The sequence below is a fragment of the Heterocephalus glaber genome, unplaced genomic scaffold (assembly GCF_053883595.1).
Source record: "Heterocephalus glaber isolate CG9 unplaced genomic scaffold, H.glaber_assembly_v1.0 deba00001688, whole genome shotgun sequence".
NCBI lineage: Eukaryota > Metazoa > Chordata > Mammalia > Rodentia > Bathyergidae > Heterocephalus > Heterocephalus glaber.
Window position 1 is genome coordinate 7,192,480 of NW_028258413.1, and position 144,179 is coordinate 7,336,658.

The 144,179-nt window shown below is 38.1% G+C and overlaps 1 protein-coding gene and 1 pseudogene across 2 annotated transcripts; one reads left to right on the plus strand and one right to left on the minus strand.

Annotated features, from left to right (window-relative positions):
- Positions 1-39,568: 39,568 nt before the first annotated feature.
- On the plus strand, positions 39,569-110,136 carry Tacr3 (tachykinin receptor 3). Of its 2 annotated transcripts, XM_004866255.3 has the most exons (5): positions 39,569-40,038; positions 73,845-74,033; positions 76,002-76,152; positions 104,593-104,789; positions 106,192-110,136. In XM_004866255.3, exons 1-5 carry the CDS (start codon positions 39,590-39,592, stop codon positions 106,502-106,504), a joined length of 1,299 nt encoding a protein of 432 aa, XP_004866312.2. In that variant the 5' UTR covers positions 39,569-39,589; the 3' UTR covers positions 106,505-110,136. The 2 variants fall into 2 exon arrangements, with proteins under 2 accessions (XP_004866312.2, XP_087054817.1); XM_087198691.1 differs by lacking the exon at positions 106,192-110,136 and having other exon boundaries at positions 104,593-104,793.
- On the minus strand, positions 50,651-50,762 carry LOC147821903 (U2 spliceosomal RNA; annotated as a pseudogene).
- Positions 110,137-144,179: the final 34,043 nt, after the last annotated feature.

Here is a 144,179-nt window from a genome sequence, read left to right on the forward strand (position 1 = left end):
ATAACATACAAATATCCTTTAAAAGCTATGTTTGGGTATCATTTAGTCACTAAGTATTTGAAATTCACAAAAAATAAAATATAAACTATTGAAAAGGATTTTTGAGAAATTGGAGCTCTTCTGGAGATGATTTAAATTGTCTGGGGACGTGCTTACATTATATGCAAATGTTTTCCCATGTTACACAAGTGACTTGCTCATCCACCGAATCTGGGGTCTTCGGGGAGTCCCAGAACCAGCCCTACGTGATTACTGAAGGATAACTGTGTATAATTGTGAGCAATGCTTTAAATGTATTACACATTTAATGGAAAATTTATAAATATACAAAAATACATAGAATATAAATATTCATTTTAATTGGCCTCAAGTTTGTGAAGTCTACAGCATGGTTTCTGATATTATTACCCTAATGCTTTTGAGACCCATTACTTTTTACAAACAACGAAGATTGTAACACTAAATTTTCAAACACCTAGAAACTAAGATTTAATTTTTTTCCATTTAGTTTATTCAAATCAAGCTTAATGACATAATGTTAGGAAAGGTTGAAAACGTCAAAATACAAGATTTTTTCAGTAATTTTGAATACTAAACAAAATTATATATGTATATTTTCTTCCAATAATTATTAGTGTTCCAATTAGTCCTAATCACTAAAAAATATAATGTTTATCTTTATATAATCCCTTAAACAGGACAGAAGTAATGAAGTAATTGCAATAAAATGTGAGAAATGCTCTACCTGGAAATGCTGATAGTGATTTGGTAGCATATGGTACTTAGATCAGCCTTTCACACAAAAAACAAATTAATATTCGCTGAGTTATAAGCCACACAACAACTCATAATCTGTATTCAAATTAGTTTTCTACCTGTTGAAATTCAGCTAATCAATTCTAACACGGAAGAAGGACACCAAGAACAACCTTAAAGGGCAATCAAAAGATATTAATCTTGAATTTCCTAAGAATCCTCACTGTATTTGAAGGTTCTTTCTCCTTTTTAATATTTTGGTTAATTCAGGTATAAATTTATTTTACATCTTTCTGTTAACTATTCATAAATGAGTTATTCCTTGCTAGAAAAATAAATCTGTGGAACTACAATTTTCCAGGTTGATGGGTATTCTATAGACACTTCAATATTTATTTCTGAAGCTACATTCTTGTATTTTATAGAATATGAATAATTAAGTGACCCATTTACAGTTCATTACCTCATTTTCAGCTGAATTCCCAATTGCCTATATACCGCTGGAAAGAGTGGAGAATGGAGATGCCATTTTAGGTGAATCCCATTACTGTGTTTCACCCTAGTCACTATAGGTTGCTATTCATCTTGGCTTCATCAGCTTCTAGATTATTCTATCTTGCTAGAAATTATAGAGAAAATAAATGACAATAAGTACAATGACTCAGACCACTTAATAATAATAATTCCTATCGGTAGAAATATGGTTCCTGTGACTACAAATTTGATCACGTAAAGATGATTTCCACAGCGCTGGAGGGCACAGGTCTGAGCCAGGGTGTTGGTAGCATGTCCCTCTCTCAGATCTAGGTCCTTGCCTGGTGTGGACTCTGCTGTTTCCTGGGACACACTCCAATCTGCACCTCAGTCTTCTTCTCTCGAGTGTGTTCGTCCAAGCTCTCACTCATTCCCTGTCTCTTCAACGCACAAGACACCCTTTCCCAAGGTCTTCACCCAAACCATGTGCATCATCATACAGAGTAACATGCACTCCTGAGTCACATGAAGCACCACTCACAGGTTCCACATTAGGACACGGACCCGGGAGATCGCTGTCCTAAACTCATAGTGTGGATGACATTCTATTATCTCTGCTTCTCTCCAAGCTTCTGTGGCATGATACTGACCACTTGACAGATCCAGAGTCCATGTAAATAAGTGGAGAACAGCATCCTTAAAAGACTGCTACTGTTGCCATAGTAAATCTCATGTGTTACACTCAGAACATCCTGTACTAGCTAATAGAAGGTAATACTCAAATTGGGCCTTTTTTTTACTATATTTGAAAAACATTTTTGAAGCGAAACATTTATTGGTACATTTTAGATATACATAATGATAGCATTCATCATAGGGAATTTGTACCTGCACTTAGCACATGCCTGTAATCCCAGCCAGCACTTGGGAGGCTGAGGCAGGAGGATTGCTGTGAGTTGGAGGTCAGCCTGGGCTACATAATGAGTTCAAGGCCAGTCTGAACTGCAAAGCGAGACCCTGTCTCAAAACAAAGAAAACAATAAAAGCCCCATTTTTATTTTAAAAAACTCATTTTATGATATGTTCAGGTAACATTTTATATTGATCATAAGACATAGAATTAATGAGAAACATCTATTCTAGTAAATTAACTCTCCCTTAACAAATGCAATAGTAGCAGAGTTGAAAGGTTTAAACTTCCTAGACTCTACATGCTCCCATGCCATAGTCCATATTACTCTTGAATAAAGACATTTTTATACATTTTTCCCTTCCAGAAAACTTATTTCATAACTGTGCCATAAAGTTAGGTTTACAAGAAAGAAGAGTCAGAATTGTTTTGGGCTGTGCTTCAATGAGTACACAGGGGAAGATAAAATTCAATTTGATCTGAATTTCTAGGAAGAAATCACCCAGAAAGGAGTGTGACAGAGGAAATAAAGAGCCATAAAACACACTCTGACAGACCCCACGAGAAAGCATGGTACAGCAGCAGGCAACTGCCTCTTCAGAAAGTGTTGGTATTTTCTAGAAATAAATTAGCCATATGAGGAGACAAATAAGACAATGCAGTCTTTTTTCTCTTTGTCTTAAAAGCAAACAAGTCTCTGGGAAATATTTTCCATCCTATTTGGAAATCACGGTAAACCCTATGTAGTTCTACACGGTACTGTGTGATGCCCTGCTGTGTGACAGTTCTTGGGGTCGGGCCCTGAGACTCTCAGGGGAAAGGTGTCCGTCTTCTCCAGAGCGGCCTCCTTCCTGACCCCAACAGACTGAATCACAGGTGCTGGTGTCCCCAGCACATCCTGCCCCAGCCAGGTGCCCCTGCTCTTTCAAGCCATGTCAGCAGGATTGAGAATCTCAGGAGCGATAGCTGGCGGCTATTTGCACATTCTCTCAGATAAATGAGAGAAGAAGAATGCTTGAACAGCTAGCTTGTTAAGGGCCTTGGGACCTCCCAGTGCCTGAGCTGGAGGGCTCCTTCTTCCGGGACCGTAGAGATTACTGCTTTTGGTGTCTCCTGCCTGTGCAGAGGGCTGAAGTCTGAGGTGTAAGATGCTCAGGAGCCAGCCCTCCAACTGTGACTCCTGAGAACTCTTGCCTATGGAGCAGCTTCCTGGCCCTGGGGCCATTTGTACCTTCCTCCCAACCCCACCCCATTTCCCTGATCCAACCATCCTGGGACAAGTGGCTGAGTGCCAGGCAGCCTTCTCTCTTGTATTACCTTCCTACCTCCCCATCAGAGACCTTCCCACTTAACAAACTCCTGGCATTCAAACCCTGATCTCAGAATCCGTTTCTATGAAAATCCATGCTCAGGCCTTCGTTTCTAGGTACTGATGTAAGAAAAACACCCAAAATATAAGAAAAATGGAAATGAGCCCAGAAATACATCACAAATGGTAAATACATAAACCCAACTGGATTCCAGATCAGGTCTCCCCATCAGCTGTCTGTTTGATGGGTTGTAAATTAAAATTCTGCAGAATTTCATCATCCCAATCTCTGTGGTTTTCGCCACCAGAAGTTCACATTGATATAATTTCAGTGCCTATCACAGTTCATGCACTGTCTAAACTTAGTGACTGCATACAATGACCTTTTCCCAGTTCCTTTCATCATTCACATTTGATTTAAAAGTTCTGTTAGGCAAAGTAATGACAGCAAAAAACATCCATACCCTAAGCCCCAGAATCTGTAAACATGTGACTTTCGTGGAAAGAACTCTGAAAATGTGATTATGTTACAGATCTTGAGATGAGGACAGGAGCCTGGATTAGTATATGAGCCCAGTGTCGCCAGGAGGATCTTTCTAAGTGGAAAAGTGAGGCAGAGGGAGACTTGGCTACAGATGAGGTGGTCCAAGAGGTTCAGCGTGAAACTTCAGCTCATCCTCACTATCTCTGAAGATGGAGAGAGAGGCCATGAACCAAGGAGTACATGGGTGGCCCCTTAAAAACTTGCAGAGGGAAAGGGAATGGCTCTCACAGCACCCAGGAACAAACACACCATGGTGACACTTTGGTTCTAGGTCACTGGGGGCCTTTCTTGGGCTTCTAAATTATGGAAAGGTGAGAAAAAATTTTGTAATTTTAAGCCACTGAGTCTGTGATAACTGTTACAGCAGCAAGCAGGCAACCATACAAATAGCAGTGCTTCTAAAAGGCCTTCTCTGATAAACCACCTCCGTCATCCTGTGTATTCTATGACACTCATCTACTTCTTCATCACACACATCATGGTTTGCACTTTCTTGCTGTTGTCAACTCCAGAAAAAAATGCTTCCAGCTTTTTCCCTTCTGTATAGAACTGGGTGTGGTTTTATTATATATGTCATTTGTTGTTTCTTTGGTCTGTTCACTCTGCACCTAATTTGTTGAATTTCTATCAGAAAGGGATACTGATCTTATCACATGTCTTTTCTGCATCTATTGAAATGATCACATGGTTTCTGTCCTTTGTTCTGCTAATGTGATACATTTATTGATTTGCATATGTCAAAGCATATTTATGCACCTAGGATCAATCCCATTTGATCGTAGCATATGATCTTTTTGATATCCTCATGGATTTGATTTGTTAATATTTTATTGAAAATTTTTGCATATGTGCTCATCAGCAGTATTTCTCTGTGGTTTTCTTTTTTGTTATTGTTGTGCTTTTGTCTGGTTTTGGCCAGAGTGATTAATTATACATTGAGTTTAGAAGAACGCCACTATTTTCAATTACTTTGAAAAATTTTAAGAACTGTAATTAGTTCTTTTTTGAATGTTTTGTAGAATTCTTCAGTGAAGCCATCAGGTCCTAGAACTTTTTTATGAAGACTTAATTACTGTTCCAGTTTCATTATTCATTATTGGTATGCTTAGCTTTTCTATTTCTTCTTCAGTCAGTCGTGGCAAATTGTATGTGTCTAGGCATTTATTCATTTCTTCTAGGTTTTTCCAGTTTACTAATACAGAAGTACCATAGATCATGAATGCTTCTGTTTGAGTCACATGGAAAACACCGAATCAGCCACAGCCCAGAAGGAAGCTCCCCCACTGCCATCCCAAGCTCCTAGGGCAGAGAAGCTGAGCCGGTCCCAACACCTGGAAGGAAGCTCCCCCACTGCCATCCCCAGCTCCTAGGGTAGAGAAGGTGAGCCAGTCCCAGAACCTGGAAGGAAGCTCCCCTGCCGCCATCCCAAGCTCCTAGGGCAGAGAAGCTGAGCTGGTCCCAGAATCTGGAAGGAAGCTCCCCTGCTGCCATCCCAAGCTCCTAGGGCAGAGAAGCTGAGCTGGTCCCAGAACCTGGAAGGAAGCTCACCCACCACCATCCCAAGTTCCTAGGGCAGAGAAGCTGAGCTGGTCCCAGAACATGGAAGGAAACTCTCCCACTGCCATCCCCAGATCCTAGGGCAGAGAAGGTGAGCCAGTCCCAGCACCTGGAAGAAAGCTCCCCCACCGCCATCCCAAGCTCATAGGGCAGAGAAGACGAGCCATGTGGGTGTCAGAAGCACCCCCTACCCCGTGGAAATGAGAAGACACGTAAACAAGCCTCAAAAACAGACTTCTGGGTCACCTACAGCAACCCCAAAGGGAAACGAGATGGAACAATCTGATACTCTACCACCTGGACTCTCTGAACTGGCAACAAAAGAGGATCTGGGAAAAATGAAATCAGAAATAATTTCTCACATAACAGCAAAGATTGTGCTCATGGTGCAAAACATGATTAATAAATCTAGAGAGGACACAGATAAAAAAACAGAGGGTCTGAGGAACATGATGGAATCCCAACATAGGAAACAAATGGAATCTATAAAACAGATGCAAACAGATTTCCAAGAGATTAAAAACTCCATCCAAAGTCTGCACAGCAGAATGAACCAATATGAAGATAGAATTTCAGACATAGAAGAAAAGATTGCAATTAGTGACCAGGAAAAGAAAAATTGCTTTAAAATTGTAAAGGAACACCAGAAATCAATCCAGCAGCTGCTAGGCAATGCAAAGAAGAATAACATAAGACTGATTGGAGTCAATGAAGAAAGAGGAGAGAGTGAAGATGACATAAAAAAACTATTCACAGAAGTGATGGCAGAAAACTTCCCAAGCAGGGGAAAAGAACTTGACATACAGATAAATGAGGCATATAGGACTCCAAATAGCCTTGATCAAAAAAATCTACACATAAGCATATAATACTTAGGATTCCAGAAATCCAACAGAAGAACAAAATTCTACAAGCAGTGAGAGAAAAGAAACAAATCACATACAAAGGAAAGCCCATCAGAATCACAGCAGACTTCTCAATGCAAACACTCAAGGCAAGAAGAGCTTGAAGTGATGTATTCCAAGCCCTAAAGGAAAACAGCCTCCAACCCAGAATGATGTACCTTGCAAAACTATCTTTCAAAATTGATGGAGAAATAAGATACTTTCATGATAAAGAGCACCTCAGGAATTTCATGAATACCAAACCAGCACTCCAAAAAATTTTAGACAATACCCTAGGAAAAGACAATGGGGATCACAAACCCAGGAAACCCAGCAGAATGAATCCATTGGCCGTGACAAAATAAAATGCAAAGTGGGAGAATCCAACAAAAAGAAAAGTCATGACAAGGCTTTTAAAACTTTTAACTTCATCTCCCGAATGCGTGTATAATTCAATCTTGTTATTGTACTGATTAGCATTTTTCTGATTCTAGAGTTGCACACCTTTCCTTGTGCTGTACTGGCTATTTATCATCTTCTTATGTCTACTTTTTAATTGGGTTGTCTATTAACGAGCTCTAAGAATTCTTTATATATTCTGCTCATAGGTTATATGCATTGTAAATATGGTCTGTTTAAGGACTACTTTTCATTTTAATGATGTCATTTAAAGTTCTAAATTTTGATGGAATCTCATTTATCCATTTTTTTCTTTTATATATCATGTCTTTTGTATACTAGGTAATTCTTGCCTACCCTGAATTCATAAATATTTTCCCTTATAATTTCTTCTTAAAGTTTTATACTTTTAGGCTTTCATATTTAGGTTCATAGATCCCTTCAAGTTATTTTCATGTATGGAAATAAAGGGTTGAGGTTAATTTTTTGTATATGGATACCAGGTGTTCTAGTGCCATTTGCTGAAAACACTATCTCTTCCTCCGCTCTTGAATTGAGTTTGTATTCTATAAAATGCTAATGTTAAATAATCTTTCAAAACTCAGTGGACCATATATGTGTGGTTCTATTTCTAGATTCTCTGTTTTATTCAAATGATCTATGTGTCTTTCCTTACACCAACACTGCCTTGATTACTGTAGCTTTAGAAGAAGTCTTAAAATTAGGTACTAAACACCTTCCAACACTGTTTTTGTTTTTTTTTTAACTTTTCTAGGTCCTTTGTACTCCTACATAACTTTTAAATTTCAATATCCAATTCTTCATTTATAGCAAGTATACACAGACCTGAATTTTTATATATACCTTGTGTTTTCTAATCCTGCTAAATTCAAATACAAGTTCTTGGGGGGGCTCCTCGAGATTTTTTACTATTTTCTCTGTAGATGATCATTTCATCTACGTACAAAGATTTTGCTTCCACCTTGCCAATCCTATCCTAATTGTGTCATTTTATTGCCAGACTATTTTGATGGGGCCTAGGTTTCAAAGTTTAGTAGACAGATAAAGAGTAAGCATATCTGTCCTTGTTCCCCACCTTAGGGAGAAAGCATTGTATCTTCTCCATTCATATAAGGCATTCTCACTGGAAGTATGGAGTACATGTCTTTAATCTGTTGAGAAGGTTCTGTTCTACTTCTAGTCTCCTGATAGCTTTTACCATGAACAGCTGTAGAATTTAGTCCAATACTTTTTCTCCAACTAGTGACAGGATCATATGGCTTTTCCCTTTCCTCTGTTAAAATGATGACTTTTGGGGGTGGATCTTCCAATGCTGAACCAACACTGCCATCCCTATAACAAAACCACTTTCTACATCCTGCCAGATCTGACTTCTAATAGTTTGTTTCATTAAACAAATTTCTATCTATGTTCATACTTTTTTGTTCAATTATCTTTATCCAGTTTTAGGATTAGCACAATGTTGATTTCCTAAAATGAAGGGAGAAGTGTTCCTTCTTTTTTCTACTTTAATTGTTTAATATAATTTATCAGTTAAAATGTATATGAGCCTGCTGTTGTCATATAGGTAGGTTTTCAAGCTAGGAATATACTTTCTTTAATAGGTGCTATTCAAATTTTATATTTCCTCCAGCGTTAGTTTCATTAATTTGTCTTCCAAGGTACTTCTTAGAAGGTGTCAAATTTATTTCAAAACAGATTTTTGAAATATGCTTTCTATATCCTTTTAAATTATGTAAAATCTGTGGTAATGTCTCCTAGATCTTGATATTGTAATTTAAAAAATGTATAATTGATATTGTGTAACAGGAAGAAAAGGTCTAAAGGAGTAGGGGAAGTGGGAGGGGTAGGGGAAAGGAAAAAAGGGAAAAGAAAAAATATGAGAAAAGGTAAAAAATGGAAACAAAGTCATTGCAAATAGGGAAGGGTGGAGGGGGTGAAGGCAGGGCAGGGGAAGGGGAAAAAAAATAAGAACCAGGATACTCATGTAATGGTACAAGATCCCAATGATGAATGTAACTGTATTTTATACCTAAAATGTACCAATAAACTTAATGGGAAATAAAAGAATGCTTCTGTTCACAAACAGCTCAGCTTGCAAACAGAAATGTTCAGCAAAATTTCATTTCCATTTGTGAGCTCTGCACTGAGTAAAGAACATGACCTTGACCATCTTCCCCACATGAACACAAATGCAGCCATCTTTCCAGAATTGTGGAACAAATTAAATTCATGAGCCAAGATACCACTGTATATAATTATTTATAATAGTTTCTTATGATTCTTTGTATTTCTGTGGCATTAGCTGTCATATCTATCTCCAATTTTATTTAGTTGAGTTTTTCTTTGTCTATTTTTATTTGAGAATCTAGTAAAACTTTTATGATTTTCTTTATTTTTTCTGTAAACCAACTTTCTGGTTGGTATTTTGGGATATTTTGTCTTTATTTCCTTTCTACTCTTATCATCTTCCTTTCCTTCTGTAGAGTTTGAGTTTGGTCTGTTCTGGGATTCCTAAGTTCTTGAGGTTCACAGGTTGTTTCTCTGAAATCTTTCAGCTCAGTGTTTCTTTGGCCTTTACTGACTCCTTTATTATGTATCTGTATGGTTTCATGCTTTTCTGTTGTGATAAGGTTTGATTATTTTCATTTACAGTCTATTTTCCCAGTGAGTTGTATTCTTCTGCAAGTTTTCACAATTACTATTTGTGTACTTTTATTTCCACATATGTTAGAGCCCCCTTGAATAAGTATTTTTTGTAAGGTTTCTTTAGTGGGGATGAATTTTTCCATTTTTTTCTTGTCTGGGAAAGACTTTTATTTCTCCTCTATTTCTGAAGGGTAGCTGTTCTGGATACAGTGCTCTTGGTTGGAATTTTATTTCTTTCAGAACTTTAAATATATTTCTCCATTCTCTTTTGGACTGTGAAGTTTCTGCTGACCAATCTACTATTAGTCTAATAGGGATCCCATTATATGCATTATGGGAATCTCTTCCTGTTATTAGAATTCTGTCTTTTGCTTGGACATTTGACAAAATATAATGTGCCTTGGAGAAGTTCCTTTTCAGTTGAATCTACTGAGCATGTCCAATCTGGACAACAGGCCCTGCATGCAGCCCCGGACAGCTAGTACTGTGGCTCCATAAGATTATAAACTTTTAACATTATTATGTGACTTCTAGTGACATTTTCATGCATCAGTCATTTGTGTTTGAATGCGGGCTGTGTAGGTAACCACCAAACACTCTGAAGGAGAGGCCACAGTGTGGCCTTAGCTCTACCTCTTGTGCCGCTGCACACACTCAGTCTAGGTGAAACGTACATATATCAGATGTTACACACCCATGTGACTTGGCAAATAAAACATAGCCTTGACAGATGTGATGACATTTCAACCTGCCTACACCCTCGTGCCTGTGAAGACAAGTGTTGTTTGTTATTGAGCAGACATGTAAGTTTTCTCATTTAATTATTAAACTTGGGTGTGAAGTGTTATTTCATGACAATTTAGTAAGTTAAATATTAACAGAGGAAGACTGTTACTTGTATGTATTAACTCTATTATATATTTTACATGTGGCCCAAGACAATTTCACTTCACTCAGTGTGGCCCAGGGAAGCCAAAATGTTGGACACCCACCATGTAGACAGTAGGTGTCAGGAGGTGGTGGTGCCACCCTGCACTGGACAGGGTGTCCATGGGTGCCCAGCCACAAGCCCACCCAGGCAAGGGTTGAGGAGCATGTTCTCATGCCTGCCGTGGGATCGCCAGCAGCTCAAAGGCTTCTGGGAGCAACAGCTGTGACCCCAGAACCAGTGACTAAATAAGGCCTGGCCACAGGTGTAGGGCTCCTGAGGAGGCCACTGTGGAGCCGGGGCTGTCTCTTGACCCTTGGGCAGAATGACTACCAGGCCCCTCTTTACCAGGTGGCACTGTGCCACAGCAGCTTGGTCCTGCAGTGGAGGCATCCAATGCTGGGGCTTCTCTGGAGTACTGTGGAGCTGGAGAGGACCCAGGAGCCTCCAAACTGGGCTTCAAGCCCAGGAGGACCTTGGGATTTTCCTTGGTGAGGATGGGCAGTCTGCAGGATGCATGAGATCACCGGGGCTTGGTCACTTAACTGCTCCTGGGCACATGGTCCCCTCCCACACACCAGCCACAAAGCTGGGGCCGCAGTGGCTGGGTCCTCTGTTTCCCACTCAGTGCTGCCCTCCAGGCTTCTGTGCTGTTTAGGGTCCCCAGCTGTCCCTAGCTGAGTTGCAGCCCTCTCCCTCGACCATACTCGGCCCCAGACAGCCACCCCTCTGGCACCCAGTTCTCCTCTGCACACAGCACCTCCACCCAGGCACCTTGAATCTTCCAGACAGAAGGTTTCGGGGGGATCTACTACACAGGGTGCTACAAAGGGTCAGTTTGGGATGGAAATCAAGGTTCGAATAAATTTGAAATAAAATAATTTTAAGTCATGGGCTAAGAGAAAATTGTCAAAGACAAAATAGAAATATACAATTAAAATAAATTCTTTAACTATCTCTGTGTACTTTAGGAAAAGATGTATTGGTGTCCACCTCGTATCCCTTGCCCATTTGGAATCAGTTATGTTCTGCCAGTTAGTTATTACAGTTAGTGTTTTATTTTTAAAAACTGCTGATATTACTGACAATGACAAATATAACAATAAGATCTACTAAATAGGCTAGAACATAACAATTGCTATTTTTTCCCAAGATGAATAGCATATTTTATGATATGAAAAGAAACACAATTGTAAGTGACCACAAAATTTCAGATTGAAGAAAGAAGGATTAAAAATATTTCTTTCTATTGAGAGAATATTTCTGAACAGGTTTTTCTATTTTCCTACTAAATATCTATCTAGCAATACTTTTTGAATATCTTTAAATGGCTTGGAACTTAAGAGAAAAAAATTTTGCCAAGATGCTTTATTCAGAACAAATGACTCACTTTACAAAACATATCAGGGTAATTGCTAAAAATAGCATTCTTCTTCTGAAGAACTAAAAAAGATAATTTACTTTCAACAAATTTATAATAAAGACAATTGTTATCTGAACATATCTAACAGCTTAGTATGTTATTAATTAGTAATGATTAACAGTAACAAGATTCAAATATAAAAATAAAACAACCAACACTGTATCAAATTATTACAAATTTTAGTGTCCTGCATCTTAAGTTGATATTTCTAGTACAAAGGACTGTGTCAGCTTGCTGAACAATGAAAAGATTAGGAAGCACATAGAAAGACACCATTAAGAGGGCTTGGATCCTGGTTATTTTTGAAACATTCATTCTTCAGTGTGCTGGACTTCATCTACCACGACTTAATGAAGTTTTCTTTGGATCACTGTATCTATGATTTTTTGTTCTCAACCCTCTTAAACTTTATGACATTATGTCTTGCATTCTTCTATCTGGTAAAGCCCTTTATCAAAATGTTATCCAAACAATAGGGCCCCTATGTACTCCCTCTGTACCACCCATATCTACAAACCACCCTTCTATGTCTAAGTAACCCTACCATATTTCCTTCCTGAACTTGTAAATACAACAAAGTATCAATACACCATACCTTTTCATCTTTCAACTTTTTCAAGTGATCCTTACTAATTGTACATATTTATGGTATAGATGTTATAATTTGATATGTGTATACAATGTTTAATGATCAAATCAGGGTAATTGGTATTTGCATATCTTTAATTATTCATTAAAGATATTAATTATTAATGTATTAATTATGTGTTAATTATTTGTGTTTGGAACTTTCAGATTCCTGTCTTCTACTTCTTTATAAAATAAGCAATGATTATAGACTAGAGTCATATTGTGTTTTCTATTTTAAGCATACACAACTAAACATAAATCTTCTGGAAGATATTACTGAATTTTTCATAGTCCTATGTGATATGAAGTGTATTTCACTTTAGTTTCACTTAATCACTTTAATGCATAAATGTTTGATTGAATAAACTATGAAACACTTCAATTTTGAGACCTATATGCATGTTTGCATGTCCCCACTCATGGGTAAGGACATTCCTTTCAAAAATGCATGACAAGAAGCATTACTTTCACTGTACACAAAAGACCCTCAAAGACTAAGATGTAATCAACATATTACAGAAGCCCTCTCTCCCCCACATCCTACCTTCTAATGTAACAGTAATTGCAACTTAAAGGTGCAAAGCACCCCCTCCTCGGTGGGATTTTCTTGGTTTTTCATGGAAGTTAGTCCTGCTCAAGAGACTTAACAGCTACTCAGATTCCAGACCCCTTCAATAAACCATGACACACACGTTAAAACACCAAGTGCTGGGAGGAGGCAGAGCTACAAAGGCACTCATGTTTGTTGTCTCTGTCAAGTCATGAATGCAGCTAGCATGGGGCTCTAAATGCATGTCAGCCTCAGCATCTTGGTGACATGGACATGTTTTTCCCATCTGCCCAGAGAATACCAACTGGCAGTGCTGGTGGCTGCAGTGTTCACCCTGCCATAACTCATGGACCACAGACCTAACATTACTCCCAAACTTTGTCAGAAAATACCTCCCTTATTATTATTTTTGATTTGCTCTAGTATAACACTCTTTCAAAACAAAAGACATCATTCTACTTACAGCTTAGTAGTGGTTTTTCCATTTGCAAAATAAAGCCATTCTTGACCACTGAAAATTATGTGAATGGTGGCAGTGGATACACTTTTATTTCTAAATGCAAAATGTGTTAGCACAACCATGCTGACAGGCAGATGAGAATAACACCTCCATCGCATGGATTAAGGGATTGAAACAAAAAGAGATTAGGTGATTTACCCAGAATAAAGTACATAACTAAGAAATAAAATTAAACTTATTTCAAAGACTTTACATCACACCACTGCACTAGTGTGAAAATTTGGTGTAACTTGTTCACTCCACCACTCACTAGTCTTTTTCTCATTCATCTTTATAGTCCTAGCATTTTTTTCAGTAATACATGTTTGTAGTGCATGCAGTTTACACTCACCTTGGGGGGCAGGTACATGTACATACCGCAGCTTGGTTGTTTTTAATCCCCTCACCTCCCCATCCTCCCTCCTCCTCTAAGTCCCCTCTCCCAGTTTTTTTGTTGATATTTTAATCTTAGCTAAGTTATGGCATATAGTGTTTGCACTGATTAGGGTTATTAGGTTCCTGCACATAGCACACCTTTATTCCACTTATTTCTCCATCCCCTCCTCTTCTCCCCTCACCTTTGTCCCTTGGACACCTTCACTATTGCAAGAGATCCATCTCCTAGTCCCCTTCTACCCATCCTTTATTATTCCCTTTGCACTTTGCCTCATTCAAATGAGAGATACCATATGGTATTTGAGCTTGTGTGTCTGGTTTATTTCACTCAAAGTTATATTTTCCAGGTGCATCCATTTCCTTACACATGTCTCAAATTTGTCCTTCTTTATAGCTGAGTAGTATTCCATCACTCCACACATCATCCTGATCATCTATTCACCACCACTTATCTGGTTCAGCACCCATTGCTTTTCACTGGGAACTGCAGCCAGTTGTCACCATCCCTTCTGCACACCTCTAAGCCCTCCTAAAACACTTGGTTTGAGCTTATTCATGTAGTAAGAATACTTGTATAGATATTTTATTATTGAGTTATCATGTCTAATGTCCCTCGAAGCCTCTCTAATGTCATCAGTAACTGACAAAGAATAAACTGTAGCTTTCCATCTTGTAATAATTCAACATTCAGTTCAGTTACTGGCTCATTTATTTTTAAATCTAGTAAATGTGTGTGGTGCGAAAGGGACTCGAGGTAATTGATTCATACAACAAAACTTATGTGAATCTATTTGTTCAACAAAATAGCTAAAGAAGGGCTTTCTGCTTTATAAATTATGACCGTCTGAAACGCCTTGCTTTTTCAAGGAATACAAGAATGGAGAATGTTACTGCCGCATTTCATTAGGCAATTTGACAATAATCATTCTGTTGAGAATCTTTGTTGTTGCTGCTGTTGTTGTTAAACATAGCTGCTGTCATAGTCTACAACTGCTCTCCAAGAACTTCTGAAGAGCAATTAGGTCATACCTTTCACAAATCGTGTAGCTCCCCAACAAATGATTTTTATAATAACATTAATTGAACATGTCATGGGTATAAGAAATCCTATTTTTGAACAGTGTTGAAGAGAAGAACCACATGTGAATAAAAGCATTAAACAATTCAGAAATTCTCCATGTTGTATGGAGTTGAGAATCAACTGATTATGAGTGTCTAAATTAAATATTATATTGGGACAATAAAATGGTGATTTTTCTAAGCGTACCATTCCTACATGTATGTTAGTTGGCATTTTTTTGTAAATAAGTTTTCTATCCTCACTTTTTCTAGTCTCACAACTAAACACATAGTAACACTTTGCCAAAAACTTGAAAGCCTTGCTTTTACATGTGTATTCAATTAATAATTAATAAAAGCAATAATTAAATTTGTCATGAATAAAATTAATAATCAACAAAATTACTTAACATTAATAAAATTAATGAATAACACCTTAATAAGATATTTTTTATCTTCTTTTGTCATAGTAAGTGAAGTCCAGCATGTATTTTATAGTTAATGCTTGTTTCAGTTGTAACTAAGCAGATTCCAGAAGCTCAGAGTCCCGTGTGCCTGGTGCCTGCTATGGTGCAGTCTTGATGTCTTGACGTTTGCTTATGTTCTCAGTCAAAAGAAAGCCTTTGAGCTCTATTTTTTCATTTCATTATTTTTTGTTCTCCTTATTGATACCTACCAGAGTTTTGCCTTACCAAAAAACTCTGACTGGAGAGACTTGGCTGCACTGCAGGTAATGAAGTCAGCTTTGTTTTGCTGCCGTTTTCTTCCTCTCTGCAGAGGAAGGCTCACCTTACCTGTGCTCCTTTTCCGGGGATGTTACAGTCTTTGTAATTGAAATGTTATTTTAACTACACACTTTGAAAAGAAATGGCTTAAATAATTGTTAATATTGGAAAAAGTAATGGCTCAATCCTGTAATAACCCTGTGCACCACTTCTAAATAACACTATTAAATATTCTTCTGAAACAGTTGATGGCATTATACTGCAATTATTTCCCAGGAAGAAAACACTTTGCTCCGATCTTAGCTCATTCAACTCTCCAACTTGCAAATTAATAAGGTAGTTTTATAAAATATTCTGAAAAGGAATATGTACGTGTGTGTGTGTGTGTGTGTGTTTCTTAACCCAGTCTGGAGAGGCTTTTACTAGAATTGGTCATTCTGACCTCTATCATCTTGGACTACTAGGCCTTCTCAAATTGTTTGAAAACTCTTAATGATAGGTTTTTCCCCAATGTTTTTAAAGAAAAATCGAATTTTATTGAAAAGGAAAAACAGAACCTCAATTCATTTTGTCATATATTTTTCCTCTGAAGCTTTAGAGAAATTTTCTGTGGCATCTCTATGGTGGTAGAGGCTGTGAGAAACCAAGAGTTTAGAGAAATTAAAATATAAATCCAAATCACGAATTAAGTTACTCTTTTTCTTCTTCCACCTTAGAAACTCACGTATACATAGACTCTTTTTCTTACTCCAAATCTTCCAAGAATAATTTTTAGCTACTTGGTACCCAAATTACATCCTAGTCTATTAAATATGTATAAAATATATGTGAGTAGGGGCCGGGGATTTAGCTCAGTGGTTCCGGTGCCTGCCTCACAAGCGCAAGGTCCCGAGTTCGATCTCTCGTACAGAAAAATAAATAAATAAATGCAAAAGTCCCTAAGATTCCTGGGTCTTTATAGAAACAGAGAAGCTCACAAGGCCTTCACCGGATGTTTCGCTCTTCTTGCTTTATCGCTCTGGCAGTGTAGTTCTTGTTATCTTGATTTTTTGTGTTGTACTTCGGAAAACAAATGAGAAAAACTCTCCACTGTAAGTAAGCTATATTCAGAGTCCCGTGGATACTAACTACAATAAGAGCCATCACACAAAAATATTTTTTAAAATACTATACCAAGTGGGAATGTAAGGTTGGTTATACCACATGCTACGGGCAGCCTGCACTCTGAGATCATAGACTTTTAAGTCATGAACATTTATTGCTAGTTCTTTTCTTTACTGTTTAACAGATGGATCCCTTCAGAAGAGCTACTCTACTAAGTTAGTCGAGATATGATTTTCCTCAAAATACTTTTTAGTCTCAATTTCATGTATCCAAAAATCTCTCCAGAAATATAGGATTTTTAAAAATCGTTCAAAGTTGGGAAACAGATCCATTTCCTGAGAAAATACTAAGGACTACAGTGGACTCCCGAAATTCGGGGGGTTATGCTCCTGGAGCACCTGCAACCTGTGAAACACCATAAACTTCAGATATGATCAGAAAATGCATATAAATGCCGATTTTTACAGTTTGAACCCTAAATATGCTATCTCATGCAGTTATATAATTTAATTTAATTTAATAAAATACTGTAAAACTGAAGTCCTAGAAGGTGTGGGCACTCTGGCAGCATTTTAGGGATCTTAGGGCTTTAAGAGAACACAACCAAGAACACTGGAGATAGCTGTATGTGGTACAGCACCCTGTTTTGACGTGGGAAGGCCGGGGCATGTGCTGGATGGGTTACAGAGCAGCAGCCAATCAGCAGCAAGGAAAACTGAACAACACTCTTAGACTGGCTACTTGCAAACCTCTTGCCAAAAAAATAATTGTGTTTTCCATGGTCAATTATTAGTTAGGTTCTAAGGAAAAATTGGTGAATGACTGAAGCCATGAACTTTGGGTTTCATGGGGGTTTATTGTATTTCTTTTTATTCACATTATGCCATGAATTTAAACATACAAATACATTTTAATTAGATTATCCATATTTTTGCTCTGCTTGAAGATAAAATACCAGAATAAAAGACTTTCTGTATTGAAAATAGTTTATATGAAGAAGTTTCTTTGAATTTAACATGTCATAGAAAAGAATTGTAATATTTACTTAGACATACATTACTTGTTTCAAGTTCAGGTAGCATAGGCTTACCAAACAACCTTTTTAAGCCATAAGACAATGATGTTGACAGACCTTATTTTTAAATACTGACTTATGTAATCAGCTAAATATTTATTCTGATCTTACACTGTATATCCCTCTAAAATCTCATGGAGTGTGGGGGCATGAGCAGGCAGGAGGCTGAAAACCTGGACAAAATACATATAAAGCCCATTCTCTGTCCTCAGGAATATTATACACAAATTCCCAAAGTGTAGATTAGAGTTGATGAAGGTACAATTGGGGGAGACATTAAGGGAGTCTAAGAACAATACTAGGGTTGCATCAGCTTCGGGGTACAGCGTGCGCTTAGCATGCACGAGGCCCTAGATTCCATCCCCAGCACCCCCATTACCCCTATTATTACTGATGATGATGATGATGATGATGATGATGATGAAGAACAAGTAGTTCTTCCTTATGCTCTCTATTCTATCTTTGTTTTCCTGAACCAAACAGTTGCTGAGGTCTTTTGAATGCTTCATTTGGCGGTCTGTTGTGTTCTCTATTGAGAAACAGAGGCACCCTTTACCCAAGTGGTTGGGTTTAGAGACTGCATTAAGAGAAAAAGCTGTGTGGCAAAATCACAGTTCACCGTCTGGACCTGAAACTCCTCCAGGAGATTTGCAGGTGGCCCTCAGCACTGAATGGGATCAGCCTCTGCTGCTTCCTGTCCCTCTGGCCTTCAGACTCCAGGTAAGGTTTGCAGAGTGGCTGTGCTGTTCTTGCTCCTTCGGGTGAAAAAACAAGAAAACAAGTTTTGACCTAGTGCCTCAGAAAGATCCAGTTGCCACGGGGAAAGATGAGTCAAAACAGACAGAAGAATATTCAACAAAATAGAGCTGATGAAGGAGATAAAAATGTGAACTTGATAAAATAATAGATATTAAGAAAGATTAGCTCTGGCTTCAAAAAAGTATTTCTGAACCCAAAAATAAATGCAAACCAAACAACACAATTTACTAGTTAGATAAACCAGTACAGAGATTTAATGAGAAATTGGAAATAGTTGAAAAGTTGAATTAATGTCTTGACAAAGCAAGTTGAAGAAATATCTAAATCACAGAGCAACCATGCAAAGAAGTGGATGCAATAAAGAAAAAATGAAAATTGGAGGATTAATGATGGCACATAAAGTACAAATAATAGTTAAGCAAAAAAATAAGAGGCACATATACAGAGGGCTGAAAATTAATTGAGAATAGAAGAAAAGGTCCTTTAGGTAGAGGAGAACAGGTTTGTAAATCAAAGAGACAGAGGATGAATTCAGGGCCAAAATGCAGCCAGTTAGTTACATCATTTCTGGCTAAGAAGCATTTTTTAACTCTAAAATTAAAAAATAATAATCATACAAGTTTACAAAATAAAAATCTTAACTATAAAAATCATCAAAAATAAAAAAATTCCTAACTTATAATTCAAAAGACAATAGAAGAGCATCTCCGAATTCTTACAAAAGAGGAAGGTAAACCATGGGACTTGAAGATGGAAGAATAGGAAAAGAAAAATAATGAGATTTTAATTTTGCAGTATTTACAAAACTGGATCAAAATGTTTAAGGAAAACAAATAATGTGTATTAAAATTATTAAAATTGGCTTCTTACAACAGAAAGTTATACTTTAGGAAAGAATAAAATTAAATTGAAGATGAAAATTATCAAAGTATCTGATCAAACAAGAACCAAGAGTGAAGTCAATGTGGGGAAAGAACAAAGCATGACAAAGGTCAGATACTGAAGGTGGAGGGAAAGGGTGGGGAAACTGAGTCACACCTGGCACGCAGGGGGACACTCAGCCAGCTCCCACATGGCCTCTCAGGGGATGGACAAATGGCAGAAATCAGCGATATTAAGATATGTGGAATGAAACGTATAATGCATAATATATAACTTGTCTTATATCACATAACCACATAGCTATGAAGTGTGATCTAAACATAGGATGAATGTTTAAATACAAAAATTTATTACAGTAAAGACACATTGTCATTTCTCCCTCATAATCCTCCCTCTTGCTTCAAACACACTCATTCCTACACTCTCATCACTCACTGAAGCATCTCTGGAGTCCTCTTTCTTGACTGTCCTTATGAGATGTGATGAAAAATGCATGCTGCCACCTCACCCCGGAAAGAATGGCTGCTATCAAGAAATCAACCAATAACAAATGCTGGCGGGGGTGTGGGCAGAAAGGAACCCTTCTCCACTACTGGTAGGAGTGCAGACTGGTACAACCACTATGGAAATCAGTATGGAGATACCTCAAAGAACTAGGGCTAGAGGTCCCATTTGACCCAGCTATTCCCCTGCTGGGTATCTTCCCAAAAGAATTAAAAGAATCATACTATAGGGATGTGCACCCATGTTCATAGTGACACAGTTTGTAATAGCTAAAGCTTGGAAAAAGCCCAAGTCCCCATCAACTGGAAACTGGATAAAGATGTGGTTTTTTTATAAAATGGAGTACTACTCAGCCATAAAGAATGAGAAACTAGAGACATTTATAGCTAAATGGATGCATATCGAGGCCATCCTCTTAAGTGAAATAAATAGGACACGTATGTGTAAATACTGAATAGTTTCTCTAGTGTGAGAAACTGAAAGTGCAAATAAGGGTTAAAATGATTAAAATGAGTAACTGATAATTTGAAATAGGAAAAAAGGTCCAAAGAGGTAGAGGGGAAGGGAGAGGAAGGGGAAAGGAAAGAAGGGAAAGGAAAAAATTTGAGAAAAAAAAATGGATATGATGTCTATGTAAATAGGGAAGGGTGGAGGGGGTGAAGGGCACAGGTAATGGGGAAAAAATAAGAATCAAGATACATCATGTACAGGTACAAGCACCCAGTGATAAATGTAAATGTATTGTTTATCTAAAATGTACCAATAAAAGAATTTAAGAATAAAAAAAAATGCATGCTATAAGTGCCATCCAACATGACACTGTCCTCACCCACCGTAGTCACTGGGTCTGGCACCGCGCAACTTCTGGCTCTTCTCCACGGTCAAAATGATCATGAAAGAAAGGTAAGCATCTTGAATCCATTCAGGCTACCAAGGCAGCCAAGACACTCAGGAAAAATAACTTTCAGAACTGCTTCAGAAAGTGGCAAGAATGACCGCATAGTGCATTCAAAGTGAGCTGGAATGTTTTGAGAGGGATTCATGGCAATGCATCTTTCACTATAATAATTTTTAATTTAAATATCCACCATATCTACATATTTACTCCTTGAATTTAAGAATTGCTGTCAAAATAGCTATTATAACTAAGTAACTTTGCGTTATGATATTCAAGTCACAATAGGAACCTTATTTCTTGATTCTCATTTAATTCTCATTAGCTGAATTGATTGAGGAATCTCATTCAGTGTGTGTTAGTTTGGAATCAATTCAGAGTGATGGTCACTACTTTTACCTATACTTTTGTTTCCTGCAATAAAAAAAATATTTTTCAAGTCTTATTTTCTCAACTATTTTATACAAACATACAGTTACTAAAGAAAGAGAAATCACGACAAAATATTCTTTCGTGAAACCAATTTTATCTTTTAGAATCAAGTCTTTGTTTACCATTTTTCATTGAATCAGTATTATCTGTCTTTTCTCTCTTTTCTTTGGCACAATGTAAATGAAGCAATATTTACAAGTGTTTAACTTCTGGGGAAAAGTATCATGCTAATTTGTATTATGTAAATAAATGGAAATATTATCAGGCTCAATATTAGTATTTATTCCTTTGTAAATCACAGACATAACGTAGGTCCCATACTGCAGAATCAGGGTTAGAAGAAAAGAAGGTCTTAGACATAGGGCAGAAATGTATGTGTCTAAATCATCCCTTGCTCCCTCTTCCCTATTTTTCTCTCAATGTCTAAATGATCTGTCCAACCATGGGCCATCGATGCCACATACATTGAGTTTCAACACATACTAATTCAATGGGAAGTTCCCTTCATTCCTTTATTACCTCTTAATTTATTAAGCAGCTTTTTCAATTGCCTATTCAAATTTTCAGCTTTTCCATTATTTTGTGGGTGGTAAGGTCTGATGTTTCTCAGAAATTGTTCCACTGCACTTGCACTAAATTGAGTCTCCTGATTGTACGCCACGTAAGAAGGTCTGTATTGGAATATTTTCTGCTCTAGGCTTAAAAGAGTCAGGGGTTTTTTTTCCATTCATGAATACATAAATCCAAATGTAGACTGAGTGCCTAAATTGGTCAAGACACTTTGGTACCCATCTAGTTCCCTGACTAATGAATCAATGAAGGCTGCATACAAGGTATGGATGCCCTGGGTCTGCTCATTCTGCAACCATTGCTTCTTTTATTTTCTGACATTCCTGATAAGAAAAAAAAGAAAAGAAAAAGGAAAAGCAACAGTTAGTGATACTGTGGATTTCTGGATGAGACAGTTGTGAGACCTAGATTTTTTTCTATTTATCAGTTCATTACTTGATTTCTCCCTCCCATTTATCTCATGTATCAAAATAATCACTTTAAAGGAATCAAGATGAGAAGAGAAGGCTCCCAGACCAGTAGGCTCTGTATCACTGCTTTCACCAGCCATGGATCAAAAGTAATTTTCTAAAAATCAACTGCATCTGTCTTGAATATTTGCAGACTGTGTCCTTGCCTTTATTTGCTAAACAGCATGGCACAACAACCACTTCTACAGCACTCACATGTGCACGGTGTCATAATTAATCTATAGGTGATTTAGAACATATCGGAGGATTCCACAGGCTGCACGTGAATATTACACTATGTTCTATAAGGAAATTGAGCATCTATAGATGTTATTATCCAATTAGTATCCTGACCTCAAATTCCACAATAATAACAGACAGCTGTATTCACATTTTGGTCTGAGTCCTTTTCTACATTTCCATGAGATTCTTTTAATATCAACATGCTGCACCATGATTTCTTGCTTCTGAACCCATGAAGTTATCCCTAACATAGCACCTCATGCTGAGGTCCTTTTTATATTCTAATTATCTAAGCTATATTTTCTAGACGTATTGCTAGTCCATTGACAATTGCTTAAGAAATGATGAAAATTCATACCATCTCATTATTATTATCACCTTGTTTACCTGTTGCCATGAGAAACATCTCTCTTAATTCTGCCCTTTGAGTGAAGTTATCATTTCCTTCTCCCACTTACATATACCTGTCAACCACTCACAGAGCACATGTTTTCCAGGTTGAGCATCCACCCTCCATGCCTGAGAAAAGATCTGTAGTTCACATTGCCCTTTAGGATTCTCACAGAACTGATTGTTGGAAGAGTCTCATTTAGCCAGATGGCTAGGCAATGTCTTAGGAAGATTTAACAAAAGATCCTAAGGCATAGCAGTCTTGTGGTCATTTTTATAACTGACACCTTCAATGACTTCCCTAGTTGCATGTTCTTGAATATATTATTCCCACCTAATGAGGAAAGTTTCTGAGTACTTCCTTTGCAGCTATGACAATGAAGTAATACAGCTCAGGCTGTGATAGGTTTTTCAAGTCTCAAAATAACTACATGTTCTTTAGCAGTAGAGCATCAGTTACAGCTCAATGGCTAGCTAGCCTCACAAATGGTGTTGCTATGGTTTCAATCTAGAATGTCCCCCCAAAGTCTCAAGTGTTCACAAGTGGGGCTTTTAGAAGGTGATTGGATCTGAGGGATGCTGTACTCACCACTGGTGAATCATAGCTGACTGTGCTGTTAGGAGGTGGATCCTGGTCAGGAGAGGGGGTCACTGGGGTGGGTCCTGGAAGGGGGCTTCTCCCTCCTCAGCTGCTTCTTCTTTCTCTCTTCCTGGCCATCGTGATGTGGACAGGTTTTCTTCAGCCAGGCCCTTCCACCATGCCATTTCTGGCTTGGAGCTGGCTGACCATGAACTTAAACCATGAGTCAAAATAAACCCCTCCACCTTCAAGTTGTGGATGTCAGGTATCTTGTCCCGTGATGGGAAAGTGACTAAAGTAGGTGCATACCTTGAAGATGCATCAAACTGTGTCCAAAATCCCAGAGGTCACAGAGAGGTGGAAGGAAGAGACTGTCCCAGATTCCATCACTGTGGCTGCACATTGCCGACCCTTTCAAAGTCATTTAAGTGGATTTGACTGTATTCTAAATTTCTGAAGCTCAAAGGAAACTAGTTCTTGCTCAAAACTCCATGTAAAGTTAGCACCTTTCCTGGTAGGTTTATGAGGAGGGGATAGTAAAATTTCCAGGTACGGTATGTACTTTCCCCAGAAACTGAAGAACACAATCATTCTCTCAGCCTCTTGTTTTGATTTTGAATCTGACAGAGACACCTTATTTTTTACTGTCAGAGGGATAACTCCAATTGGTCCTGTGCAAGTGGGCCAGAGAATTTCCCAATTTACTATAATCCCTGTTCTTTAGTTGGGCTGATTAGTCATCCACTGGAGGTCACATGATGCTCAAGCATTCTGTCCTAGTTTGGTCACAGGTTGAGACATCAACATTATAACATCAATATAGTGAATAACAGAGGATTTTATTATGGCAGTTAGTAAAATAATGTAGATTCCCGGGGAAGCATAATAATACATATTAGAGCCTGTCTAAGTTACTTTTCTCTCTTTGCTGAGACAAAATACCTGACACCCAAAGTTAAAGGGGGAAATGTTTCTTTAGCTCACAGTTTGTAGAGGTTTCAGTCCATAGTTGGCTGCTCCAAGGCAGGGTGGCACATGGCAGAGGGGCATCACAGAGGAGAAACAGTTCATGGAACCCAGAAGGAAGCAAAGCAAGCAAAAAAGGAACCTCAACAGCATCTTTCTGTCCCTTTTATCTTATCCAGACTACTGAAGGTGGGTGGCGCTCACATCCTTAATCCTGGTGCCCTTGAGCCTAGCATTGCATCAGGAATCAATCCCAGCCTCACACACTCTAGATCCAGCTGCCTCTGAAAAAGCCCCACCTATGACTGCATGAGGCTTTGGGGGGACAATAGACACAGCCATAACAGAGCCAATTCCACATGAATGAAGATTGAACTTGATTTCCTTCTAATACAGAGATGAAAGGAAGGTATAAGCTAAAGCAAAGATCAAATATAAACCTCCAGTTTTTATTGTACAGCTTGACTTGTTGATATCAAATTGGGCACCACTAGTGACATGTGAAACATCACTCTCCTCAATGTTCCATGATCTGTAGTTAATTTCCAGAATCCACACCTTTTCTTACCAGTCACATTTGACAAGGACTTGATGAGAACTAATATCTATCAAATAGATCCTAAATTAAAATGAAATTTCTTTTTGGCCTCTGCTTCTCCTATAATTGTTTTATATTAACCACTAAGTGGATTTAGGTAATTGGGAAGATTGCAATCTAGCAAGCTCAATTTAAAGAGGATGAAAAGATATGAACATTTTCCCAATGGTTTGGGCAAGGAAAGCTTTTCCAAGTTGGTTATGGCATTTATTCCAATAATATATTCTAGTAACAATGGGCATAACTTTTATTCCTAAGTTCCTTCTTATAGCCAGACTCTTATGCTGTCAAATCACCATTCGCTGCTGGGTCAATTAGACACCGTTGTAACTTTTGGTTAGCAAGTAGAGGTGTGGCAGTGCATGGAGTGACAGAAGTCAGCAGTACTGACAGTGTCTCTTTACCCCTTCAGGTCATTTATCTACACAAACACACACGACTTCATGTCACCTCCCAATAACTCAGCTGTTTTATATCCAAGGGACCTTGACCAAGTGAGGTCCATAGTCCTGCCAAAAGAGACTTCTATGTACTTTTGTTTAATTTTTCCTTCCAGTCAACCAAGAAAATTATTTATTCAGGTGAGGTGATAAGGTTCTTTCAAGCCCAAGGAGAATAACAGGGTCAGTAAACTCTTGTCTAAAGAGTCAACTTTGAACTGGGCATGTTGTTGCACACCTGTAACCCCAGGACTCTGGGGGCTGAAGCAGGAGGATCTCAAGTTCAAGCCCAGCCTGGAACATTTAGCCATTTAGCAAAACCCTGTCCTAAAAAACAGAAACAAAGCAAAAAAGGCCCTGGTTCAATCAGAAACAATTTTTTACAGCACAGCAGAAAATATAGCTGTCAGACAGCAAATTCTAAAAACCTAAAATGAGCAGTGTAAATATTACAAAGACTGAGACCAGAATTTTCCTGTTGAAAAATTACTTATTCAAGCATTCACCCCTAAAATTGTTATACCTTATCTCTTCCTAGAGAAATAAAATGCTAATAAGTCAAGTACTTCCAGAGAGAAAAATCTAAATCTCCAGAAAAAGAAATAATATCTGCTAAACAGAACAGAAGACATCAGAGTTGGAATAAATCTGCCCGAGTGAAAATTATAAATACAATTGCCTATGGTCAAAAAATTCTATTGGGTAACCTCACTTTTCACACTGCCACTGGAACTCGGGAAGACAGCACAAACAAGAGAGTAAATGTGGTTTTCTTCCAACCCAATATTCTTTGAGTCTTGTTAGCAGAAGGTAACTGGGAAAATCTGCCAGAGGTAGAAAGCAGGGCACCTTCTGTTTAGAAAGACGATAGCTCTGGAAGAATGGATACAGAATGGGGAAGCTCAACATAAATTTCTTTTATGATAGATCACCATTCGAAATACTACACACACACACACACACACACACACACACACACACCTTCTTCAGTCAGCATTTGGCAATGTACCCTCTCAGGAGGTATAAAAAATTAATTTTTAACTCAATTATGGAAAGTCAATATGGAAAGTTCAAGTGTCTGCAAATAATCAACAAATATCAAGCCTATCATCCCATGCCAGTAGCTACTTGAAGAAAATTATTTCTTTCCTTATTTCCTTAAGTAATGTTAAGGGAATTATTTCAATTTTTAGTGAATTTGTATGTGCATTTTTTAATTATCTCTGAATTACTTAAGGATAAAAACTCCGATGGCAAAATAATCATCTGGATAACCCTATGGAATTACATCACACATGCATTGAATTGCTTAAAATTCTCATCAGCAAACTTGGGGAAATAATAGAGAAAGGACATAAGAGGTAGAAAGGAAAGGAAGAAAGTAGAGAAATAAATTACAATGTGTAGGCAATATACTTCTCATTGCCTAGATTTAGCATATGTTCTAGAGAGAAAGAGATTGGAGAACTGACCCTTCCATCATTCTTAACTCACAGTGAAAAGGTTTAGCACAAATAAGTATGAGGCTAGTGTGGGAAATGTGCATTTTCATGCATGCTGGCTCTGAATGTGATCTAACAGTTTACCTTGAGCTGAAGTGAAGAAGCAGCAATGTATCCCAGAGTTTAAAGACAAGATGTTTATTCTTTAGAAAACATGGTCCATGCCCATACTGTAATTTCTGACTGATATTAAGGATTCTCAAGCGCAACTTGGATGCTATGAGATTGTCTTGGACAAAGAAACTGTGAAAGAATCCCTGTGTGAACTATGACTAGGCCTTTGTGTGTGGGGGGAGGGAGGGGTATGGTAGGAATATTGCTACAGATATCACTAGGCTCAGTGTGGTGCCTCTGATCTCACTCTGCCCATGGTGCCCGTCTTTACACCACACTTTCTTCATTCATCCTTTTGTTGTTTGTGTTTTGGGTCCAAAGAGATTCTCTGTCTGCTCTTCGCCTGCTGGTTGTCCTACTTGCTGTTTGCCTTCTAGAAAACATTCATGGCCGCTGAAGACCCAAGTCCTTGCATGTTTGAAAATGTCTCTCTGTTCTGTTTTTGTTTGACTGAAGAATTTGTCAACTGTCTTCCAAAGGTACATATGTTGTATTGTAAAATCCCAACCCAGATGGATTTATTAAACTGATAAGTGATTCGATGTTTCCTGCCTGTTACGCAGCATCCTATTTCCTAACCTGGAGATCTACAAATTTCATTTGAGTAGTTCTGACTTGATTCTTTTGTGTAAGTTTTGATTATGACATGATGAATCTTTCTGAATCTAAATCGAGTTTGTTTCCATGTTTTGGAACAGTGTCTCAGCATAAACTTCACCAATGAGCCAGTACTCTGAGCCGGGAAGTAGGGGATATGGCCATGGTAAATTAAAATACCACGAATCTCTCCTGTTGGTATTCAGCCATTTTTATTAATTAAATATCTCCCTGAAAACTGGAAGGTTTTTATTAATTACCAGAATTCTGAGAAAGCCAATTCTGATGCTTTGTTCCTTGCTTTTATGGAGACTTTTGAAGATCCGTATTCCACCATTTTCCTTGGTAACATTCTTCAACTGTATTGTTTCTTTCCATTTGAGTCTGTCCTTAGAAATTCTATGTATATTTTGGGTCACTCTTTTCTTCTATGACTATAGTTTGCTTCCTAAGTATATTATTTACTAAATTATTTTTTCTTTTCAAATCTACCCTCCATGTTCTGTCTTGCAGTAGTGATTCATTTTATTTGCATTCTAGTATGGCTTTTTTAATTTTATATTTTTAATTCTCTGCGTTCCACTTAATTGAATGTTTCTTTAAATTTCCTTAGTTTCCATTCATAGATATCACTGGCTCTTTAGGAATTTACTCTGTCTCACATTTCTCTATCAGGTTACTTTTCTCCTTTTTGCTTCATATGAATCCTTTAAGTAGGTACTTGATGTTTTACCGATCATTGTATTAGTCAGGTTCTCTCAAGGGACACAGCCAGCAGAATACACATAGTGGTGAGGAAAGTTGTTAGGTTGGTTTTCACGGTCAGAGACTGGGCAGCCCCACAGTGCCATCTGGACGGAGAGCCGAGGAAACCTGAGCTTGGCTCAGTCCATGAAGCTGGAAGCCTCAGAACAAGAGGCCAAAGGATGCCTCCCTGCCCAAGGCGGAAGGTATGAAGCTCCCTGCAGTCACAGGTGCACGTCCATGTTCAAAGGCTGCAGAATCTGGAGAGTGAAGCCAGAGGGCAATGACGGCAGCAGCAAAAAGCACATCTATGCACCAGTTCAAGAAGGGAGCATACTTTTAAAATTGTACTTCTGAGAAGAGAGCAAGTTCAGGACACACTGAAAGTCAGGCACTGCTCTCCACATCTATATCCCCAGGTTGGTTTATGCTTCTTTTCTCTCAGCCCCATCACACCCAAAGCCTCTTAAAGATACCTCAAGTCCACAAATTAGCTTAGCTGATAAGACAAAGGGCAGAAACCTGACCTTAAGAAATACAATAGATGGGCTCCTGTCTATTTTAACCCCATCCCTGTAACCGCTCCTCTCACCTGTGAAGTAAGCCATTATCTTTATTCCTATGGGTGGGACAGCACTTTTCTTCTACAAACCAAACCCAAATTTTGTGCAGATTCACAAATTCCACCACCAAAAGCGTATAAACATTCCCACCTCCAGACTATAGTGAGCCTCACTCAAGTCCACACTCTATGTACTTAAAATTCTTCATAAAGAACTGCTTTATGCCCTAAGGAAGGAAGAGGAAGAGGAGGAGGAAGAGGAGAAGGAAGAAAAGGAAGAGGAGGAGAAGGGAGGTGGGAAGGGATAGCCTACTGGAAAGTGCTGCCCACATTCAGGGTGGGTTTTCCCCCTCAGTTCACTGACTCATACAGCAGTCTTCTCTGGAGACACACACACACACACACACACACACACACACTCAGAAATGCGCTTTGCCAGTTTTCTAGGCATCTCTCAATTCGGTCAAGATGACAACCCACCTAACCACCATAATGATTATTCGCAGTTTGGCTCCTGTCTGGGATGGGATGAGCTGTTCTTTCTGAGCAAAGCGGCCTGCCAAAAGGGCACTAGGTAAAAGCCTAAGCTGTGACCTCACCTCCGAGGGAGTTTGAGTTTGGGTCTATTGTTCTTTTATCCCTGGAAACTTTCTGATGAACAACCTGCTTTGGAGTATGGAGTTTTCATACTTTACAGGGCAGCTCTCATCTCCTAATATTTATGTAATAATTTCTCCCTTGAATTTCTATGGCTTTCTTTTTAAAATTAATTTTATGGGTACGTTTTAGATCTGCGTCATGATTACATTCATCATGGGGAATTTGCACCTGTACAGATGTATCTTGCTTCTTATTGCCCCATTTCCCTCCCCTCTTCTTCTCATTTACAGAAACTTTGTTTCCATTTTTCCCTTCTATTCTCTTTTTTTTCTCTTTTTCCTCATGGATTTCTAAAATCAGCAACTGCAAAACTGTCTGACATCTACCTAAGCTAAGTCACCCTGGAACCTATTCGGGAACAACTTGAATGCCCATGTCTGCATTTAATCTTACCTGTCTTGCCTAATTTTCTTGCTATACAGGTTTCAGAGATGCTCATGGTCTGCTGTTCCAGTTATTTATTTGTCTCCTTAGAGTGTCCCATTTATTAGGCAGCTCTGAATTCTACCAGGTCATCTGCACTTCAAAAATATCTCCTAGGCCTTGACACAACCTTTGATGACATAAGCCAGTCCTGCTGAGTCAGTCTGGGACTGAGCCTACCTGTTGGGACTGAGCCTCCCTGAAGGTTCCATGGAAGAACTTTTCTTTCCTATTTTTATTGTTTGAGTTTTGGTTGTTTCAGACAAAAGAACAGTGTAACAGTATCTTTGGACCATCAACTTTACTAGACAATGTTCAGGCTTTATTTTTTTAATAGAGTCTTTGTTCCATTTGTTGAATTTTGTTTTGTTTTCCTCTTGAAGATGAACTGATTAGAGGCAGGGAATCTGGGGAAAGAACACTGTTGAATTGCACTCAGTTGCAGAACCAACTTTTCATTTCATTTGTTTTCCGACTGTTTTATGTTTTGTTCATTTATTTTCTTGAAAGATGGCATAACAGAATGCCTAAGATTGCAGACTTTGACACTAAATTCTCAGTACAATTCTTCCTCCTAATATTTCCTAGGTATTATATGTGACTCCAGAAAAGCTATGTAATCTTCTGCTTCAATTCTTTGTTAAAAATTTAGAATAAAAGCATCATCACAGAAGACCCTTAGGGCATATAAATGAGGTAAGACATGTAAATCACATGCCTGGACCACCGCATAGCACATGCAAAGTGCTCAATGAATTAATTCCTATTTTACCAGAACAATTTTCTATACTTAGGGGTTAAATTCCAGTATGATAGACATCATATATAGTGCCCATTGTGTGGTGGGCATTTAATACAAAAGATACACAGTTAGATAAAATGATCACAAGAAGTAGACATGGCAAATAAACATATGAAAAAATGTTCAACATCACTGGTTATTCAAGAGATGCAAATGAAAACAATGCTGAGATTCCACTTCACTCCAGAAAGAATGGCTGCTATCATGAAATCAACCAACAACAAATGCGGGCAGGGCTGTGGGGAAAGAGGAACCCTGCTCCACTGCTGGTGGGAGTGTCGACTGGTGCAACCACTGTGGAAATCAGTATGGAGATACCTCAAAGAACTAGGACTGGAAGTCCCATTTGACCTAGCTATTCCCCTGCTGGGTATCTTCCCCAAAGAATTAAAAGAATCATACCACAGTGATATATGTACACCCATGTTCACAGCAGCACAGTTTGCAATAGCTAAAACTTGGAAACAGCCTAAATGCCCATCGACTGGAGACTGGATCAAGAAAATGTGTTTTTTTTTATAAAATGGAGTACTACTCAGCCATCAAAAATGAGAAATTAGAGACATTTATTGTTAAATGGATGCACACTGAGGCAATACTCTTAAGTGAAATAAATAGGACACACGTGTAAATACAGAATAGTTTCTCTAGTGTGAGAACCTGAAACTGTAAATAAGGACTAAAAGGTATAACAGATAATGTGAAATAGGAAGAAAAGGGGCAAAGGGGAAGGGGAAGTGGGAGGGGTAGGGGAAAGGAAAGAAGGGAATGGAATTAATATGAGAAAATGAAAAAATGGAAACAAAGTCTTTGTAAATAGGGAGGGATGGAGGGGTTGAAGGGAGGGCAGGGGAAAGGGGAAAAAAATAAAATGAAGAGAGTATGTAAAGGTGCATATCTCCAATGATGAATGTCATTATATTGTACACCTAAAATGTACCAATAAAAGGATATACAAAAAAAAGGTTTTGTGTGAATTTTGTATTACTTCCTTAGATCAAATAACTAGTAGTCATTAGGAATGGCATTCCTGGGCTCAAATATTGAGGGTTATCCCTTATGGTTTTTTATGTATATTAGAAAATTGCTTTTTATTGTACTGTTTTCTACTTCCTTAATAATTTGCATTGGGGGTTATTATTTTAAGAACATTGACTGTTTTTAAGTAAGGAGGAATTCGAGGTATTTTTGCTCACAGTCCCTTTACATATTGGTTCCCACTCAACACTTCACTTGGCAACAGATGAGCTTCCATTTTCCAATTAAATATTTCCTTCAACATTCATCGTGCTCAATTATGGTGGGTGAGTTCATCTTTTGGCCCTGTGCTGTGCCTCCCTCCATTTACCATCCCTGTGGTCTTGGACAAAATCTCTTGAAGCCTCTGTTTTCTCCTCTATATGATGAATCCCTCAGGTACCTCCGTATTACATTGTTATAAGGACAAAGAAGATCTATGTAATTAAGGTGCCTTCCTTAAACCTGCCCTTTATGATGGCCATTTGAATTAAATTAAACGTAACATTAACCTTTAAAGGGTAGCTAACATTTCCATATTATCTCTTCTGGTTTCGATGTGATTCAAATGGGTTCCCCAAAGGCTCCTGTGCTGTGTGGCTATCCTGACAGCTGGGGCACCATGAAGAGCTGAGACCCATGGGAAGGTCACTGAGGCAACACCCTCGGGGGGCATTCTTGGGGCTCTCACTGGATCTCAGAGTTCCCAGGAGAACAGGTGTCAGAAGAGAGGCCGGCACCTCCCCTGGGTCTCCCCTGCTTCCTCTCTGGCCTGGTGATCTCTCCACCACGCTGTACTGTGGCCACAAGGCTTCCACCAGAAACTGAACTGATGAGCTGCCCAGTCTTGGACTTTCAGCCTCTAAAACTGTGAGCTAAATAAACCAACTTTCTTCACATAATACTCACCCTTCGGTATTCATCATAGCTGCAGAAAACAGGCTAAGATTGTAGCTGTCTGTAAGGAAATGACACAGTATATTTAGGAAAACTCCATAGCTAAGTTGAATCAACACATACATCTTTTATAATTCTAAAACCTAGAATATCACTTAGCATAAAATCATGCTCAATCAATATACTGCAATTGAGTCAATGCTACCACACCACTGTAGGTCTCAAATCTCTTAAAGCATAGGACAAAGTGAGGTCATTATTTCAAACGAAGCCTGTAAGAAATGACTGCTGGTAAATATACAAAAGTTTAAGCATTTGTGGTTTCGTGTTTCTTTTACTAAAAAGGGAAGGCTATCTTGCAGAAATAAGAATTATATATTCAAAATACACTCACATTCTCCCCAAACCTCTTTTACTTGAACTCTATGGGTCACTGCTTCCCCATATGTGTAGCAGAGAAAAGCAGTAACTGTATGGATGACAGCCCATTCATACGTGGGATACACATCGGAAGTGACTCACAAGACAAACATGACAGAATGAGCTAAAGAAGAAAGATTGATTCCACATTATCTCTTATGAAAATTGCAAATTTTTAAACAGAGATAATTGTAAAATAAAATAAACATGATTCTCTGTAGCAGAAACCTCTGAGTAACTGATTACAGTCTCATTTGCACAAATGATTCATTTGGAGAATGTGGGAAGTGAAGTTTACTTCCAAATAATTTAATTTCTTACACTCCCAACCAGTAAAATAAAATTTTATCTTTTCTTCACTGAGAATTTGTAAAACCTCAGTTAACTGAATATGAAAATCTTTTTTAAGTCATTTCTTGAAATGTAAAACAGAAATATAATATGAATTATAGATCTTTGCCTGAAATGTGTTAGAGAAAATGTACATAAGATTCAGTGATTTTATCAGTAAAACTGATAAACAGAGCCCAAAGTTTTGAACACATTAGTAGATTTTGTATTAAGTATGTAATTAGAGGGCACAGGAGCACTATTCCTAGTGATATTACCCAGTAATAAAGAAAATTGCCATTTTTAATTATACACTTTATAGAAGAGGATCAAAAGCTGATGTTCTATAGTATTTTGTTACAGTGAATGAATGTAGTGTTCAAATACTCCATGTTTTTGTGTGTATAAAAAAACCAATTCATAAATTCTGCCATTAAGGGCACAAACGTATGATAACATCTTGAATTAACTACATGACTGGTACCAAAATAAAATCTAACACAATCTTCTGTGAATCTAATAATAACAATAGATAATGTTAACATCAGGTCACTTGGGAAAGGAAAGATACCAGTAGACCAGTGTATTATTTTTAATGTGAAATATGCCTGTGTACTTTTTTAAAGAAAATATAAAATTATTTCTTCCCAATATGATTTAAAACACCAAATAACACTTTAAAGCACCAAATTACAACTTGCAATACAACATAAACTTCATCTACAAATGACAAACTCAATTAAATAACATTTATTTCTGAGAGATCAGGCTTTCGTTAATTAAATATGCCCTTCAAAAAGTCACTAACCAATTTAGGGCTGTCAATTTCAAATTATAAACAAGAAGATCAGATATGCTAAGCACCTAGCAATCCCACTGAAATATTTGTTATAGGTTTTATGCTCTCATAATTCATATCCCACTCACAAATTCTTATCGTTTAATTGGGAAGACAAATAGGAAAATCATAATTATAAGATAGTGTGAAATAAGCCAAGCCACTGACATAAATAGGTACTGCAATGGACTTCCCTTCCTGGAAACTCTTTTTTAAAAAATGAAGAAAAGTCAAATAAAATTTAAAGAACAAGGATAAAATAATAGGCATAAAAAGGGTTTCCAGGAAGAAGGCCAGAAGTGTGAATACATGATATGTAAAATGTGAGGATGTGTTAGAAGCGTTCCCAGCAGTTTCAGATAAAGAAAAGAACCATGTCAGAAAGGGGTAAAAGATGATATTAAAGAGGCAGACGGGGTTCTAATATTGAACAACCTCCTTGCTCTCCCCTGAAAAGTTTCTGGCAGGGGAATGACTGATCTGATTTATGTTCACAGAGATAGATCTGAGCCCCAGAACACAACAGTTGACAAAAGAATTTTGACCAAAATCAAAATGATACATGATGAGCCTGTCATTGAATACACAGGAGAAATAACAGGAATTTAAACTCGGGAAGAAACACAAGGAGAACAGAAATAAGAAAGTGAATACAAAAACTGCTAAGAATGTGTGTCTACTCTACTGGACCCAGTAAGTTATTGGATTTGTTCCATCAGGGGAGAAGTCCTAATTTCTCAGGCCCTAGAATGTAATAAATTTGTCCCTGCTGCATTGTGGGATTACTTTCGATAGTTATCCTTTAATTCCTTCCCTCATCTCCATTTTGGAATGGGGAGGTCCATCCCATGCCAGTACCACCATTACGTTGGGAGGAAATACTTGTCTTCACATTCAAAGCCCTGTGGAAGGAGAGGGACTTTGCCCCAGGATGGACCATATCCAGAGTCTTCCACAGACTTAGACCATGGCAGATGGGGATTTTTGACTTGACACCTAAATAATATTTTGGACTCAAGTTGATGTTGGAATGGGTAAAGAATTTGGGGAATGGTGGGATGAAGTGAATATATTTTGCCCACAGAAAGGACACAAATTTGGGGAGATCTGTTGTGGGTAGAATTCTATCCCCCTTCAAGTCCTGTGAATGTGGAAATAGGGTCTTTAGTTGGAATAGGGTCTTTGTAGAAGTAGGAAGATTAAAATGAAGCATGCTGGATCAGGGTCAACTCTAATCAAATGATTGATGTCTTCATAAGAACAGAGATGGACACAGGGAAGATGAAGTAAAGACACCAGGGAGAACACCATGTGTTGGCAAAAGTGGCAACTGGAGTCACCTACGTACCAGCCAAAGAACACAGGAGAAGCTGAGAGAGGCAGGGAATGGACTCTTTCTTGACACCCAGAAAGGTCTCTGCCCACAACTTAACTTCAGATTTCCAGCTGCCCGAACTGTGAGAGAATAAATTTCTAGTGTTCAAAAACACTTGTTTTGTCTTGACAGCTCTGGGAAACAATATAAATGTCAAATAGTACTGCTACAGAAAGGCCAAGAAAGTTATGGATGGAAAGTGACTGGTTTAATATGCAGACAGCTGGCAGGAAAGTGCATGGAGATTGTTAAACATTCAGTACTTAAAACTGGTATTGTAGGGGCTGGGGATGTAGCTCAGTGGTGCCTTGACTGCCTGGCAAGTGCAAGGTCCTGAGTTCAATTCCCGATATTGGGGCGGGGGGGACTGATACCATGACACGAGGAAGTAGGAATAATGAATTTAGGTATTTTATTAAAGAAGTTCATGTAAGAATGGAGAAAGAGAGACAAAAACAGTAACTAAAGAATGATATGGTTCAGAAAGAGACTTTAATGCAAGTTCTTATGTACATTTCAATACCAAAGAAAATGGGCCAGAAAGACCGAATGTTGAAGAGAGATGACTGAGAGAACGGGTGGCACAGATACACCGGGCTTTTAGAAGAAGACAAACGACCGGCACTGAGAAAAGAAAAATGCTGCAAATGAGGATGTAAACACAGGCGCGTTGTAATTTTTGGCTGATGGGTTTTTATGTTGTAGGCTAAAGTGGAGACAAGATGACTTCCTGAGCCTGGGAAGGAAGAGGGAGAAGGAAGGCATTTGAGGAGTAGATGAAAACCTGGGAAATGGAAACCGACTGTAGGCACACATGGAGAGAGTGTCCGTGGAGAGTAGGAATTTGGAAAGAATAAGTGTGCACAGTGAAGGGGAGATGTGTAGACTGAGTCACTGCTAGCATTCCCCAGGAGCTGATTACAGGGTAGAAATGACTCAAAGTAATTGCAAAGCAACTCTGATGAAATAGCAAGGGAAGAAGTGTAAATCAAGGGTCAAAGTGGAAGACAGTAAGGATCTAAAATTGATAAGGAAAATTATCTCCAAATAATGGGCAAAAATGAACACAGAAAACTAAAAAGTATGAGAAAACTGCCAAGTAGAAGGTGATTGTCAGAGACATAACTCTGGGATTTAGGCAAGCTCTTTGCAGAAATAATTCTACTAGCCAGCAACATTACCTGGAATACTATTCTATTATGCATATTTTGGGGAGGCCTGTTAAAATAAAAATTCAAGTATGAAATACATGACACTAAGTGTCAAGTTGTTAAGAGAGGAAAGAACAATGAATACACATGAGATATTTATCCTCTTATTATAAATTGCCACAAATAACTGCAGCACACTGCTATTATACATTCAGAGCAAAAATAGACCCACATAAAATTCAGTAGAAATATAATTTAAATATTATACTTCATTATAATAGATTCACTTTTTGATCATTAGAAATAAAAAGTAAGCATTCACATATATGATCTTGATTCACATTAGACTTATGCAATATAACCCATTTAGCCTGGTGTTATATGGAGCCTTCCAACCCCTACTCTCCAGGGCTGTCCTAGCAGCTTCACACACGCGCACAAGCGCATACTCATGTGTGCCCCCCCACCAGGTTGTAAAGGCCACAGTACAAGACTGTCAGTTCCTGCCATTTCCTCTACTGTAATCTGCCGTTTGCTCTGTACCTCCTTTCAGTAGTCCAGGACTATGATTTTTGGAGTTCTTATGGTAAAAGGAAAATGTCTATAAAACAGCTGAGTAGGCTCAGGTAAAAGCAGGACTCAGAATCAGAAGCTGCCATGGGCAGATTGTTCACCAAATTCTCTTAATCAGGAAATTCCATCCTTAGCCATTGCCTTGGAACTCATTTTCTAGGGTACACATTTCTGGTGATTCTGCCTTTTACGAAACTTCATCCCCTCCTCACAAAGAAATTAAGAGAAAATGACAGAATCCATCATTCAGAGGGGGCAGCTTCCTCCCATGCAATGAAACATCCTCGTTTTTCTGTTCCTTCCTACTTCTAACTCTGCACCTGCCTTAGCGGTCAAAGTCCCACTAAACTGAAGGTGTTGTGAGGCCTGCGTGCACCACTGGCTGCTTGGTGGCCACATTCTCAGTACCTGTCACAGCCTTGCAAAGAAGTATTTTCAATATACACCTGAGAAATGACAGGCAAGGACCCTACCAAGCCCCGGAGAGAAAAAGGAAGGCGGATATAAGAAGGAAAGCCACCATCGAAGTCCCGTCCTTGCCTTCTTCAGCACCAAAATAAAAAATTTAAAAAAAAAATTCTTTAAACCTCCTTCACTGTATCTGCTTCGAAATCCATCATTTAGGCTTTTTTTTATATCACCTCTACTATTATACAAGCCTCATGAAGACAGAATTGCACTTATGATTCCCTGTATTATAAACAAAGCAATAGGATAAAATTAATGTATTTCTATACAACTAAGCAATTTTACATCTTTAACATTTTTATCAAAACCTGTTTATTACCAAGCCACAGCATAATTCATTTCACAATCTCGAGTGGTGTGTCATACCAAAGAGGTTTTCTTTCTTGAGTCCTCCTGGTGTCATTAGGAAAGGAAGAGGCATGCATTTGTCACTCAAGCAATTTCTAGACTCTGGGTTAGAAAAATTAAACTGCCTTTCAATATAAAATGATTTGACTTAGAATTAGTAACCCAGAAATGTGGCGTCTTTACTGACTTCACCTATAATTTGTCATATTTTCACAGGCTTGTCGGGGAAGAAGCAGGAAATGATAACACTGAATAATGATCGTGTTCCTCATGCACTACTTCGTGCGCGAATAACAGTTGTGCCCAGTTTACTCTGTCCTCCGCCCTGCCTCGCTGCTCACCTGGTAGTGTTCAGATACAATGCACGTTGGCAGCCGGAAAGGCGCTGATATTTACTGAGGTCCTCCTCATGCCTTGTGTGTTTGCAGGTAATGTATTCAAACTCCTAATACCCATAATTACGCTGTAAATCTTATTTTAATTTTTTTTTTCATTTTCAAATACAGTTTCAGACAGTTCGAGCATGGCTGAGAGATTGCTCGCCTTAGGCTTAACCCCATCTCTACACCCCTGGGAGAGACCTATAAAGCAGAGCTTCCTCCTGCAGCACCCTGATAACTCCGCGGGGCGGATCTAGCGCAGGCTCTTTCCTCCAGCTAGACCTCCACAAAGCGCCAGGCTCCCCTGAGAAGTCCTGCTTCTCTCTTCCCGGAAGCTAAGTTTGTCCTCCCTGGCCTCGCGTTCAAACCCTTGACTCCAAGAGGGAACCGCACGGCCAAGTGCGAGCTGCTTCTGGAGACCCAAGAAGCAGGAAAACTTACCCAGGAGCCAGCCCGCTGCCCTGAGGTGGCGCCTGGGGGGAAATCTGGGGGGGGGGGGGGCGGACCCGAGCTGCACGTGGGCCGCCCCGCGGGGACCCCGAGCCGGGGAGCAGAGCCGAGCGTGCGGGGGGAGGCGCGGGCGGGGCGGCGCGGCCGGGGCTCGGCACCCCGCGTCACCGGGCGGGGACAGCCGGGCTATAAAGCGTGCCGGGCTCCGGGTCTGCGCTCGCGGCTCGGCGGGACCTGGACTCCCGCGCACGACCGGGGCTTCCCGGGCAGTCGCGTCCCGCCGGGCGGAGCCGGGCTCTGTCCCCACCGAGGGCTCCTGGGACGCGGGCTGCGCCCCCATGGCCGAGCCCGCGGGGAACCTGAGCGCGGCGCCCGACCCCGGGTGGCCGGCCCTGGCCGCGCCGAGGAACCTGTCCGCCTCCCCGGCCCCGAGCTGGGCGCCCCCGCCGCGCGCCGGCCCCGCGCACCCGTTCCTGCAGCCGCCCTGGCGCGTGGCGCTTTGGTCGCTGGCCTACGGCGCCGTGGTGGCCGTGGCCGTGCTCGGGAACCTCGTGGTGATCTGGATCGTGCTGGCGCACAAGCGCATGCGGACCGTCACCAACTCCTTCCTCGTGAACCTCGCCTTCGCCGACGCCGCCATGGCCGCGCTCAACGCGCTCTTCAACTTCATCTACGCGCTGCACGGAGAGTGGTACTTCGGCGCCAACTACTGCCGCTTCCAGAACTTCTTCCCCATCACCGCCGTGTTCGCCAGCATCTACTCCATGACGGCCATCGCGGTGGACAGGTGAGGGAGCGGAGCGGGCGGAGGGGCGCCGGTGCCGGGAGGAAGGGGACGGAGCCGGGGACGGGTCTGCAAAGGGAAGGCCTTGGGGAAGGCGCGGCCGAACCGGCTTTCGCTCCTCTGGTCTCCCCGGCCCCCAGGCCCTAAATCCTTGAACCCCGCTGGGCCGTCGAGGGACTGCGTGGGGCGAGCGCGAGCGCTGTGAGAACCTCGCCTTGCAAGTGGGACGAACTTGGCTAGAAACATTTAGTGCCGGCGCGCGTGCTCAAAAGGCTTGGGATAACGGTGCAAAATCCACGTTCTGTCAAGTGCACTTTTCGGCCTTCCGCTTTCTCTGTCGGCCACTGTTCTGTCAGAGAAATAGAGAAAGAGTCACCTCCACCAACTCTGGACTGCTAGTCCTCACCCTGCCGCCTTCCCCTACTCCCCAACCCGGTTCCTGAGCGGGGCTGGCCTGGCCTTGCAGTCTCGGCGCAGCCCCCTGCGGCAGACTTCTGCGTGCCTCAGGTCCCTGTCTCGGGTCACCTGGGTGAGCCCGGGGTCTGGAAGTGAAGATGGCAATACTAAGCCCAAGGAATGAATAAGTGATTTAAAACAGAGTCGTCACTTTATATCTCTTTAAAACATTTTTTTCAGAGCGCTCCCCAGCTGCAGTAGGAATTCTGAGATGCTTAAGCAATTAAAAGCAGTGGAGAAACCCTCGCTCGTTGGCTCCCATGTTCATCTTTAAAATGCATGCGCACTGGCTTCCCTACCCTGGGCAGTAGTGAGACCCCGTGCGCCTGTGGGGAGGCAGTGTGAGTCCCTGCCTGTTGCTGGTAGCTGGTTCCCTTTTAGGTCAACTTTCCCGCAAAGTGAGCCCGGAGCAGATTCCAGACTGGGAGGGACAGGGCAGGAGGGTGCCGCCAGGTCCCCCACACCCCGCACCGCCTCAGCTTCTTTCTGTGAAAGGGGCTTTCTTCCATTAGCAAAACAATGTGGGAAAATAAAGTCAGGCTAAGTATTAATTATTATTACATCCGCTGCCATTATGAGAAAAATAAGAAGAAAACAAGGTTTGTTTTTCCTGTAAGTTAATTCTCTATGGTTACCATTGGACAACAGTGAGCACAGAAGTGTTAATAGTGATTCTGTGGGAGCGATTTTCACAGCCCGACCCAGAGGATTAAATGGAAGGAGCAGCAGCCAGATTTCTCTGAGATAAATCAACTCCAAGTCACAGTTGTTAAAGCCCTGGAACTGCTGCCTGCCCTTCCCCCTTGCGGCTGATATTCCAGGCAGTCAGCCCTTGCACTGGGCTCCAGTGAAGGTGAAAGGAGATCAGCCTCACTTCAGGAAGTTGCCTGGACTCTCGCTCCTCCAAGATGAAAGTGAATGACACCTTCCTTTTCTCTTGACCTTGCTTTGCCTTTTCTTTTTCCCTTTTGAATTTCCCGAAAGTTCGTGTGTGGCTTTTTTCATGTTGTGACCGGGGGAAAGGCGTTGGGATATGATAAAATGCTCACAATGTCCTTGAAGTGCTAGTGAGGCAAAGAAAATCTGATGGAAATTTTAGTGTGTGTAAAATAGATATTTCAGTTCTGAGAGGAAAAAAGATAAGTTTACTAATTTCTTCCTGTCAACATTTCTGAAATGCTTTTGGTACTAGTTTAACTGATAATGCAATGCTATTTCATTATATTTACTGGTTTGGAATCAGTACATACTTTACTATTTATTCTTTTCTGTTTTTTCAGTAGAAAAAATTAAAACTACACAGAATTTATAGAGCATAAAATTTTCTGTAAAATCTGAAGCACATTGAAAAATCTCCTTTTAAATTATTATTTAGAAGAATACTTTTCAGCAGGAAATTGATAAAGGAAAATACTGAAGAGGAGCTAAACCTTTTCAAGATCATTTTGAGAATCAAACATGACATTTACTAAACCCTCTGTAGTATACCAGTCCAAGGAATCTTTCTACACTGGTATCGTCTTGCACATGGACTGGGGACCGAGTCTGTGGGTTTGTAGTCATTTCATAGGTTAGTTTTCCAGGTTAACCCTTCTGAAATGGCATGTGAGCCATGACGCCTCAGGTAATGCCTCAGTTGGCTAAGAACGCTGTTAACTGCATGTGCTCCTAGAAATATTTTTCTAGACAACTGATACTTTATTGAAATAACCATAAATATTAAATATCCCTGATCACTTCTCATTAATAAAAGAATACCTCATGTAGACTGCAGTGTGCACTCTTTGGTTATTTAGTCTAAGTGTTCTCCATCCACATTTACATACATTGAATTGTATCATCCCAGCCTAAATGCAAATTATATTCAGTTCACCCTGGTTCTCAAAATTAAAACATCCCCTGGGTATGGGAGAAAGAAAAAAGAAAAGTCTTCAGCTCTCACTTGGGCACATGGGCTTTGCTTGAGCTGCAGCAAACTACTTGCAAGCCTCCCACGACTCTTCAAAATGTCATACTTGGACAGGAGTTATTCCCTTAATGCATACTTGTGCCTTAGAAATGGAGAGTCTTAAACTAATGGTCACATCTAACAGGAATAATTATTGAAAAACATACTTAACTGAACTAAGAAGTAGTTTTAGCCAAGTAATTAAAAATGTATCATATATATAACTCTTTTTTCATGATTTCTTTAAAAATCTTCTATTTCATAAAACTGATTCATGCAAATTATTCATAGACCTTCTGGGGGCACTTTGGAAATAGATTGTGTACACATAGCAAAAATACAGGCATGGAGAGTAGTAATGAGGTCTCGATCCTGTAAGAGATTGTCTGCATGCTGTAGGCACTGATGCTCTGGCAAATGTTTTAGAAGTTCCTTATCTCTGTTCTGAACGCCCTGCATCAGCTCACTGATCTGTGGGGAAGTTGCTGCCTAGGCAGGTGTCGCCCCTGACCAGGGTCAAGCTCATCCTTGACTCCTTATTTGGTCCACGTGACAGCCTTGAGAAGGTTCGCCTGAGATCAGTTACTTTCCATCTCGGTCTTATTAGAAAATAGTAATTACAACAATATTTGGGGAAATAGTGATTTCAGGAAACCTATAATAAACCTTTGGGTCCTTTGCAGTTTTCATTCAGGGATTTAAAAGTACCCTGTTTGTATTCACCAAGGTTACTGCTGTAGTGAACTATGACATTTTATTAAAATCATAATGTGAGTTCTTGTACAATTAATCATGAAAGCATGGAATATATATTAGCTCAATGGATGAAGCCAAGTGACCCAGACTCACGAGGTAGCTCTTATGTAGCCAGCAGAACTCCAGTTCACATCGAGGTTACACTAAGGATAGGAAAAAACACATCCAAAAATAATCTGTAGTGTATTTAACAGGCATAGTGTTAAGAAAGAAATCATAATGTATAACATATATTGATGCACTAATAAAAGATAAAGCCCTCATATAAAAGTGACATAAACCAAAGGTTTGCAAAAGAAGAAATAAAAATATCTAACATGCACAAAATTATCAATTGCTTAATCTCAGTATTTCCATTTCCTCATCTGCTTTGTGCTCCATGAGCCACTTCAGTCTGACTTCTCACACTCTGCCTGCAAAGCTCTGGTATCAAAGCCAGTGGGTGCCTCAGAGCCTGGCTGTCTTGCCCTTCTGCAGCTTCCTCTCAGGAGCGTCTGCCCACCAGCCTCTCCTCTTGGCTTCCGACTTTTCTCACTTCCCCCTTCCTTCTTGGCTTCCCTTTCATGTCTGTTGCTGAATTCCACTTGCATGTAATGATTAAATACATAGATTCCTCAAAGTCAAATTCTGGGCTTTTCTTCTTTCTTTATTTTCTGTTCCCAAGCAATCTCATCCAGGTCCATGGCTTCATTTAACCCTTTTGAGTGACGAGATTCTAACTTTTTTTAAAAATCTCAGTGATTTTCTTCCAGGTTATAGGTGACACGTAAGATCTGACATGGTGGGATAAAATATAGGTGAGTGAAAAATTAAGATTGGAACATATATATATATATATATATATATAAAAGTTGAATCAGATATATACATATTTATGTATAATATAAAATATGTCTAGGATAAAGGTGTAAAATAAACATTCAAGTCAAGTGTCCTAATCACTTGTGAATGTTGAATTTCAAGTTGCTGAGCCTCTTGATAACCATAACAAAGGAAATAAAATTAGCAACATGGTTTACATTGTCCATAAGGGCACCATACATACCTGCTGTTACGGTTAGGGTCTAGATGGCCCCTCAAAGCCTCATGTGGTCAGAATGGCTGAATCTAGTGAGTGTGATGCTGGGGCTAAGTGTGATTACTAAACCAGTCCACAGATTGGTTTGGCACCACCCTAATCCTGGTAGTCTGGATAAGATAAAAGGGCCAGAAAGACGCTATTAAGGTCCCTTGTTACTTTTGCTACCCCGTGGGCATCATGAACTGTTTCTCCTCTGTGATGCCCCTCTGCCATGTGCAACTCTGCCTTGCAGCCAGCCAATTATGACTGAAACCTCTACAAACTGAGCTAAATAAACCGTTCCCCCTTTCCATCTTTGGGTGTGAGGTATTTTGTCTCAGAAAAGAGAGAAAAGTAACTAAGACACCTGCCTTAAGTGCTGAAAAAGTTTTGTCATTGAGTTTCGGGGAAGTCTTGCGTGAGTCATCAAGGGGACAGCTCCTCGACCCTGCTGCCTACACGTCAGGCAGGTCCTGCAGAGCTGTGTTTAGCTTTGCGTGAGCAGCCCAAAGGTGAGGTCCCAGAGCAGAGCTCAGCTCGGTGGACGACGTTCTCAGGGTGAGCACAGCTTCCAGCTGGCCTGCTTTGATGCAAAGATGAAACTGCCACAAGGATAAAGTATATTTTCTCCACAAGTATTTTCCTGACCTGAACTTTGGACAGAGCTTGAGAAGTCGGTAACTCTAGGTCATAATACACAGTAAAAGCTCTGTGAATCCTTTCAGTCCCCAGCCTCTGGTATTGATCCATTCTTATTCCCAGTCTTATTTTTAAATGTATTTTCCTCTAGTTCATGGTAAGAGCCACACATTCACAGTGAAAGATAAAATCCAAAAATATCCAACTCTCCAACCTAAGAGTTTCATTCACATCTGCACTGCAGCTCTTCATGGCGTGTGGACATATGTTTTCTCTCTCAACCCTCTCTGTTAACTGTATACATGTATTTGTACTTATGCACATTATATAAATGCATATATACAGATAAACTAATTACTAAAATAATGTCACATACCTTCTTTAAATGAATATGCTGGTTTATTAAACATTTATTTAATAAATTCTAGATCTTGGATATATTTTGGTGTCAGAATGTAGAAATTTGTCTTATTCTATAAAATTTTTACTTTAAGTTTGAATACATATATTTGGTGTAAAACTCAAAAAGCACTTGGCTCACAAATTTAAAATCTCATTTGTAAATTTTCTTTGAGCTCTGCTTGTATATATTCAATCTCCTACTTGACATTTCTCCTTACATGTCTGGAACCTTCTTAAATTCCATCCATTGCCTTTCTTCCATGCCTTTTCCTTTTCTAATGATACCCAAATCAATAAATAGCACAAGCACCCCCTCAGAAAGAGCTCCCAATCTATTCCCTTTCTTCTGTCTCTCCACTCCCTTCCCTGTCCTAAGCCAGCCTCCTGTCTTCCCCCCACCCTACCTCAGTAGTCTCCTAGTTAGTCTCCTGATGTCCAATCTTTGTGTGTGTGTGTGTGTGTGTATGTGTGTGTGTGTGTATGAGTGATTTTGCTTTGGCATCATCACTTTAGACATTAGCATTTTTAGTTTAGTTTATTAGTACATGTGTGTAGCATATAATGTGTACATTCCATCTAGAAAGTTGGCATTACATGTACATAACACATCTTAATTCTGTCTCATCCCTTTTCCCTTCCCTCCCTCATTCTCCCCTCTATCCATCCATTGATCCCCATTCTTTTTCTTTGATGCATGTTTGCAGTACGTAATGTTTGCATTCTTTGTGTGAAGTTCATACATGTACATATCACATCCTAATTCCTGTTTTAAAACTCCCTTAGCCCTCTCCTCCCTCCATCCCTTGATCTCCTTTCCCATTTGGGAAAGATCTGTAATCTCCTTCCTATTATCTATCTTTTATTTTGCTCTTTAATTTTACTCAGTATTTCTCATATAAGAGAAACTATGGGATAGCCAGTCTTAAGCCATCCCAATCTGCATATGTAACACAGAATGACATTTTCAAAACGTACATTTAAAAAACACATTTCCTGCTTATAATCCTACTATTGTTCATATGAAAAAAATATTTTTTACGCAGTACAACTTCGTGCCATACTGTAACTCACTCGGCCTAAATTCTGTTCCAACCTCTCATATCCTCTTTCAAGTTCACGACAGAACGTCTCTGAACACACAGTTTTCTTTCCGCCTCAGATTCTCTCCTCTCAATTCCTCATTAGTTAAAAAGTGCTCCCCTTTTAGTAATGGTTCAAGTGTCACTTTCACAGGAAAGTTTTACATGAACCTTTCAATTTTATTGGATGTCCTTATACAAATTCTCTGAGCACACATCAGTCATAACATTTTTCATAGATTGTTTCACGTTAATTACTAAGAATATTTGACTAATAATTTTATCTGACAGATCTGTAAGCTCAATGAAAGCCAAAAGAATTCTGTTTTTGAACCTCTTTGTATTTATATATCTATGGTATTAGATTGAACATAGCAAGCATGCAATCTAGATTTCCAAGCAAATTAACTATAAGAATAAACAAATAATTGAAAATTAAGGCAAGGAGATGCCACCTTTTACCTATTAAAATTGGCAGAGAGTATGCACTGAAAAGGGTATTTTTACACACACTTTTATGAAATTACTATCTTTATATTTTAAAATCTTCATATAATTTAACTGAACAGGTGGGTACAAATTGGAAAAAATCTAAGAAAAGGACAATTTGCCAACACATATATTATTCCACTCTTAAGGATTAGTTCTAAAAATAGTAATGGATTTTAATAAAATTCATGTTCAAGCATACTTTTGCAAACCAACATTCAAATAAAAAACAACTAAAAATCTAAACAAAAGAAAAAGGATAAAATAAATGATGCGGCATCTAAAATTGAAACTCTAGGTAGGAAAAAAAGTAACATGTTTAAATATAACATATTTATGGTAACTCATAAAGAATGACCTTGTCCCTAACCGTCTGTTGGCTCTATTACCAATTTCTTAATAACCAGAGTTCTTTGACTCCTACTTGGAATTTTCTCTTCGTAGGGTTAGCTCTAAATCATATATCAAGAACATCAAAGCAGAATAAAATACCAAGAAAACTCTTAAGTATTTAAAATATAAATAACTAATCACTTTACCCTAGAATGAGTTTGTACAAGTCAATAAGAAAACTTTGATGTAAAAATGCACAAGACAGTAAAATTAAGAGAATAAAACTGTTCCGTAGATGAAAATATCTGTCTTTCTTTAATTAGAGACATGAACATTTGCCTAAAAATAAACTACCATATTTAATGTTGATACAGTGCTATAGAAAGTTGGAGAAATAGGCTTTCCAGTTTTCTGCTGACGGAGAAATTAGAACAATCTTTTGAGAAACCAGTTTGAATATAGGCAGTTGCTTATCGCCATAAGCGCAGCACCTTTTGTTATCTAGCCATAGAAAGTTAAGGAAAACATCTATTGTTTGCAGTTTTTAACATTTTAAGTAGTTTTGAAGTAGACTTCCCTGTAATTGTTTTAGAATGCACTTTAATCTGTAATTAGAAATAACCCTTTGAGACTGTTGGAAAATAACGTGCAGTATTAATTTACAAAATCCAGATAATTATAAACCCATTAAAAACATGATATCCTGTTCATAATAATAAGCAAATAATATGCATAAAGGAAGAGAAAGCGAAAAAATGAACTATTATGCTTACCAATTTTTATTTTCTTATGCATAAATGTCTGTTTACTGTATATACTTCTGTATTCTTATGCATATACTTCTGTATTTCAAAATCATGCATTTAATAATGAGGGGGAAATTAACTTTCTCTAAAGCAGGACAAGATATGATTGGTACGTTGGTTCACAAAACTGATTCTTTCCACAATTCTAATCACAAACCAAGTTGGATGAGAACTGAATCAAATTCAATGGTAAGGTTCAACGTTGACCTTATGGGGAAATTTGATTTGGTTCTGTCCAGTTCAGTTTGCAAACAGAATTGTGGAGAGAGTTGAGGTCGTGAACAGAGGTACCACTGTATCTTTTCTATGGTTTCACTCTGTATGATGAGCTGAATGTCCATTCGACTTCTCATTACTTTTCTTCCCCTGTTCCTTTCTGCATAGAGGCCCGGCAGTGTCTCTCACTTTGCCCTTAGACCCGCCTCTGAGAGTCACAGTTAGGTTCCCTGTCTGCATCTCTTGCTGCTAGGCTCCAGGAGGGAAGTCTAAAGACACATTGTACAGCATCTTCCACTCCTTTGCTATCTGGATTTGGTCCCACTGCTTGATTTGTACATTTTTAGGAGAAAACTCTCTAACAGGTTAAGAAGAAAATCTTACAGCCAACATATAATTTCAAAATGAATGGAGAGAATATTATTCAGAGTGCTGAGTCCTCCTCTTAATTATGGCCAGTTGGCTAATCATGTTGTCCAAATGTTCTTTAGCATTACCAAGTTTTGTTGTTGTTATTTTTTCTTCTTGTTCTATTGGCTACTGAGAATGTATGCTAAAGCCCAACTGTAATTATTAAAAATACTTCTCATTTTTGTTCTAAATTTGCTTTCACATTTGAGGCAGTAATAATATAAATCTAGGATTATTATGCCTTTCTGTTGAATTGATCTTTTTTATCATGATCAAACGATCATTTTTATGTTTAGAAACACTTGCCTTATGGTCTAATGTTTGTAATACTTATATAGCCAATCTTTTCTTTTGGTTAGTGTCTTAGTTACTTTTCTTGTTGCTGAGACAAAATACCCAACATCCAAAGTTAAAGGAGGAAAGGTTTATTTAGCTCACAGTTTGTAGAGGTTTCAGTTCACAGTTGGCTGGCTCCATGGCAGGGTGGCATTGCAGAAGAGAAACAGGTCATGGCAGGCAGAAGGCACTAAGCTACAAGAGACCACAGCAGCCTTCTTTCTGCCCCTTATATTCTATCCAGTATACCCACCTTAGGGCAGTAGGACTCTCACACAGGGAGCCCTTTCCATTATACACTCCCAGAACCGTGTCAAACCATTCAGTGGACTACCTTACTAATCACACACCCTCAATCCCAGCATCACACACAGTCTAGATCCAGCCCCCTCTGAAAAACCCCAACTACGAGCACATGAGGCTTGGGGGACATCTAGACACAAATCATAACAGTTAGTGTTCACATGATAAACCCTTTCACCTAAACATTTTTATACCAAGCATGTTTAATACAATAAGAAATCACCAACTTGATTTAATGATTTGTGGACATGTAAATGCCAGTTACATAATTTTATGTTACATTTAAGTTAAATCTAATACAGTTGATTTTACTTGTACAGATCTAGGATTTTCAATGCCTGATTAAGTTCAGGAACAACCACCACCATATATATGAACCACCATCCGGAAATAATAACAGTTCCACCACCACAAAGGCAGTCCTCCACCCTCCCGCTTCACGATCACACCCTCATGCCATCCTAAACCCTGGTAGCCATGATCTGTCCTCCTCCCCTGCGCTTTGGTCTTTGAGGAAAGAGGTGTTGTATGAATATGTCATACAATGTGCAGCACTGAGACTGGCCTCCTCCACTCCCTTACACCTCTCTGGGATTGTCTAAGTTAATAAAATATCAAGAGTTTATTTATGTATCTCTGAGGTATCCCATGGTCCAACTGTCCCAGAGTTTGTTCATCTTCCCTTTGCAGGACAGTTGAGTGTTTCCCTAATTTTGAGCAATTGTGCATAGAGCTGCTGTAACTATCCATGTACAAGTTTTTGAAAACACACTTTTTATTTCTCTAGGGTAAGTAACGAGGAGTTGGATTGCTGTAACATATGGTAAATATATATATTTAACTTTATACATATAAGAAACTGCAAAACTGTTCTTATGGTAGACATACCATTTTGTAGTCTATCAGCAGTGTTTGAGAGCTGTTTGTTCCACATCCTAACTAGCAACTGATATTTTTTTTTTCATTTTGGCCATTCTAATGTATATGTGTTTGTCTCTCAATGTGATTTTAATTCACATTTCACTAATGGATAATTATATTGATTGTCTTTCATCAGCTTATTTGCCACTAATATGTCTTCGTTCCATTTTGAAATTGACTTATTTTCTTAATATTAAGATTTTTAAAATTTTTAACAACCTCCTTCAATTAAATTCTATCATAAAATGCATTAACTCTAAGTATACAGTTCAGTAGTTTGCTGTACAGTTATGAACACAGTTTAACTTTAGAAGATTTCTGTTTTTCTCCAAAGAAACCTCACTTCCAATTGCAGTTACTTTCTATTCTGCACCTAGGTGTAGGCAAACAACCATTAAGCTGTTTCCTCCCAATATAATTTTACCTCTTACAGAATCTGATATAAATAGAATTATACAATATGTAGTCTTTTCCATAGACTTGAAATTGCTTTCTCTTTTTAGTCAATATGTCTAATTAAATTATAAGAATTCTTTCTACACTTGATCTTAGCCAAAAGGCTGAGAAGCGATAAGAATTCTTTCTGTATCCTGGACACAAGTCCTTTTTAGGCACATAATTTGGAAATATGTTCTACAAATCTGTGCCTTGTTATCATGGTATATTTGAAGAGCAAAACTTTTTATTTTGATGAAGTATAATGTATCACTTTTTTCCTTTTAATGTGTGCATCAATGGTCATATCTAAGAAATCATTGTCAAACCCAAGGTTGTCAAGGTTCATTTCTATGTTTTCTTCTGTCACTTTTACAATTTTAGACCTTACATTTATGTATGACCCATTTTGAGCTGTTTTTCATGTATGCTGTGGGGTAGCAGTCTAATACATTTTTGCATGTGGATAGCCAACTGTCTCAGCACTAGATGTTTTAAAAAATACAGTTTTCTGGGCCAGGGATTTAGCTCAGTGGTTCCACCGCCTGCCTCGCAAGCGCAAGGACCCAAGTTCGATCCTCAGTACCAAAAAAAAAAAAAAAAAAAAAAAAAAATACAGTTTTCTGTGTTGAATTGCCCTACATCTTGATCAAAAATTTATTGAACATAAATATGGGCTTTTATTTATGGACTCTTGATATTTCTATTCCACTGGCCTATATGTTTGTTTTTATGTCAGTTACACACTATCTTGATTAATGTGGGGCCTTATAATAAGTTTTGAAGTATGAAACTTAAGTCTTTCACCTATTTTATTCATTTTTAGATTGTTTAGATGTTCTAAGACTTTCACAGTTCCACATCATTTTAGGTTCATACACTCTGAAATTGGAATAAGGAGTTTTACAACTGTGTTGAGTCATTTGATCTATTTGGGGAGTATTGTCAGCTTAATAATAATGAGCATTCCAGTGCATGGATATTGATTGTGCCTATATTTATTGAAGTCTTCTTTAATTATGTTCAGCAATATTTTATATATTTCAACATTTAAGTCCTTCACTTCTTAAAACTTTTAATTTTCCTCATTTAATATGATGTTGGCCATTATTTGTCATAAATACATTTTTATCCAGTTCAGGTAAGGTCCTTCTATACCTATTTTATTCAGGGATTTTATCGTGAATGAATGTTGGATTTTGTCAAAATATTTTCTGCATCCATTGATATAATCATGTGGGTTTTGTTCTTGGCTCTGTTTATGTGGTGCATTACATTTGCTGAATTGCATGTGTTAAATCATTTTAGTAACCATGGGATGAAACCTATTTGGTCATCGTGTATGATCCTTTTGATGTGTTCATTTCTTCTTTAACCCATTGGTTATTAAAAGTGCATTGTTTAACTTCCACTTATTTGAGAATCTCCCATGTTTCCTTCTTTTGTTAAGATCAGATTTAACTCCACTGTGGACAATTTGCACACTTATAATTTAAATCCTTTTAGAGTTTCTGAGGCTTATTGCATAATGTAGATATTATGCATCTTGGAAAGTGTTCAGTATGCACCTGAGAAGTATGTGCCATCTGTTGCTGTTGAGTATTCTATAAATGACAGGGATTGTATTATTCAAGTCTATTATATCCTTACTAGTTTTCCAGGTCATTCTACCCATTATTAAAAGTAGTTCATTGAACTATTCAACCGTGGTTATTGAATTGTCTGTTTCCCTTCTAGTATGTCTGGTTTTCATCAAGCACATTGAGGACTTCTTGTTACGTCCATATATGTTTATATTTATCTTCCCAATACATTTCTACTTGGGCTCTAGTAACTTCTTTGACTTAAAGTCTATTTTGTCTGATAGTTTAAAAGCCACTCCATCTCTTGTATTTCTGTTTATTTTCTGTCATTAGCATTTGCATAGTCTTTCTGTTGCTTTACTTTTAACCTACTAATGTATTTGAATCTAATTTTTCTTCATGTGGATTTGAGATACCATTTGATGCTGTTTTCTTTCCTCCTGGAGAACATTCATAAATATTTACTTAAGGCAGGTCTGTCTGCAACAAATTCTCTCAGTCTTATTTATACTGGCAAAATGTTTGTTTCATCTTTGCCTTTGCAGAATATTTTTCAGTTTTCTCTTTAACACTTTGAATACTTCATGCCACTGCCCTTACTGACTTCCATGGTTTCCCATGAAAATCAGCAGTTAGTTTTTTGTGGCTCCCTTCTGAGCAATGAATTGCTTTTCTCTTGCTAACAGAAACATTGTATTTGTCTTCTTTTATTTTATTTATTTGTTTTGTTGTTTCCTGCCAAAACTTTGATTGTGATGGGTCTAAATGTGGATCTTTTTGTTTATACTCCTTTGAGTTTGGTGGGGGATTTTGAAATGTGTACCTTAATGTTCTTTATCAAAGTTGAAGAGTTTTTAGTAAATATTTCCTAAAATATTTTTCTGAGTTTTCTCTCTCTTGTTTTTTTTGGTACCAGGGATCAAGCTCGGGACCTTGTGCTTGCAAGACAGGCGGCGGAACCACTGAGCCAAATCCCCAGCCCCTCTCTCTCTTCTCTTATGAGACACCTATTGTTCACGAGTTTGAATACAAGCGTGTCTCACAGATCTCCGTGATTTCATTTTATATAACATGACAGACCATCTCTGATTCTGCCCCCCATGCTGGAGCTTACCACTGCTGCAGATTTTTGTTTGTTTTTTGTTTATTCATACAGTGACTTAACCATGCTAGTTTTGTGAAGCCTGTTTCCCTATAATTTGTGAACTATGATGTCATTGCTCTGGTTTATTTTTTCTTATTTTTAAACTTGGTTTCCCAAGGTTTGCTTCTGGGTGATCTTTGCTAGCAGTCAGCCAACCATAGGTCAGAGGCTAAGCTTAAATACCTTGAGTCAGGAGCATCACACCACTTGTCAGCTTGTCATTGGGTCTGTGTTGTGGGAACACTTACCACTTATTGACAGTTTACAAGTCTGCCTCACGTTTAGTGGGGGTTCTAGTAGCTCTCAAGGGCTTTCTCCAGTCTCTCTTATGTTTGCATAGCCTGTGTAGGGACCTGGTCTTCCAGACCTCCAGGGTATGTGCAGCCTTTCCAGGGCCTTTCTTGACTGTGTCTTCCCCTGGACAATCCTGTAGATGTATAACCAGCCTGTGGTTTCATTGCTTTCCCCAAGTAAAAATGTTATCATGCTACCAGCCTCCCTGAGATCCCTGTTGCATTTAACAAAATCTCCAGGTATGGATTTTCCTGTGATCTGCTTTAAACGACCCAGTCCCTCCAGCCGGCACCAGAATTAACAATGATACTGATGATGTCCTCAACCCTAAAGGGCAGAACTTCCACACAGTGAACCTGGGGTTGGAGGAGCATACATAGACACAACCACTCTTACAGAGATACAGACTGTATTTTCTTCTTATCTTATTTGATCTTTGTTTAAGAGATTTTCAGGAGTAAGTTTGACAGTTTTGTTCATTTTTTTGCAATGGATTTGGAGCAGAGAATTTCTGGAGTTCCAGGTCATTCTGGAAGTCTACCCCACTGTGGGGTTTTGAGCATTCTTGATGCTTTCTGGGTACAGATCCTTCGTCCAGAAGATGATTTGCAACTTTCTCTTAGTCTGTAGTCCCAACTTCTGTTCTCTTCATAGATTCTTTCAGAGCAAAATTTTACATTTTAAGAAAAGTCAATTTATGTGATGTTTTCGCTTATATGAATCTTACTTTTGTTGTTATGTTTAAGAAGTCTTTGCCTTTACACAGGTTGCAAAGACTTCTTCTTGTGCCTTCTTCTAAACATTTTATTGTTTTATGTTTTACATTTAGATATATGATTTGTTTTAAGTTAATTTTTGTGTAAAGGGTGAGGCTAAGATCAATGTAAAACTCTTTGGGCACGCAGATATCTAGTTGTTTGACAATATTTGGTGAAGCACTATCATTTCCCCATTTCACTGCCTCTCCACCTTTGTCAGAAATCAATGGGCTGTGTTTATGAAGGTCTATTTTTGGAGCCTCCTCTGTGTTTCATTGATCTATATCTGTACCAAATCCACAGTCATGATGACTGCAGCAGGGACTGTCTTAAAATATGACACTGTGATCCTTCCAACTTCGGAGTTTTTTGCGAAGTTGTTTTTGTCATTCTACTTTTTGCTTTTTCCTATAAATTTTAGAATGAGATTTTATCTTCAAAAAAATGCTGCTGGATTTATTGTAATTTTATGCAGTCTGTAGTTTATTTGGGATTATCACGGTATTTATTATGCTAAATCTTCCAAACCAGGTGCAAGATAGGTCTCTTTTCCATTTATTGAGGCCCTTTTTATCGGCACTGTGAAGTTTTTAATCTGTTGATCCTGTATATGTTCTTTTATATTTAGGCCTCAATGTTTTATTATTTTAGCTAGTGTAAATAGTATCTTTTAAAAGTTCAGCTTAAAATTGTCCATTGCTATTAGAGTATATGCACGTGTGTGTGTGTGTGTGTGTGTGTGTGTGTGTACATTCTAATTTCTTTGTTGACCGTATATCCTGCATCCTTACTGAATTCACCTACTAGTTTTAGGTGACTTTCTTCACAGATTTATTTCTTTGCAGGGATAGTCTGATAGACAATATTTTCTTGTGTGATAAGACTCATTTATTTCTTCTTTTGCTTCTGACTGACAATTCTTGTTCATGCTAATTGCATTTCAATTATGGCATTGAGTAAACATGGTAAGATTGGGCATTCCTGCTCACAGGGAAAATATATAGCCTTATGTCAATAAATATAATATGAGTTTGAGGCTGTTTGTACTCTTTATCAGATTTAGGATATCATTGTCTATTTGGAAATGGTGAGAGTTTATGATAAATAGATTCTGAACTTGATCAAATGCTTTTTCTCCATCAGATGATACGTTTATATGGTTATTTCAGATAAAATTGATTAGCAGATTAGCATTAAAACCAGGCTGGAGGAGCTCAGGTTGTATCTTAGTGATAGAGCACATACTTAGCATCACAAACCCTGGGGACTGAGCCCCGGTGCAAACAAACAATCCAAAAAGCAGCCTTTTTGTGCAAATAATTGCTGTGTGTGGATGGTGCATGTCTCTTCTCTTCTCGTTCCTTTTCTTTCCCTCCCCCCGTTCTCTATAGATAACCCTGCATGTAATTGAAATTTTAATAGGATTTTTGCATCTATTTCCACAAGGAACACATTAGCCTATAATTTTTATTATATGCCCTTTAACTGCCTTTGATGGAAGTGTAATACTGGCCTCAAAAATTAATTGTGGAATGCTCTCTACGTTTCAATTATGTCATATTGTGTAGTATTTGTGTTATTTTTGTTTGACTATTTCATAGAATTCACCAGTGAAACTACACTTTCAAGAGATTTATATTTTGGGAGTTTCATAGATATATAATTCATTTGGGGCAAGCATCTGCAGTTTGTGGGCATTAAAGAACTAGTCTATTTAAAGTAAGAATACGTGTATGTACAGTTGATCACCATGTTCTCTTATATTGTTTCAAATGCATATGTCTTCATAGTGACAGTAATAGGATTTATTTCAGATATAAGTAATTTCTGTCTCTCTCTCTCTCTCTCTCTCTCTCTCTCTCTCTCTCTCTCTCTCAACTAGCTAGTGTATAATAAATTTAAGTTATCTTTTCCAAGATCCAGCTCTTAAATTCATTGATTTTTTTTCCTACTGGTGTTTTACTTTAACTTTCATTGATTTCCTCTTGTACTTAATTTTCTTTCTTTCTCTTGCTTTGGGTTTATTTTGATCCTATTTTTTCTACTTTCTTAAGGTGAAACCTTCGGTTCTTTATTTGAACAGGTTTTTTTCTAATATCTGCAGTTCTATAAATTTAATTGGGTTTATTTATACTACTATCTTAGTTCATTGAAAAGGAAGATTTGAGTTATTATGTGCTTGTTTCTTTTTTGTAAGAATCTTTTTGTCTTGAACTCTGAGTAACTACTTTGAAGATAACAATACACAATGTAGCAACTATTGTTATTCTCTTATTATTTGAGTATGAAATTTTGTTTTATTTTTTCATAAAATAAAAAAGAATTGAGTTCTTAAAAAACTTTACATCTGAGCATTGCTTTAGTTGAATTCCCATGGGCTTTATTTTGCATTCAATTCAAAATAAGGTTCTATTGTCCTGAGACTTTTTAACCCATTGCATGGTAGGTAGACTTTAAAGGTTTTCTTTGTCATCTCTACCTCCTGCTCTCTTGGCTCTTGTTGGGCAAAGGTTAAACCTGTGATGGCATCTGGTACAAGGTGGCAACTGTGAGCAGAAGTCACCCTAGTGACAGCCTTGTGCTGTCATGGGTCCCCTCCCACTAGCCTACCTTTCTCTACTATTGACCTTGCAAAAGGAAGTTCACGTGAACTCTGTGAGTACAGAAGCGCTGTCCTATATCCTTGACAATAGAAGCTGGTCCTTCTTCAGTAGGACCTGCAGCTGGGAACAGGTTCAGCTGCCATCTGAGAGAAGCCTGTGAGATCCCACACCGAGGACCCCGCTAAGTTGTCCCCAGGTTCCCGACTCACAGAAATTGTGAGATAATAAATGTGAGGTAGTGAAAATTTTGTTGGCAATTTGTATGTCACAGCATATGTAACTAATAAATATGGATTATGTAGTGCTTTGTGTACAAGTTTAGAGATTTTTCCTCTTATCTATTATTGATTTCTTCTTCTTTTTTTTTTGTACCAGGGATCGAACTCAGAACCTCGTGCTTGCAAGGCAGGCACCAGAACCACTGAGCTAAATCCCCAGCCCCTTTATTACTGATTTCTAGTTTAATTCCTTTACAGTGTAAGCATATTTCTAAAATTATTCCAATTCTTTACCTTTTAAAATTTTGTTTTACATTCCAGTATGTGTTTTTTTCTTAGTGAGTGTCCCACCGACTCTTTCAATGTGTATCCTGCTATTGTTTGTTGGAGTATTCTATAAACATCAGTCAGATCCAGTTTTTGGTAGAGTTGTTCAGTCCTTCCTGGTTGTTACAGATTTTCTAGAAGTTCTGCAGAAAGAGCCATATGCAATATAGCTATGCTTCAGTCGATGGCAGGCCTCACATATGGTGGGGGTCCCCCAGATTAGAAAGGAACAGGAACATCCCACCAGAATACGTCACTCGTGCATATGTGGTGATGCTATGTGAGCAAACCATTGCACTGCCAGCAATGTGTAAGCACAGCACATACAATTATCACTTGTCTATGGAGGAAATTTCAAAGTCCTTTTTTCTAGTCTTCATGAAATGCATAGCTCATTACTGTTCTCCATAGGCCCCTTCAGTGCAGTAGCAACTCAGAGCTCCTGCTGCTGTCTCTGTAGCTGAGTCCTCACTGATCAGCCTGTCTGCAGCCCTCTCTCATTCCCCACTATTCCCAGCCTCTAGTAACCACCACTCTGATCTCAACTTCTGCAAGATGGAATGTGTGAGGTCCACAGGGAGATGATGCAGGACTTGCTTTTTCTGTGCTTTGCTTCACTACTCACAATACAGCCAGTCTAGCTTTTCTAAAAATTAGTACTTTTAGGGTAAATCTGTTACCACTGCTTTAATATATTGATGTCACTATATAAAGCTCTTATTCAAGTACAGTTCTAATGATCTGTGGTTCCAAATGAATTATAAATGAGATAATATTAGAAGAAAGTAGGGATATGTCAAATAAATTCCTGACAATATATTTTAGAATGTGTGAGAGACACTATGTTTTAGGGTGAATTTGTAATACAAAAAGTGAGAGGGGTCAAAAGACTTCCCATGAAGTATAGAAGTATTAACTTGTAATTTTTAGTCAAAGGATGGTGGACCACCATGTGTAATTTAACCTTCTCTGAAGTTTTAAAGTTTTATTTCATCCTGAGTTTGGTTAGTGAATTCTTTAATGTCTGTTTCATGAGTTTATTTTTTTTATTTATATATTAATTGGTACATTTTAGGTATACAATACATTTACATTTATCATTGGGTGTTTGTACCTGAACATGATGTATCTTAGTGTTTATTTTTCTCCCATTACCTATGCGCCCTTCACCCCCACCACCCTTCCCTATTTACATAGACTTTATTTCAATTTTTTTTTCTCATAACTTCTCCTTTCCCTTCTTCCCTTTCCCCTTTCCCTCCCCCCACCCCTACACCTTTGGGTCTTTTCTTATTTCAAATTATCATTTATTCATTTTAATCATTTTCATCCTTATTTACACTTTCAGTTTCTCACACTAGAGAAACTATTCAGTATTTACACATGTGTGTCCTATTTATTTCACTTAGGATGGCCTCAGTATGCATCTGAAAATTGAGGCATCAATATGGCCTCAATTTTAGCTATGAATGACTCTAGTTTCTCATTCTTTATGGCTGAGTAGTACTCCACTTTGTAAAAAACTCACATCTTCTTTATCCAGTTTCCACTTGATGGGCACTTGGGCTGTTTCCAAACTTTAGCTATTAGAAACTGTGCCACTATAAACAAAGGTGCACATATATCGCTGTGGTATGATTCTTTTAATTCTTTGGGGAAGATACCCCGTAGGAGAATAGCTGGGTCAAATGGGACCTCTAGTTCTAGTTCTTTGAGGTATCTCCATATGGATTTCCACACTGGTTGCACCAGTCTGCATTCTCACCAACAGTGGAGAAGGGTTCCTTTCTTTCTACACTCCCACCAGCATTTGTTATTGATTGATTTCTTGATAGCAGCCATTCTTTGTGGGGTGAGGTGGAATCTCAGTGTTGTGTTCACCTGCATCTCTCGAATGACCAGTGATGTTGAACAATTTCTCATATATTTATTTGCTGCTTTTACTTCTTTGTCTGAGAAATGTCTGTTAATTTCAGATGCCCATTTTTGAATTGCATCTTTGAATTTGGGGGGTCTGATTTTTTTCAATTCATTATATATTCTAGATAGTAGATCTTTGTCTGAGGTACAGCTGCTAAAATTTTCTTCCCATACTAAAGGTTGTCTGTTAGCTCTGTTGGTGGTTTCTCTTGCAGTGCAGAAGCTTTTTAATAAGATGAGATCCCAGTTGTTGATTCTTTGTGTTAGCTCCTGTGCTACTGAAGATTTGTTCATAAAGTCTTCCTATGCCAGTGTCATTGAAAGTTCTACCTAACTTATCTTCCAGCAAGTTTACTGTTTCTGTCTTAATGTTTAGCTCTTTAATCCACTTCAATCTTAGTTTAGTGCATGGTGATAGGTATGGGTCTATCTTTGGCAGGTTGAAATCCAGTTTTTCCAACACCATTTATTGAACAGGCTATCTTTCCTCCAATGAAGGTGTTTGGCTCCTTTGTCAAAGATGAGGTGGCTGAGTATGTCTGGAGTTGTTTCTGCATCTTCTAATATATTCCACTGATCTTCAGGTCTGTTTCTTTGCCAGTACCATGCTGGTTTTAGCACAGTAGCTTTGTAGTGTAGTTTCAAGTTGGGGATTGTGATACCCCCAGCCATGTCTCTGTTGCCTAGAATTGCTTTTGCTATTCTAGGTTTCTTCTGGTTCCAAATGAATTTTTGGATTGTTTTCTCTAGCTCTGTGAAGTATATTGTTGGAATTTCAATTGGTATTGCATTAAATCTATATAGTAGTTTTGGAAGCATGGCCATTTTCACTATATTGATTCTTCCTACCAAGGAACAAGGGATATCTTTCCATTTTCTTATATCCTCTTCGATCTCCTTCTTCAGAATGCTGTAGTTTTCAGTGTAGAGGTCTTTTGCTTCCTTTGTTAGGTTGATTCCTAGATATTTCATTTTTTCAGATGCTATTGTAAAAGGAATTATTTCCCTAATTTCTCTCTCAATGGGTCTGCTATTTGCATATAAGAAGGCTATTGTTTTTTGAGTGTTGACCTTGTATCCAGCTACTCTACTGAATCTGTCAATTAAGTCTAGAAGACTTTTGACCAAGGTTTTTGGTTTTTCTATGTAAAGTATCATATCATCAGCAAATAATGAGAGTTTAACTTCTTCCTTTCCTATCCTTATTCCTTTTATTTCTTTCTGTTTTCTAATTGCTGATGTTGGCTGTTGGTTTTTCATAAATAGCCTTAATCAGGTTGAGATAAAGACCTTCTGTTCCAACTTTCTGTAGCATTTTTATCATGAATGCGTGCTGGATTTTGTCAAATGCCTTTCTGCATCTATTGATATGATCATATGGTTTTTGTCCTTGACTCTGTTAATATAGTGTATTACATTTATTGATTTATGGATGTTGAACCATTCTTGCATCCCTGGGATAAACCCGACTTGGTCAGGGTGTATGATCTTCTTGATGACATTCTGTATTCTGTTTGCCAGTATCTTCTTGAGGATTTTTGCATCTATGTTCATTAGGGAGACTGGTCTGTAGTTCTCTTTCTGGGGTGGGTCTTTCCCTGGTTTTGGAATCAAGGTAACACTTGCTTCCAGGAAAGAATTTGGAAGTCTTGCTTCCCTTTCAATTTCCTTGATGAGTTTAAAGAGTAATGGTGACAGTTCTTCTTTAAATGTCTTGTAGAATTCAGCAGTGAAGCCATCAGGACCTAGGCTTTTCTTTGTTGGTAAATTTTTGATTACATTTTCAATTTCACTCATTGTTATTGAGGTGTTTAGAATTTCTATATCTTCATTTCACTTTGGCAATTCGTATGTATCTAGGAATCTGTCCATTTCTTCTGTGTTTTCAATTTTATTAGAGTACAGGTTCTCAAAGTGGGTATTGATGATCCTCTGGATTTCTGCTGGATCTGTTGTGGCTTCAACTTTTTCATTCTTAATTGCATGGATTTGACCCTTTTCTTCCCTTTTTTTGATAAGGTTGGCTAAAGGTTCATCGATTTTATTTATTCTTTCAAAAAACAGCTCTTGGATTCATTGATTTTTCTTGTATCATTCTCTTAATCTCCATTGCATTGATTTCTGCTCGGATCTTTATAATTTCCTTTCTTGTACGAGCTTTGGGTTTGCTATGCTCTTCTTTTTCTAGGAGCTTGAGGTTCTGCATTAGGTTGTTTAACTGAATTCTCTCTGTTGTCCTAATATGGGCATTCACTGCTATGAATTTCCCATGTAGAACTGCTTTCATTGTGTCCCACAGATTCCTGTATGTTGTACTGGCATTATCATTTACTTGTAGAAACTGTCTAATTTCTTCTTTAATTTCCTATGTGACCCATTGGTTGTTCAGGAGGGTGTTATTCAATTTCCATGTGTTTGTGGGTGTTTTGCCATTTCTTATGTTATTGATCTCCAATTTTATTTCACTGTGGTCTGATAATATACAGGGGATAACTTCAATTCTTTTACATTTATTTAGATATGCCTTATGAACTAGGATGTTGTCTATTTTGGAGAATGACCCGTGTGCAGCTGAAAAGAATGTGTATTCTGATTTTGTGGGGTGGAACACTCCGTAAACATCTCTTAAGTCCATTTGTTCAATAGCTTGGTTCAGTTCTAGAATTTCATTGTTAATTTTTGTCTAGATGATCTGTCTGTTGGTGATAGAGGGGTGTTGAGTTTCCCCCACTACAATTATGTTATTGTTTATTTGGTTTTTCATGTCCATTAATATTTGTTTTGTATAGTTGGGGGCATTTGTATTTGGTGCATATATATTTAGGATTGTCATCTCTTCCTCTTGGATTGTTCCCTTCACAGGGATGTAGTGACCATCTTTGTCTTTCTTAATTAGTTTTGGTTTGAAATCTACTTTGTCTGCAAATAAGATTGCTACCCTTGCTTTTTCTGGGTTCCTGTTGTGTGAACAACTGTTTTCCATCCTTTTACTTTCAGTCTATGAATTTCCTTTTGAGTTAAGTGTGTTTCTTATATACAGCATATTGCTAGGTTTTGCTTCTTAATCCATTCTGTCAGTCTATTTCTTTTGATTAGTGAATTGAGGCCATTAACACTGATAGTTATAATTGAGAGATACTGACTCATCCTTGCCATGATGTTTTATTGTTGTTGGCTCTTTTATTTCTTATTTTTCCCCCTTTCCCTTTAGTGCCTTACTTTGCATGGTGTCTTCTCTCTGTTGCCCCTCATGGAGTTGTGACCTTCATTATCTTTTTCTAGGATATTGCATAAAATTGTTTTGAGTGCTGGTTTGGTGTTCATGAAATTTCTCAGGTGTTCTTTGTCATGGAAGTATCTAATTTCCCCATTGATTTTGAAAGATAATTTTGCCGGATACAGCAGTCTAGGTTGGAAGTTATTTTCTTTTAGGGCTTGAAATACTTCACTCCAGGCTCTCCTTGACTTGAGGGTTTGTGTTGAGAAATCTGCCGTGATTCTGATGGGCTTTCCTTTATAGGTGATTTGTTTCCTTTCTCTGTCTGTAGAATTTTGTTCTTCTCTTGGGTTTCTGGGATCTTGACTATTAAATGTCTAGATGTAGATATTTTTGGTCATGGCTAGTTGGGGTTCTATATGCCTCATTTATCTGTATGTCCAATTCTCTACCTCTGTCTGGGAAGTTTTCTACTATTACTTCTGTGAACAGTTTTTTTATGTCTATTATACTTTCTCCTGCCTTTTCATGGACTTCTATCAGTCTTACGTTATTCTTCTTTGCATCATCTAGCAGCTGTTGGATTGATTTCTCATGGTCCCTTACTATCTTTAAGAAATCTCTGTTTTCATGGTCCTTAACTGCAATCCTGTCTTCTATATCTGATATTCTGTCTTCAGATTCTCTTAGTCTGCTCTGCATGCTTTCAATGGAATTTTTAATCTCCTGAATATCTGTTTGAATGTTTCATGGATTCCATTTCTTTCTTATGCTGGGCATTCATGGCTTCCAGCATGTTTCTGATCTCATCTATTTTCTTATCTGTTTCTGCTTTAGAGCCTCTAATCATGTCTTTCACTCTGCTCACCATCTCTGTAGTTATCTGGGAGATTATTTCTGCTTTGAATTTTTCTAGAGCCTCATGCATCTGCTTTGTTACTGCCTGTGCATTCAGTTCAGTGTGTCCAGGTGGTTGATTATCAGACTTTTCCACCTCATTTCCTCCAGAATTTCCTTTTTGTGGCTTGGAAGCCTGCGTTTGTGCCTTGCTTAAATGTCTTCTCATTTTTGTTTTTGGGACTGTCCTTGGTTTAATTCCTGGGTTGATATTTCAAAATTGCTTAATGCAGGTATCTTTGTTGCTTGTGTTTAAAACCTTTGTGGAATGATTGCTTTTCAGAGGTGTCTTCTAGATATGGCTTGTGTTTAGGATTTGAGGCTCTAATGCCTTTGAGGCTATTTTATTTTCCTTACACTGGGAAGGAAACCTGATTAGATCAATCACAACATGTTAGACCAAATGGTACAATCAGCAATACCATAGCATCAAGTGCAGCTTAGAAAATGACAATTTGTAGTAGTTATTAATCTATCACATTTAACTATGTGAAGTATAATCCCTTGTGCCTCTGTAGTGTGGGACCAGGTAGCAGAAGAGCCAGAGGGTGGGTGTGGGGGGCGTGGAACTGGGCCTTGCAGGTGCCCACATGGCTATGCAGAGCACCGGATGGGTGCGGGGCTCCAAGCTGCTCCCAGGACCTCACCATGAGTTTCACCAGTTTAAAAAGCATACAATACAGGAAAGCATGTTAGTTATAATTTTTCTCAAGAAAGAGTAGCAAAACCTAATCTATTAAAATAAAAATCCAAGAAAGAATAAGATCAAATTAATTAATTCCTAAAAAGAAAAGTACCATGAAATTATCATTTTCTTTTGAAAATTTTTGAGACTACTATATCAAAAAGGTATTCATAGCTATCAAAGTAAATTTCAATTTCCTAATAGACCTATTATACTTAATAAGCGAGAAGATAAATAAGGTTTCTTATTTTAGAAAACTAAATCTACTTTCAAATAGAAAACAAAACTAGAAAAATCTATAATTGGCATCAGTAAGTTTGGATGAGACAGAAGTCAAGTAATAGATGCTGAGAACTGAAAAACTGGCCTCCTGAATACATTTCCATTTTTAGTTACATGTTAAAGTACAAATGAGACAGTGAGGTACATATATCTACCGTGACATTTCCACTTGATAATGATGGGAGAAATGTACATTGCTTAAATTAACCTGGAAATGTTCTAATGGATTGCTACTACAGCAAATAGCCGTAATATTTCCTGTTATAATTTAATTATCTACATTTATATTAGGTATGTTCACGTTTTTCTCCTCACTTAATTCAAACATTCTGTCTTATCTCAACAGAAAATGGTCCTGTAAGCATGATCTTTTTTGTATTCCACGTCTCTATGACTGGCAACTCAATTGGTTACCTTTTCACACTAACAGTAGAAAAAGTACCCACACTCATGTTGAATGATTAATTTCTTTTGTCTTATTAAAATAAATTTCACCCCTACATCCAGTCTGTACCTTGAGAAAGGCATGACATTGGCAACAAAGGAAATGGAGCAAGAAATCCCTAAAACAAAGTTATTTGGAGTGTATTCCACATAGAAAAATAACTCAAGCACAACCATGTTGACAAAAAGATAGTAAATCATCTTGCCTGTTCTTCAAAGGATGTCCAGAGAATCCCTTGAAGGCACTTGTCCTATAACCTAAGTAGCACTGAGTGTTTGACAACAAGCATTATGTTAATATGAACACCCCATGATGTTTTCTCTAAATATGGGAGAATTAAAGGCCAACAGTTTAGTCTGAGTATGACTATGTGATAATTTTGCATGAATACTTTAATATTTGAAGATAAAATAGTAAAATAACTGTTAGAGTTCTAAAGTCTCTAGCTCATCTAATTGTATAAACCAAACAATAGAAAAAGGTGTGCATGCTATTTCTCTGACCCACAATCCTCCCTGGGCACCATGGAGAGTACCCTACACGTATCTGTTCTCAAGGTGTAGATATTGCTTGGATATTGTCTCACTGTGTACTTTGAGGCAAAAATTGGTAGGAGCTAAAGGCTACTTTCAATTAAAAGACATAAGAGAACTAGAAAGAAAACATAGTGGCTTAACAACATAATAAGGTGCTTTTCACTGAAAGTAATTTAAGATATTACAAGTTCTGCCTTATTACATCAAACTACTTCATAGGATCAACAACCACAAAAACCAGTATCATAGAATCTGTAATATCTGTATGCTTCAACTCCTATATTCTATGTGGTTCTAACATATCTTTTTAAAAGAAAATTGGTCTGCAATGTTTTACTTCTCACACAGCGGTACTTACTTTACCTCATACTAGAGTCACATTGTAGACTGTTGTGACATAAATTTAAATTTAAATTTGCATTTTCAAACTCAGATTGAAAGTGAGCTGTTTAAATTTTTAAACGAGTAGAACTCAAGTGAAAGGACTCATACCCTTTCTCCTCACCCAACTCTGTCAGGCTCAGCAGTGAACTCCACACAGGGTTATTACAGATCTCTTTTTACTTATGCCTGAGAATAAGACAACATCTTACATGAGAGCTTTTCGTCTCCATTTCATAAAAACCAAAATCATGATGCTACCTGGAACAGTTTGAGTTCTGGCTCCTGAAGACCAGTGTGATTCTGCCTCCCTCCCCAGAATACCTTTACGACCTGCTTCAGAGTTCGTCTTAAGATTTGAAACGTGCTGCCATTAAAGCAGTCATTCCTACCAGTGATTTTTGCTTCTGCCACTTCAAAGACACAAACATAGCTCTCCCCAGAGAAGAAGAGAATTTTATTGAAATATTTTGGAACAGGAGAATATGAATTCAGGACTATGATTGTATTTGCCCAGAAGAAAGCAACACAGCCAAGCAGAGATAGGATTTTCAGAGTTTTAAATTTCCATATTTCCTTTAGTACTGTGGAGAGGATACAGTAAGTATAATGATGTTCTGAAATTAATGGAATGGAAATCCAGTGTACAGAAATTGATCCTTCAGGGTGAACTGACATCCTGATTTGCTTCAGTAGTGAGAGATGAAAATATTTGTGAATATTTCTGAAAATATTTCTTGGAGTCAGATTATGTACCAAAATCATTTGCCTCCCATGGGCTCTGGAAGACTTAGAGGAGCGATGCACACAAAAACTAGAGTGATGTAAATAATTTTAGAGTTTATGGGTGCGGTGTGAGGACAGGGAAACAGCTTTTTGGAAAAAAATAAACCATTACCTTTTGATGTTCTCAGCGTAGCTTCTGTATGAACTGATCATTATCTAACCAGTAGGCTTATGCTATTTTCTATATTTATTTTTCTTTTTGATACTGTTATTTATTGTTGTAGTCACAGAATCTAGGTTAATGTCAACATTTGCTTGGTAATCAGTTCATGTTTACTGCAGAAATGATTGACTAAGCGAAGGTGATATTTTACAGTTACTTTTCCATCATTGAATATTTGTTCTCGAACCAGTTTTGATAAGATATAAAAATACAACTAAAAGACAAAGTGAACTATTTGGTGACATCAGACATGCAACTGATTTACAGCTGTGCAGGGGAAATGGAAAAAAGAAATTCAGAGTACTGTACATATGAAGTTTTAGAACAAGGGCGCTCAAAAAGTATTGGTTTTACAAAAATGAAAATCTAATTAATGGAACATAAACATATTTTTCTATGAGCATGGTAACATTCTGGTTTCTTTTGAAGTCATTCATCCTTTTTAGGAAGTTTGCTGTAAAATATCTTGTACCCACTTTCATGGAATTCTCAATTTTCCTATTGGTTAAGAAAAAATGGCTGAAAAACTATTGCTTTATAATGTGAATTCTACTATGTAGCTTTATTTTTCATCACATACATAGAAAGTTCCACCAGAGAAAGTACAAAATTATAGGTAAATTAGAAGAAGGAAGATAGTTTTGGCTCAGTAACATCATAACTGTAGCACTTTGAAAATATTACAAAGTCATAGCAGTTACTTCAGAGGTACAATTTTTTAAAAATTGTATTGAGTTTATTGGGACATTTAGGTGTACCTTATGATCACATTCATCATTGAGAATTTGTACATGTACATGGTAGATCTTGGTTCTTATTTTTTCCTCTTCCCCTGCCCTCCCTTCAACCCCCACCCCCCATATACATAAGCTTTGTTTCCATTTTTTCCTTCTTACTTTCAATTCAAATGTACAATTTTTAACACACCAGCTTGTCCTTAACCAGTCTGCTTCCTCTCTTAGTCCTCAACATAAGCATCTGGAGCTATGATTCGCTTTCACACAACCTCCCTCTGATCAAATCTAGAGTCTCAATTTTGAAAGGAAGATTATTTCCATCTATTCCAGCAACACAGTTGGTGGTTAGAGTTCTTTGATTCACTCAATAAATGGTTACTGTCTTCCTGAACAACAGCACAGCGAAAGAACTTTTGGAGCACCGGAGACAGTACACTCTGCTCCTGGACAGTTGTGACTCACCTTTGTCGCAGAAACCCTGCAGTGTTAGCTCCTCCTGCTAACCTGGTCTAATACTGCTCTACTAACTGTTCTAAACTACAGCCTTCTGTGCATTAAACTAAAGCTAGCAAGTGTCCTCCTCTTTCCTGGGCTCAAGGTTTCACTTTTTTTACTTGTTAATTGTAGTATGTGTGACCCTCAATCCGCCTATGTCAACTTCATTGGGTTAAGATGCGCCTAGCAGGTTAGTAAAGCACACTTCCAGGTGTGACTGGGTGGTTCATAGAGATGTGACCATAGGTTCTATACCTGATCCCTTGCCACTTCCTTTCATGCTATTCCCCTCTTCTGCTTCCTGGCTACAGGGGAAACTAATTATATTTGCTCCACACACCTTCATGCCATGATATTCCTACCTTGTGGCCAGCTAACCATGAACTGAATCCCTTAAAACCGTGAGCCAAATAAACCTCTTTTAAGTTGTAGGTGTCAGGTATTGTGTCTCAGCAAGGGGAAAGATGACTAACACAATATGGCATGTCTGTGGCTTCTACTTGGGAGATTATAGGTCTTATTTTCTAACATCTACACCTGTAGGCAATCGTTCTCACTCTCTCTTCAACAAAAAATTTCTCCTCTTATACAATGAAATAAAGCCAAATAGAATGGATTTCTCTTTTCCTGTGAAAGAACTTTGTATGCATCTTGTGAATCATATTACATGATAGTCTAAAGAGTATCATGGACAGTTGATTATATGTACTCTTTTATGTCATATCATAAAACATTGAATACTGGAGATATATGTGAATTTTAACATATATTTCAATTAAAGTATTACTCTCTAGAAAATAAACTGCTAAGAGCTCAAAGGTATTTTCGGAGAAAATCAAGCTCTCAACAAAATTAATTGATAAAATTGTAGGAATTAGTTGATATTCAATAAATAGTTGAAATATGTAATAAGTCAATAGTAAACTTAATTCTAAATTGAGGGCATATACAACTCAATCACTGTTCTGAAGGCTTTTTAAATGTAATTTCTGTCAAAATACCAGTTTGTAAATTTTACTTATAAAAGTCAAATAATTTGAGTAAATCTACAAGTGATTTGTTTCTTGCCAGATAATATTTTGAAGTTATTACTTATATGTATTCATATGTATGCATATATGTGTGTGTATTTTTAAAAATATTATTTACCTTTAAATTCATCGAGACAATATTTATAATTAGTGGATTATCTCATTCTCAAATTTCTTTAAGCATAATAGAAAATCAAAAATAAAATTTATTAGTTGATTAAGTTTCATTAGCATTTATAGAACATTTTTTTATCTCTAGAAAAATATAACTTAGAGAAAGGATACATATCTCTCAGGTGATTTGTCATAGTGGAAAATACCTTAGTACCTGAAAGCCAGGAGCTGAAATTTTAGGAGTCATAAGAAGCTGTTGCAATCAATCTTTATTTTGCAAAGATAATAATCAGCTCACATTTCATGTTTGGGGTTTATAGACCAGAAAATCTGTGAGCAGAAGCAAATTAGAAGACAGTAAGATCTATCATTTTGGAAAATTTGTTTTATATGATTAGTCCAATCAGGTAAACATTGGAAGGCTTCACTTTTCATTGCAAAACACAAAATGTGTAGAAGCATATAAGGATCCAGAAACAGATTAATAAAAATACCTAATAAGAATAAATTATATCAGAAAACCAATAGTAATTACAAAGAAAAAAGGTTTATTTGTTGAGCATAGGTGAAGTTAAAACATTCAGTTTATTGAAGGACATCAAAATAAACATAAAAGACCCTCTCAATTGCAGCAGAAATGGGCAAATGATAAGAAAGGTTGGTGTTTGCTGCAGTCTTTGGTGTTCCTTGGATAGTGATGCAGTTACTCCATCTTCACATGGCATCCACCTCTATGTCTTTCTGTGTTTCCCAATTTCCCTTTTATATCAGCACAATTAATTCAAACTGAATTAAAGCCCATCGTAATGACCTCACTTTAGCTTGATTGCTTAGGTAAGGAGCTTATTTCAAAATAAGCCCATATCCTACGATACTGGAGCTTAAGACCTCCATATATAGCTTCAATATTGTATGAGGACACAGTTCAACCCATTAAAAAGCCATTGCTGATCCGGAAGTCTTTCCTACACTGTTCAATTGCAACCTTCACCCTCCATCACTTTTCCCAGCCCCTCTCAATCCAGAAGGATTCTCCTTTGGAGACTGATGAACAACCTAATCCGATTTCCTCCACTCACTGCCTTCACTTGACCTGGCCCTCATGTCACTTGTCACATCTGTAATTTGCATTACCGTGGGATTATGTGATTATATTCTGCTTTGGTCTGGGTGTGATTTGACCTCCAGGGGTTCCTGTGTTGCAAGCTTGGTCCTGATATGGGGGTGTTAAAAGGGATGGAAACATAAGGTGGTGGAGACTAATGGAGCAGGGTTAGGTCAGCAGCTATGCCCTCAGAAGGAATTAGTATAATTTTCCAGGGCCCTCGAGCAGCTCTTGTGAAATCGAAGTGTGCTGAACTGGCACTCTGGCTTCCTGTTTTGCCTTGTGATCTCTCACTGTCACAAGTGCTCCTGCCACAGGGCTGCCAATACCCATCAGGGGAGCTGTCTGTGAGCCTCCAACACTGCAAGCTAAATAAACCTTTTTTCTTATAAAATACCCAGCTTCAGTCACTTTGTTATAGCATCAGGAAATGGACTAGTTCAGAATCTCTCCTCACAGACCATGAGCCCTAGGAAGGCCATTTTTGCTCACCATTGTATGATTACATGTTTGGAATACCGCAGTAAGCTTTCAATAAATGCTTTGTTGAGTCTGTGAATAATTGATCAGACCAGGTATGGTAAAAATGGCAGTATTTTTACTCTCACTAAAACATGATTTTGTGAGAACATAAATTGTGTTTAATAATTAAAATAAAACATTACCCTGCCCATCAAGAAATAATTTATCTAATATTAGGATAACTGGCCAAAAGAATCAACAAGAAATCGGCCATTTACTTTGAGTTACTTATGCTAGAGGAGCTGAACGGACTCTTTTTAGTTGTATAAAATCATCTGAATAAATGTGCAAATTGCGTTTATGAACTGCTAGGGTAAGCAAAAACAAAAGATTATTATAGAATTGAGGAATATCCAGTTAAGTATTACAGCAAAATTTATTGATAGTTTCCAGGCTTGGCTCTGAAAACAACCATAAACCGTAAATCAACATATTGTGGCAAATGTAATGTGAGTCATCAGCAGCAGTGGCGGGAACAGAAATGCCAACTTACAGCTCCTGCTTCTATATATTTGACATTTTAAATATTACTCATAAATGCTTTTGGATTCAAGAAGCGAAACACTACTTCTGAGTAGGACCTGGAAGGTCCTACCTTGTGTCTTTTTCTTTCTCTTGCACAATTCTTTACATGACTGGTTATGTTCAAAATTCATAATTTGTGTCCATCTAGACTTTGAAGCCTGAAAGAACTGATTTGAATTCGAGTTCTTTCCTTTACCAAAATAGAAGCTCTACAAGGATTTTCTGTTTCTACAGTCATTAGGAATAATTTATTTAATCTCAAACCTCAATATTTTTCTGTAAAATAGAGATAATATCATTTGATTGTTGAATTATTTTGATACTAAATATATATAAAGTGTCTGGACATGGTTAGCAATCAAGAATTGTTGCTAGTATTATCTTCACCAACATGAGCCTGAGAGGTGAGTTTTAAATAGTCTTGTATTTCAAACGTGTGCATTATATCTTCATTGTATAGTTTGCTTTGTTTTCCTAAAACAAAGTACTATTTTAATAATAGTGTTTTCATTTTATGATATATTTTATTTTTGTATTTTAAATTTTTTTTTTTTTGGTACTGGGGATCAAACTTGGGTCCTTGTGCTTGCAAGGCAGGCATCAGAACCACTGAGCTAAATCCCCGGCCCTCTATTTTAAATTTTACTGAGGTATAATTGATATACAAAAATTGTACATACTGGGGCCAGGAATATAGCTCAAGCATGAGTCCCTGAGTTCAATTCCCAGTACCAAAAAAAAAAGTTATACGTACTTAACATATGCATTTCGACTATGTATACAGTTGTGATAGAATCATCACAGTAATGACACAAAACATACCAATCACCTCCAACACACTTCCTTTGTTGTCTTTGAGGAAGGTGTTTGTTTTGTCTTACTTGTTTTTGTAGTAAGAACACCCACCCTGAGATCTAGCCTACTGTGAAGTCTACAGTACCATTCAGTAACCCTAAGTCCTATGTTGTACACCAGATCTCTACAACTATTTTTGTCTTGTGTAACTGAAACTCTATGCCCATTAAGCCACAGTTCCCCATTTTTTTCTCCCTTTCGTCCCTGGCAGCAACCATCTATTTGCTACGTCTGCGAGCTTGACTATTTTTCAAAGCCTCATATATATGGAAAAATCCTGGAGCTAAGTGAAATAAGCCAATTACAGAAGGACAAATAGAATTTTCTTATATCTAAGGTTTATATTTGTCTATTAGCTAACACATATAATGAACTAAGAATATTTCTTTAGATAAATGGTGACTAAAGCTAATATTAAAAAGGGTTTATAATTTCCAATAAGTCTACTAAAGATCTAATTCTGCCTTACAATTACATAAACAAAGAGCAATAAACAAATTGACGAATTATCCTTTATATTATTTATTCTTACAGTTAAAATGCTTTAAACTTAAATGATATTCATTCTTTAATGGAAGTATAATCTTTAAAACTATTGCATAAATAAAAATATATTTGAAAAGCACAAAATGGCCAATAATAGAAAATAATTTAAATGTGATGTTCTATTGATAGAAATTTTAAAATTCATTCATTTTCTATATATCAGTTTTTCTCTAAACATTAATCTCCCAATTAATCATACTGCATCCAATTTAAAACTGAAGTTATTTATCTGAGATACATTGTTACTCTGTTTACCAAGGGAATAAAATTTGACTCTTCCTACCATATCCAGAGAATTCTCAACCTCCCTGAAAGTTGCGCTGCAATAATCACATATGTATTTTTCAAAGCCACAAATATACATTCCCATAAAAGCTGTGCTAAACATAGTTACATGCATGGATGTCGTGAAGCTTTGCATGATGCAGTGTGAATTCCATTTTGCGGCAAACAGGAAAGTACAGCCTCAGGCAAACTTGATTTATTCACCCTTATGCCACTCCTGCATTTCTCTTTCGGATGTGAAATGGATGTATTGAAGGTATACTTGATAAAAGACTTTTATCTTTGTCAATTATGTATTATCCATATTACACCTCCAAACGTTTCTTGTAAAAAGTCAGACAAGAAATGAAGGTTTGAGATGTGGAGCTAGTCTTTTTAAGCTTTCCTACTCAATTCAGCAGACATTTATGGTCTCTGACAAGGTGTTGTGCATAGTGCCACATAATCAATACCTTCTACTTACATTATTTCTGCTGATCTTCACTGCACCCCTAAGATGTGAGTGTTCTCATTTCTATCTTAAAAATAATGAAGCTGAGGTTCAAAAAGCTTCAACAAGTGTCAGAATAAGACTTGAACCTGGGCCTTCTAGATTTCCAAGACTATGCCTTGGTTCCCATTGGGTGCTCCCTGTGTATAGGCAGAGTCCTCATCAGCATGTTCACCAGGACAGAGTGGCTTCTATTTATTGGAACACCTTTGAAATCCCATCATTGTCTCCACTAATAAAGGAACAACAAACTGGTCTTGTTTGCTTTTATCCAGGTACATGGCCATTATTGATCCCTTGAAACCCAGACTCTCTGCCACAACCACCAGGATCATCATTGGAAGTATCTGGATTCTGGCATTTCTACTTGCTTTTCCTCAGTGTCTGTATTCCAAAATCAAAGTCATGCCAGGCCGTACCCTTTGCTATGTGCAGTGGCCAGAGGGTCCAAAGCAACATTTCACGTAAGTTAATTCTCTATTATGATTCTCAATTCAGTTTATCAAACACTTAGGGAAATGACCGGGGGTGGGGGGGGGGTATTAAGCAAATAAGTCACGGACATTTCCTTTGGGGCTCACAGATTACTTGGGAAAATAATCATGTAAAAATGCCGCAGTACAGTACGATGTGGTCAGTAAGTTTATATAAGTCGCAAAGGTTTTTAATTAGAAATGTGATGATTTCCATATGGAGTATCCTGGAGTTTCTGGGAAGAGGTGATAAAAGATGAAGTCAAGGTGCGGAAGGAAGCAGAGCTGATATTGACTGAGAAATGACGAGTCAGGGAATCCAAGTACAAAGTGTCCATCACTCCCTTAGGAAGCCTGGCTGGAGGGGAGAGAAGGCCTGGTAGGCCTTGCAGTTGGGTTTTGGTCTCATCTGATTTGTGTTCATTTCTTTCACCATTAAAAAAAAAACCCAAACACAAGGTTGGAAAATAAATAGGAATCCTGTGTGATGGAATTTGATATTTTGTATTTTAGACCCACCATAAGAAAAGCAAAAGGGAATAAAAAAGATCATAAGTATATTATTGATTATAATTTGTCTTATCACATGAAATCTTATTTCCATAAAATGTGTATTTTTCTATTTTCAGAACCTACTTTTTCCTTTTCAAATGGAATTGAAAATGGTTAGGAGTTTTTAAAAGGAGATTGGTATAAATATATAATACATAGCCTAAGACAAGTGTGAATTTTGTGTCAATAAAAATTTAAAATACATCAAAAATATATCAAAAATATAAGTGGAAGGATATTCCATAAAAAATTAAAATAACAGATGGTTCAAATAATGGTCATCTTTTAAGCAGTCATTTTAGCTAATTCTAGCCTCCAAAAGTCCAAGTTCCTGAAGAAAACAATTAGGAGGCACTTTTTGAAGGAAAATTAGACAGCAGTTATTAAACTAAGTGCTGTATTCTCTCCATTATTATTAATAAATCTCAGTTGTTTGATAGTATTACTGTCCTTACATTGTTTGTCAACTAAATTACTTCCCAGTGACCTTAAATCAATATTTAGTAAGCTACTATGAAACAGATAGGTAAGGAGATTTAAAATTCACCTTACAAAACCACACGTGTTAGTAAGACTATTATAATAAAGACCTTAACTACTTTAAAGCCTTCCTAAGATAGTGGAAACCATGCAAAAGTTTATCAAATTCAATTTGGCTTTTACAGTGTGAGTTATGCTCCTATTTCTACACTGCAATCTTGTAATTTTGGTCAAAAGATATGGAATCCTAACATTTAATTCGATAATGACAGCATCATGTCTTCAATGTGACTAATAGGTCTCAGTTTATTTACCCAATAAACAGTGCCACCAAGTACAACCTGACCTTGGAAAAAGGCATGCAAATATCTTTATCAGATTTTAAAATAAAAATATGATGTGTGTTATGTATTCAATATGGTTCCAGGTACCTACTTACCTTTTGTTGTTGTCTTGGTACCTAGTTATATTTTTTTAAAATTTGAGTGGAAAACAATTTATTTCAAGAATGTCTGATGTTGCCAGGTTATACAGACTAGTCTCACCTGGAAGAAAACATATGTCAGGGATTGTTCTGTCCCCCCTCCTTTCCTCTGATGTATATTTAAATACTTTAGCCCAACAGTGACTAAGCGGAGCACTAAGTGGAGGAAAGGAATTCGCTCTCAGTTCTGGGCAAAAGGAACTGGTACAGCTTAAAAAAGCGCTTCACCTCAGTATTAGTTTTCACATACAAAATAAAGATCTGCAAAGATCACTTGACAGCATTTAAAACACATAGATGACAAGAGCATGATGTTTCGGTAGATTTGTAAAATGAGCACATAGAGATAAAGCCAAGTAATCTCTGGCATTTTTATTATGATTTAAAGCTGAACAAACTCAAACTCAAGGTTGGTCTGCGCGTGTTTTCTTTGTTGTTGGTAGGTACCACATCATCGTCATCATCCTGGTGTACTGCTTCCCGCTGCTCATCATGGGCGTCACCTACACCATTGTTGGGCTCACACTCTGGGGCGGGGAGATCCCGGGGGACACCTGCAACAAGTACCAGGAGCAGCTGAAGGCCAAGCGAAAGGTACCAGCTGACCTAGGGTGTGTGTGCCCTGTGGCACAGCGGAGCGAGAAAGCCTGGTTGTCCCATTTTGATGTTGTATCGTTTGATATTCTACTCCTACTTTTTTGAAATGCCTGTGTTTTATCATTTTATTCTCTTCCCATACTGTCTTTTTGTTGTTCTTGTCATTCTTCCGCAAACCACTGTCCAAGTATCATAGCAAAATTAGTCTCAGATAGGACAGTTACTTCCTTACAACGGGACTTTTTTAAATCACCTTTTGCAAAGTATTTTCAAGTGTTCTGCCTGAAGTTTCACACATTTTACTTTAAATGGTATCCCAGTTGATATTATTTCTGTAACTCTAGAAATCTTTGACTTTGATCAAAGCCAGAAGCTACTTTATCCTCAGCATGACATCTTTCCTAGCAGAGGCTATGATTCCTTACCATCTCTCCCTCAGATGTCCTCCTCTCTCCTTCTGTCTCTCTCTCCCTCTCCCCACTTCTTTCTCCATTCTTTCCCCTCAGTGGTCCACCACACGTATCTAATGAAGGGATGAGAACTGTACTGGTGCTATTCTGCATCTCAGTGAGTGATACAAAAAAAGCATACTTCTAATTCACATTAAGTAAGAAACTCTTAAAATGGAGTATTGATGTGTTATTACAATTATGTTGTGAAGATTTTTTCAACTACTGTTAGTGAGTGAGATTTTTCAGCAATGTGTGAAGTTGAAGAAAGATTGTTAGTCCACCTTCTGTCCAGTCAATGTGTGTCTGAAGCATACTGGAGAGGTTTGCCTAGGAGGACTAAGTCTGCAGTCACTGTCGTTTGCCCCATTTATGATTATTTTCTTTATGTAGAACTAGTGGCTCCCCATGGATGTATCCTTTAAAATGCCTCAGGAATCTTAAAACTACTTAAATATATGTACCCACTTACTAGTATTTCAATGAGGTTTCTAAAGTATAAGATAGCAAATAGATGCAACTTTAGTACAACGCTTTTCCCTGGCAGTGACAAATGAGGCTACATAAGAGCTATGCGCACAGTATTTGATATTGATCATGAGCTCTGGTGGTTCACAGTCACATTACACAGTCACCAGTTTTGGCTACCTGTTAAGACCTCCACTAAAATCCCTTATGTGAAAATTATCAAAACTATATATTTAAATCATAACAACTGTGCCGCAAAATTTGACCTAAGAGACCATATCCCTTGATTTAATATACTTTATATTGGCATATAAAAGTCAGATTTTAAATATCTACTGCTCAAATTACAACCTAATTGAAAATACATTTTCAGTTTTAGAATGATAGATCATATATAGAATCCAGATGCTGGATCTAATAACCTAAAATTTCATGAATCTCTCACCTAAAATCACTTGGACTAAAATCAAATTCAATGTAAGAAGGAAATGTATAAGGAGAAGGGCTAACAGCTCTCACATGTAGGATGTTTTGGCAAAGAAATTACATACACTCTTTACTTTTTTTCAGTCTTGAAAATAGCTTTCTTTTTTGTCTTCTTGAATATGCCTAAGTAAGAAAACCATAGATTTGCTTCCAAGTTATTTCCAGTGCCTATTAAACTTAGGGTCTTATCGATAACAAACTAATCCGTAGGGCTACAGCTTGGACCTACTTGGGAAGCAGATGTGTCATCATCTTTCCCATTAGAGTATTTTCATAAATATTACCTCTATCTTTGCCATGTGTGTGGGGAAAAGTGTAATGACATTCTCCTAGAAATGATTTTAAGATTCTTGGCAATGATTAAATATGTCCCAAAATACATGTGTGACTGAGACAGATGAATCCCTGCTGGTGTCTTGGAATAACTACCTGAAACATGAATGCTGGAAGGCCAGTGATTGACAAGATGGGAAGAAAATAAATTCTACTAACATATATAAACTGGACCCGAAGCATAGTTAGTGGTTAAATTATCACTATTACTAAATGTGTCTATGTGAATAAGAAGTGGTGCTTAGATGGAGAATGGAAGGAAAAGGTGAGAATGGTTACATTCGAGCAAGCTAAATTCATTCATGAAAGGTTATCTATTAAAAACCCCTACTGTGGGAGCGCCGTAAACGAAGTGTGTCTGACTCCAGGAAAAGTGTTCTTCCATCGTATGATATCCTTGTGAATCGGCTGAAGGCGAACAGGCTGGTGGCGAGTTTTACTAGTCCTGGTTGACTTAGACTCTATGCGCTGAAGAAGAGCCTGGTCTCCATCTGGTCAAGGTCTCCAAGAGTGCATAGAGCTCTCCCCTTGGTGTGGACGTGTTCTGTGGTTGTGACGATTAAATCCACAGAGAGACACAGACAAGGGATGAAGGAGTCAGGGGCCAGGAAACCAGGAGCACGTGCCGTCTGCCATGACAGCTTGTGCAGACCTCGGTGCCTCCTAGCAGCAGGATCTTGGATGTCAACAGTTCACATTTTAGTTCTTGCCTCACCTCCACACAAAATGAGGAAGTTTGCCGAAGGTTAATTACAAGGATCTCTGCCGTTTAAATTCTGTGGTTCTAATATCTAACACTGTGCCTTTTTCCTAGCAGGCAGTTAATCCATTTTATTTTTATTGTGCCATTGTGTGCCTATGTCAGTAAGAAACCTAAAGGGAACCTAAAATTGGAAGCAGAACTTATGTCCAGGTATTAAAACCTTATTCCTCAGTTTTTCTGTTTAATTTTATAAGAATTTGTTAGGATGGCTGTAGATTTTATTTAGATAAGTGGTCAAGATGAGTTATATGAAGGACAATATTAGTATCCAGGGCCCTATGGTTTCCTGTGCATTCATTGCAACAAGAAATATAAATGGCAAATTTCCTGTGGCTGCTTTTATTCATAGTAGCAACAGCAGCAACAACCTCCGGGAAAGAAAGAATTCTTTTTCAGATTTAGCCTATAAACTAAACCTGTTACTCTTGAAGAGCGGCCACTAAAACAAGCTGGAGCAAGCGTTTTCGCACATATTTCCTTCTCTGTGATTTAATATTTACATCGCATTTATGTAGTGAGCTGGACTTTTGCTGGACCTTTGTCTTCCTTTCGTTACTGTGGCGTAGCGGTCAGAGTGACAAAGGATGTGTGCTCTTCTCTAAAAGCGAGCTCCTTGCAAGGCAGCATAGTCAGTGCACAGTCATCGATCAACAGCTGAAAGGCTGGCTCTGTGCATGGACTGGAGCATTTCTGACTCTCTCCTTATAATCAGCCTATCTCTTACACTACCTTTATTGCACTAAAAGACTAAAGAACCCAGATGCCAGAGACGGCCGACATTAATATGTCGTGGGAATGTGAGACACAACGCACTGGACTCCCTGTCTTCATGTCCCTCTCTCATCTCTCTACCTCCACAATCCAGGCCCTCAGATTTCTACGGATTCTTCCCCAAGTAGTTTGTTAATAATATCCTAATTGTTATTCATATTATTATCAATCGTAACACCTTTAAACATTCATGTTTTCTCCCTTCTTTTTAAAATATATGTTTTCATGTAAGAATTAACCAAACTTCTTAATACTAAATTTTGTAGGGGAATAAAAGTGAAGAACTAAAAAATAGCTTTTTTGGTTTCTGACATGAATCAAAATTTGTCTTCTCTAAAAAGGAAAAAAAATATGGTAAGAATTTTATATAGAAATTCATGATTATTTGACCCATTATTTCTCATTCATATATTTTAAGAAAAGCTTCTGTTTGAGCTAATGAATCGGAGAATGCCATTATAAGGCAATGCCTGACTTGTATGTTTCTGAAATTAGATCAATATTTCAACCTAACAGAGAAAGATGAAAAATTATGCTGTTGGTTCTTTGAAAACTTCACTGTGTGAAGGAAAAGAACTAAAAACAAAACAAAACCATACAACACCTAAGACTTCTGATGGGTTGAATAATATTGCCAATGCATGGAAACAACGAAGCTTAAAAAGAACAAGAGCCACTCATTCACTCTACCTGAATTCATGTACTCGGTCCCATGCTACAGCCTCCACTCGGGGAGCTTCCCCACCCCTGTCGGACATGGATTCCAAAAGCACTTTCTCTGAACCCTTTGATCAAATATTCTCCCTGTTCTGTGTGCCTGGCAGAGGATGGAAACCAGTATGAAGAACTGAAGAAAGTTTCTATATGTTTCTTTCTGGTTTACCAGTCGTGCTTGAGATGTGGAAGTGTTTATTTCTTTTTCTTAACAAAGATAAGCACTATAAGGAGGAAACGGCTACAATCCTTGAATGCTTAACAGTCACTTAAAAAGTTTTCTCTGTGGGCTACCCATCAATATTTCTCCTATAATTACAGATTTAGGGAAGATAGAAGCAGGTTTAGGCATCACAGATTTCTGCCTGGAAAATGAGTCTTAGCGTTCAGAATCTCTCATGATTGCCATAATTCCCCATGCTTCGGGATAGACCACACAGGGTGTATGGTGGGGAACATGGGTACACACAACTGATAATTATATCAATTGGAGTAGCTTTTATAAAATCTATAAAGACAGGTTAGATTTAATAGCGCTCTTCCACTGGTTTTATTTTTAAGCTTAGATCCACCTGAAGTTTATTTGTCTGAGTTGTAGGATTCAACTTCAGGTTTCTTTTCTAAATGCTTTCTTGTGGTCCTCACCATTGTTTTTTGAAAAAATCCATCTTTGCCAACAATAACTCAGAACATCACCATTACTATCATCTAACATTTTCAAATGTACTTGGGACTCAATAAAGACTTTCAATTCCATTGTGATAATATATCAGACTTCTGACTATTCATACATTATTATCACAGTGATTAAACTAATGAAGCTCAGATAGACAATTGTTAGATAGATAGACAGACAGACAGATAACTAACAAGGCAACCCCCCATAGCATCTATTCTTTTTTCCACAAAATTTTCTCAACTATACTTGCTTCTTTATTTTTACATTAAAATGCACAATCATTTTTCTATTTAAGATTATTTTATTTATAAGATTGGATAAATTTTTATTAAATTTGAGAGAATTGGTTAATGACTACTTAGTAAAGAAATTAGGGAGTGGATTGATGGATGAATGAATGAAGGTCATTATTTAAGTTACTCCTAAACTGTACGTAGACTATAGTGCCAAGTTCAGAAGCTTATGATCATTGTGCCAGGTTCAATCTCTGGCTCTAGCACATAGCTCGGGTAATGTAACTTAGAGAGCTTAGTTATATGAAGTGGAAATAAAACACACACTAATGCCGTTATGTGGGGATTAAATGAGGCAATACATGTTGAGCACTAGTTGTCCCCTGCAAATGTTATCTGTTATTTTAGGCACTGCACTGTGAACCTATGTGCCAGTACTGTGAAGGTGAGAAGGCATCATGTGGGGAAAAAGGAAAGAGGTATCTAATTGCCCATTTGTCTTTTTAAACATAATGTTGACCTACCTTCTCTAGTGAATCATAGTTTGCAGTTGACTTCCACATACAATTGTAAATTATTTAATTCTCATGACGTCTATGTAAATGGAATCTGAAACTAGCTCAAAATCTATGATGAAAAGTCCCCAATATCATAAGCTTTGGTAGCAATCTAAGCATTGTTTTATTTTATACTCACAGTAATTTGTTGGGTCATGTAAGAAAAAAGTTACTTTTCTTTGGAGGCGCCTAAGTAAGAAAGTTGTAAGTGGAGAAGGTAAAAGTGAAATGGAAAATGGAAAGGTACCAATATGAAAGGCTTTGATAATAATCATCAGAATTTGGTGACCGTTTAGAGGTGGAGACTGAGAGAAGGAAAATGAAGAGACTGTGTTTCAGGATTCAATTGCTAAGAAAGCAAAGATGCTGTTGACAGGAAATTGAGAGCTTGTGAGGAAACCCAGCAATGTTTGGACGAAGAGGAATCCACTTTGGAAGATAGCAGCAGGGTAGAAATGTTCATCTGCAGCCGGAGGTGCCATCCACCTTATGCCTGGGATGATGGCAGCTCTTGGACTGCGTGAGCGCAGGTTTATGTTGCCCCACCATATTCTCTGACTGGAAATATCCACAGGAAGAACATCCCGCCCCACCCTCGGAGAGGCATCTCTGTGTGAAGATAGGTAGGTGCCCCTGCTCCTGGGTATCTGAGCACCAAAGCCTCTGCCCTCTGCTCTGGCCCCTTCCAGCCAAGCTCCACTCCTGACCTCCCATAGCCAGCAGAAGACCAGAAAAAAAACCTCTTGTGCCCAAACTGTAGGCTTCTGTTTCTATTTATTGCATTATCTTTGCCTTTTACTTCTAATTTAGTAGAAGAAAGGTTTCAATCAATGCAGAAAGGTTGAATGATAGCATTATTCCTCTTTGCTAGAGGTTGCCAGTTAGTGACAGGTTAATAAAATATCCTTTGAAAAAGATGAGTTAATAGCTAACCGTTCATGTAGTTATTTTTGTGCCCTCGAAAGTAAGCAGGTTGATACCACCTGCTTTCATCTGTTTCCATTTAATGGGGCATCGTAATTATATGCTTCTTTCAGTCATCGTGTGTAGCCTTTTAGCTTCTGATCCTATCAGTGGGAGATGCATTTGTGGCTGTTGACTCTAGAGTGACAGACTCTCAGAGCTGACTTGTGTGTTCTCTCTAACTTCTACTTTGAGACACTATTTGTTTGAAAAAAGTCAACTAAGCATGAGGAAATCTTTGGTCATAAAACAGAGCATATCCAAATAATTTATAGAGTAATTAAAACCTAAGCCAACAAGCTCAAAAAACCATCTGGCTATTTTTATGTGGCTTGGCTAGTGATATTTCATTTAAATTCATAGTAAATAAGCTGACCTATAGATCACTTGTTACTTTATTCACTTTTAAGCAAGGATTACAAAGTTTGATACTTTTCCTTCACAGGTTCAATGTTTCCTTCTTTAATTCCTTGTATTTATTGTGAGGTAATATGCCTAAGCACTCAGGTTCACGTATATTATCTGATCTGTAGCCTTATTAACACTGTAATATTAGACTTAACCAACTGATGATGTAACCAAGGCTTAGAGGGTTTAACTTCCTCGAAATTACTATGTCAAGTAAGTGAAGGAATCTGGTTTAGAACCCAGAATGACACTAAGATCAAGGAAATAAATAATCTATTGCATGGTGGCACACACTTATAATCCCAGGCTGAGGCAGGAGGATCACTGTGAGTTTGAGGCCAGCCTGGGCTACATAGTGAGATCGAGAGCAGCCTGAACTACATGGAGAGACCTTGTCTTGGAAAAAAATAAATAACTCAAATAAGGCTTGTGGTATTTCTAAGAAAAGTGGGGCATTCTGTCACAAGTGCTTCCTGGACCTGTTGTAGAATACTGAGTACAAGATGGGCTGTGCTGGCTGCCATATCCTCTGTGCCTGCCAGAGGATATATGCATCCATCCATAATGCCGGATGGATGAGTGGACAGACGGATGGATGGATGGATGGGTGGGTGGACAGATGGATGGATGGATGGATGGATGGGTGGACAGGTGGGTGGATGGATGGATGGACAAACTGATGGATGGGTGGGTGGATGGGTGGGTGGACAGGTGGGTGGATGGATGGATGGGTGGGTGGGTGGATGGGGCTTTATGTATCAGCTGCCATCTCATTTTATACACAAAAAAGTATGCTGCTATATGATGTGACTTATTCAAACTCAGCATTATTAAAAAAGGGAGAAAACTCTGGAATCTGGTCCTAAATTCCAACCTGCTACTCTGCCCTTAGTCTCAGCACACACAAAAGAAAGATTTTAAAGTGAATGTCCTCAATGCTATCTTTTACTCTCAGGGCTAAAAATGAGAACTACTTATTGATAAATGGATTAAACTGTTCTTGAAAGTACTCCATATTTCACTAAATATTTCATTTAGTAGAATATTTCTTACACCTGACACAGTTAAAATAACATACAGAAATCTCCATATTTTATAGCTTCCTCAGACATTATCCCATTAAAACAAAACTTATAGTCAGTATAGAGTTTATGCCATGCATATATTATTCATCATAAAAATTCAGCTTCCCTTAGTATTGAACCATACTGAAAACCACAACAAAACAAAACTCACAGCTACTTTCTTTCATAGCTGAGAAAACCACTTCAGTATTTTTCTGGTCCATAATTTAGCAACATCAAAGATAAACTGCCTCATCAAGTAAAATAATAGAGAGGTCCTTTAAAAGAATGACAGAGTGGCAAAAGAGATACAGTTAAGTTTAAGTATTGCAAATGTCCGTGGCATTTTTGATAGCCTGGCAAATATTTCCACAAGTCTCTCATTCTGCCCCAGGCCCTTAGCTTGTGACACCAGCTGTAAATCTGTTCCCTAACCACGGAAATCCTTTCCACAAAACCCAAGAGTACATGAAGAATGGGCTGTTTGGCTTTACGTCCCTTTGGTGGGTAGTAAGGAAACAGGACTGATTGTGCCAAGGCTGTGTCTGCTGGAGCCGTTGGTAAAAGGTGCCCAAGATCAGCTAGCAAGCTACACACATGAGTGGCTTGGGCTCTCCATGACCTGGACTCAGTAACAATGTGAGCCTCAGTTACCTTTCCTGACACCTGCCCCGTAGGATTCAAGGCTTGGGTAAGATAACTGGCCAGGAAAGTGTTAAGAGAGGACACACTCATTTGCGAGAGCTGCTATAACACTGGTCACCAACTGGGTGGCTTAAACAAACAGAAATGTAATTTCCTACAGTTCTAGAGCCCAAGATCCAGGGGTCAGTGGGGCAGATTTCTGAAGCCTCCCTCTGTGGCTTTGGGTGCTGCTCCTCTGGCATCCTCACAAGCTCTTTCCTCTGTATCTGTGCATCCTAATTCCCTCCTCTAAGACAAGCACCAGGCACCAACATTGGAGTCCAGCTTCATGATCGCACTTTAGCTTCAGTTTTGCCTCTTTCAAGGGTCTGTCTCCAAATTCAGTCACAGTCTGGCCAGGATTTTAACATACTTATTTTGGGAAGTGGGGGGGGGGGGAGCAATTCAATTCAGCCTATAACAAAGAGATTGTTTAAGGTTTTTAGAAATTGAGGGCTGAGTGGTCAGTGGTCAGTGGTCCTGGTGCCTGCCTCGCCAGCACAAGGTCCCAAGTTCAATCCCTGGTACCAAGAAACAAACACAAAACAAAACAAAACAAAGATTTTTAGAAATTGATCGCGTTGGTCCCAGTCACCTCAGGAAGTCTGGTCGCCTCCTGGCCCCAAGCAGGAACACTGCTCCCTTAGGAAGACAACTGAGAGTGCTCCTGAGGAAGGAAGGCCCAGACTCCGCCCACCTCGGGCTGACAGTGTTGCTCTATATCTGAGGTCAAAGTGAGAAAACTATTTTGCTGCTTGTTGCACTTGAAGCTCCTCCCCTTTTTCTCCTCCCTAATCACCCAGATTCCCTTTCTCTTCTGCTTCTCTTTCTCCATCGCTACCTTAGGGAAAACAGTTTCTGTCCATATGCTTTTCCCTTCCCATCCCTACGCAATCTTTGTAAGAGGGAAAAATCACAGTCTCCCATGTGAGTCCATGGCATCTCCCTCCCCCTCAGCGCTCCCAAAATGACTCTTACCCCGCGCTGTGATTTGGTCCAATTCCTGCTCATCTGATGTTTTCATTTACTGTTATTCACCTTACCCAGATTGTAACTAGCTTCATGTGTGTCGTGCTTTCAATTTTCGTGTGTTCTGAATGAAAAAATGTAAATTTTACTGAGGATTTGGGAGATTCATCCAAAATGAATTTTCTTCCCACAGCATAAAATTCCTTTCAGCATTCGCTCCAGTCCGTTCCCAGGAAGCGAGAGGTGTCTCTCCCCGTCTTTCTCCCTTTCCACTTTTCCTCTGGCTGCTCTGCCTTGACCCATTTCCCTGCTCTAGAAAGACCACTCACCCATACTTTTTAAAGACAGATTTAGTACTCTTCTTACAATAAAACCACAGCACGATTCTATACTTCAGTAATTCAGAACGTGCAACTCTCACCTACGAATACATTCATCACACCGCTCAAAAAACCAAATACTCTTCACAGCCCATTTTACTCTCCTACAAGTTAGAAGAGGGTCATAAATATAAAAATTCTATTTTTCTGTTCACCATGTTATACCAGTACTTTATCCATGTGATTACAGTTATTTGCTGTATGTCTTTTGTACTATTGTCTCTGCACTATTTTGATGTCTTCTTTCAGAGTAGAACTCAGAAATTTTCCTCTACAACCTTTAGATTTCTAAAATGCTGTAACTCTTAGTACATCTATATGATTTACTCAGTGTATTTCTGAGTTTATGGCTTTGTTAAATTATTCCTATGCTTCCCAAACTGTCTTTAATCTGTGTTTATCTCACAATCTTTAGAATCTGTGGAAAAATACGTCATGATTAGTTTGTGCTTTTTGATTCTCAGGTATTATCCTCCGATTACTTTTGCCTCGTTACTTCATCCTTCTCCAAAGAGAAGTGGCCGCATTACACAAAGCTCTGAAATAGGAATTTCTAAAGCCTCTTGCTGCAGCCATGTAAGCCCAGATCAGGAAAATGATTTCCTCTGACACCCAAAGGAATACCGAAATCTTTGCAGAGTGAACCTGCCCAAGATAAAACTGCCCTAAAATAACTGAAAACACAGAACACCAGGTGCTTTTCTAAAGGAAATTGAAATTTGGGTAATAATTAGAATAAATAACAGATCCTTCAAATGCCACCTACTCCAAGTAAAGGGCAGAAGGTCAAATATGAAATAATTTCTTTCATCTATAAATCCACAAATCGATAACTTGTGAGTGGTGTTCACAAGTGTATAAGCCTCAGCTAATCCACCTTTGACAGAGTGTTTTTATTTTTAAACTAGGTGTTATGGAGAAGCAAATGTCACTTTTTCACTTACTTGATTGCAAATACAAGCCAGGTCTCCATCATCCCAATGCCATCCCGCCATAGGATTTCACAAGAGTTTCCTAGATTTCATTACCAAACCAGGGAGCTCCTCAAGAAGGACTCTGCACAGGGTCTCCAATCCATTGCTGAGCCAATACATAGCTCAACTTACATTTATGTAAGGATCACCCACAATACACGAGGGGGAGACCCTACATCTCGCAGCTCTGTTTCTATTGCTCCCCTCCCTTCCTCAGAAAGTTCCTAGCATTCCAGCAACTTTAAGCAAATGATTCTATAGTGAAAGGTTTTACCCACTCCTTCCTCATGTGTCACAGGGTGAGGTGGGAAGCATAATCGGAAGCATTTTGCTATGATAATGTCACTAAATTTTAAAAATGGATAAGACACACTATACTTGGATTGCAAGGTAAAAGACACTTAGCCATAAAATAAGCAAAAGAAACTATTTTAGCGCATGAAACAGTCACCCCCGTTTTGCAAGCAAAGCACAGTCTCTGTGATTGTGTGATTCAGTAGCACAGAGCAGATTCCTATTTCTTGGAAATGTTTAGCTTTGCACACATTGTTTTCATCCAATTAGAGTACAGGCTATATCATTTGAGTGGAAAAAATCTACAGTTTTACTTATGTGGATTTGAAATATAAGGAGAAAGTATTAATATATTCATTTTGAATCATTTTTCCAAGGGAGTTGTAGGTGTCCTCCAATGTGACGACAGGTTGATCCAGCAGATCCTACTACTGCTGTCCCATCTCTCATTTTCCCTTGCATTTGGATTAGTTGATGGTACCTTATTTGAAGCGCCATGACACTGCCAAAAACCAGCACTTCTGCTGTCCCTGAAGAATTTCCAGGATTGGACTTGAATTCATTTCAATATGGCACTTTGGGGTTCAACTGGCCACAAATTGCTAGCTAGGTTCCCTATCTAGGGGTCTCATTCTGCCATTTCTCTCTGGTTCCTGTCTTTTCAAGGTCTTCATGCACAGGTTACCTGTGTTCCAGATCCTTGGACCCTCTTTCTCAAGTATAACCTCAATATACATAGATAGATAGATAGATAGATAGATAGATAGAGAGAGAGACAGACAGACAGACAGATGCGCTATTCTGCCATTAATGGGAGCAGGAACTCTTAATTTTTTTAAGAGAAATATCCTTTTAATGGAAACATTTTCTAAAATACATCCTGTCATTTTTCTTTGGCTCTGTCTTTTATGTTGTGTGGTGACTGAGAAACCTATGTTAATTTTTTTCTTGTAACTTAAAATTACTCAATATCCTGCACAGGAGTTTTTTTAGCATCAGTCACCTAATTTCTGATGTTACTGATCTGTATGAATCTATAGCATTTAGCTTTCTTTTCTAGAATATCTTATTTCCCTGACATTATGTTGAAAGAGCTTGAATTTAATATTTTAAAATATATTTCTGCAGTAGTCAAAGCAGAGGGTATTACCCTTTCTCTGAAAATATTAATGATCTAAAAGGGTTGATATGTAGACAGGTTAATTTTTTTTTTGTCTCAAGTGAACTTCACGAGTCAGTACAAATTGAAATCTTAAATACAAGCACAAAAAAGATATCGAGAATTTAATCCTTGGATTAATTTTATATCTGTATATTGCAGTTAACAACTGAATGGTCATTATAATCTCTTCGTTTTTTGGCCTTTAAAAAACATTTATTGTCTTTTTTATTATTTAATTCATATTTTATTAAGGAAGTTTCACTTCCCTGATTTTCCAGTAAAGCTGAGACAAATGTCAAGAACAGAACATCTGTTCTTTTTCTTCCTCTGCTAATCATCAGAGTGATTGTTTTCTGTGGGAAAGCTTCTCAAGGAGTAGCTGCCGTCTATTATTTAATGGAAGTAAACTGTGGGAAAGCGGTGAAGCCATTGTGACTGTCCGGCTTCTTAGTTTTTAAGTTGCAAGAAAAAAATGGCTTCGATGCCACCTCCAACATCTGTCACTTTTCATTCGCACCAAGGGTTGCAGGAAGGATTGCAAACGAGGAACTGCTTTTAAAATTCTCAGTAGCTGCATACCTTCTATAACAAGATTGGACACCCATACTTAGCTCTTCAGGCTTCAGTTTTCCCCCTCTCCCACACCCACAATCAGGTCAGGCCATGGATGAATCATTTCAAATATGCCTATAAAGTAGTAATATCTTGGAAATAAAGTAAAAGTGAATATCTCACCAGCTCCTGGGTATCCCAGAACCTACCACTCACATTCTCATGTCATCCTCACAATCCCAGGTGAGGAATGTTCTTGCCTCTTCTTTATTAATAAGATTGTTGATGTTCAGAAAATTTAATTTTCCCAGAGATGCATAACTAATTATTAACAGGGCCTAGACTTAAATCAGACCCTTTGACTGCAATGCTTCTGATGCTGCAGTTCACTGCTTTGCAGTGGAGACTTCAGGGCTTGCCTGGAAAGGCTCCGTGGAGAAAACCTCCTTCCAGGCACCATAGAAAAACCTTTTAAGTGGAGGGTAACCTGTTTTATATATTTTTTTCAAAAGTCACTCTAGCTGCTGTCTGGCAGTAGAACACGAACAATAAGATCTCAAATTATGTGATGAGAAAGAAATCATGCGACTATTTGATCTCTAAATTTAAAACTCCAGTTTGTCAAATGTCATTGTTGAGAAGTGCAGAAATATATCAAGTCACAGCACAATATACAAAACTTCTAATGCCCAATGAGGAAAAAAATATATGGCATCTTAGGAGATCAGTCTCACTAACATGCATTTGTTCATAATAACAAGTTTACTGTCTAGACAAAACTTTTATTCACCCTTTGCTCCAGAGTCCTCCTCCTCTACTTCTTGATATCTTTGTTCCAAGGGAAATGCTTGTGTTAGACATTTGATTGTAATTGAAACTGGGCACTTCTCACCCACACAGACGCATTTGATCAAGCAAGCTGATGAATATACCACTAGCATGGCACTTAATATCTAGCAAGTACTTGAAAAATTTTAGTTTCCCTTCTGCCTTAGGAGATAACTATTTGTACATTACTGCTGCTGTTAGAGGTGCATAGCTATTCATTATTCTCTTTGATAAATAGTCTCATGGAACTAAATGTATCTCCATATTGTTGTCCTTTTCTGAATTATTACAGTAAAAGGCTCTTTCCTTTTAGCATTGTTAATATTGAGGAAAGATATATTTACTGTGGAGTGTAAATAGATTACACTGACACAATATCACTTTCTACCAAGGGAAGTTGATGAATGCAAATAGCTTTGTGAGCACTGGAGAAATAGAATGCAGTGAATAATGCATGCAAGTCTTTATCTTTCTCTATTAGTAGCATATAAAAAATTCAACGAAACGGGATAATGAAGCTTATGCTGTAATACCCCTTGGCAGTTCCTTATTATATGCTTCAAATTTTTGGTCTCCCTAAAACCAGTCCAGTCTCTCAGTATGTAGCTTCATTTTCACTGGAAAACATATCCCATGGGGAGAAATACATTGCTTTCCTATACAATCCATTCTGCACCAATTTAGCTGATGGTGTTGTCTCATACCTTATTAATTCCACAAACATGCCTAGGCATACGGAGCACTGATCATTAACAATCAGGAATACATTGGATTAAATTAATATAATTTTTCGTCAGTGTTATCCTCAGTATAACCCTCTATCTTCTCCCTTCTGTTGCAGGGAGAAAATGTCTAAATCTGGGGATGCCTTTCACTCTTACTGTCTTGGAAACCATCAGCCTTCAGTTGTACTCTGTCATCTCCAGGGTAATTTCAATGGCATTCAAACAGAACGTCAAATTTTAGAAAATTATCTTTGATTTCCCATCTATCCTGATATCCCTGTATCATAACCAACCAAAACAACCAAGAGTCTTATGTATTCCTTCTCTCTCTCATCTACACTGTAATCCTTTTCCATTTGGATTTTTCCTTCAACAAAAATGCTTTTATTCAATTCATTGCTCGTCTTCAATCCTCATGGTAACTGTAATTTCTTGTCTTAAAATTTAGGATTGTCAATCCTTCTTCCTAAGGGGAGTGGTGTTCCTCTTTTGACTTTTCTAACCACATTCTGATAGTTTTCTCACCAAATCTTTGTTCCTTCCTATCTGACTTCAAAATATCTGAATTACTCATGGCTTGGTCTGGGCTATTTTTCACTCTTTGTTCTTTGAGCAATTTATTTTATTCTCATGACATTAAATATCACCTGCCCCTCACTGATTCTGAGATGTAGGTTGTAAGTCCATATTTCTTCCATGAGCTGTAAGTTTATATAATCAGCTGCATTCTTGACATCTTTGCTTGATGATTTCTCAAACATTTTTAAATTTTAGTGTAGAAGACTGACCTTTGAGATTAAGTCTAGAGGTCTGTCATGAAAACAAGCTCCTCCTGCACTCATCTAAACATCAGTGAAAGGCATTTTCACTCCCCCAGATACTATATTCAGAAAAGAGTCACTCTTGAGCATTCCCTCTCTTCTACCCATAATTCAGTCCAGCACTAGGCTCCAGTGACTCTCTGCCCTAGAAATATCCCCCATCGCTCCACTTCCTTCCAACTCCATTGCAACAGCTTCTCCAAGATCCTCTCGTGAGTCACCATGACCACTGCAACAGACCCCCAACTGGCTTCCCAGCTCTGCACTTGTTCTCCTCAAATTCATTCTCCACTCACACCCAAGAGAATTTTTAATGTAAATTAGTTCATAGAATCTGTTTATAATTTTCAATGGTTTCCAATATACTTGAGAAAAGAAATAAATTTTTAATCCTCAAAGCAGTGCTCAAGACCTTACAGGACTGTGCTACATCTTATTCTGCCAAGCTCATTCATAAGTTGTTTGTCTTGCGTACACTATGTCCTGTGACGTGTGCTCACCATTGTTGCCTAAGCCCACCAGCCTTTCTCCGCTTCCCAGTCTTCAGTCAATCAGTCTCCCAGGTCTCAGGGCCCGGAAGGATGTGACTGTCATCGCTCTTGGCCTTTCTTAGACTGTCTCTAGGTTTCTGCTGAAATATGACATCCTCAAAGAGATCCATTGCATTCCACAATCCAGATACGTATTTTTCTCCATAGAATCTATCATAGTTTTAATAAATGTTTATGACTTTGTTTAATCATTGTGTCTTTAGTTAGATATAGAATTAAAATATATTAATTTGTCAAGGTATTTCTAGAGTCTGGGATCTTGGTTTCTGTAGAAAAACAGCATTCTGGGAGAGCATTTGTAGTGTAAGGATACAATAAAATAAGCAAAAATAATTTCTTTATTGAAAGATGTGTTATCACATGCCTCAAATAGCTATTCTTTCCAAACATCCTGCTAAACACCGAAGGCAAAGATCATAAAGGGTATTTTAATTTAGGTGTAAAATACTTTAAAGTATTTTTTATTTATTTAAATAATAGTTTTGATGCCTATTGTGTTCATGACAGGGATAAACACTGGTAAGATAAAGATAAATAAACCATGCTTCTTGCAATTCAAGTGTTCATAAAATGAATGGGGAAATCAGATAGCCTTAATCAAGGAATATTTACTGAAGGTCAGGAGCTGTGCTACATTCTAGGGAAACAAAGATGAATAACACGTGTGTCCTGCTCTGAACTGAAGGAAGCAGAAACATACTGATGATACCAAGTATGTTGTTATAGAAGTCTGACCTGCTAAATCTAATTAGGATGTGTGTAACACACTGCCTAGAGAAGTAAAGGATGAATTCAGAAGGCGGACTTGAGGTGCTATCCACAGCAAAGGGGAGAGTTTTTTCTACACAAAGAAATGGGATCAAGGGATTCCAGGCTTTGGAGTAAACATGTGCAAATCATGGAGATTTACTTCCTATAAGTAAAATATGGACAAAAACATCATTTATGCACCATCCCGTCCTAGTTCACCAGAGGTTGTAGAGGAATATGTTCATTTTTGTGACAGATCCAATTTTCTACTAGATTCAGAAAGGAAATACTATCTTAAATATTCTAGATTCATGCTGTTTCAAAGAGCGTAAAAAGCCAGCTGTCAGAGCATCTTAAGATACTAGGCTGCTCAACATTTCAGACCACAATATGAAAATGACACTGTATTTTAAAGGGACTAATTATATCAGCACAAACACAACTTATCTGTGGTTCTGGAAAAGGATGTCAGCCTAGCCAGTGATGGTAAACCTTTTAGAGATCGTAAACTGCAGCATGCATGCCATAGGTTCGCCACCACACTCACCAGTCATGGTTTCAAGTTGCCAGATCTCTCCCTGAAACTCCTGGGCCAGGGAGGCAGGAGATAATGCAGCACCGTGATGCCAGCAGGTTGGCAGACAGTAGATTGCGGCTCTTTCCTCTGCTTGTTCTCTCCTCCAGATGAGGTCACTGAGGCAGAAATCTTCTTGATTTTCTCTCCTTTTGTGAATTTCAAAGGTCTTAAGCCCTATGAGTTGATGTTTATTTGGGACTAAAAATAGTGCTTGTGTGGTTTCCAAGTGCAAGGGATGTAGGAGCTGTCAAGAATTTATACCTCTGGTCCATTTCTTTTCAAATGTACTCTACATAAATGAAGAACATGGACGTGGTCTGTTCCATATGAGCAGATAGAACATTGGAGTCTCCATTATACAATTTTTATTCAGAGGAATGTCTGTGTTCATGTAGATTTAAATAAGCTTGTCTCTGACCTCAAGCTGCCTACTCCACCATTCCAATTCCTTTCCTCATTCTTTTCTTTCTTGAAGAAAAAGTTTCATCTCACATTATAGCCTATTCCTCAGAGGAGTGAGATTCTGTGACTTCTCCTCCACCTAAGCATCCCCTAAGCATGAAAAGGGAGGAAAGAAGCAATGACTCTTTCTAGGGGTCTTGAGAAGTTGGGTTTATTCAAAATAAAGTCTTGCTAATGAGGAATTAAAGAGACCCAGTAATCTTAGCACTGAATTTGCCCTTGCAATCTTGACAAATCACTGCCCCTCCTTGGCTTTGAGTCCTTCATCCATAAAATGGAGAATTACTGCCATGGTCAAAGATCTGTCATGAAAATTCAATGAGCTCCTGTATTTGAAAGTTTTTTAATGGATATCAAAATCCCTAAGCCTTTCGCTAAGATCAAAGGTGGACACAACTCCAAGGACTCATCCAACAGTGCTTGTTTTCTGACCAGGGCTCTTTCAGAGCACAAACTGTGAGGGTTATTTTCTTTCGGTGATTCTTGAAATGAGTTCGGGACCCCTGGGCTGATGAGGAGTGAGGCCCACATGTGCTGAGCAGGCAAAAGCAGCAGAGAATCAGCGCCAACAGAAGTTGACCTTGGGGAGGTGGTAAGACAAAGAAAGGGAAATAGATGTTTGAAAGGTAGAATGAGAAAGTCCTAAAATAGATCACAGGATGAAAATGCTGCCATGCCTTCCAGAATTTGCAGGACAAAGCTGCGATGGAGGTGCAAGAACTGCTCTCTGTTTTGTCAAGATATAATATAACCAACCAGCCCATCTCTCTGTAAGCAAGAGCAGAAAACTGCTCAAAAATCTTGAACTCCCATTCTTATTACAAGACTGCCTCTTGTACTCTATCATGAATAGGCATTTTTGTGTATTGTGTCTGTGGTAAATAGTATACCTTTATTCCATTTTTGTGTTAATTTGTCAAATATATATCTTTAAAGTAGATGATATTTTTAAACCATGTTTGACATTATTTCCTTTTCTAATGTAAGAGAAGGCTCAAGAAAATCAGCTCCAATATTTATAGTATGTGGGAATTTCATCGAAAATTATTGTTGAACTTGGTCTTGATTATTTGGATCCCTATAATACTGGTAAATGAGTCCATTTTTATTATTTTTTAAACCATGGAAGTTTCCTTTCTATTTTCTATTTTAATTCTCCTCCTCTAAAAACAAAAGTTTAATCATCTCTGGTCCTTGAAAGGTAAATAGCTAAATGTGATACTAAGTAGTCTTTTGTTCTTACCAAAGAGACCACTCTTCAAGATAAGGCCAACTGACAGATTCGGTTGGATTTCTGAGTTGTACAAAAACCAAAGCGAATCTCTGGCCTCACTCAGAAAGCAAGCGTACTTGGCCCTTGGGCTTCCTCCTCCTGCAAGGAAATTAGCATGGGAGGCAGAGCTTGTGAGGAAGGACCTAAGAGAGGCTGCAGGAAGGAAGGGGAGATCCTGGCCCTGTCCCTTAGTGCTGGCAGCAGTGCATAGGCGATACGAAGCCAGTCTGGAGATCCCTGTTTGATTCTGTAGCCTTCTGCTTCCTTCTTACTGGAGTGAAGCCACACAATGTACTGTCCTCAGCATCTCAAATGTTGTACTTGAGACTTCTGCTCAGGTTGCCATAACAAAATATCTCAGGCTGTGTATCTGAAACCACAAAATATTTATTTTCTCATGATTCTGAACCCTAGAAGTCTGAGACCCAGGAGTGGCTGCTTCTGAGAACCATAGAGGGCCACAGCTTTGTGTCTTCACATGTCCTCTCTCTAAGTCCATGTGCTAATCACTTTCCCTTGAAGGTCACTGGTCATGTTAGGTTGGTGCCCACACTAGTGATCTCATCATAGTTTAATTCAATTACCTCTCTAAAGACTCTGTCCACATATAGTCTCATTAAGGACCTGGGGATTGGGACTTCAACATATGCACTTGCAGAGGGTACAATTCAACCCACAGTCCTCTGTCCCAGCTCCCCCAAATTCATGACTTTCTCACATGCGAAATACACTCACCCCCTCTGAATAATCCCAGAGCCTTCGCCCATTCCATTGTCAATCCTAAATCCAAAATCTCACTTATATTATCATTTAACTGAGGAATGGGTGAGACTCCGGGTAAGATTTATCTTGAGAGGAAATTCTTTTCAAGCTGTGAGCCTGGAAAGCCAGACACTTCATCTGCTTCCAAGCTGCAGTGGTAACAAAGTCATGGGGTGGACATTTGCATTCCAAAGGGAGACATGAGGAAGAGAGCAGATCATGGGTCACAAGCAAGTCTGAACCCTAGGTAACAGAGGCCATTTAGTGTGGATGCATGAAAGCAGCTCTCTTTAGTACAGCAGAAGCCCCACTCCCTTGGCCCCAAAAGCACCTTAACCCTCTGTGCCTGGGAAGCAGTAAGCCCTGCACCCCCGCTCTGCCCTCATGGTGGCCCTGGCAGCTTTGCCAATCTCTGAACTGCTTGGAGGGTCTTTCTCCCTTTCCTTGAAGGATAATGTAAGCACCCAGAGACCTCTGTTGACCTGACCTCATGGAATCCTAAAAGTGTAATTGCTATTCTTCGTTTTATCTCCTCTGTCAGCTTAAATCCAAACTTGACAGATTTTAACTGCATAATCTCCTCTGTTTCAGCCTTCTGCTGACTTCTTGATCAAAGACCCACAAGTCATGATCTTCAATCTCTGCATCAAATGGTGCCCCAGCCACCCCTCAGTGTTTGCTCACAAGCATCCTTTCTAATTCTTTGCAATACCAATAGTCTGGGAATCATCTCCAAGTACTGGCAGCTCTGTCCTCCAGCACCTCCTTCAATTTATCTCTGTCCTCTCACATTTTTCCACAGCAACAAGGAGAAACCAGACCATGCCATCCACAGCTGTCATAGAAATTTCCTCAGTAATTATCCAAGCTCCCCCTAATGAGTTCTACTTCTGTGAAACAGTAAAATACAATTTGGCCAAGGTCCGTGTCACCTTAGAAGAATTGTCTTTACTACAGAGTCCAGTAACATTTTCTGCATTCCATCTGAGATCGTATCAGAAGCCTCTGTAATGCTCACATTCCTATAGCTATTCTGTTCATGATCATATACGCACATCTCTCCTGTTCCCTTCCTTTCCTTCTGAGACCCCACTAGAATTGCATTTAAAATACATCTTTACACCAAGAGTCCTTTCAAGGCAGCCTACATTTTTCTTCCATTTCAGAATTCATTCTGTCTGTTCCAGTTACCCATGTCCAAAGTCTCTTTTGCTTTTTATATTTGTTATAGCTGTCTCCTGCTCCTCAGCCAATACAAAGTTTGTACTGGTTTGCTAGTGCAACACGGTATCACAGGCTTGGTGGTATAGATAACAAAATTTTACTTTTTGACAACCCTGGAAGCTCGAAGTCCAAGAAACACTGGCAGCAATGTTGTTTCCTTCTAGGGCAGCTCTGGTGGGCACAGGTGGCATCTTCTCCACGAGTTTGCACGAGATCTTCCCTCTGCATGACTGAGTCATAACCTCTCCTTCTTAGAAGGGCACCAGTTGGGAGTAGGGCCAACTGCTTTAAAGGCTGTATATCCAAATATAGTCATACTCCAAGGTTCCAGTATTAGGAATTCAACATATAAATTGTAGGGATACAAAATTTGGCCTACAGAAAACCTCTACAAGTTATCTGTAATTTATTTTCATCATCGCATAAACTCAGTCTCTGTTCCCTGTACGTCACTGTATTCCCTTTTTGAATGCCCCTCCTCTTTTCATTTTAATGACTACAACCCTTTCTTTGGTTTAAGTTCATCATAAGCCTAAAATCTTACAAAAAAAATTTCAATAGAACCATAAATGATGTTTAAAATAAAACGGGACCACTGACGTATAAAGAAGTAAATTACAAACACGACACAACACACATGCCCAAATAGTTTCATATCTGCATATATGTATATATAGGTTTTTCCGTTTGTGCTTCACGTAATTTCTTACAGGCATTACACTAGACTAATGTTAACTGGGTGTACATGTTGGATTTGGCAATAATGTCCAATTTCTTGCTGACATTCATATAATGTTCTTGCATTCTCACCTTATCCTGACATTGCTGCCCAAATCCTGTGCATCCTCTGACCCACCCTGCAGTTCCCACAGCTATGTTCTTATTTTTCATTTAGAGCTGAAATTCTTAAGCAGTGCTCAAAATGGAGTACCGAAACTAAACTTAAACAGCTCAGGAAATTTTAAATTGACGTGATTGTCATTAATTTTTTCTTTAACACACTTGAGAATATGTTTTTAACTTGATAATTTGTGGCTAAAATAGGCAGGTGTGTAATTTTCACTTCAGGAAATGCAATGGCCCGTTCAGAGACACTTGTGCAGAGTAAGATACAGAGATGTGGTTGGATACGGTCCAGGGACAGTTCTTCAAGTTGTGTGCTCTGAGGAGCTTCTAAAGCAAGCAAGAACTTTCCTGTCACACAGGGCTACTTGCAGCTCAGACATTCACAGAGAATAAACCCTGCCTCAAGAATATGACTCCTAGGGTTTTTTAAACACTTGGCAGTATTTTAATCAATTTCTCAGACTGATTCTTTCATGACCTAGACCTCAAAAATCATCCAGCATACTCTAACTGAATGTGACAGATAATAACAGCCACAGGCATTGGAGTCTAACCTGCACAGGATACAAAAATTCAAAGATTTTTTTCCCCATTGATACATAAGGAAAAGGTACTGATAGCTCATTCTCATTAACATCTGACATGCATTTCAGTCCAGCCTCCATGGTTAAAGTGGATTATTAACTACTAAAAGCAGGCACCGTGGCTCTGTAAGCCTGCACCACCTGTCCCCACCTCTCTTGCCCCTCCCACTGGTAAGCTCCTACCAAGGACAGTGGGTGGCTGCAGCCACACAGGTTGCCATGGAAATAACTCCCGTTGTGTCAGAAGCAGGATATGTCTTTCAGCTTCCAGAAGTGCATGACATCAATCGACCTTTCAATCCGGTTACAGTAAGATTTGTTAAGACATGATAAGATTCGAATCTTCCCCAACCCAGAGTGCATCTCCACTCAGAATCTCAGGAGCTTCGGTGTTCTACCTACGGATCACCTCTCCTGCTGAACATGCTAGTGCCATAGTCCATCCAGCTGTGCAACACAGTGCTAATGCTGACACATTTGCACATTTACCACTGCTCAAAATTCCTGCTTCCTACAGTTATTTTCCGTAGCATTTCATGAAGACGATGATTATGATTTTGTGATTTCAGTATTTCACAGAACAAAACAATTTCTCCCTTCCAGGAGGCTGCTTTTGGATGTATATCAAAACTAAGGTCCTGCAAGTTCAACAACATTCAAAATAACACTGCAAGATTTTGTCAACCAAGGGTTAGGGTAACAGTATTTTATAGAAATACATTTTTTAAAATCACAACAATTGTTTCACTTTAGGAGAGTCTTTTTAAATGGTCTTTAGAGTTTTCCTAAATATCCTCAAATATGTTTCTAAATCCTTTGCAAAGATGTCCTAAAGGCCCTGGATAAGTGAATTGGAAGTTATCCCAAAACTCCAGTCCTTTCTCCGTACTTTTGTGGACTTTTTCCATGTCAATAGCAGAAGTCACTTGAAAAGACTCTGATAGCCTTAGCTATCACTTTACTATTGTTGGAAAACAATTGCATGCATAGACAATTTGAGTCAATTTGTATAAAAAGATTCACATAAACTCCAAGTTCAACTCTCATGGATGCTTTTTTTTGCTCTTAACATTTATTCAGAATGTAATTGAATGTTTTATATGTTCAAACAATACATTCTTATGTATTTTTTCACTCATTCTCTTTTCCTGGATTTATTTACTGGGAAGGGAAAATGGCAGTACAATAAATGTCTTGGTTCTTTTATATACACATGCCCTCTTTAAATGTAAAGAACAAATGATACCAGTAGTTAAGGACTGAATAAAACCTTAGACATGACATAACCACCTTTGTGCCTTTCACTTTCTTCCATTTTTTATTTGTTTTCATTCATTTATTTAAAACATTCTGATCACCCTTTATTTTTAATTAAGTTTATTGGTACAATTTAGATATGTAAAATGATCACATTCATCATAGGGAATTTGTACCTATACATGATACTTCTTTTTTTCCATTCCCCTCCCCTCCCTTCAACTCTTTTTCCTCTCATTTACAAAAGCTTTGTTTCCATTTTATCCTTCTTTGCTCATTTTTTTTCTTTTCCTTTCTTCCCTTTCCCCATCCCACCAGCCAAGTTCCCCTTCCCATTCAAACGTTTTCTTTCTATTTCACAATATCTCATACATTTTGATCCTTATTTACACATTCAGTTTCTCACACCAGAGCAACAATGTGATATTTACACTTGTGTCCGATTTATTTCACTTAAGAGTATGGTCTCGGGGTGCATCCGTTTACCTAGAAATATCTCATGTGTCCTACTAATGGCTGGGTAGTACTCTATTGCATATAAAAAGCAAACCACATTTTCTTTATCCATTCATCAGTTGATGAGCATTTGGGCTGTTTCCAAGATTTAGCTATTACAAACTGTGTGGCTCTAAACATGTGTGTGCATATATCGCTGTGGTATGATGTTTTTCTTTCAGGGAGATACCAGAAAGAGGAATAGCTGGTTCAATGGAACCTCTAGACCTAGTTTTTTTTAGGAATCTCCACACTGATTTCCACAGTGGTTGCACCAGTCTACACTCCCACTAACAGAGGAGAAGGGTACCTTTTTCCCCACCACCCCAGCAGCTTTTGTTATTGGTTGATTTCATTTTCTTTTTTTTTTGGTACCAGGGATCAAACTCAGGACCTTGCCCTTGCAAGGCATGCGGAACCACTGAGCTAAATCCCCGGCCCTTTGATTTCTTGATAATAGCCATTCATTCTGGAATGAAAGAGAATCTCAATGTTGTTTTAATTTGCATCTCTCAAATGACCAGTGATGTTGAGCATTTTTTTGATATATTTATGTGCCATTTCTACTTCTTCATCTGAGTAGTGTGTATTCATCTCAGGTGCCCATTTTTGGATTTTAAATTTGGGGGAGGTCTGATTTTTTTTTAATTCTTTATATATTCTAGATATTAGTCCTTTGTCTGAGGAACCATTGGCTAAAATTTTTGTCCTCTCTGTGAGTTGTCTCTTCACTCCATTGTTGATTTCCTTTGCTGTGCAAAAGCTTTTTTTTTTCTCTTTAGTACCCGGGATGAAATCTTACACTTGTGAGGCAGGCAGCGGAAACACTGAGCTAAATCCCCAGCCTGCAAAAGCTTTTTAATAAGATGAGATCTCAGTTGTTGATTCTTTGTAATCTTTCCCAGGCAACTGGGATTTTGTTCATAAAGTCTTTTCCTACACCTGTGTCCTCAAGAGTTCTACCTATTCTCTCTTCCACCAGATTTAGTGTTTCTGTTTTAATATTTAGATCTTTGGTCCATTTTGATTTCACTTTAGTGCATGTTGAGAGACACGGGTCTAGTTTTAGTCTTTGACATGTGGGAAGCCAGTTTTTCTAGCACTACTTATTAAAGAGGCTGTCATTACAGTGGATGTGTTTGGCCCCTTTGTCAAAGATAAGGTGGCTGAGTGTGTTTGGAGTTGTTTCTGCTTCATCTACTCTGTGCCATTGATCCTCAGGTCTGTTTTTATTTTTGTTTTTGCCAGTACCATGATGGTTTTATCACAGTGGCTCTGTAGTATAATTTCAAGTCATGCCGAAAAAGCATTTCACAAAGGTCAACACCATTCATGATAAAAATCCTACAGAAAATTGGAACATACGGTATTTATCTCAATCTGACAAAAGCCATCTATGACAAACCGACAGCCAACATGATACTAATTGGTCAGAAACTGAAAGCTTTTACTCTAAAATCAGGAACAAGATAAGAATGCCCACTATCGCCATTCCTATTCAATATAATTCTGGAAACATTAGCCAGAGCTATTAGACAAGAGAAAAGACATAAAAGGAATAAAGATAGGAAAGGAAGAAGTTAAATTACCATTATTTGCAGATAACATGATTTTCTACATAGAAAAAACTCCACCAAAAGATTTAATAATGAAATTCAATAGCCTAGCTGGATACAGAGTCAACACTCAAAAATCAATAGCGTTCTTGTACATAAATAACAAACTCACAGAGAAAGAAATTACAGAAACCATGCCTTTCACAGTAACATGAAAAACAATGAAATACTTAGGAATCAATCTAACAAAAGAAGTAAAACATCTTTATATTGAAAACTACAGTACTCTGAAAAAGGAGATCAAAGGGGATATCAGAAAATGGAAAGATAGCACTTGCTCTTTCTTGTTGGTTCTTGAAGAACCAACATAGTGAAAAGGGCCATACCTTCAAAATTGTTATACAGATTTAATGCATTGCAATACCAATAGCATACTTCACAGAGCTAGAGAAAACTTTCCTAAAATTCATTTGAAACCAGAAGAGACTTAGAATAGCAAAAGCAATTCCGGGCGACAAACTGAAGGCAGGGTGTATCACAATCCCCTGCCTTGATCACTCTTTATTGTGAAATATTGTCTAAGTGGCTGGAATACATCAAAACAAGCAGAAATGTCTTTTATATTCTGGCTCAAGAAAAGAAAAAGTAAAGTAAAAACAACTGAAAAGAAGGAGAAAGTTAATGGTTTCTGGTTGTGCAGAAAGGACAGGCTTGATTTTTTTAAATATGCTGGTCAAAACAGGACAGGAGTCACAGGAAAGAAAATGACAACTGGACAAAGATTCTTAAGGAAATGAGCAAGTTAGCCAATAAGAATAATCGGCGGCAGAGCGCTCCAGGCAGAGGGGGGAGCCAGAGAGAAAGCTCCAGGGTGAGAGCTCGGCTGGAGCTTCCCCAGGAAGAGTAGACTTCCTATATTCAAGAATAAAACTGTCAATAAACCTATTCCTTTCTGTCTCGTGTCCCCTCAGACTAGTTAGCAGACACCATTCAGTCGTTCTTCATCACAGTAGACAAGTACACTCTCAAAATATTATTTTCAGTTGTACTGAAATATTTTTATACTCACATTTCATTGCCTTTTAACAAAGATTTTACATTTTTACTTCTGTTATTATATTGTAAGCTTCAAAGTAAGGCATTTGTCCTCTGTCATTATATTTCCCACTATGATTTCCCAGACAAAAATGATATTCAACAAATGTTTTCAACCAGAAGAAGGAAATGAAGATTTCAGAGTCTGAATTTTCAAGACCCATGAATCACAGTGGTCAAATTTTTTAGTCTTTGCTTCAGTGTCTAATGTGCAATTAAAAAACAGTAATTTGGTAATCATGTGCAATATTCCAGATATGTGAATTAAAATATGGCTCTGACTAGACGCCACTAATATGTAAATATAATAAATATGAGATAACATGCAGAAATGTGAACGTCATTCTTCAGAAAAAAAATACAGTTTGACAAATCCTGAGGAAATCAAAGGACTTTCCATGGTTGCCCAATGATGACATTCTGTGAGCTGTTGACCCAGATTTTCTGCTCCAGTGGCCAATTTCCCATTGGGTCAGCCCCGGTCACCTGGTTGTACAGTAGTTAGGCCCTGAGGGGACCTTCGCCTTCCATAGTAATCCACTTCCTGTTTTGTCTATTTCTAGAATAATGTCTCTCATGACTCTTAACCTTGCCAACTTTCATCAGAATTCATAACTTTATGGTCAAATGACAAGTCCAGATCGTAAACGATGTATTCTCCTAGTTCTAACCTGCCTCATAAGATTTCCTCTGATTTTTATTACCCTGACAGCTGGTAAGCCTCAAAATTATTTTAATATACCTTTTTCTAGACATTTTATAATGTCCAGATCTATGAGACTGATTAATGATGAGATACATGAAATAAGATAATCAGAAAGTACTGAACACAAAGCCATGCTGCTCAGTGTCATCAGTGCCTTTGGTTCTAGCTTTCATGTTTCCATATTTATAGACATGAACTAGAGACACACAAAACATCCTCCCACTCAACCTCTTGTACAAATGCTACATTGTCCTTCAGCATTCGTACATTCTGTATCTATTGAGCTCCAAGCATATAACCATGACCATGGCCTTCCAGGTTACTATGGTTCAAAATGATGGAATCCCAGGAAATGCCTTAGTGCTTATCAAACTCCAATTATAAGCCAGTCATATAAGCCGATTGCCTATTTACACACTTAAAGTTAGTGGATGTTCTTCAGACTTTTGTAAGTATTCATAATCAGTATTTAAAGCAATTTTTCCAACATAAAAGAAACCAAATTAATTCAGAAGGTTGCCTACTGAGCATGGTGTGAAAGAAATCTGAATGTCCTTAAGCTACAATCAGACTATAATACATAATGGAGAGCAGCCCAGCCGCTGACCCTTACTGTGCCCACCTAGTGACTTAGTTGCTTTCCCTAAATATAATGGCTCCACTCTTGTGCAACATGAGCTCCTGCTTCCATCTCCAGTGGATCTATGGGCTTTTGTAAACACTTCCTCCAGGCTAATTAAAATACATTTGTTTATGTTTCAATCAGTGCCACTCATCATTGGGTAAGTAGAGACGGAATCATGGCACAATACACTTTCTGGAAATTCACCTTCATTACTTTCCATATATAACATCTGCATAATATGTCTCTTTGTATAGTACTCTTCACCATTTTTAATATGTTGACTATTCCTTAGACATGCTGTGTATTTTAGGTGGAAAACTATGGTTTGCAGCAAGCTACTGAAATTATTACATCTAATGATTTTTTAATTTCCCCTAAATGACTTCTTTCTCTCCAGGTTGTAAAAATGATGATTATTGTTGTGGTGACCTTTGCCATCTGCTGGCTCCCCTATCACATTTACTTCATCCTCACCGCAATCTATCAGCAGCTGAACAGGTGGAAATACATCCAGCAGGTTTACCTGGCTAGCTTCTGGCTGGCCATGAGCTCGACCATGTACAACCCCATCATCTACTGCTGTCTAAATAAGAGGTAAAAACAGGGCTACTGGGCAAGGTTCCGTCCCCCCTGCCTTCTCTAGCAGCATTTGTTGTCCTAGTTCCTAGGTGTTCATTTAAAAGCCAGAAAGAAAGGAGATGTCAAAATCCACTGAAAGTACAGAGCCTGATTTTTTAAGGTTCCCTCCTGCTTTGTGGAGACTGCATGTTCAAAACAGTGTTCTTAGAGGTTCTGACTGGGCAGTTTGTCTATGGGCCAACTTCTCTCTCCACGCCCTTCAGAATTTTACCTGCCTGAGAGAGAGAAATGCCCGCATGATTGAAGGTAGTGAACTGAAACTGTGTTGAAATCCAGGAGGGAAGGAAGGTACTTCCATGGGTAATTCCTGTAGGATGGAGAGACTGAGGCATGGGCAAGTGGGCTGTATTAGAAAGGGTAATCTGTACAGACTTCAAAACAGATGTTTCTGGGCCCGGAGATATAGCTCAGTGGTACCCTGCCTGCCTCACAAACACAAGGTCCTGAGTTCAATCCTCCACACATAAAAACAAACACAAAAAACCATTTCTGTGCGGGTGTAGAAGCAGCAATAAGAAAAGGGAAAGATGTTTGTAAAATATTTTTAAAAGTGGGGACATTAAGACTCAAATTTAAATCTACATAAAAAGTTGACATGTCATTTCTAGCTTTAAAAAAAATATTATTTAGTGGCTCAGTGCATAGATTTCAGAGTCGACAATTCCCTTCTAAGCCGAGGTGCGCTATGCGCTGACAGTCGGCTCTTTCTGGAAGTTCAGTGAACAAGCTAAATCTGAGCGTTCTCAGTTGGAGCTGCACCACACTGGGCCTGAAGTTTGTTAAATACTTAATTAGCTCAATTAACACTCACTCTTCTTCACTAATTGCACAAGCTGCCTCTCAGTTTAAGCCACCCACAAGCAGCACATCTGCTCTTAATTGACTTAGTGTGATTTATGAAGATGAAGATTTCACACTTCCGTGTATAATTAGATAAAAACATTAATAATTAATTCTCAGGTTAAATGAGACTTTTATTATAAATGTGTGATTTTTCCTAGAGAAGCTATCTTGATACACAGTATGCCAGTTTTAAGCACCCTAAGGAGCCAGCCTAATTCAGTCGAGGTCACATAAACGTGTAAAAGTATGACAGAAAACTACACGGTTTTGGCCTGTGGATAACCTGGTGTGTGCTTTTGCGAGGTGGTAACTTGCTGATCATTCAGGAGAAACTAAGATCCCATTAGAATAGGAACGTAGAAGCCGAGTGCCAACACTGGGGCCTAGACTCAGTTTGATTAGAAGTCAAGCTCCAAGCGGAGCTGGCTCACAGGCCTTCAGCAGGGTTTCCCGGGGCCTGGGGGAGTGTCCCTTGGAAAGTGATCTATCCTTTCCGTGGCCTCCTTCTCCTCAGATTTCGCGCTGGCTTCAAGCAGGCCTTCCGCTGGTGCCCTTTCATCCACGTCTCCAGCTACGACGAACTGGAGCTGAAGGCCACCAGGTTCCACCCGACGCGACAGAGCAGCCTGTACACGGTGACCAGGATGGAGTCCATGAGCGTGGTGTTCGACCCCAGCAACGGGGATAGCGCCAGGTCCAGTCGCCAGAATAGAGCGACGGCCAGAGGTGCGGACTCGGGGGTCTGCTCCCGCAGGAACTCCAAGTCCACCTCCACCGCCGCCAGCTTCGTGAGCTCCGCGTACACCTCGGTGGATGAGGGATTCTGACTGCTTGCTGGGGTCAGGGTCGCTGCGGGTGCCCCTTCTCCTGACACCTCTGCTGTCTCACACTCTCTGGAAGCAGAAGGACAATTTTTAGGCAGCTGTGCTTAAATTGAGACAGACTGCACATAAATATAACAAAGATGCTACTGAAATATTAGCTCCCTCACCACCACCCCCAAACACAGCAAAATGGGCTTTAAGTGTATCCCTTGAAAACTCGAAATCATATGCCAAGCAAGAATATGTATCTGAAAAATATTTGTAAAGGTTTCAGTTTTGCTCTTTTAAAAATTGCCGTGTACATTTGTGACACTAAAATGACATAGTTTTTTTCCAAAACATTTAAGTTTAAAATATAATAGTGAAGATAAACCAAGACTGAATAAAATGAAATGTTTTCAACTACAGACATAGAATGGAAAAGTTAAATGACTCATTTTCCTACAGTCGTGATGGAAAATTAACCTCAAAAACTTAGAAGCAATGGAATCTCAAGAAAACTCATTTTGTACCAACTTTTAAAGACATTCAAATGAAAAGGAAACTTAATCAAATCACTAGGTTTATCTACATGTCTTTCTCTTATTTTGTCTGAGAAAGTCATTTCAAAAGAAAAAAATTACATGTAATTTTGATCATTATATATTTTAAATGCCAAGTTAAGTTGTAGTCAAATTTAAGACCTTAAAGGAACAAACAAAACTCCTATGATCCTCTTTATTTTATTTTTCACAGACTCTTGTTCTAATTAGGTAGGTTGTAAGATGCTAAAGGGGCCTTCTGAGGCAGAGGGAAAGAATCCCATTTGCCTCTGTAACTGGCTACAGGCTTTTAGGCAGGAACCATCCACAGCCACACGAAGGTGTGTAGGTGGACAGGGGCACCTCCAGGCTCCCAGACAAGTGTTTCTTCCTTGTAGCCCAAGGGAAAAGTTTCAGAGAGGAAGTTTATCAGCCGTATCCTGTCGTCCTCCCCCTCCCCCTCCCTCTCCCCTCCCCTTCCCCCTCCATGGAAGAGGGAGCACAGGCTAGAGGAACTTATCAGAATATATGTCATATCCTGAGAGGAAAAAGTTGTAAGAGTTGTGAAAGCAAATATAGCTCAAAAAGATTAATGTACATGTAGGAAAATCGGACAGGAAGTAGACAGGTGAATCAATGCTTAGAAAAGCAAGATGCATAATAGTTTGGATCCATGTGAACATGTACCAGGTGAGTGACTGTAGCCCAAGGCCTTCCACACAGAGCCCTCTTTCTGCATAGATAATTCCAGGTCCCCCCAGAAAGGATTCTGAAGAGACTCCCATTTTACTACAAGAATATATATATATTATCTGAGACCAGAATAAACCAAGGAATATTTGTGAGTGTAGAATTTCTCTTCCTCGGTCCTCACAAATCACCTTTCCTTAAATTAGGAATACTGTCAGTCCTGCTCAAGAAATCACAACCCCTCTGAAAATTTGAGTGTGTTGTACAAACATTTTCAAAATATTGTTAGGTTTTGCAAACTGTCTAAAATAATTACCTGTAACATTTATTTGATTGTTATGCCTTCATCAGTATCAGAACCAAATAACTTTTCTGAAGGTCAGGGTAAAGGCAATTATCCAATGGCAAGTGATAATCTGTTGCTATCTAATATTAATCTCCCAGTCCTACTTTGGAGCCAAAGTCAGAAATAATCAGTTGTTATAGTGTACAAAGCCTAAACAGCCTAACCACATGCGTTTGAGTTGCATTCCTTTTAATGACACCAATAAACACAAACAAATGCAACAATAAATGTGCAGACATAAACAGCCAGCCAATAAATGTAACATCGAGAATTAAATTCAAATTAACTCTGAAACAGTGTAAGTGATCTTTCTAGGGTTGCAACAAACAACCTAATAAAGTCTGTGAAACGTGTGCATGTTTTAGATAAACAAATTTATTATTACTTAGAATCTAATTATTTGATTATAATGTTTTAATATGTTCTTTCCTTAAAAATACATGCTTATCAAACATGAAAGTGTCAAAAATTCTGAGGATGCCATGAGAGAGGTATAGCTTTCTTCTTAAATTTAAGAATGATGGGGAATAGTGTGTCCAAGACATATAGGACCATCTTCAGCTGTAGAATATGAGTGGAAAGTTTGGTCTTCAAATCTCATATAGTCAGCCACCAACAAAGTCCATCTGAAAAATGTAACTCCAGGTCTTCACATATGGTAGGCAAATTTTTGCTATGATATTTCTGAGGAAAAAAATAGCACCCTGATCTCATTTTGTTTGTTTGCAAGTTTTTCATGAGTAGATTTGTTGTGGTCTTGCTTTCTAAGCACCATTCTTTCTAGTGTGACAGAAATATCGTCCAGATCATGTCTCTTAAAGTTTTAAAGAAAAAATGACACCATTCTCTCAATAGTCACGGCTTTTAAACTAAGATTTAATAGTTAAATTCAAGAAATGTAAGCAATAATAGTAAAATGAATAAAAAAGAGTTTAGCCCTTGTGTCTGGATTTGAACACTAAAAATTATAGAATAACGCCTGTGCAATTCAGCTTCAGTGGGACTCACTGTAAATAAATCTAGGCCAGTGTTTTCAGATTTGCCAAAGTTTAGAAGAATTTGCCTCCAAAGTTCACTCTATCCCAATACTAATGTCCAATGTTAATCTTTTTCATTGCTTGCAGTCAAGGACTGCTCCTCAGGACACTGGGCACATAGTTAAAAATCCTAGGTTTATTAGATTTAGATCAGCATCTGAAAAATCTAAAATATGTTGAGAGAAATCTGAAAAAAAAAGCCTTGTATCCTTCTAAGTATTCTCTTTTTTAAAAAATGTTAATAAAAAATAAACGTTAAGTTTTCATTATTTCGCATGTGGACAAAGTGAAATGCTTAGGAAACTCTCAAAGCAAATATGGTTTTATAGAATCCAATCTAACTTTTTTTAGTAGTCCAGTATGCTGTTGCATTATTCTACCTCCTAACTTCATAATGGTGACATTTCTGACCCAGCAGCCAAATTCATATTTTCCGGCTCCTGAGAATCTCTTATAAAAAGAGATCTGTCCAACTTCAAAGCTCCAACACCCTTAGAACGCACACAAAATACCAAGAAGCTTGGAAAATCAAACCTGAAAAACAAAATAAATGTGAAAAATCAATGCTGGCTACCCCAAATTTGGATTTGATTTTTGTTAATGCAAAATTTCCTCAAAAAACCTCTAATCGATATCAGATAAATTATTCCATCACATTCAAAGGCAGGAGGATTAAATCAATTCAAGTGCTAAGAGTAACAATGTGAGTTCCGTTTTCCTTTGATGGTGTGCCAAAGCTAAGGAAATCGAGTGTAACATTAGCCATGAAGAACAAGAAGATTGTAATAATTTCCCTGCGGGCCAAACAGGAATGGAGAATCACATTCCGTGGAGCTGTTCAAAGTCATTCATTGTGTAGTTTACTATATATTACTGAAATTCTGTGTGTAAGAAATTAATGTACATAAAATTTGTAGCTAGTGAGTAAAATATTTTCAAGTTGTGGCAATTATACTGAGTATGTTTAATAAACTCCATCCTCTGTATATGTGATAGTATTTGGCAGGTTTAAATCCTATGTTTTGATTTAAATACATTAAAAATAATATGAAAAAACCCTAATGTTTTCCTATTTCTATCAAACACATATCACAGAGGGCCTTATCTTTTCTAAGCATACTTATCATGACATTGTTCAGCCTTCCTTATTTTTCCTCATAAGAATGCCTGCTTATATAGTATTATATATGTATTATATATTATATTAATATATCAACATTATTTTTTGTTAATATATTAATATATCAGTATATAATATACTCTTTTATATTAATTATATATAATATTATTCTGCTCTTCTCTGATCCACAGCTCCATTTCTTTGGCTCTTCACTGTTCTGTAATTGCCGACTACAGTACAATCTCAGGACTCTTGCACCAATTACCAATTCTGATTACAGTGCTGTCTGCCAAGGGAGAGGCAGGGCAAACTCTCACATTCTTCAATTTTTCTCCCAATATTGACTAAAGGCTTAGTCATTAAGAAGGTACAACAATCATAAAAATATGAGTACCTAACAGTATCCAAAGTTATGAAACAAAAGTTAAAAGTAAAGAGATAAATGAACAGTTTTATAGTAATAGTTGAAGACTTCAGCACCTCCCACATTCAATCATGAATGGAATATCTAGAGAGAAAATCCATAGTAAAACAGAGACCATAAATATTATGAATAAACCAGACCTCATGTACATATATAGAACCCTGTACCAACATCAGAACATATGTCTCCTAAGTGTGCACAGAACATTGTCCGAGACTTATTCAATAAAATAAGTCTCAAAATTTTAAAAGATCAAAATCATATCAAATATTCTCTCCAGCTCAAATTAAATGAAGTTAGAATTCACTACGGACACTACAAGATTAGGTAAACAGTGGAAATTAAATAACACACTTTCCGTCACTCTCAATTACTCTATGTGTCAGTTTGGATCACAGAGTACTCAGACATTTGGCTAAATATTATTTCTGGGTGTAACTGATGTGTTTTCAGAGAAAATGAAAGTCAACTGCCTTCCCCAATAAGGGTGTCATTCACGCAATCCCGGAGGGCCTCAGAACAAAAGATAGAGGGGGGGGGGGGTTGCTCCTTCTGCCCGCTGGGGACAGCCGAGATACTGATCTTCTGCCTTCAGACTGAGGCTTTCCCCATTGCTCCTTCTACTCCTCAGGCACCAGTATACCCGACTGGTTTCCATGTCTTCATTTTGCACACAGCACACTTCTTAGCCTCCATAATCATTTGTGCCACAAGTGAAATACAAACCAAATCACAATGAAATACCACTTCTCATCCATCACTATCACACCTATCACTAGGACAGCTATCATCAAAGACAATAACAGCTTGACAAAAATGTGGGTGAACTGAATGTGAAAAACACTGAAGTTAAATTGAGTATAAAATGGTGCAGCCACTGTGACAATTTGTCAGTTCCTCAATATGGTAAGCAGAAATATCACAAGAATCTCAGACATTCGAAGCCAAAATATCTTCCCAAGAGAAATAAAAACATATATCACAGAAAGTGTGCACATGCATGGTCATTGCAGCATTATTCACAATAGTCAAGAAAGACTAAACAGACCCAAATGCTCATCCATGGATAAATGGGTAAACACAGCATAGTATTTCAGTGAAATCAAATATTCCAGGATAATCTATAAAAGGAATTTAATACTGATTGGTGCTACAGCATGGATGAACTCTATGGATGAGCCCCAAACCCATTACACCAGATGAAGGAGGTCAGCCACAAAAGACTACATATGACCTGGTTGCAGTTGCATGAGAAACAAAGTAGATTCATGGTTTCCCGGTGCCCAGTGCCAGAGCCGAGAGGAAGGAGCGGGAGGAGCAGTGGTTGCCAATACACACATTTCTCTGGAGTTGACTAGGGGAATTCTAAAGTTAGACCATTGTGCCAGCAACACAATTCTGTAAATATCTTATAGACTACTCAATTGAATATTTAAAACTTGTGTAAATATATCAATAAACCTTTAAAAAAGAATGAGTTCACTGAGCAAAAGATCAATGAAGGCATCAGCAACTTATATCGTTAAATAAGCAAAGCCCTGTGAAAAAAATTCACCCAGTCAGCAAACAAGACAGCTGGTTGAATGGACCTGAAGAACATACAGGAAAGTGGAAAGATGAGTTCCTCTCTTTATAAGTGTAACTGGCTTTTCAAATTAATACTTTCCCTTATGAACATAGCCCTGGAACTGGAAAAAACACTTTACTTTGAGAAATTCCTAGCCCATAAGTAGAAGTAACCACCAATTCAAAAGCATGTTGAAATATGATTCCAACCATATAATGAAAAATAATCCACTGATTGAGTCCTTTTGTTCGTAGACAATAGAAACTAACCATGGTCCTCTTAGCCAAAGGGGTTTTATAAAAACATACGGGTAACTCACAAACCCTCTCTGAGAGACAGATGAGGTGACTTAAGTCTGTACAGTCACCGCGATACTAAAATCACACCCCAGAGCAAGTAAGGTGGCTGCACTGGCACCAAAGTGCTGGCCATGATTACTACTTGCAAACTTTTATTATCCAAATTGAGCACCAGGGATGCTGCTAGCAATGCGCTGCCTCTGCCTCTAGACATCAAATCGGATGTTGGAGCTACTGCTGCACCACTGCAGGTGGAGTCGATTCTCCTGCATTTCTGCTGCTGCTTGTCACCACAGCTTAGGGTGTCAACCCAAAGCCTAGGGTGGCTGCAACAGATGGGCATAGGCTAAGCTCATGGGCTTGCCCCTGGCTCCATGACCAGTAAAAGTGAGCATTGGATTTTCCACTAGTAAAATGGGAGGCAGCATCTGCTTCATAAAGTGGAAATTCCCCAAACACAGATTCTGGGTACTCAGCAAGAATGGCCAAAACCTCTGATATTTACCTGGAGAAAAGAAAATATACTTAAATGGTAAGTACATGCTTTGGTTAATAAAAATACAGTTTATAATTTCCTTTTCTTTTTTGTGTATGTTAACTATGTATTTCTTAATAAACCAGGGCTGTGTAAGTAAAAAAAATTGCAAGAGCATTATTCTGAGGAAAAGACTGAGTATTCTCTTTTAAATGAATCACAGCAAATGCTTCAAAGTCATTATTGCCATGAATTGCAAACATGAAATACAACAGCTCTATGTTTTAAAAGTTACAATAATTGACTATTGATAGGCAGGTGATATCACAATTATGTGTAATTAACATAACTACCATCTAGATCTAGTGTCACACTCACAAGGCACTGTGTAAATTAAAAAGCAACTCTCATAATTATGAGAAGTCATAACAGCCTAATCAATCTCCTTCCACAGAGCTGAAAACTCTGCCTGGTCTGAGGTTTCAGGAAGACAAAGTGAAAGCCTCTTTTGATTAACGCACATTTTATTTCCAATGAAATGTTTTTCTCCGATTATAACAAAATGACCACAATGCATTCTGAAATACATTGAAAAGGTACCAAAAAGGATTCTAGTTCATGAATAAAGAGTCAGTGAATATTGTTGTATACACCATAATATCATTTTTCTTATCAAAAAGAAATGATAGGCCTGGCTCCATCCAGCTTGCCCCGCCCACTTGCATCCACGAGACTGTGAGACCCATCCCCCTCCCTGGGCAAGCCCACCAGCCACCAGCTTAGCCTCACCAGCCTCCCCGGCCCCCTGCCTCTGGCCTCTTAGCTGTGCAGTTACCTGGTTCCATACTACAGAGGCACAAGGGGACATAAAGGCCATTGTCCTGAGCTCCAGAAGTGAACAGAGAGAGGGGCTCTCTCAAGCTCCCTGATGAAAACTGAAGCCCACTGGAAAAGTGAAGAGAATCTCTGCAATCAAGGCACACCAGACCACCATAGGTGGTAAGTTGGAGGGATCATCACCTCCCATCAGAACCTGGACTATCTTCAGGGGAAGGGCAGCTGGAATCTGCAATAGAGCCTTGCACAGTTCAATCCTGCAGGAGGACAGGGAGCTCAACTTGGGACTTGCAACCAGAAATCTTCCTGAATCTCACGGGTCTGTGACTGGCTTACTGAGACTCATTGACTTATAAATACACACTGCTGCCCATATTGTCTATTGTGACAACAGAGACATACCCTAAAGGAGGGCCTTCAATTTTATATTTTATTTGTTATTTTCAAAATTACCACTATTTTTTTGCTCTTATTTTTAATTTTTTTCTTCTTTTTCTACTCTTTAAAATTTTTAATTTTCTCTCTTTTCCTTCTTTTCTCTTTTCTTTCTCTCTCTCTCATACTTGCTCTGTTGCTATACCACATTCTTCTTCATCTCCCATTTTGTTCCTGTTCTGGACCTGATTTGGATTTCTTCTTTATTTTTCTTTTCTTCTTTTTTTCCTTCTCTCACGTGTGTCCTCTGGCCTCGCTGCTAACCTTCCCTTATCCTTCTACCTATCTATCCTCCTCTCCCAAACTCCTTCTATCTCCCCATCCCAAATGGTAAAGTTTCTATATTGAAGAGTTTATACACTAGAAACATATGTTGGGTTGGTCTTCAATTTGGATTTAATTCACACAGATAAAGGTGATAAATTAATAACTACCACAAATTAGCATTTTCTAAGATGTACTTGTCGCTCTGGTGTTGCTGATTGTATCACTTGGGTGAAGGTGTTGTGATTGATCTAATCAGTGGTCCTTCCTGGTATAATGAAAATGTGAGCCTCATTTTCAGAGGCTCAGAGCCTCAGAGCCTCAGAGCCATTATAGACTCAAAACCTAAAGACCAGCTATATCTGGAAGATGCCTCTGAGAAGCAATCATTTCATAAGAGTTTTAATACAAGCAACAAAGATATTTATCATAAGCAATTTGGAAGTATCAAATCAGGAATTAAACGAAGGACAGTACCAAAAACAAAAAATGAGAAGACATTTAAGGAAGGCACAAACTCAGACTTCCACCCCCACAAAAGGCAAATTCTGGGGGAAACAAGGTGGAAAAGTCTGATAATCAACCACCTGGACACACTGAACTGATAGCACCAGTAACAAAACAGATGAATGAGGTTCTAGAAAAATACAAAACAGAAATAAGTTCCCAGACAACTACAGAGATGGTGAGCAGAGTGAAACACATGATTAGAGGATCTAGAAGGGAAACAGATTTAAAAACTGGATGAGCTCAGAAACATGCTGGAAGCCATGAATGCCCAGCATAAGAAGGAAATGGAAACCATGATTGCCCAATACCAGAAAGAAATGGAATCCATGAAAAAGATTCAAACAGATATCCAGGAGATTAAAAATTCCACTGAAAGTATGGATAGCAGATTAAGGGAATGTGAAGATAGAATATCAGATATAGAAGACAGGATTGCAGTAAATGACCATGAAAACAGAGATTTCTTCAAAACAGTAAAGGACCATGAGTAATCAATCCAGTAGCTGCTAGATGATGCAAAGAAGAATAACATAAGACTGATAGTGGTCCACGAAAAAGCAGGAGACAGTACAATTGACTTAAAAAAAAAAACAGTATACAGAAGTAATAGTAGAGAAATTCCCAGACAGAGGTAGAGAATTGGACATACAGATAATGAGGCATATAGAACTCCAACTAGCCATGATCAAAAAAATCTACACATAGACATATAATGGTCAAGATCCCAGAAACACAACAGAAGAAGGAAATCCTACAGGCAGTTAGAGACAAGAAACAAATCACCTACAAAGGAAAGTCCATCAGAATCACGGCAGAATTCTCAATGCAAACCCTCAAGTCAAGAAGAGCCTGGAGTGAAGTATTTCAAACCCTAAAAGAAAATAACTTCCAACCTAGACTGTTGTATCTTGCAAAATTATCTGTCAAAATTGATGTGGAAATTAGACACTTCCATGACAAAGAACACCTGAGAAATTTCATGAACACCAAACCAACACTCCAAACAATTCTAAACAATATCCTAGAAAAAGGCAAGAAAGGTCACAACTCCATGAGGCCCAACAGAGGAAAGCCACCAGACAAGGTAAGAAACTAAAACAAAAGGGGGAAACATAAAAAATAAAAGAGCCAGCAACAGTAAAACATCATGACAAGGATGAATCAATATCTATCAATTATAACCACCAATGTTAATAGTCTTTATTCACCAATCAAAAGAAATAGACTGGCAGAATAGATTAAGAAGCAAAATCCTGCAATATGCTGTATACAAGAAACACACCTAACTCAAAAAGAAATTCATAGACTGAAAGTAAAAGGATGGAAAACAGTTCTCCATGTGACAGAAACCCAGAAAAAAAGCAAGGGTAGCAATCTTATTTGAAGACAAAGTAGATTTCAAATCAAAACTAATTAAGAGAGATAAAGATGGTCACTACATCCTTGTGAAGGGAACAATCCACGAGGAAGAGATGATAATCCTAAATATATATGCACCAAATATGAATGCCCCAAACTATACAAAACAAATATTAATGGACATGAAAAAACAAAAAAGCACTAATACAATAGTACTGGGGGACCTCAATACCCCACTATCACAAATAGACAGATCATCTAGACAAAAAATTAACAATAGAATTCTAGAACTCAACCAAACTATTGAACAAATGGACTTGAGAGATGTTTATAGAGTGTTCCACCCCACAAAATCAGAACACACATTCTTTTCAGCTTCACACAGGTCATTCTCCAAAACAGACCACATGCTAGCTCACAGGACATATCTAAGTCAATGTAAAAGAATTTAAGGTACCCCCTGTATATTATCAGACCATAGTGAAATAAAATTGGAGATCAATAACATAAGAAACACAAAACACCCACAAACACATGGAAATTGAATAACACCCTCCTGAACAACCAATGGATCACAGAGGAAATTAAAGAAGAAATTGGACAGTTTCTACAAGTAAATGATAATGCCAGTACAACATACAGGAATCTATGGGACACAATGAAAGCAGTTCTACATGGGAAATTCATAGCAGTGAATGCCCATATTAGGAAAACAGAGAGAACTCAAATAATTAACCTAATGCAGAACCTCAAGCTCCTATCAAAAGAAGAGCATAACAAACCCAAAGCTCATGCAAGAGAGGAAATTATGCATATCAGAGCAGAAATCAATGCAATGCAGTCTAAGAGAATGATATGAAAAATCAATGAACCAAAGAGTTGGTTTTTTGAAAGAATAAATAAAATCAATAAACCTTTAGCCAACCTTATCAAACAAAGGAAAGAAAAGGCTCAAATCTATCCAATTAAGGATGAAAAGTTGAAGTCACAATAGATCCAGCCCAAATCCAGAGGAGCATCAATACCTACTTCAAGAACCTGTATTCTAATAAAATGGAAAACACAGAAGAAATGGACAGATTCCTAGATACATACAAACTGCCAAAGTTAAATGAAGAAGATATAGGAATTCTAAACACCCCAATTACAATGAGTGAAATTGAAAATGTAATCAAAAATTTACCAACAAAGAAAAGTCCAGGTCCTAATGGCTTCACTGCTGAATTCTACAAGACATTTAAAGAAGAACTAATGCCATTACTCTTTAAATTCATCAAGGAAATTGAAAGGGAAGCAATACTTCCAAATTTATTCTGGGAAGCAAGTGTTTCTTTGATTCCAAAACCAGGGAAAGACCCAGCCCAAAAAGAGAAATACAGGCCAACCTTCCTAATGAACATAGATGCAAAAATCCTCAACAAGATACTGGCAAACAGAATACAGAGGGTCATCAAGAAGATCATACACCCTGACCAAGTTGGATTTATCCTGGGGATGCAAGGATGGTTCAACATTCATAAATCAATAAATGTAATACACTATATTAACAGAGCCAAGGACAAAAACGGTATGATCATCTCAATAGATGCAGAAAAAGCATTTGACAAAATCCAACACCCATTCTTGATAAAAACCCTACAGAAATTTGGAATAGAAGGTCTTTATCGCAACCTGATTAAGGCTATCTGTAAAAAAAACCAACAGCCAACGTCACACTAAATGGTCAAAAACTGAAAACTTTCATGCCAAAATCAGGAACAAGACAAGGATGCCCACTATCACCACTCCTGTTCAATATACTTCTGGAAACATTAGCCACTGCAATTAGAAGAGAAAGAAATAAGAGGAATACAGATAGGAAAGGAAGAAGTTAAACTGTCGTTATTTACTGACGATATGATACTTTACATGGAAGACCCAAAAAACTCCACCAAAAGACCTCTAGACTTCATTGACACATTCAGTAGAGTAGCTGGATACAAGGTCAACACTCAAAAAAAATAGCCTTCTTTTACACAAAAAACAGACTCACTCAGAGAGAAATTAGGGAAACAATTCCTTTTACAATAGCATTAAAAAAAAAGAAATATCTAGGAATCAATCTAACAAAGGAAGCAAAAGACCTCTACACTGAAAACTATAGCACTCTGAAGAAGGAGATTGAAAAGGATATAAGAAAATGGAAAGATATTCCTTGCTCCTGGGTAGGAAGAACCAATATAGTGAAAAGACTATACTTCCAAAACTGCCATATAGATTTAATGCAATGCTGATTGAAATTCCAACAATATACTTCACAGAACTAGAAAAAACAATCCAAAAATTCCTTTGCAACCAGAAGAGATCTAGAATAGCAAAAGCAATTCTAGGCAACAGAGACATGGCTGGGGGTTTCATAATCCCAACTTGAAAGTATACTACAAAGCTATTGTGATAAATAAAGAAACAACAACAACAACAAAAAAAAAAAACAGCATTGTACCAGCAAAGAAACAGACCCAAGATTCAGTGGAATAGATTAGAAGATGCAGAAACAGCTCCAGACATACTCAGCCACCTCATCTGTGACCAAGAGGCAACCACCCTCATTGGAGCCCCCACACCTGCCTGAGTTTCCAATGTCCCCACACTTGCTCGGCTGCCAGAAATAGTGGGTCTCTCTGACTCCAACCATAGTGCACACCATGCCCAAAAGTCATTAATCACAACCAAAGAAGCCATAAGGAGAACCCTTTGTGTTGCTCAGCTGGAAATAAAATCAACATCAATAAACAGACCAGTATCCAAAAACACAAATTCAAGGAAAAAAAAAAACCACTTACTGAGAAGGCCACTACATAAAAGTGCCAGAAATATTTGATCCACTAGATGCACAAATCTTAATGTAGATACACAAGAAATATGAAAAACTAAGGTGCTCTGACACTGCTAAAACAACATAAAAACTCTTTTAACAGCAGATCTCAATCAAAATGAATGGAGTGCCTGATTAAAAAAACGTAAAAGAATGAGTCGGTAGGAAACAGTGAAGTAGACTTTGTGGATATGGGAAGGAGTCTGGGGATGGGGAGACAGAAGAGGCTGGGGTGGGGAGAAAAATGATGAAGATGCAATAGGCATATGTACCAATTCTCCTGTATGAATGATGTTATTGTATATTGCAAACATACACTGATCATATAAAATAAAATGAATGATTATAACAAAGCTCAATGGTATCCAAGAGAATACAGAGAAACAGTTAAATAAATTAGGAAGACAATAATAATATGAAGGAGAAATTTAGCAAAGAGATAGGAATTTTAATAAGAAATGTTAAAATGAAGTGTTCAATGAATCAAATAAAAATACACTTGGAAGCCTTCACAAGAGACTTTGTTGTAAAATGGCGGGTTGGGGGGGGAGAATATCTTAAGTTGAACAAAGTGTTTTGAAATATCCCAGACAAAGGAAAATATAATAAAAATGAAAAAGAAAGCATTCAGAACATTTAGGATATCATTAAACATATCAATATCTGCATTTTCAGAATACTCAAAGATAAGGAGAAAAAGTTAGTGGCATAGAAAATATATTCAATGAAATAATAGCAGAAAACTTTCCTAATCTTTAGACAGATATCAATATTCATGAAAAGAAGGCTTACAGGACCCCAAATATATATGACCAAAAAAGATCTTCTTCACAGTATTTTACAGTCAAATTGTCAAAAACGAAAGCAAACCAATTCTAAAATCTGCAAGAAAAAAGTGCCAAGTCACACCTAAGGTCATCTGATTAGACTAACAGTAAATTTCTCACAAACCATGCAGGAGGGCATGCAATGATATATTCCAAGTCCTGAAAGAAAATAACTACCAACCAAAAATACTATATTAAGCAAAGGTATACTTTAGAAATGAAGGAGAAATAAAGTCTTTCCAAGACAAACAAAATTAGAAGGAACACATGACCACTACACCAGTCTTACCAAAGTTAATTAAGGCAGTCCTACATCCAGAAGTGAAAGAATGATAGCTACGATCCTGATAGCATATGAAAGTCTATACCTCACAGAAAAGTAGCTACACAAAAGAGAAATAGAAGAGAGATATTACACAGTAAACCATTGAACCACAAAAAAAGAAGAAAAGAATAACTAGAAGAAAATCAAGAAAATGACAGGAGCAACTGCTTACCTATCAATAATACCTTGAATGTGAATGGACTAAATTATTAAAAGATATAGCCTGGCTCAATGGATTGAAAAAGCAAAGACCAACAATATGCTACCTACAAGAGACTCACCTTGCCAATAAAGTCACACACAGACTGAAGGTGAGAAGATGTAAAATAATATTCCAACCAAATGGAAACCTCAAATGAGCAGGGGTAGCTATACTTACATCTGAAAAAATAAGCTTTAAAAAATTATAGAAAAAGACAAAGAATATTACTGTATAATGATCAGGGACTAATTCAATAAAATTCAATAATAGTGACTAATTCAATAAGAAGGATGGTAAATCTATATTCACCTAATGCTGGAGTGGCCAATTTTATTAAATAAACACTATTAGACTTAAAGGAGAAGATAGGCTCCAATCCAATAACAGTATGGGGTTTCAACACCCCACTTTCAATTCACAGATCATTGAGCCAAAATAGCAACAAAGAAACATCAGAGTGAAACCACAGTATAGGTCAAATGGACTTAAAAATTTACAAGATATTTCATCCAGCAGCTGCAAAAATCAAATTCTTTTCATCAGCACATAGAATTTTCTCTAGAATAGACCATATATTTGACCAAAAAACAAGTCTTAAGAATTCAAAAACTTGAAACCATACTCTGCATTTTGTTCTGACCACAGTGTAGTAAAACTACAAGTCAACAACATAGGAAACTAGAAATAATACAAGTACATGTACACTGAACAATGGGCCACTGAAGAAACTGAAAGTGAAATTTTAAAATTCCTTGAAACAAAATAGAAACACAACATAAATACCTAATACCTAAGGGATGCAGCAAAAGCAGTACTATACTAAGAGGGAAGTGTCTACATTAAAAAATGAGAAAGATTTCAAATAAACTGCTTCGTAATCTTAAAGGTTGGAACAAAACAAAAACAAATCAAACTCTGAAAGAGAACAAAAAATAACAAACATCAGAGCAGAAATAAATGAAATAGGGACTAAAAATTTTAAAATATCAATGAAAGGGTTGGTTCTTTGAAAGGTAAAAATGACTGAAAAATATTAAGCCAGACTAACCATGAAAAAATGATAGAATACCCCAAAAAATAAAATCAACATTTTGTAGTACAACCAATGGCACAGCACTACAAAGGAGCATTGAACATAATTATAAGAAACTGTTTGATAACAAATTGGAAAACCTAGAAGAGATGGAAAAATTCCTGAACACATATGGCCTACCACAATTGACCTTGAGGACATTTTTTTAAAGCCTGAATAAAGTAACAACCAAACATCATATTGAATTAGTAGTTAGAGTTAGTGAAAAGCTCAGGGCCCTGCTGGCTTCTCTGATGAATTTTACCAGGTTTTAAAAGAAATAGTACCAGCCCTTCTTAAACTTTTCCAAAGATTTGGAAAAGAGGAAACCATTCCAAACTCATTCTATGAGATCCTCATTACCGTATTACCAAAACTCAACACAGATACAACAATAACAACAAAATACTATTGACCAAGATCCATGGTAAACATAGGTGTGCAATTACTTCATAAAATACTAACAAATCAAATATACCAGCATGTCAAAGATAAGCCACCAGGATTGAAGTGGTTTTATCCAAAGGATATAAGGATATTTCAACATACACAAATCAACAAATACACTTCTTAGCAACAGAACAGAGATCTAAAAATCATAGGAATACCTCATTAGATGCAAAAAAAAAAAAGTATTGGATAAGATTCAACATCCCTTCATACTAAAAATCCTGAAGAGGCCGGGGATTTAGCTCAGTGGTTCCGCCGCCTGCTTCGCAAGTGCAAGGACCCAAGTTTGATCCCCGGTACCAAAAAAAATAAAAATTAAAAAAATTAAAATCCTGAAGAAATTAGATACAAAAAGATCGTGTCTCAACATGACAAAGGCCATATCTGACAAAGCCAAAGCCAACACCATCCTGAATGAGGAAAAGTTAAAGTATTTCCTCCATGATCAGGAACAAGAAAAGGTGGCCAATCTCAACTTTTATTCAACAAGGTACTAAATGTTGTAACCAAAGCAATTAGGCAAGAGAAAGAAGTAAAAGCCATAAAATAGGAAAAGAAGAAGGTAAACTATCCATTTATAGATAATATGATTCTATACATGGAAAAACCTAAAGACTCCATGAAAAAAACTGATAAATGAATTCAGTGCATAAGATACAAAATCAGCATACAGAAATCAGTAGGTTCTCTATACACCAGTGATGCATTTCTCAAAGAAGAAATCATCAAAGCAACCCTATTCACAATTTCGCCTAAAAGCAATGTATCCAGGGAAGGGAAAGACTTCTATAATGAAAATCACAAAACACTTATTTTTTAAAAAATTGAAGAATGCCCTCCCAAACTGGAAAGACCTTTCATGTTAATGTATTAGTAGGATTAATATTAAAATGTCCATAATATCCAAAGAGATTTACAGATTCAGTGCAATCCTCAACAGAATTTCAGTAACATTCTTCACAGGACTAGCAAAAACAATCCTAAAATTCATATGCAAGCACAAAAGATTCCCAAGGGACAAATCAATCTTGGGCAAAATGAACAAAGTTGGACACATCACAATAACTGATTTCAAGCACTACCAAGCCATAATAGCCAAAACAGCATGTTACTGTCATAAAAATCAGACGCATAGACCAAGATAATTGTTATGGCTGTGTCTAGATGTCCACCCAAAGTTTCATGCCATCATAGGTGGGGCTTTTTCAGAGGTGGCTGGATCTAGAGTGTGTGATGCTGGGATTGATTCATGGTACAATGCTACGCTCAAGGGTGTTAGGATTAAGGGTGTGAGTGCTACCCACCCTAAGTAGCCTAGATAAGATAAAAGGGACAGAAAGAGCTGTGGTCGACCTTTGGTTGCTTTGCTACCTTCTGCCTGCCATGAACTGTTTCTCCTCTGCCATATCATCCTGCCCTGAGCCAACCAATTACAGGCTGAAACCTCTACAAACTATGAGCTAAGTAAAGCTTTCCTCCCTTAACTTGTGGGTGTGGGTATTTTGTCTCAGCAAAGTAACTAAGACAGGAACAGTGACCCTAGAAATAAACCCATGTGTCTGTAGCCAATTGATTCTCACAAAGGCTCCAAATGCATATGCTGGTGAAAGGACAGCCTCTGAGACAATCCTGCCTGGAAAACTGGATAGTTACATGCAGAAAACTAAAACTTGACTACTATCTCTCACCCTATACTAAGGATGGCAAACCTTTTAAAGCTTTCAATGATAGCAAACAGCCAGCTGTGGCACGCATGCCATAGGTTCGCCACCACTGCCCCATACAAAACTCAACTCAAGATAGATCAAAAACTTAAATGTAAGAACTGAAACTACTAGAAAAAAAACAGAGGAAGCACTTCAAGACACTGGTAAAGGCAATGATTTTCTGGATAGAACTCCAAAACACAGTGAAGAAAAGAACAAATTGACAAATGGGATCGCATCAAGCAAAAGCTTCTGCAGCACAAGAAACACAGACCAAAAAGACAACCCACAAAGTGGCAGACAATATTCACCAACTGTTCATTTTACAGAGGGTTCATATCCAGAATATATAAGGAACTTGACAAAAAAGTAATCCAATGAAAATTAAAATCACTTAAAATTGAGCAAATGGACTTTACATTGGTGGAATCTCCATACTGATTTCTACAGTGATTGTACTAGTTTACATTCCACCAACATGACCCAGCTGTATGTCTCCTGGTTATATTCCTGAAAGAATTGAATATGTCATACTGTAGTAACACATGCACAATCACAATTGCTAAGCTCCGGAAAAAGCCTATATGCCTATCAACAGATGAAGTGATACAGAAAATGTGCTGTATTTGCACTATGGAATATTACTCAACCATAAAGAAGAATAGCATCATGTCATTTGAAGAAAAATGGATAGAATTTGAGATTATCATGCTAAGTGAAACAAGCCAGACTCAGAAAGTTTATTGCAGAGGAGACCTCCAGATCAGCATGCCATGGCTCCCAGGCAGGAGGAGGCTTCTGGGTAGGTGTGCTTCAGCTCCAAGCACAGATGAGGTGAACAATGTGGGCACCAGGAACCCACACCCACCCTACACCCCCACACACACTGAGTCACAATGAGAAGACAGGTAAACAAGTCACAGAACCAGACTTCCAGATCACCTACAGCAACCCCAAAGGGAAAGGAGATGGAACAATCTGATATTCAACCACCTGGACTCCCTGAACTAGCAACAAAAGAGGATCTGGAAAAAATGAAATCAGAAATAATTTCTCACATAACAGCAAAGATTGTACCCATAGTGCAAGACATGATTAACAAATCTAGAGAGGATACAGATAAAAAAAAAAAAGAGGAGCTGAGGAACATGATGGAATCCCAACATAGGAAACAAATGGAATCCATAAAACACATGCAAACAGATTTCCAGGAGATTAAAAACTCCATTGAAAGTTTACCCACCAGAATGAGCCAATGCGAGGACAGAATTTCAGATATAGAAGATAAGATTGCAATTAGTGACCAGGAAAGAAAAAATTCTTTAAAATTTTAAGGGACCATGAGAAATCAATCCAGCAGTGGCTAGATGATGCAAAGAAAAATGACATAAGACTGATTGGAGTCAACAAAGAAACAGGAGAGAGTGCAGGTGACATAAAAAAACTGTTTACAGAAGTGATGGCAGATAATGTCCCAAGCAGGGGGAAAGAATTTGACATACAGATAAGGGAGGCATATAGGACTCCAACTAGCTTTGATCAAAAAAAATCTACACATAGGCATACAATTGTTAAGATTCCAGAAACCCAACAGAAGAACAAAATTCTACAAGCAGTTAGAGAAAACAAATAAATCACCTACAAAGGAAAGCCCATCAGAATCATAGCAGACTTCTCAACACAAACCCTCAAGGCAAGAAGAGCTTGGAATGATGTGTTTCAAGCCCTAAAGGAAAACAGCCTCCAACCCAGATTGATGTGCCCTGCAAAACTATCTTTCAAAATTAATGGTGAAATAAGATACTTTCATGACATAGAGTGCCTTAGGAACTTCATGAATACCAAACCAGCACTCCAAAAAGCTTTAGACAAAATCCTAGGAAAAGACAATGAGGATCACAACCCCAGGAAGCCCAGCGGAATGAATCTGTTGGGCGTGAAAAATTAAACACAAAGAGGGAGAATCCAACAAAAACAAAAAGTCATGACAATGATAAGTCAATATGTACCAGTTATAACCATCAATGTTAATGGTCTCCACTCACCAATCAAAAGAAATAGACTGACAGAATGGGTCAAGAAGCAAGTTCCAACAATATGCTGCATAAAAGAAACACAATTCAAAAAGAAACTCACAAACTGAAAGTTAAAGGGTGGAAAACAATACTCCATGTGACAGGAACCAAAAAAAAGCAGGAGTAGCTATCCTCTTGGCAGATCAAGTGGATTTCAAACCCACACTGATTAAGAGAGACAGAGAAGGACACTATATCCTTGCAAAGGGAACAATTCAAGAGGAAGAGATGACAATCATAAATATCTATGCACCAAGCACTAGTGCACCCAACTATATAAAACAACTAATGGACATGAAAAACAATATAAGCATGAATACAATAGTAGTGGAGGACCTCAATACCCCATTGTGACAAATAGATAGATGAACTAGACAAAAAACAAGCAACAAAATACTAGAACTCAATCAAACACTTAAACATATGACCTTAACAGATGTTTACAGAGCGTTTCAACCCACAAAATCAGAATATACATTCTTTTCAGCTGCACAAGGGTCGTTCTCCTAAATAGACCACATACTCACTCATAGAACATATTTAGGTAAGTGCAAAGGAACTGAAATTATCCCCTGTATATCATCAGACCATAATGTGATGAAATTGGAGATCAACAGCAAGAGAAATTGCAAAAACTTCATAAACAAATGGAAATTGAACAACACAATTCTGAATAATGGGTCACAAAGGAAACTAAAGAAGAAATTAGACAGTTCCTTCAATTAAATGACAATGACAATACAACATATTGGAATCTATGGAACACAAAGAAAGCAGTCTTATGAGGGAAATTCATAGCAGTGAATAATCATATTAGGAAAACAGAGGGTGCCCAATTAAACAACCTGATGCTGAACCTCAAGCTTCTACAACGAGAAGAGCAGGACAAACCCAAAGCTCATACAAGGGAGGAAATTATAAAGATCAGAGGAGAAATCAATGCAATGGAGACTAAGAAAACAATACAAAAAAATCAATGAATGCAAGAGTTGGTTTTTCAAAAGAATGAACAAAACTGACAAAACCTTAGTCAACCTTATCAGAAAAAGGAAAGAAAAGGCCCAAATCCATGCAATTAGGAATGAAAATGGTGAAATTACAACAGACTCAGCAGAAATCAAGACAATCATCAATACCTGCTTCCAGAACCTATATGCCAATAAGATGGACAACACAGAAGAAATGGACAGATTCCTAGACACATACAAATTAACAAAGTTGAATGAAGAAGATCTAAAAATTCTAACGAACCCAATATAAATCAATGAAATTGAAAACATAATTAAAGACTTACCAAGCAAGAAAAGCCCGGGTCCTGATGGTTTCACCGCTGAATTCTATAAGACATTTAGAGAGGAACTACTTCCTCTACTGTTTAAACTCTTCAATGAAATTGAACGGGAAGCAATACTCCCAAAATCATTCCTGGAAGCAAACATCACCTTGATCCCCAAAGCAGAGAAAGACCCAACCGAAAAAGAGAGCTATAGGCCAATCTTACTAATGAACATAGATGCAAAAATCCTTAATAAGATACTGGCAAACAGAGTGCAGAAGATCATCAAGAAGATCATACATCCTGATCAAGTGGGATTCATCCCAGGAATCCAGGGATGGTTCAACATATGCAAATCAATAAATGAAATACAGTGTATCAATAAAGCCAGGGACAAAAACCATATGATCATCTCAATAGATGGAGAAAAAGCATTTGACAAAATCCAACATGCATTTATGATAAAAACCCTACAAAAACTCGGAATAGGTGGTCTCTACCTCAATCTGATAAAAGCCATCTATGAAAAAGCAACAGCCAATATCATGCTAAATGGTCAAAAACTGAAATCCTTCACACTAAAATCAGGAACAAGACAAGGATGTCCACTATCACCACTCCTGTTCAATACAGTTTTGGAAACATTAACCAAAGCAATTAGACAAGAGAAAGAAATAAAAGGAATAAAGATAGGAAATGAAGAAGTCAAATTGTCATTATTTGCAGATGACATGATACTCTACATAGAAGACTGCAAGAACTCCACCAAAAGCCTTCTAGACTTAATAACCAAATTCAGTCAAGTAGCTGAATACAAGGTCAACACACAAAAATCAATAGATTTCCTCTACACAAACAACAGAGTCACTGAGAGAGAAATAGGGCAAACAATTCCTTTCACAATAGCATCTAAAAAACTGAAATACCTAGGAATCAACCTAACAAAAGAAATCAAAGACTTCTTCTCTGAAAACTATAGCACTTTGAAAAAACGATATTGAAGGGTATATCAGAAAATGGACAGACATCCCTTGCTCCTGGGTAGGAAGGATCAAAATAGTGAAAATGGCTATACTTCCAAAATTGCTATATAGATTCAATGCAATCCCAATTGAAATCCCATGGACCTTGAGAAAACAATCCAAAAATTCATTTGGAACAAGAAGAGACCCAGAATAGCAAAAGCAATTCTAGGTAACAGACACATGGCAGGGGGTATTACATTCCCCAACTTGAAACTATACTACAAAGCTACTGTGATAAAAACAGCATGGTACTGGCAAAGAAACAGACCTGAAGACCAGTGGAACAGATCAGAAGATGCAGAAACAATGCCAGACACATTCCACCACCTCATCTTTGACAAAGGAGCCAAACATCCTCACTGGAGGAAAAATAGTCTTTTTAATAAATGGTACTGGTTTAATTGGGTTTCAACTTGCCAAAGACTAAAACTAGACCTATATCTCTCACCATGCACTAAACTAAAATCAAAATGGATTAAAGATCTAAATATAAAAACAGAAACGCTGAACCGGCTGGAACAGATGTTAGGTAGAATTCTTCAAGACATTGGGGTAGGAAAAGATTTTATGAACAAAACCTCAGCTGCCCATGAACTAGCACAAACAATCAACAAGTGGGATCTCTTCTTATTAAAAAGCTTCTGCAGAACAAGAGAAACCACCAACAGTGTGAAGAGACAACCCACAAGGTGGGAAAACATTTTCACCGTGGTCCCTCAGACAAAGGTCTACTATCTAGAATCTATAAAGAACTTAAAAAGATCAGATCTCCCAAATTTAAAGACCCAATCCAAAAATGGGCATCTGAAATGAACAGACATTTCTCACACAAAGAAGTAGACATGGCAAATAAACACATGAAAAAATGTTCAACATCACTGGTCATTCAAGAGACGCAAATGAAAACAAAATTGAGATTCCACCTCACTCCAGAAAGAATGGCTGCTATCATGAAATCAAGCAATAACAAATCCTGGCGGGGCCATGGGGAAAGAGGAACCCTGCTCCACTGCTGGTGGGAGTGTAGACTGGTGCAACCACTGTGGAAATCAGTATGGAGATATCTCAAAGAACTAGGACTGGAAGTCCCATTTGACCCAGCTATTCCCCTGCTGGGGATCTTCCCCAAAGAATCAAAAGAATCATACCACAGCGATATATGTGTATCCATGTCCATAGCGGCACAGTTTGTGATAGCTAAAACTTGAAAGCAGCCCAAATGTCCATCAACTGGATACTGGATCAAGAAAATGTGGGGTTTTTTATAAAATGGAGTACTACTCAGCCATCAAAAACGAGAAATTAGAGACATTTATTGCTAAATGGATGCACAATGAGGTGATACTCAAGTGAAATAAACAGGACACACATGTAAATACTGAATAATATCTCTGGTGTGAGAAACTGAAAGTGTAAATAAGGACTAAAAGGTATAATAGATAATGTGAAATAGGAAGAAAAGGGGCAAAGGGGAATTGGAGGGGTAGGGGAAAGGAAAGAAGGGAATGGAATCAATATGAGAAAATGAAAAAATGGAAACAAAGTCTTTGTAAATAAGGAGGGTTGGAGGGGTTGAAGGCAGGGGAAGGGGGAAAAAATAAGAACCAAGAGAGTATGTAAAGGTGCATATCTCCAATGATGAATGTCATTATATTGTACACCTAAAATGTACCAATAAAAGGATATACAAAAAAAGAAAGAAAAACAGAAAGTTAATATTGCATATTTTGTCTTATATGAGAAAACTAAACTGTAAATAAATGAATAAAATAAAGGATAGATAATAAGAAACTAGAAGATAGACTCAGAGATGAGGAGGGGGGTAGGGGAGGGGCATGGAAGGGACAGGGGTTAAAAGGATTGAAAATGGCCAAGATGTTAAATGTATGTATCAATCCCCCAAAATGAACGTAACTATTCTGTATTTTTTAAATGTACTAATTTTTAAAATTCACCAAGTGGCCTGATTAGAACTTTCTCAAAAGAAAAAATACAAATGGCCAATAAACATGAAAATATTTAGTACCATTAGTCATCAGAGAGATATGTGCAAGACACAGGTTGGTTTTTAAAAATATAAATAGTCCTGTCACTTAGTCAATTCAAAGTCACCAAAAAATAAAAGTTAATTTAATTCTTTCAAGAGTTTGACTTTTAAATATCAGATTTGTATTAGTTAAGTAATGATCAATTAAATGTATGATGCCAAAAATACATAACACCATAAGTAGTCATTTTTTCACATAAAATTCAAGAACCAGAATTCCTGCACTTGGAGTACATGGTTCTTCTCTAAGCTTTATGTCAACACACTGACCTCCTTCCCCTTTGTGACTTTACATCTTCAAAACCCAGCTTCCATGAATAATGTGTTTTCTTGAATCAAGGTATGAGGGGAGAAAGGACTGTAAAGGGTACACTTGGTTCCCGACTGCATTGCACTAAGAACTATACACAAGGTATCACCCAAATGCAAGGAATTCAGAGAAATATTGTCCCTGTTAGGCAGCTACTCCTCAGCACCAAGCAGGCACCAAGTGAAGGCAGCATAGTCATTTGGTGAAAATCAAACCTTCTGTTACAGATTAGCCCCCGGCATACACCACTGGGCATCATTTTCACCTGACACATAGCATACCCCAACATATTTCATTGTTGTTACCGCAGACAAACTCCAATTAATCCAGCTAGTGTGAGATCTTCTCCATGTACCTTGGCTGGGGCCACCCATGGCTCCACAATGTATGGCCCAAATGGTGAGCCATCGACCCAACGCACACCAATGTACAATGTTGGACAAAGGACAGCAAATCAAGATTGCAAACTCAGATCCAGAAAAGGGAAAAATGAGATGCACACAGAAGGCTCTCATCCATAGCAGTGATGCAAATCCAGAGGACAAGTACTGTGTCCACTTCCTCTCCTGGCAGTGGTGAATTTCAGTATCTGGATTAATGGTTGTTACATCTGAAAACACATGTACCGCAAAGATATGTGTATATACAAAAGGGTATAGTTTCTCTGAATGAATATTAAAATGTAAAATAAATAAGAATCTTCTCTATGACAATAGAAGCATACAAAATTACTATTCCAGCATAATGCTTATTTTTCACCAATTATACAAAAGGTTTTCAATATACTAGCTGTAATGTTCATAATCCCCCCTTCAGTCATAGTCTCACATACTGAAGTATGCTGTATTAGGTTAGTTGATTAAAAGTATTTTCATCCAATCCAAAAATGGGCATCTGAAATGAACAGACATTTCCTGGATAAAGAAGTAGAAATAGCAAATAAACATATGAAAAAATGTTCAACCTCACTGGTCATTCGAGAGATGCAGATGAAAACAACACTAAGATTCCACGTCACCCCAGAAAGAATGGCTCTTATCAAGAAATCAACCAATAATAAATGCTGGAGGGGCTGTGGGGAAAAAGGAACCCTTCTCCACTGTTGGTGGGAGTGCAGACTGGTGCAACCACTGTGGAAATCAGTATGGAGATACCTCAAAGAACTAGGAATAGAGGTCCCATTTGACCCAGCTATTCCCCTGCTGGGTATCTTCCCAAAAGAATTAAAAGAATCATACCACGGCGATATATGTGCACCCATGTTTATAGTGGCACTGTTTGTAACAGCTAAAGCTTGGAAACAGCCCAAGTGCCCACCAACTGGAAACTGGACAAAGAAGATGTGGTTTTTTTATAAAATGGAGTACTACTCAGCCATAAAGAATGAGAAACTAGAAACATTTATAGCTAAATGGATGTACATTGAGGCCATGCTCTTAAGTGAAATAAATAGGACACACATGTGTAAATACTGAATAGTTTCTATGGTGTGAGAAACTGAGAGTGTAAATAAGGATGAAAATGTATAATAGATAATGTGAAATAGGAAGAAAAGGTGCAAAGGGGAAGAGGAAATGGGAGGGGTAGGGGAAAGGAAAGAAGGAATGGAATTAATATGAGAAAATGGAAACAAAGTCTTTGTAAGTAGGGAAGGGTGGAGGGGGTGAAGGGAGCACAGGGAATGGGCAATAAATAAGAATCAAGATATATTATGTAAAGGTACAAATCTCCAATGCTGAATGTCATTATATTGCATACCTAAAATGTATCAATAAAATTATTTTTTAAAGTATTTTAATACATCTTACATAAATATTGAAGAATAAAACGCAATATAAAAAATTAAAGATTTGTGGAAGATTTGTGTTCAGGTTTTGAAGCATGCACATAAGAAAGATTTCCTGGGAAATACCCTTCTTTGGCCTTGGATTGTGAGAAACTTTCTCTCGGGCTTGTCGCTCCAAACTCCCAGCAAAAGAAGATCAAGCCATTGTTTTAGAAAGTCCTTTGGACCCTGACTCTGACAAGCAAAGCATGTAGGCGAGCCATCCTCAAGGGAAAAAGTCCGTTGTCCACTCTTACTTCAAAGAGACACTTCCTTCCCACGTGTGGCTTGACCTCTCTTGGATTTCACCTCCTTATTCTTTCAGGAATGGAAGGAACTTCTGCAAACACTCATCAGCCATTTCTCTTTCAGGCCTGTCAGAATCCAGGGAATAATTGTCCAGTACAAAATGCAGTCCACCTACTAGATAAGATCGCCAAAGAACAGATGGTGACCATTAAAGACAATGCTTTATGGATAAAGGGAAAAGCAACAAAAAATATCTAAGTCCTGTGTAAATGTGGTGCTGATACAGTGAGCACACAAAGTTTCACTGCAAAGAGAGGGCCTGAGACAAGGGTGATGTTTCAATTTGTCTTTGTCCTTCTCAGGGAATGTGAATGTGCATAGTCCTAATATTATACCAAGGACATAATGAACTATTTTCCATGTAGCCTTAAGGATTGCTGAGTTTATTACCCTAACCTTGTCTCCAACAAAAAATACATGTAGCAAGAAAAAAATCGCTGTCCAATTTAGTAAGATTTTTTAAAAGCTTCACGCTGCAGCAGCATCCCACAGCTTAGGTGTGCCAGGCTATTTCCACCTATTATTTCCAGCCATAAACCTGTTCATCAAAAACGAATGCATTATAACTGGCTTTAAAGAAAAAAATTTCAAGATAAGAGTTGAGAGGATTTTTTTGTTTTGCTTTTTGAGACAGGCTCTCACTGTGTACTCCAGGCTGGCCTCGAACTCACTATATATCCCAGGCCAGCTTTGAACTCAGTGATCCTCCTGCCTCAGCCTCCTGAGCGCTGGGATTACAGGTGTGCACCACACACCTACCCATGAGAGGATTTCTAAATCCAGATAAGAACATCAGGTTTGTCAGTCTGAACCCACTGAATGGCCACAGAGGCTCTGTCACTGGGCCCTGTGATCAGCCGAGGGAGGATTCTAGGCCACACTTGATCAATAAATAGTCCAGACGTGTTCAACCTGAGCTCTGAGGCTTACTTAGCAACCTGGTCATACACAAGGCCAGGGACTGAGCCTTAGAAGCTGTGTATTTTGCCCGGGTGTGAGGGTTAAAATCTGTGACTGAGAAGATGACCTACCCAGAGCGGTGAGGAAACAAGGTTCCTCACTGACAAGGAGCTTCTAGGCCCTAACATGCTGTCAGGGGTGGTAAGAAAACCAGGCTGGACGAGGGTTACCCAAGCCACCTGGCAACTCCACGGAATAAACCTACTGTTCAACACATCTGTAAACAGGACTGATACTCACTGAAAAGTTAGGTGGTTTTTTCAGAAATAAATCTCCCTTTATTGTGAAAAAAAAAAGTAGACATTTATTTCAGGAAGGATAATGAATTACCATCTTTCAGTAGACTCACATTCCCTATTTCCAGCATAAGCACTTACTCTATATTTTGAAGGCCATGCATGGCTTGTTAGTTTTATTGAGTATATTCAATTTATAAAGAAATTGAAACACAGAATTTAAGCACCTTGCCCAAATCACAGTTAGCTGCTCAGTGGGTAAGCTTTGAATCTAGGCAGCTGTTTCATGAACTTGAAGCAAATGCTATCTTCCTCTGTCTCCGAATCTGATAATGATCTAAGGAAAAAATCCTGTCACACTCTGGTGATTCAAAGTGTGGATATTTTGCATTTCAAGTAGTAGTTTTGAAGCTACTAGGACCTCCAAACATTTCACAGCATGTAGTATTTTCTAAGAGACTGACTAGCATTGTGCTAAGATATGTGAAGAGGTCTAGTTTTCCTGATGAATTAACCAAAGTCTTGGTTCTGTTCCTAAGCTTTAGAGTGTCCCAGGGCCAATTTCAAATCAAGACAGTTAAATAAGATTAGCAAAGTTCACAGGATGCCATAAAAAATCTCAGAATATCAGTTAGGCATACTGTCTTCCTGTATGGAAAGACAGTTATCAGAAATGTGTTGTACATGTGAAGAAAGCATGGGTTACTATACAATTATTTTATTTTATTCATTTTCTTTATCTATTGATGCCTGGACAATAGTTCTTATCTATGAATAATGCTCTGCTGATTAACACAGTACCTCTCCTTGTTTAACCTCTTATTGAACCATTCAAAGGCAAGTTAAGCTCCACCTACACTTGTGAGCAAGGAATTTCACTGTAGTACAATCAGTGATTAAAGAAGGTAGGTATAGGTGCCCTGAAGCACCCTTGGGAGAGCATTGCTGTTTACCTGGAAGAATGTGGTGGAAAGAAGAGACAGCAGAAAATAACTTTCACAGAGTAGATGATGTTTGAGCTGAATCCTACAGCAGCAGTAGAAATTCTCTGAAGAGAAGAAAACACCAGGCATAGGGAAGGAGTACACAGCAGCACAGAGGCCTAAATGGTCCAATTTTTTTTTTTCTAACTGCTAAATTTCTTTCAAAGTTATAGGTAAAAAAAGCTAATGCCATGTTGTTAGACAACTCTCAAATTATCTTGAGTTTTGACAAGGCCAAATGGTAAGTCTCCTGCACTAAGCTCGGCAGTGACCTTGTGTTTTAACAACTTAGATTCATGCACAGAAATCGTTCCAACCTCTCACATTCCTCTCAGGTCCCCCAGCCATGAGCAAAGGCTCATGAACCCACACGAACCTGGTGACCAATGATCAAGGCCTTTGCTGCCTGTAACATTTCAGATCAAATGCAGAGCGCAGTGTGTCTCCTGAATCGTTATTTGCAATCAAAGGCTGTTTTTTTACACTTTGTACAAGCTGAGCTGTTGGGCACTTGAGATTTTGACACAGCAACATTCATGCAGCCACTTTCACTGCAGGAAGGTTTTGATGAAATACCCTGCTTGATTTTATTACCATAGAATTGTTAAATACGTGCACTCATTCCGCGTCTGAGACTTGCCTCTTCATTTATTTATTTATCTATCTTATTAGTACACAGTTTTAGTACGAGGTGTTTGCATTCATCTTGGGGAATTGGTACATGTACATAATACAGTTGGGTTTTTTTTATCCTCTTCCCCTTCCCGCCCCTCCCTCCCTCTCCCCTCTAAACTCTCTTTCCCCATTTTCATTCCTGTTGATATTATTAATCCAACCTCGTGTTTGTGACATATATTGCTTGCATTCACCAAGGTTATCAGGTCCTGTACCTGGCACATCTTAATTCTACTCACTTCCCTTCCCCTCTGCTTCTTTCCGGACCCTCAGCCTTCTGGACGCTTCCTTCATATTTTCCAGACATCTGTCCCCTCTCTTCTTTCTACCCATCCTTTGTTGTGCTCTTTGTTTGTACCTTGCCTTACCTGAGACTTGCCTCTAAGGTCTGCATGAAATGAGGGAAAAGATGAGGGTCAAGCGTGAGGGGAGAGATTCCAGGCTCGAGGTGGAGGAAGCAAGACATGAAGATTGGAAATAGAAGGAGATCAGGTTGAGAGTGTGGGTGAATGTTGGACTGAGGATTGTGTACTGCAGCTCCTGTCAAAGTCCCCTGCCTCCGGACCTTCACTAGTGTTCATGAGTGGATGAATGTTACTCAAGACCATGGAATAGCAAAAGTAGAACTGAGGCATCATTTCAGTAACAAAACTTCTCTAAGTTCACTAGTCATCGATAGTCTAAAAATGTATGCAATGCAAAAACATCAACGAAATAGACCATTAGTTATTTTTCCCCTTCCCTACTGTGATTGGCTATATCAAACAACACAAAAGAAGCAACCACTATGGAAGCAAATTATAGCCATCTGGATTTTCACCCCAGCCCTCCATGCTATGTTCTGTACATCTTACATGGAGGACTTCTGCTTTAGGCATAATATAATTAACATCTATTAAATATTTACTATAATTTGAACATGAATCATTGCTAGCATAAATGCAAGCAGAATTTTCTTCCTTTATAATCTTTTTCTTAAAAGTCCATCCTGGTTTCAGTCCATGGTTGGTTGGCTTCAAGGCAGGGTGGCATGACAGAGGGGCATTGCAGAGGAGAAACAGTTCATGGCAAAGCAGGGCAGGCAGGCAGACTCCAATAGCAAGACTGGCAAATGAGTTTATAACAGATTTAAAAGTTTCTTCAGAAAACAATTAACAGAATGAAGAGACAGCCTACAAAATGGAAGAAAATCTTTTTCAGCAGAGGATTACTACCCAGAATGTATACAAAACAACACAAAGGCAACAAATAGCCCAATCAATAAATGATCAAATGAACTGAACTGTATATATCACAAAAGAAAACACAGAGAGCCATTAATTATATGAAAAACTGTTCAACATCCTTAGCCATCAGAGAAATACAAAACATCATTGAGATCCCATCTTATCCCAAAGATGGCTATTGCTCTGATGCCCATGATCAAGAATACTAAAAATAAATGCTGTCCAGATTGTGGGGAAAGGGACTTACTACATTGTTAGTGGGAATGTAAACTAGCACAATCACTATAAAAATCAGTATGGAGGCTCATCACAAACTAAAATTAGACTGCTTGGTATATACCCAAGAGACATAAAGTCAGCACACAAGAAAAATAACTGCATGCCCATGATTGTTGCAACACAATTCACAGTAGCAAAATTACAGAATCAGCTGAGTGCCCATAAGTGGATGAATAGAGAAAGAGAATGTGGTGTATACACACAAAGGAGTATTGTTCAGCCACAGAGGAATGGAATTATAGCGTTTGCAGGAAAGCAGGTGGAACTGAAGATCATCTTAGTAAGCAAAATAAGCCAGACTCAGAAACACAAGTATTCCATGTTTTCCCTAATGAGTAGAATCTAGAAAACAAACAATAAAGTAGACAGGAAAGTAGAAAGGAGGCTGTTAGACAAGAGGAGGGTGGGGTAGAATTTAACAGAAGGTAACGGGGATGGATATGATCAAAAGCTACTATACACTGTATGAAAATGCCTTCATGAACCCTAACATCCTGAAAAATCAATAAGCAATAATCCAAGGAGAAAAGACAAGCCTGTGTGGAATTCCAAGGTGGGAATCTTGGGACAGCACAAGAGGAAAAAAATAAATAAAAGAAAAGGCCAATGGTGAATCAAAGAGGAAGGAAAGAGAAACAGGATATACAAATTATGTTAAATGAAACATCAGGGGAAACTTTAGCTCTACTCTATATTCTTTTTCCAATGCTAAGATTCATTTCTAAGTGAAAAACTAATGCTAAAAAGTAATGTGGTGACTTTCGCCCAGTAACATATGGATCTGAGCTTGATATATTTGCTTGTTGATACAATTAAACAGATTATGGGTTATGTGATTTCCAGAATCAATTTACCTGAAGGACAGGGGTTATTTTTATAAAGCTTACAACTGAAATTGTAGAACATAAGAATTAAGCATTGTGAAGGGAAAATACTATGGCCAACCTCAAACAAACAATTTGAATTTGAATTTGCCAGATTAAAACTGACTTTTTGACAAAAGTCAGCATTTTCTTGAGATGATTAAAATTTCTGAAGATTCTTAAGTTTGAAATCGAACATATAGAATTAAATATTATTAAAGTTACCCCTCAATAATCACACCATTTTGCAATATGAAATTTGAAATGCTTTATGGTACTTTCCACAAAAGGAAGCTTACCAAAACATTGAAAATAATTTATAAAATACTCACCTCGGATTGTCTTGGGTTTCTATTAAGACTTTTAAGGGAAAAATACATACTTAGATTAGATTTTTGTTTTACCTGAGTTGAAATCTTGGAGTCATTTTTTAATCAAATTATAAAATAAATTCTGGGGCTGTTCCCCCTAGTATTTTGCAGAAATAAACATGTCTTCAGTTTACACTAAGTGGGTTTATAACTGTCTTGAAATGTGTTTTTCTCTTTACAGATCATTTACTATTCCATCAACATTAAAAATTAACTGAATTAATCAGGTGTTCAAACAATACATTACTTCCCAGTGCAGGATAATTGGCAGTTTAATTTCTAGAGACAAACATTGAACTGATGTAAAATTCATATTTTAATAGATGTGAAAAGAATTCCACTGCCCTGGAAGAAATTTAACCTTTTGTGTATTGGCTTATATACTTTTTCAAGAAAATAGTAAGATGCAACAGACATGCCTCACCTTTAAAACTGCATATATAGCCACAATAAAATGTCACTTCATATCTATTAGGATGTCTGGGAAGGGAAGGAGGGAGGGAAAAGGAAAGGAAAAAAAGAAGAGAGGATGGGGGAGGGGAAGGGAAGAAAAATTACCAGAAAATCACAAGTGTTGCCAAGGATATGGGGACATAGGAAGTTGTGTGCACTGAACAAAATCCAGAATATCTCTTCAAACTATCATTTATACATCATATAATATATTCCATATCATGCAACTGATGAAGAACCCAAAAAAACCTTAAGATAAAAGAAAAACAACTGAATCCAAATATAAATTGAAAGCAATGATAAAATTGAACAGTCATAACTTTGACCTTAATACTGGATGATGATATTAACAGAAAAGAAAAATATTAATATGGTTCAGGAATATATACAAAAATACTAAATAAAAAATAATTTGAAAACAATTTATAAAATACATAATATATTGTAAGAATTAAATATTTCATGTGGGACTAAAACGTAATTCGTTTTTTGTGTTTTTTTTTTTGTTACCGGGGATCAAATTGGGACCTTGCGCTTGCGAGGCAGGCGACAGAAACACTGAGCTAAATCCCCGGCCCAAAAATATAACTAGTTTTTTAAAAACTCCAACAGTGTAATTTGTCACATTCACAGGAAAAAAAGCAGCACAATTAACATCAAAACCCAAACTTTGCCATGAAATTAAAGGTAGCGAACACTGCTGCCAAACTCCTTGGTTTGGTTTTCTCTGGTTTGTTTTAAGCCAGCATTCCCCATATATCACAACTGGACAAGAAAGAACTCAAGAAGACAAGAAAATTGGCCAATTTCCTTGATGAACCTAGATACAAAATCCTCAGCAAGATACTTGCAGGCAAAATGCAACAAATAATGGAAGTGACAAAAAGACCTGAAATACATACTAGAGAAAAGATAGCCTTCTTCACAAATGGTACTGGGAAAACTGATTGTTCACATGCAAAAAAAATGAAACTAGACCAATATCTCTCACCCTTTATTAAAATTAAATCAAAATGGATTAAAAGACATAGATTTTAAAAATCAGAAACACTGGATCTCCTAGAAAACAAAGTAGGTAAAACTCTTAAAAATCTAAGCATAAGCAAGAACTTTCCTAACAGAACCCCAATTGGATTCTAGGCCAATTGCACTGCATTATACCCTCCCAAATTAACAGAGGTGGTTGGATTGTTTAGTTCACAAAGCATTAGCCAGAGAAATCCACAAGAGAAAGAAATATAAGGGATACGTATAGAGAAGAAAGAAGTCAAATCATCATTTGCAGAAGACAGAATCCTCTACAGAGAAAACACAAAAAATCCACTAAAAAAACTCTTAGAATTAATAACCAAACTCACCAAGATACAAAGTCAACACACAAAAATCAATAACATTCCTGTAACCCAATAAAAAAAAATCATTGAGAAAGAAATTAGGGAACAAAAACTATTCATAATAGCATCAAGAAAAATTAAATATTTAGGAATTAACCTAACCAAGAAAATGAAAGACCTCTACAATGAAAACCACAGCATTCTGAAAAAGGAAATAAAAGAAGCCATCAAACAATGGAAAGATATCTCCTGTTTTGCATAGGCAGAACCAATATAGTCAAAATGGTCATAATTCCCAAACTGATATAGAGATTTAATGCCATCTCAATCAAAATATCAATATCATTCTTCATGGAACTAAAGAAAGCAATGCTATGATTCATATGGAACCAGAAAAGACCTAGAATAGCCAAAGCAATCCTGAGCAAGCAAAGCAAAGCAGGAGGCATCACAATCCCAGACTTCAAGTTACACCCCAGAGCTACAATGATAAAAACAATATGGTACCGGCAAATAAAGTGGGAGACATCTAGATGTCCCACCAAAGCCTCAAGTGCTCATAAGTGGGGTTTTGGGGAGGTGATCAGATCATGGGGTGTGATACTCACACTGGGTTAGTCCGTGATAAGTTTATAGTTCAATGTGATGATAGGTGAAGCCTGGTTGGAGGAGGTGGTCGCTGGGGGCGTGGCCAGGAAGAGTCTATCTCCCTCCTCCCTCTCTCTATGTCTCTGCTTCCTACAGCCACGCTTCTCTCCCACCATGCCCCTCTGCCACGCCACCCTGCCTTGGAGCCAGCTGACTATGGGCTGAAACCTCTACAGACTCTGAGCCAAAATAAACTTTAACTTCTTTAATTTGTTGGTAAAGAGTATTGTATCCCATTAACAAGGAAAGTAAGACAGAAAAAAAAAGACATATGGATAAATGAACAGAATAGAGGATGAAGAAACAACTGCAGGTACATTCTGCCACCTGATCTTTTACAAAGGGGCCAAAATTTACACTGGAGGAAAGACAGCCTCTTTAGCAAATGGTGCTGGGGAAACTAGCTGTCCACATGCAGAAAAATGAATCCAGACCCATATCTTTCACCATCTACTAAGCTAAAATCAAAATGAACCAAAGATCTAAATATTAAAATAGAAACATTTAATCTTCTGGAAGATAAAATAGGTAAAATTCTTGAAGACATGGGCACAGGCAAGACTTTCTGAACAGAACCCCAATTGAACAAGAAATAGAACAAAGAATCAACAAATGGGATCACATCACATTATAAAGCTTCTGTACAGCAAAGGAAAAAATCAACAGAGAGAAGAGACAACCTATAGGATGGGAAAAAATTTCACTGGCTATTCCTCAGACAGAGGATTAATATGAAGAATATATAAATAACTTAAAAAATTAAACCTCCCAAAATAAAATACCCAATCAAAACATAGGCAACTGAAATGAGCAGACCCTTCTCAGAAGAAATATAAATTGTTAATAAATACATGAAAAAATGTTCAATATCTCTGGCTGTTAAAGAAATGCAAATTAGTTTGTTGGTATCAGGTATTGCTCCATTTTACTCCAGAAGGAATGGCTGTCATCAAGAAATTAAATAATAAGAAATGCCAGTGAGGTTGCAGGGAAAAAGGAATATTTCTACATTGTTCGTGGGAATATAAACTAGTACAATCACTGGAAATTGGTATGGAGAGTTGTTAAAAAATTAAAACTAGAGGGCAGGGGATTTAGCTCAGTGGTTTCGCCACCTGCTGCGCAACCACAAGGACCCAAGTTCAATCCCCATTACCAAACAAAAAAAATTCTAACTAGAAATTCCACTTGACCCAGCTATTCTTCTAGGTATCTTCCCAAAAGAGTTAAAGACATCATATTATAGTGATACATGCATACCCCTGCTTATAGCAACACAATTTACAATAGCTGAATCTTGGAAGTGGACTGTATGTCCATCAACAGATAAATGGATAAAGAAATTGTGATATTCACACAAACTGGAGTACTACTCTGCCATAAAGAAAGATAAACTTGAGTCATTTGTAGGAAAATGGATGTACCTTGAGATCACAATACTAAAAGAAGTAAATCAGACACATAAGCTTAAATATTGCATGGTTTCTCTTATATGAGAAACCCAAAATAAAAATAAAAAGGAAAATAAAAGATAACAGGAAAAAGCAAGGTACATCTTTTATAAATAGAAAGGGGACTACTGTGCTCAGGGTTTCAAAGGAATAGAGTTAACACAGGACACATAATTTATAAGATTAATCTATAATATTCACCCAAAAAGTCAAATGCAGAGGAGTGCAAGAGATCTGTCCACAGAATTCACCTGAGGCTCTGGATCGCTCCAGCAGTGTCCCACATTAGTCCAGCCCAAAGCCCAAAGCAATGTCTCATGTGAGTCCATATTGAAGATCTGTCCCAGGAAGGCCCAAAGGCCAGGATGGAAGCTAGAGGGTCTGCGCAGGCAGGGTGAAGGCTCTGTCCCAGGGAGCTGAGTGATCTGCACTGAAGCCCGGGAATGATGCTCAAGGGGAAGACCAGAGCTCCTCTGAAAAGAACAGCAGTCATCCCCGGCAACGGAGAGGATCTGCACTCCTCCAACAAGATCAGCCATGTTCATATCAGTAAAACCAGCCATGGCAAGCTTCTCCAGGAAAATCAACAGTGTACAATCTTCCCCTCCAGTTCTCCTTTTATGTCATTGTGACAACAATCCTCACATGGGCCTTCCACATCCATAACCACCTGGTCTCAGTTCAGCTGGGTGTTCCAAGCTGACCTTTATCTAGTCTACCACAGGGACCAAGAGATGTAGGGAGAGGAGAGAAACAGGAGGGAAAGGGTACAAGGAAAAAGGAATTAAGATGCCTACCAGGCGCCAGCATAGCTGTGTGAGCAGAGCAGACACAGGTGGACTGGAGCCCCGCTCTGTCTGGCTCACCACACCCATTGTGACCAGGAGCCGAGGCACAGGGGGACATAAAGGCCATTGTCAGGAGATGCAGAAGTGGACATCAGATAGAGGGACTCTCTGAGGCTCCCTGATGAAAACTGAAGCTGAAAACTGGAAAAGTGAAGAGAATCTCTGCAATAAAGGCACACCAGACCACTGTACTTGGTAACTTGGAGGGATCATAGCCTCCCATCGGAACCAGGACTATCTTCAGGGGAAGGGGAACTGGAACCTGAAGCACAACCTTTCAGAGTTCAACCCTGCAGGAGGACAGGGAGCTCAACTTGGGACTTGCAACCAGAAATCTGCCTGAATCTCATGGGTCTGTGACTGGCTTACAGAGACTCATTGACATAAGTGCATACTGCTGCCCATGTTGTCTATTGTGACAGCAGAGACATACCCTGAAGGAGGCCCTTCATTTTTATCTTTTATTTCTTATTTTCAAAATTACCACTATTTTTTGCTCTTATTTATAATTTTTTCTGCTTTTTCTACTCTTTTAAAATTTTTAATTTTCTCTTTTTTCTTTCTTTTCTCTTTTCTTTCTCTCTCTCTCCCTCACTCCCTTGCTATCCCACATTGATCTTCATCTCCCTTTGTGTTCCTGTTCTGGCCCTAATTCATATTTCTTCTTTATCTTTCTTTCCTTCTGTTTTCTTCTCTTGCCTGTGTCCTCTGGCCTCACTGCTAAACTTCCCCTATCCTTCTACCTAAGTATGCCTCCCTATCCAACTCCTTTTAACTCCCCATCCCAAAGGGTAAAGTTACTATATTTTAGAGTTCATTCACTATAAACATATGTTGGGTTGGTCCTTGATTTTTATTTAATTCACACAGTTAAAGGTGACAGATTAATAACTACCACAAATTGTCATTTTCTAAGAAGTACTTGATGATATTGTGTTGCTGATTGCATCACTTGGACTAAGGTGTTGTGATTGATCTAATCAGTGGTTCTTCCTGGTATAATGAAAATGAGATAGCCTCAGTGTCATTAGAGACTCAAAACCTAAAGACCAGCTATATCTGGAAGATACCCCTGAGAAGCAATCATTCCATAAGGGTTCTAAATACATCAACAAAGATACTTACAAAAAGCAATTTCAAAATATCAACCCAGGAACTAAACCA

What these genes read in the sequence shown, in the direction of transcription:
- Tacr3 (XM_004866255.3), top strand. Translation starts at nt 39,590, where the DNA reads ATGGCCGAGCCCGCGGGGAACCTGAGCGCGGCGCCCGACCCCGGGTGG. An exon ending in ACGGCCATCGCGGTGGACAG is followed by an intron (nt 40,039 to 73,844) that starts GTGAGGGAGCGG and finishes GCTTTTATCCAG; the next exon opens with GTACATGGCCATTATTGATC. An exon ending in TACTGCTGTCTAAATAAGAG is followed by an intron (nt 104,790 to 106,191) that starts GTAAAAACAGGG and finishes CCTTCTCCTCAG; the next exon opens with ATTTCGCGCTGGCTTCAAGC.